The sequence below is a fragment of the Rattus norvegicus genome, chromosome 19 (assembly GCF_021556685.1).
Source record: "Rattus norvegicus strain SHRSP/BbbUtx chromosome 19, alternate assembly SHRSP_T2T, whole genome shotgun sequence".
Taxonomy (NCBI): Eukaryota; Metazoa; Chordata; class Mammalia; order Rodentia; family Muridae; genus Rattus; species Rattus norvegicus.
In genome coordinates, this window is record NC_141552.1 from 1,373,257 (window position 1) to 1,517,435 (window position 144,179).

Below are 144,179 nucleotides of genomic sequence, written 5' to 3' on the forward strand. Positions count from 1 at the left end.
ATTCATGGCAGCCAAGCTGTAAAATCAACGTGTGCCCATCATTGGATGCCTGGATAAAGAAGGTGGGTGGGTGAATGAATGGAACTAGAGAAACGAATGCAGCAGAATGAGCCAAGGACAGAAAGAAAACACCCCATGTTCTCACTCATATGTGGCATTTACAAATGTGGAACTCACAGAACCACAGAATTGACTGGAGGATCCCACAGACCAAGGGACAGGAGGCATTGGAGATCTTAGTCAAAGGTTAAAAAATCATAGAGAAAATGAACAAGTTCAAGGACTCATGTCGTGTTGATTATAGAAAAGAATAGTTTTACATCTTAAAAAATATTAAGAGTTGGAATAGTCTCTCTAGTAATATATATATATTCATGCTCATTAGTTTGCATTAGCTACTCCACAGCGTATACATCTGTCAAAGCACATTCCATATGCTCAAAAGTAGAGCTTTTACTTAGTAAAAATTTAAAAAGAAATTCTGACCTACCATTTGTGCCTATACAGCTGAAAGACATGCTCAGGAGACATTGCTCACAGAAGGACAAATAGCCTAGGACAAATGGAGCATCTACAGTAGTCAACCTAAAGAAGCAGAGACTGGTTTCTGAAAATGGGGCTTGGAATGGGAACTTTCCAATGGCTATAATATTACTGTTACTTAGATAGGTTTTACACACAGACACACACACCACACACACACACACACACACACACACACACACACACACACACACGCACCCACGCACGCACGCACGCACGCACGTTTGGGAAGTGATGACTGTGTTTACGACCCTGATCATGATGATGTTAACCTGAATGTATGCAGGCTCTTTGTTTATCAGATATAGCCTAATTGGTCAATAAATCTAGGGATGGTGGGCCCAAAATTCTTTACTGTCTTTTGCTCCTTTCATAATTATTTCTCACTAATGAAGGGCCGTCTAAATAGCTGGGGGGGGGGGGGCGGGATATTGTGGCTCTCTCATTCTTCCGGGATCCGATGTGCTGATGTGGCTGGTGAGGTATTAATCGTCGTGGCTCATTTCAATATAACCTAATGGGACCCAAGAAGGAGTCTCAATTGAAGGACTAACTCAATCAGATTGGCCTGGGGACACACCTGTGAGAGATTGCCTTGATTTCTGATTGATGTGGGAGGCTTACATTGTCTTTGGGCGGTACCATCTCTGGGCGGTACCATCTCTGGGTATGTGGGGAGGTGCCTGGGTTATATAAGAAAGGCAGCTGAACAAGCAGGAGACTAAGCCAGTAAGCTGTGCTCCTCCATGGTTTCTGTGTCAGTTCTTGCTTGAACCCCTGCTCTAACTTCAGTAGTAGACTATAAGCCAAACAAAACCAAACCCAAAAAGACACCCCCACGCAAGAAAAGCAAAACCAACCAAACAAAAAACTCTTCTGCCCTAAGTTGCTTTTGGTCATGGTGTTTGTCACAGCAACAGAGAGTTAGCTAGAATGGTAATTCTGACCTTTTCCTCAGGGGAAGGAATGCAGGATTCAACCTGAGGCAAATGAACTGACTCTAAACCAATTCCAGTCCTGTTGCAAAGTCCCACAGGAAAACACTTGGTACCTTTATATGGGCCCCAACTGAGATTACAGTCACTCTTAGGACCTTGGGTGGCAAATGCAGCAAATGAGGTTTTGGCTTCTGTCACAGGGTGGGAAGAGGTGGAAAGGGAGACCAGCAGTCCTTAAAGCAACCTACTTGCTTTGCATGTCACCTCCTGCCTCCTTGGTCAGTGCAAAGAATCTTATCTTAGTTAGGGTTTTACTGCTGTAAACAGAAACCATGACCAAAGCAACTCTTATAGGGACAAGATTTAATTGGGGCTTGCTTACAGGTTCAGAGGTTCAGTCCAGATCATCAAAGCGGGAATATGGCAGCATCCGGGCACACCTGGTGTAGGACTTGTTCTGAAGGCAAACAGGATAAGATTGGCTTCTAGGGAGAAAAGATAATGATCTTAAAGCCCACACCCACAATGACACACTTCCTCCAACAAGGCCACACCTCCTGGGCCAAGCATATTTGAACCATCCCAAACCTCTCTAGGTATACTTTTCCTTTTTAACTCCCCCCCCCCCCCAAATTTAAGGACATTGCCTTCATGCATGTGTGTGTTTGTTTCCTGCAGAGGTCAGAAGAGGGTTTTATGTCAGTGAAAATGGAGTTACAGATGATTGTGAACTGCCATGTGGGAGCTAGCATCAGAACCTGGCCCTTAGCAAGAACATTAAGTTTTTTTAACCATTGAGGGATTGCTCCAGTTAGCATCATTATTTTCTTGCTTCATTACCTCATCCAGAATTCAGTTGGCTAGGAGCATAATAAACATTTGTTGGATGAGTAGACTGAAATATACACTTGTTCTATTATTAGAAGGCACAAATACAGAAATAAATTTCAGCAAACTGAGGCACCTGAGTGATTACGTTTTGTGCAGTTGAGGTCTTTCCCATTTCAGCTTTTTCTTTCAAAGAATTTTTTTTTTTTTTAAGTATTCTGGAAAGCTGGGTTAGTAAGCACTGCGATGCTGGTGTGAAGTGCTTCCAACAAAGAGATCCCTGAAAACATACTGGGAAGACCCCAAAGAGCACTACTATCCAGGGGCCATTGCATGCAACCATCGTCAGGAACCTTGTTAATAAAGCTGAACTTGCTATCAAGGAAATTTGCAAAACATTGTAACTCTTAGGAGGGCATATTAGGGAGCTTGTAGAGATGTGTCAAAATGTTTGTATCTGTTTCAGAGAAGATTTGTTTTTTTTTTTTTAAACAAAACTGCTGAGTCCAGTGTCATATAAGTTATGCAGTGGTACCCATCTTTGGTGCCCAGGAACCCTGCAGAGATCTCTGGTGGGCAGCTGTGGAGAGTAAAACCTGGTCACAAGAAGCCCATTTACAAAGTAGTGTGTCTCCAGGTGAGAGCAAGCTTCCTTGGTCTAAGAGTTCTCAAGGAACACCAAGAGAGTGCCAGCCCGATTTTCCTACTCAGGCCCCAGCATCTCCATGGAGCCAGCACTCAGTTTACAGTACTCTTTTGTTTTAGTTAGAAATGCATAATGACCTGTGATTGCGAGTCCAAAGCATTTCTATAGTTTCCTTTTCCAATCTCCCTGTGGTGAGAGACTTACCAAACAGGTCCTCTCATCCCTCCTCTGGGCAATTGATCAAATTTGTTGATGGTGGACGCTGAGAAAGTGATTTCTCCTTGCACCGTACAAGTATGCCGTGCGCATGCGTGGGTGGTTGAGTGCGTATGCGTATGGGTGCGCACGGGCGTGTGAGCACGCAAGAGTGTGTGTGTGTGTGTGTGTGTGTGTGTGTGTGTGTGTGTGTGTGTGTGTGTGTGTGTGTGTGTAAACCATAGGCCAACATCAGAGGTTCTGGAACTGTCTATCTTGTTTTTTTTTTTTTTTTTTTTTTTTTTTTTTTTTTTTTTTTTGACAGCGTTTCTTCACTGGGGTTTGTTGCTTAGGCTAGGCTGGTTTGCCTGTCTTTACCTTTCTACTGTTGGGATTACATGTCTGTATTACCATGCCTAGCATTTTCACATGAGTGCTGCAGAACAAACCATGCCTTCACACTTGCCAGTGTCTGATACCTTATTTACTAACCCTTCTCCAGAGCTCTCCTACTGTGGATGAAGCCTCTTGTTCCAGAGCCCTTCTTCTGTGAGCTGCTGCAATATCGTGTTCTTGTCTTGGGCTATCCTTAGACTTTCTGTAATGATACATCACAGCAATATGCATACTTACTGAAGGCATCGAATAAGCATTTTAAAGGTTGTTAACAGAGTCTCAACTGTGGGGAGGGACATTCATTTTTGTCTCCTTAATGGATTCGAGTAACTTGTCTTACTACAGCCTTCCCGGTTTTGAATATTACTCTTTTTTATTAGCCTATGCCAAGTTAAAAGACTATGATGGGATTTCATTACTAGCTCCATTTTATTAATTTTCCTTTAATTATCCAAAAGATGGAGCAATTTTCATATGTTAATCAATCATTTGCATTTCTTCTTCTGCAATTTATCTTTAACCTCGAAGGATTAATTTAAAAAAATCCCTCCATCCCAGAAATGCCAATCTAGTTTTTGGCTTTCTTTGGATAAATTCATAAAAATCAAATAACCAGTGGTCAGAACCATTCTAGTATATTTTTGTGTATAATGCTATGACTTTTTTTTCTTTTTCACCATATGTATGTGAACTTCCTCATAGACAGAGACATGCATTCACACACACACACACACACACACACACACACACATACACAAAGACACAAAATGCTTGTATATAGTCAGTTGTGTGGGGGCTATGCTTACTCATATACATTCAGTATATATGTGTACTAAACTTAAAGTATGGGTTGGAGTTTAATGGGAAAGTAAGTCTTGGGAGCTGAAGCAAGGGTATTTTCCAGTGAAGGCGAAGGAGGATCTGTGAGTGAAAATAATATTTTGCTTTACAATAAAAACCAGCAACAGTTGCATTGTATACTCTGTAAAATTAGCTTCTGGGTTTAGCATCACCTACTGTGAGCTGGTCTTTACCTGATGTCCTTCCAGTCACTGGTCACTTCCCTGCTGTGATGGAGAGGCAGAGTCAGTATTCTAGTGTTTAAGCTATGTTACTCTGTGCTCCGTTGAAAGCTGGACTGCTTTAATGATGCCATTTCCTAAAGTAGAACGTTTCTTAGCAAAAAATATCTGCACATGTGACAAGTGGGTTTTTTCTTTTTCTTTTTCTTTTTCGTTTTTTTTTTTTTTCAGGCACTGACAATAGCATCCTTCTGGGGTTTGCACGGAATGCCTATTCTGTGTGGGAAGAGACTCTCTGAGATTAGGTAGGGCATCCGCAAGGACTTACTGGAAATGTTGTCTGGGATCCTTCAGAAGCTGCTGATCCTGGTGCCCATGGATTTATGAGGTATATATTATGGCAGCAACAGCGCTACATTTATCAGGCCACAACACCAGGGCAACTGGGACGGCAGGGATGCAAATCTAGTTTATGGTAAAGATGACTTACTCAATAAAACTAGGTTATTAAAGTGCTCACAAAGTTGATGTTCAGCGTTTGAATGTGCTGTACATCTCCCTGTGGCCCAGCTTGCCTGCCATCCTTTTTGGCTACCCAGTCAGAAGCACAGACGTGTGGTTGGCCCATATCTGAAACGTGTGTGCTTCTGGCTTTTGTATCTACAGTTGACCACAGTGAGATCCACCCGTTCTATTTGTTTGTTTAATGTTACATGTCCCTCAACGTGTATATACCCTGAGCAGATCCCTCTGTCCCAGTTGTCTGACTCTCCTCAGCTTTCCCTCCAAATACCCCACCCTTTACTTCTCTAAGTGTTCTTTAATGCCTTGCTGCTAACGACAGCTGTCTCAAGCTGTTCCTTCAGGACCAGAGAGTTCTCCTCTGTGACTAGCAGCCCTTGTACTTGTACACTTGCCTACTGGCTTTCCATGTTTCCACAATTTCAGCTTATTCACTAGTCTAGACAAGAAAATGCTTTCAACATTTGGCTTCTGGCCCATGGGATCCATTCCAAGCTGGCTGCTTCCTTGGTATTCCCTGTAAGTTGAGGACACTCATAACCATAAAAATCTTTAGAAGGAAGAAAACAAATATCTATTTAGTAAACATTCATTTCTAGACATCCAGGGCAACATGGTGCAAGGATAAGGAGCCAAGGCTGCCTTCTGAGTGAGACTATGACCTGGCATTGGGGATCAATTTGGGGATCTGAAATTGCAGAGCAAAAATCAAAGTGCAACATAAGAGACTCCCTGAGATGGAGTCCCAGGGGCTTAGAGATGGACAAGCCATCAAAGACGCTTGGAAGCAGGGCCCTTAGCACCCTTTGCAGAAGGCTGCACATTTTCATTTGCTTGGCTTCCAGCAGCTGGAGCAGGCCTGCTGGAGATGAGCACGTCACTAGTTCATTCTGACTTGTCAAGTAAGTGAACTGAGTTACAAGAATGAGGGCTTGGAGGCCTGCTTTCTATTTTGTAGAAAGTGGAAGACTAGAAGCTAGAAAGAGGACTTGGTGGTTCAAAGCATTGCTGCTCTTCCAGAGGACCAGGGTTCAATTCCCAGCACCCACCTGGCTAGCCATCATCTGTTCTGTCACTCTGGTTCCAGGACATCTGATGTCCTCTTGTGGCTTACATGGGTACTGCATGTGCATAACACATAGGCCTGCTTAGAGGCAAAATACCCATACAACAAACAAACAAACCTAAAAGGATGACTGCAGACTCCATTGGTCCACACAAAATACTTCCTATCAAAATATTTTCCGGGCTTCTAAAGATTTGACCTGACATTAAAGAAAGCTGTGGAGATGTTCATTTCAACTTCACTTTATTATGCCAGTTTAATGAGAAAATGGCCTGAGTCCTGGGATAGTAAACAATTTCTTAACAGATATACTCACCGACAAAGAAGGCACACAAGCTGCTGCTGGTTATACTATGGGGAAAAATTCTTAGTAGGCTCAAACGTTGTGTTATTATTTGGGGGCTGGACTGTAGCTCAGTAGGTGAAGCGCTTTCTTAGCATGCATGAAGCCCTGAGTCTGATCTCAACGCCCAATACAACCAGGTATAATGTTACAGACCACGTACTCTAAAGGTAGGGCCATGAAGGTCAGAAATTAAAGGTTGTCCTGACTACACGGTGATTTCAAGGCTAGCCTGGACTATATGAGACCCTTTCTAAGAAGTGAAATCAAAGAAAAGTTGATGAGTATTTCTTGTGAAGAGACTGCTTAAAAGTGACCCACTGGGGGCACGCTAAGTTGTTGGAGTCTTTTATGCCCGTTGAATTGTACTATGTCTTAAAAGAAAAGAAGCAAGATGATAGGGTCATGAAGGATGCTTAAGTCAGGTAGAACAGAGAGTATGGGGTCTGAATGTTTTGGGGGATGGAGAGAAGGACAGGGAAATTGAACCTCCCTTTAGGATGAAAAGCCAAAGCAATGAGAAGACTTTTGTTTCCTAGGAAACTTATGGGCATGGCTGCAGTTTTCACTCTAATTAATATATGTTTCCTAGGAAAACTATTTACAGGTCAAAAGCTCAGAACGATAGATCTGATTGCTTCAGACAGGAGTGGCACCAGATGATGAAGAAGGGAAGGATGAAGGAAAGGGGAAGAAATAACTGGAAGGCCACCACTCTGGCAGGAGACAGTTGTGTGCTTTATGGCAGAGCACTTCCACCATCACCCCTTGTCTGCTCTCTAAGATGGCCTCCGTTTTAATGACTGCATTTCTCTTTGAAAATACATTTCTATTCAGAGGGTTTAAACACTATATGTTGAACATCATTTAACTCATTCCACAGAAGTTACTGGGAATTGCAGTGAAGAAGGTAAGAACAGACTTAGGCCTGGGATCCAGAGCTCTCTTACAGGAACGTGAGGCTCATGGAGGAATAGTAATAAGGGATAGGCTAATGCCTGACAACACTGTCCAACCCAAGAAGAAGAGTGAGTTGAAAGCTGGATGCATTTTGTTTATGGTAGTTTTATGGCACACATTCTAAAGCGCCCACCCGGTGGTTCTGGGAACCATGTTTGGAGTTGACAAGAAGGCAAAATTAGGGCTGAATCAGACTGCTATGATGGGAAACAAAGAGGGCACAATAGGAGCCTGAGAGAAGTTCCTCAGAGCTGGTTCTCTGGCACAGAGTGTGTGATCATAACCCCAATTCAGACTTCATCAGGAGTTGGTTTGGTCATCACTACAGTTAGGCCTCTCAGATTTCTTAAAGGTCTCATTCTCCTTAGGCAATTCTTTCATTCTGGTAGAAGAATCATCATCCTCATGACAGGAAAGCAAGCCCCTAAAAAGAAATGTGAATAAGACTGTTTGGAGGGGCTCAAAACACAGACAGGATGAACTGGGAGCCATGCTTGGAGGTCATGAAGTCTTCATCATAGGTGGAAAAGGAATCTCTGGATGTAAGGAAGGAAAGGGCAGAGTCTGTTCCTTGCTGGTAGAATGTTGAACAGTTGGCTGTGGCACAGAGTGTCAGTTGGAAGGAGGCTCCTTCTGTTTCAGGTTGGTAGAGATGATCTGCTGGGAAAACATCTAGTGGGAGCACTGGAATCCTGGGGATACCCAGCCCTGCTCTTTAACCACTGCTGTTCCTGATTCAGGCAAGACAGTGTGAGAGCATCAAATAGAAGTTGCTTATACTGTTTTAATACTAGGTATGCAGCTAAGACCAATGGAATGCTAGAACGTTTATAAGAGCCAACAAACTTGAAGGAGCCCAGCCTTCCAAAAGAGACCGATTGAGCTTCTCGCACAATATGGCATATCCTACTCAGCAGTATAAAGAATCAGCTGCCAAGAGCTGAGAGACAGTTCAGTCAGTGGAGTGCTTGTCTTGTAAACATGAGGACCTGAGTTTGACTGACAGAACTCACATTCAGTCCTGGAGATTGAGAGACACGAGGATTACTGATGTTTGCTTCTAAGCCAACCAAGTCTACTTGGCAAATCTGAGACTGACTAAGAGATTTTTACCCCCAAAGGTAGATGACTTTGCCAAGGAATGCCAATGGAGGTTGTCCTGTGACTTCTACCTACATTCACATGCACGCATACCACCTGCACACACTTAGAAATGTGCACATACACATATACCCAAAATAAATTGCTAATTGAGTAACACAAATAACAACCACAGATTGAGAAAAGGAAACCAAACGGCAAAGAATGTTACACTATAGGATTCCCTTTTAAAGATGTATAAAGAATGAACAAAAAACAAGTGAAAGAAATGGAGACAGTCATCTCTGAGGAGTGGAGGACAGGGGTGGATTGCCAAGGGACAGGAGAGCAGGTTGGAGTGAATTGGAAATGCCTCAACTCTTCCTTTGGGCTACTTAACAAAGGAATACACATTTGGTAAAATATTCAACTGTATCTTTAAGACCTCATGGTTTTCAATGGATATAATATATATATACATTATATATATATGAAATGTCCTGTCTTAAAATCAAAGGGTCATCTCATGGCAGTGACTATGAACTAGCCACCAAACTGAGAGAGAAACCAATCAGAAAGCCTGATGGGGCTGGGCTGAGGCTGAGCATGGTTTGAGACAGTGTCTGTCATAATAAGGGGACCAACCCATGGACAAGGATGAATGCTGTCACCTGTTCAGAGCTAAATTCTGTAAGTACCCACCTAGAGCAAGGAGGTGTCTGAGTGCAAATGTCTCACCCATAGAGTCAGTCAGAATGCATAGTCTGTGACACTGAGTGGCCAAATAAGGGTTCTGAAACATTCTAATCAGTAGGCTTTCAATTAAAAATAAAAAAGTGTCCGTAACCAAAGATACAAAATTAGGGCTGGGTTATAGAGATGCTACAAGGGTACAAAGTAGAATACGTGTTTAATATAGGTTGGACAGTTTGAAATCAAGGTGGCCTATGGTGGTAATAAACCTTTCAGCACTACAACTGTGTGACCTAAAGGTGATCTTCAGTGTTACCAAGTGAATAAAAAGAAGCCAGCAGAAGCTGCATGCCAGAGGGATGTGCAGCACCCAATCAGCTGAGGTTCCAATGACCTCCCGTGGACACTGGAAACTGCAGGGCAGGCAGTGTCACTAAGTTTATCAATGTGGCCTCTGAGAAGGTGGTTACATAGGGGCATCGTAGAGACCCCAGGAGATCTGGCAAGCTCCAACTCCCTTGCCCATCTGGCTTTTCAGCCCTTATTTGTTTGAGGTCCCAGAGCTCTAGCAAGACAGAACACAGTCCCCACAACCCCCAAACGGTGTGGTGTCTGGTGTGCAACATGTGGGAAAGCAGTAGGAAATACAGGAGCTTGGAAGTCAACCTGGTTTCATCATTAGAGATACTGAACCTCTCTTGATGCTTGCTAACTTCTGCAACCTCCCTAGCTGAACCCACCCAACCCACGCGCTGTATCCGTCACACATTCTGGTCTGACGTCACAAAGGCCTGAGCTTGCCTGGTTACGGAGTACCGGCTCACTTTTCATGTTGTTGGGATCGCTAGCTCTAGCTCGCAGAGTTAACTCCTTAAATGAGAAGGTTTTCAGTGCGGTTTGGTTGGCCGCGAGGCTGCGAACCTGATATGAGCTGTTGCCCTCTATGTTCTGTAGCCACGAAGAAGCCCCAACATCGCCAGGTTTTTCAGGACAGAGTGAATTCATGGGTGCACTATTCAGTCTCATCCGCTGGGCTCTATGGCAACTCTAGGAGATCGTATAGTTACAGGATAGTGAAACTTTCTAGAACCACGAGGTTCCCTCCTTCGAAAGCAAATCGCACTCATTTTACTGTCTCATCTGCGAGAGTGTTTGAGGCTAAAAGCCGATCGACTTTGGGCCACCTGCTTTGTACGAAGACAACAGATGTGAGTGCTAAAGAATTTGAAGAAGGGTGGAAACAAGAGAAGAAAATGAATGAAAAACTGGCCGAGAAGGAGAAAGAAGAAAAGGAGGGAAAAGAGAAGGAAGAGAAGGAAGAGGAGAAAGAGGAGAATAAGGAAGGGGGAAAGGAAAAGGAGACAGAAAAGGAGGAGGAAAAGGTGGAAAAGAAAGAGGTGGCAGAAGAAAAAGAGGACAAAGAGCAGGAAGGGCAGGAGGAAGGTGATAAAGACAAGGGGGAGAAGGAGAGATGGTGGCTTCTCCAAAAGACTGACAGCCACGACTATAAGAAAAAACAGATATCTGGAAGCCATGTGCAAGGAAAAACACCTAGAACTGTGACTGCCACAGCAGAAATGACTTCTATAAGGCAGACTTACAGGCCCCAAGAGGGAAACCAGCCTTGTCAGGACTTATCGAACTACAAGGATGCAAACGCCCTGGTGTGTCCCAGGAAGCACTCTCGTGACCTTAGTTGTTTCAGCTCTCACAGCCATGCCAGAGACAACAGGCAAGATGGGGAGGACGTCCCAAGGTGCCCTCAGCCAGACTCAGCTCTCTGTGCCACACTTCAGGAGACTTCTCTGAAGAAAGGAGTAGAGCTAACTGGTCTTCTGGGCTTCACACCTTCCCAAGAACCACAGGAGAAACTAGGAAGGAAGCCCCAGGCTACTGTACTTAGGAGCCCTGCTACTCCTATGCCTGCACTAAAAAAACCCTGCAAGAGGAAAGGAGCCATTTTGAAGCTGTATTTGCCACCCTCGAGGCTACCACCAACCCCAGCGCTACTACAACAATTATGTGATGTGTTCAACCTGCCTCCACCTCCAAAGATCCCACGAACTGACGAACAGCGAGAGTCAAACAGTATAAAGAATAAGAAGCATCAACCTGTCCAGATCCCAGATAAAGTGGATGAAGTGTTACAGCCTAACACACAGGTAGTAGCTACTGGGACTGCCCCTCAGCCTATTCTGCCAAGGCCCCCATCTGATTCAGTGCCTGCAGTCTGTGGGGTTCCTAATCCAGGTCATCCTGCCTCCATGTCCTTGTTATGCCAGGCTGCTAGGCCTCCGACCCCATCTGTGTCACCTCCTTTCTCACCAAGTATACCCACAATCCCTATTTCTCCTTCAGCTCTCCCTTCTGACTCCCTTCCTTCCTGTCAGGCTAAGCCCTCTGTGGAGATTCTACCAGATGTGAAGAAGAAAGGCCCTACCGATTTGGCCACAGCTTTGGCTCCTGCCATTTCTCACCCCCCCAGGCCTGGTGCAGAAGCTTTGTCTTACAATCCCCCCTCCTGCAGGAGGGAGTCTGCCTCATTAGCATGCATAGCTAGTGACCCTTCCCTCCCCTACTCTGCAGCTCCTCCATCCTCTCTCCCCGGGAAACCTCCCGCAGTCTCTTCTACCATGGCATTCGAATCCTATGAAGACATGTGTTGGGAGCCATCTCCATGGCCTGCAGAGATGGACATGGATACCACACCCCCTTCTGAGGCAACTATTCTGAGCTCACCCACTGTCAGCATTATGGCAGCCCCCATCCCTTCTCAGGCAGCCATGGATATTGAGGAGATGGACACCACCCCACCTTCTAAAGCTGCCATCTTGCATTCTTCTTCTGGAGCTAAGGGTGCCTCCAACAGTATGCCTCACCCGTCTATGTGGACGCCTACTACAGCTTGCTACCGTACTGGAGTTCAGTCCACACACACATTGTTCAACGAGCTACAGTCTAATGACTATGCTTTTACAAAGAAACCATCCTCTGCAACAGCAGCAGTTGGCCTTCCTTCACAGTCTGCTAGTGGTAGCAAAACTGAACCCAGATTAGCAGGGTCAGCATCATCTGCTGACTATGGTAGGCCTTCTGGCCCCAGGAAGGCCACTGGAAAGCGACGGTATGCTTCCATTAGTGACACTACGGAGCACAGTCTCAAAACAGAAGCGGGCCCAAGTCACTGCAGTCCATCATCTGCTAATGTTACTCCCAGCACGTCGTCCGCCAATGTTACTCCCAGCACGTCATCCGCTAATGTTACTCCCAGAACATCATCCAATAATGTTACTCCCAGCACGTCATCCGCTAATGTTACTCCCAGAGCATTATTTGATAATGCTACTCCCAGCACATCATTCGATAATGCTACTCCCAGCACATCAGCATCGCTGAGACCTGTGGCGTCAGTAAGTGGAGAGAATCGCTCCTTTGGCATGATCATGCAAAGAAGTGTGGCGGGATCTAGCAACCCTAGTGTTGGTAGCACAAGCAATGGTGGTAGAGGACCTGATGAACCTGTTTATTTTGCGCTGTCCTGCCCGTCTAAACACAGTAGTTCTTCTGTGAGAAGGAGGACTAGAAGACACTAGAGGAGGGCACATGGTCCTCCCCACACTGCCTCCTGCTCAAGAGTACTTACTGCCACCTCCAACTAGGGAGAACAACTTTTTTATTTACATAACCACATATGCATGTACAAAATTTGACATATTCACCTCTGCATGGAGCAAAACGGCTTACCTGTTGATTAAGTGTACTTACTATGAATTTAGTTTGAATTTTTGGTGTGCACTGATTATTTTCCTAAGTAGTGTCTATTCTGAGTATTTTATTATTTTAAGTCAATTTGTTCTCATGTTGGTGTTTTTGTTAATTTCTGTTATTTATTAAAATGTAGTTGGTGTTGATATTCTTGTAAATGACTTTGTATTGTCGGCCTGGCTGAGTTTTACTCTCACATGTATTTCGTCTTTCAGTAATACCAACATGACTCTTTACTGAAATTATTAACATTGAGAGGGGAGTTTGGGGGGGGGCACCAGAATTTAAGTCCCATCCAACCAGTGATGAATTTTCTGGGGGTTTCTGCCATCGCAGGTTTTGTTGTCAATGTTGTCTATTTGGTTACTGTTCTCCCCCGACCTCCAGTATCTCCTGGACTGGTTTCCTAAGCCATCCAAACCCAGCAAGAACGTAAATGATGTGTACAGTAATATGAGAAGACTTCTGTGAGAAGACTTCTATTTCTATTTTTTTATATGATGTTTTGTGTTTCTCCCCCTACAAAGTAATTATATGGTGAGACCCCTGTGTTAAAGTGTGCAAGTGTAACTTTGCAAATTTCCAATTAACAGTTTAAAGAAGCAAAGGCCCATTTAGGTCCCTGTACCTATAGGTTTCTGTGCACTGTTGGTCCACATTTGTGTGCTTTCAGCCCGAGTCAAGGTTACACAAAAAGGTAGCAGAAGGAAGTGGTATAGGAAACTTCTACCTTCATAGGAGCCAGGAACTGGAAGGATCAAGAAGAGCCTGGGTCAAGACAGTTCCCTCCAAAATACAACCTCTGACAGCTACACATCAGGCTACACATCATCTCCTAACATTCTCACCACCTCCCAAAAGAGTGCCACCAACTGGAGGCCAAACCTCTAAACACAGGAGCCTGTAAGGACATTTCTTAAGCAAACTTACAAAGGCCCAAACCCCAACTGTGGCTGCATTTTGGAAATGCTGCCTGTTTAGAATTAAGCTTAAATGGGGTCATAAGAGGGGGTGCTCTAATACAATAGTGCCCTTATGAGAAGTTAGCAGAAAGCATTGATTTCCTCATTCCCAAACCCATGACAGAGAAGAAAAGTCATGAGGCAATACACCAGAATAGACACCCAGTAGAAGAGAAGACTCATCAGAAAGCAAAACCAAGGATACGTTCATTGAAGATGTGTAGCCTCCATGGCTATGAGAAAATGTCTATTATTTAGGACACTCAGTCTGTGGCATTTGGATAGGAGGGTCCCTGATGACTAGTCCAAGGAACAAGAAACAGAGTTTTTATCTGAGAGAACAGAAGAGATTATTTCATTATTCTCTTCCCTCCGAGTTCACAAGCAACACCATGGTATTCATGGCAGTGGTGTATGGTGGGCAGCGACATAAACCCTAAGGCTGGGGAGCCTGCTTTCTGACTGGCTATGGTCTCAAGGTTGTTTGTTTTTCTCCTGTCCCCTACTTCTCTCCATGCTCTGTCTCCATTCCACCCCTTCTCTCAGCGGTTTTCTGTCAAGGCAAAGGCAGTATCAAGTATGAAACAGGATAGAGAATTACGGCCCTAGGTCTCTGAATAGAACCCACCTAGGACCCCGAGAGATCCCAAGTAGGGATCCAATAAAGTTATCTTAACTCCTAGGGGGCACCTCTAATTATGCACATGTAGATCTGACCCCATACACCAAAGTAAAGCCCAGGATAATAAGATACATAGTATACCATTACTGGGATCTCAGTGGCCTGGCCACTAGCATGTAAGGAACAGATCCAAATAGCTCTATAAACAATATTTGGCTACCTTTAGCTTAGTCTTGTTATAGAGAACTTAGTTCTACAAGGCATCTATACTTAACATATGCAAAACTGCATTGGTGGGTACCCCTTTTCAAGTATACAAGGGACATGTCTATGGCAGTCACATTTTAGGGAACCAATTACATTTTAAAAATGTCAACATTTGTTGTATATTCATGCTCTTGGACTGAACCAGTAGAACAGATATATATTACAAAGGTGGTTCACTAGGTTGGCTTACATAGTATGGCCTCTGAAGTCCAACACTATCTGTACAGGAAATCCAGCAGAAGTGAGAGAGTCCAGGTTTCACCCATCATAAAACCCACTCATGTTCACCTTTACCTTGGGACTTCAGTCAACCCATTTCTCTTGGGTGTTCTGCCTAGGTTGGTCAAGGAAGGTTTCCAATGAGAAGAGCAGCAGGTATTTCTGAGACTTGTTAAGACCAGCTTTGTATACAGCAAATGCTGTTTGATTTCTGCCTCCTGCAGCCTTCAGGGGTAGGTCCTGTTGTTCCTATTCTAAGGGTCTAGAAACCAAGGAAAGAGCTTGTTGGAAGCGTCACCTTTAGTTGGACAGAGGTACCTGGCTGTGATTGAGGGATTTCCATTGCCCCAATCCTCCCCTTCCAATATAGGGACTGCTCCTCAAATTAAAATGTAAATCAAAACACGATCGACTTTGTGTACCCAGTTTGGATAAGATTTACCTTTGAAGAATGGCTTCTTTTTCTATCCCAGCAGGCTCAGCTCCACCAGCCCCACTTGCTCTTAATGATGGCTAGGGAGCAGGATCATAAATATTGCAAACGATGTGGCTTGAATGAGACACCCTATGAACCATAATAAAACCCCTGTGATTAATTCCAGGACTCTCTCTGCTCATATGAGACCTGTGGTGGCTTCCCTGATGAGATCAATACAGCGTGGCCGAGTGATCCTAATAGAAGTGTTATTATCTTTTAATCTTCAGGAAAACGCCAACTTCTCGAATCCGTCACTGGGCCGCCTGCTTTATTTTCTCAGTACAACCTTGAAGGCAGTTGTTTTCCCTGAAATGAAGACACATTAGAGTCTTTTCAAGGATTTATCAATAATAAGACTTGGGCCGTCTTTGCAGGGCCCTCTGCTAAAAGGCACATTTGTATGCTGCAAGTCAGACCTGGTCGTAGTGACCTTTGCTGTCAGCTGTTATTTTCCCAGTAGACAAATGCCTCTGGAGAAGTGAGTGGTAAAGACAGATATTCACGGGAAGGAGACAAGGAAGCCAGAATGAGGAGAGAAATAACATCACCAACAAATAATCAGGAGAGTTTTAGGAAGCCAGGCATGTCCCTTGTTTAGAACTCTGGCAGCAGAAATGGTCTCCATGGCCCTTGCAGGCAGCTGTATTTTTTTCTTTCTATCTATTGCTTCCGCAGGTCTCCAGGGACTGGGACATAGCAAAACCAGATGTGAGCATCAGTAAAAAATGTCACTGTCCAGTAGAAGTGTCCAGGGCCAGAGGAAGAAAGACAAATATCTCCGAGTATCATGCCTCCAGGGTGCTAGGCCATATGGGGACTGCAGGAGACAGGGGACTTCAGATAAGGGGAGGGTCCCTGTCAGTTGAGTGAGTACCTGAGAGAGAGAGGAAGTTGTCTGTGCTTGCTCTTATTAAATGAGTAAAGGCACTCACCAGTGGTAAAGCTAGGGAGCCTGGCAAGGGTGCCAGCTGCTGTTTCTGCCTATGTCCGGAACCTTTCTACTCATTTCTGGTCAGAGGCATCACTCAATCCCAGAAAGTGCCCGCAAGCACTGAAGAGGAGAAATGGGGTCCTTGATCTCTTTCTGCTACTTCTCTGTGGTGTAGCCCTGTCTCGTGTTCCCTTCCCTTCTTCAAGGGACACAACATCTAGATGGCAGGCACGTGGTCATCTTGGGCATCAATCAGATGTGCTGCACCTCTTACCTTGCACAGAAAGGGGAACTGAGGTCCATCACAGGAAAGAATAGGAGAAGTGTCCCTTCCAGAAGATTATGTGGAGCATTATATCTCCTGGGTGGTTGCCAAGAGCCCTACCCTCCAAGTGTGTTCCATGACCTCTTTCAGGGATCTAGGGTTCTCTCCAGAGCGCTAAGCTTCTGAGACCAGCATCTTATCTTCTGGATTTAGCCACTGACAAGGGGAGTGAAGCATAAAGCACACCTGGGTGGGAAGAAATAAGCAGGAAGGATATCTTTCATCAAGTTGCTTTGGACAGAACTCTGTCATGTGGCTTTGCCCACTGGACAGATGATGAAAATATGCTGTAGAAGGCAAGAACAAGAACTTGTAAACAACTGTGCCCCACTTTCATCTATAAAATAATGAATGCATGCTGTACACTGGATCTGAAGTATCTTCTACAGTGTCCCATAATGTGATGAGAGAGGCTTGCTCTCCAGGGAGAGCTAATGGCATGTTTTGGATACTTTAAGAGGTAGAGCTTAATGGGAGAACTTCAGGCCATTGGAAAGGCCTTGAAGGAAATGGTGAGTTTCTAGTCTCTCTCTCTCTCTCTCTCTCTCTCTCTCTCTCTCTCTCTCTCTATCTCTATCTCTATCTCTATCTCTTCTCCTCTCCTCTCCTCTCCTCTCCTCTCCTCTCCTCTCCTCTCCTCTCCTCTCCTCTTTTCTCCTCTCCTCTCCTCTCCTCTCCTCTCTTTTCTTTTGTCTCCAGGCTCCATAGTGAGCAGTTTTGCTTGCCTATGCAAGCTCACTTCACTATGGGCCCCAAACCAATGGCATCAATGAATAGCGGACAGAGACCTCCAAAATTCTGAACCACAACTAACTTTTCTCTTGTATATCATGATTGTCTTGGGAATTTGTTACGGTGACAAAGCTACCATGATAGAGACATAAATTAACTTTTAGATGAACTACAGTCGGGACTACAAGAAAATAGAATATTAGAGAATGCCTGACAAACAGCAGGAGCAAAATAAATGTCAATATCAACTAAAACAGGTGTGAGAGGCTGCTAGGAAAAGCCTACAGCTGCCTCCTGCCCCTTCCAAACTGGTCTAACCTTGTTCTCTTTGTTTTTCCATTGTTCTGAGATGGGCCTGCGTTCTGACCTGAAAAAGAATCCCAAACTCCTGAGATTCATCTTTGCCACATTTGGTGTGTTCACCACTCACATTGAAATGCTGGTGGTCTATGCCTGTCAACTGAAAGTGTTGATAGCAGCTGGGTACCTTTGCTGCTTTCCATTTTGGCCTTATGAACTTTGGAAAGTAAGCCTTGTTTGGATTATATGGAGCCTGGTTTGTTTGCTTGTTTGTTTGTTCTTTTAAGTCCCAGATTGTCAAAGGGAAAAACAGAAGTCATAGCTGTGAATTCTCTGACTCAATAGTCATTCTCTACCTAAGCAGGGTGGAGAGAGTCTGGACCAGGTGGTGGCAGTATACGCTGTTTCCCCTCAGTTCCTACAACCTGGAGGTCAGGATGCTCAGAATGGGCTCATCAAAATGACAGAACTGATGAGAGAAGAAATATTGGGCACGCTTGTTGGCTTCTCTCTAGAGTAGACTTATGAGGTTCTAGCACATTCTCTCTTCCCCCTTCCCCTGTCTCAGCTGAGTCATGTGCTCCTTTGCCGCTGGCTGAGACTCAAGAGACACCATCACAGTTGTGTGTGGAGGAAATCCATATTCTTAGGAGATCACGAAACTGAAGGGGAACTTTAGTTTTCTGGGATGTTTCTTTCCAAAAATCAGCCCTCTGCACCCCATGGAGCTTTTATCACTCAGCAGATGATCTCTGAATAAGCTCATCAGAGAAAAGGGCAAGCAGGACAGCAGTGGTGACAAGCAGTGGTGAAGGGAGGGTGGGCCCTTGTGTGGTGTGGTAGCAGTATCTTGGCCATCTGTTCTTGCTTTATTGACTTGCTTCCAGTTTTATGGAAGTTTAGGAGAGTACTCTCGAGGAGGGTCAGGCCATGCTGAAGGGGGCCATCAAGCACATATTCCATTCCCTGGCTGTTAAGCACTTGCTTGTGCAGGTGCCTTCGTTCTGATATTATTTAGCCCAGTCATGTCCCTGCCTATATGGATTCTTTTTATATTACTCAGTGGTTTTTAGAATTGTCATAGTCCTCAGGATGTTTCAGTTCCTCCAGGACCCAGGGACACACTTTCATTTTTTTCTCCAAAGTATTTTTGTCTTTTTCTTCTCCACCTTAAGGGAGTTCTTGAGCTTTCTAGATGTGATAATGCACATCTCTCTTTACCTAGTCATCGTAACACTGAACATTATTGTTGCACTAGCTGCAGTCACCTTTATATTAGTACATTTGCAAAAGTCAAAAGGTTGATTGACATCTTCAGCTATTAGCCTTCCTAATGACTTTTGGGGGCAAAACCATCAGCATCACAGGTGAGGAAACTAAGCCATGCCGAGGGAAAGAAATTATTGTAGGTCTTCCAGTCAGTAAGTACTGGATCCAGAGTTATGCCAAATTCTAACAGCCTCCCAATTAGTGTTCCTATATATTTAGACAAGTTCTGTATAGCTCAAGATGGCCTTGTACTTGTGAACTTTCTGCTTTGGCCTTTTAAGTACTGGGGATTATAGGTGTGCACAGCCATGCCTGTTCTAAGACTATGTCCCTGACCACTACAGTTTGTCTTCTTTTAGGCTTTACAGTTAATATTGCACGAGTGAGTCCTTTGTCATATTGTCTAACATAATATGCAGAAAAGATAATGGGACTTAGAATCAGACAGAGTCTTTTGGAATCATCATCTGGACTTAGGACCACACCATCTTGGGTAAGCTACTTGGACTTTTGTTCCTCCATTTTTTTTTCAATGAAGTATAGAGGAGCATGTGTGCCTCAGGGTTGGATGTGGTGAAGCTTAGCTGATATCAGGCATGACTAGACATTCTGATAGTAGATCACTGTTTACAGTGTTAGCTAATATTTATTAAATGTCCACTCTGTGGCATGTGCCTTCTTATGTGATTCATAGGGATTAACTCATTTAACTCCTCATAAGAATGCAAAACATGACGTTACTATACTATAGTCAAATAAATTAGACTTTAGTCCTCAAAAATGTTATGGAAGTTCAAGAGGGATGTCTGATAATGGTAGGAAGGTCAATCCATCAGGAAGTCACATATATAAGCTCTCACACATATGAGCACACATGCATACATGCATGAATGCACAAGTATTCAGGTACGCACACAGAGAAAGAAAGGAGGAGTGCACCTAACAACTCATCTTCAAAACATGTCAAATAAAGGCTAGCAGAAAAGTGTAGATGTAAAAACCCCATCAAGAAAAGAAATAGAGAACCCAAATTACTAAAGTAAGAAATGAAAACAGAGACATTGTTACCTCTCTTAACAAAATAACACTAGGTATACACCAAACCACTGTATTTCAGAAACTGGGAAATAGTTAAATATTATTTGTAAATTAGGCCCATACACAGCTGAAGAACTCTCAATACAGAAACATAAGAACATTTCAGATTTAGATGAATCTCTAGCAAGGACTGTATTCTGGGTTACAGACAAATTTTGATAAATGTAGGGAGAATTAAAATTGTGCAAAATATTCTTTGCTAACCTTTGGTAATCATGGAATGAAAATAGCAATTAAGAAAGTCACCTGTGAAGCTCATAAACCTAAAGAATTTTGGGAATGGGGTGGGGAAAATGGCTCAGAGAACCTGCTGCTCTCACAGAGGACCTGCATTTGGTTCCCAGCATCCATATTGGAAGGCTCACAATTTTCTTTAACTCCAGGCTTCCAAGGGATCTGATACTGTCTACTGGCCTCCACAGGCACTTAAACCCATATGCATGCACACACACCACAAATAAAAATATTACATAATGTGAAGGTATATTAGATATAGAGTTTGATACACTCTTAAATAACTGGAGGTTCTAAAACAAATCATAAATAGAATTATAATACACTTTGTAGTTAATGGAAGAGAAGAGGCAACATATCAAGACATACAAGTGATAATCAATGTTTAGATGGAATTTATAGTTGCAAGTATGTATAGACATAAAAGAGAGAGCTTGCAAGTAAAACCTCTAACATTCTACCTGAAGACAGTTAAGACAGAAAAGTAAACTAAGCTGCAAATGAACTAAGTCAATGATGAAGATTGAATACTTTTTCTTTTCTCAAAGTAATTCATCACACTTTATTCTTCAGGCTGTGTAGGTAAGTCCTGGGCCAGGTCCTTAGTTTACATATTTTTGAGATTGTTGAATAATTAGATCATTTCCTCCTTCTCTTTTCTTCCTACGAATTCTCCTATAATACACTCCTTGCCTCTTTGCTCTTTTTTAAGTTCATGGCCTCTGCTTTTATCAATTGCAGTTACTTGTTTTTATCAATTGCAGTTACACACACACACACACACACACACACACACACACACACACACACCTCACACAAATACACATACACTAAGGAGTGTCCACTTGCTTCACTTCCATGCAGCACTGGACTTAAGTAACACATTCCACTTAAAATAGTATCAAAATACACAAAACACCAAAGAATGAATTTAACAGAGCAAGTGAAAATTTTGTAATTGGAATACTATAGAAGCAGGTAGAAGGAAGGGAGTCAATTAAAAAGTAGAAGATAGAAAAAGAGTATGAAAATAAATCAACTGAACAAGATGCCATTTCATCCAAAAGGACCTATGATTTTGACAACTATTAGATAGGCTCAAATTATTAAAACTAAAAATGAAATAAGTACTGTATAAAATTTTACTATTAATAACTGCAGGTCAACAGTGCAGAAAGCTTAGGAAAAAATATAAAAACTACTGAAATTGAATCAAGAACACAAAGCAGGTCATAAAAAACAATACATGAGAAAGTTGAATTAGGAATAAAACATTTTGTATAAAGAACTGCCCAAGATTAGATGGTTTTCATGAATGAATGCTACTAGGTATTTAAAGAATTAATAGCAATTATTTGCAACTTTTCCAAAAATTAAAAGTAATGTAATTTCCAATTCACTCTGAGATTCAGCGTTACTCTTATTTATATACAATTCAGGCAGAGATATTGCCAGAAAATAACAGACTAATATCTCATAATATGGTGCAGAAACCCTTAACAAAATTATAACAAACCAAATCCAATAATGTATAAAAATATGCACAGTAACAGTATGGGAATTATTCTAGGCATGCACAGTTGGGTTAACATTTAAAGATCAATTAATTTGATATACTACATTAATAAAACAAAGGTCAGAAAGCACATTATCAAAATTTTGACAAAATCCAGCACCTCTTCATGAAAAAAGAAGAAACCCTCAAACAAAAGGAAGGTCATTTCTTCAATCTAATACAGGGGATCTGTCTTAATAAACAATATGAGTAATATCATAATTATAAAGGCTGAATGCTTTCCCTTTTCAAGCAGAGATGTCCACTTTCATCTCTTCTATAAGACACTGAATTTAAGCAACACATTCTTTTTAAAATAGTATCAAAATGAATAAAATAATGAAAAATAAATAGCAAATTAAGTGAACGGTTTATACTCTGAAAAGTATAAAATACTATTTAAGGGTATTAGAATGATCTAATGAAGAGAAAGGCGGCCCGAGATGGTAGAAAGAATGTTCACGATAGAAACTTTCAATTATTATCCTATGGGCTTCTGGAAATGATGTTAAGAAAGTCAAATGATGTCAGAAAGTGAAGAAAACAGCCACATGTAAAAGAAATTGGACACCCTATTTCACACCATTTAAAAAACTAACCAAAATAGCTCAGATATCTAATATGGCAGCTAAAACTATAAATCGCATAGGAAAAGAGGTATAATTCTCAAAGCATTGTATTGAGATATTCTAGACACTTTAGAAAAATATCCTGCAGTCCCTCTACTGAGTGGGTGATGGAGTTACCCCATAACTCAGCCACTGTGTTTCTAGGAACTTATCAAGGATAAATGCATGCATGTTCATATAAAACATGTACATAAATTACTATAGAAGCATTACTCATCATAGTACAGAAATATAAACAAATTTAAATGTCTAATGACCCATGAATGGGCAGAGGGTGGTCTATATATTCAACAGAATATTACTCAGAAAGATAAAGCAGTAGGGTGCTGAAGACCTGGCTCACTATGTAAAAGTTCTTGATACACAATGCCAAAGACCTGAGTCTTTATATAAAATCTGGACATGTAATATGAATGTCTGCAATGCCAGCATCCACTGAAGCCTATAGACCAGCTAATCTGACATATGCCCAAATGTTATATGCTAGGTTTACACAAAATATTCAGATTAAGCAAATATAGAGAGACGGAATATGAATTAATTTTTAACTAGGCTGGGAGGAGTGGGTAAGTGGAAATGATTGCTAACATTGTATAAGTTTGGGGTTGTGATTGCTAGCTTTAATTGTCAAGTTGACACAACCTAGAATCACCTTGGAAGACAGTTTCAGTGATTATATTGGACTGGTCTGTGGTTCTCTCTCTCTCTCTCTCTCTCTCTCTCTCTCTCTCTCTCTCTCTCTCTCTCTCTGTGTGTGTGTGTGTGTGTCCAAGCGCGAACACATATGTGTTGTCTTAAGTTAATTGATGTAGGAAAACCATATCCACTGTGGGAGGCATCATTCCCTAAGAGGAGTCACAGAACCACATAGGGTGGAGAAACTGAGCAAGCAAGCAAGAAAGCACAAGCAAGCAAACATGTATTCATTCTCTTCTTTCTGCTCTTGACTGTGAATGTGATATGACTTGTTTAAAATTTTTGCCTTGACTTGGGCATTGTGATGGACTGTAAACTGGAATTAGAATAGAATGCTATTTTTGCATAAGTTTCCTTTCAACAGAATATTTTATCATAGCAGCAGAAGTGACACTAGGACAAAGAGGTAATGAAAATATTCTAAAATTGATCATAGCGATGGGTGCATACTGTAGAATATGCTGCGAATGAACTAAAAGTCTTTGAACTATATGGATTAAATGTATGAATTATATAACATATGGGTTATATCTCAAGATATTTGTGTTATAAAAGTGAGTAGATATTATTATTCAATGCATTTCACTGAGAGGTAGACCAGCATATGGAAAGATTATGAAACATGTCCATAGCTTAAATGTATGAATTATATAATGTATGGGTTATATTATTTGATATTTGTTCTAAAACAGCAAGTAAATATTATTTTATATTATTATTCAGTGCATTTTACTGATAAATAGACTCATATGTGGAGAGATTATGAAGTAAGTTCCTGGATCAGACTGACATCCTAAAGTATCACCTTGAGTATTCAACAAAGACAAACTAATCACTGGTTTGAAGGCCAAGGACTTCGTCTCTGAGATGTCAAGTAGGTAAAGCAGTGGGGACACAAAGGTGTCTCCTTGATTGTACTCATAGATTCTGTATGTAGCTCAGCCTGGATAGAGGGCCACAGTTGCCATAAACATTTAAGGGGTGTAGTCAAATTAAATAGCAAACGTGCACACATGACCTGTCTTGATCTTGGCTTGTCCTATTCAGCAAAGCTTGAGACTTCATTGGAGACTGAACTCATATGTGACACTCAAAAATATTTGTTCGTGAGCTATGAGTACGGAGACATGATTTACTTTGTCTTGTGTTTTCATGTGTGGCAGCCAGTGCTCATGACTAAACTCTATCATCAAGCCCTCTTTTCACATTAAAAAACAATTTTTTCTTTCATGTTTTAACTTTTTGAGACAAAACCTCACTGAGCTCCCAAGGCTGCAGCACAGATAGGGTTTGCATTTAGGAGTTTTCAGACTTAGCCTCCCAAGTAGATGAGACTACAGGCCTACACAAGGAGCTGTAGCTTAGGTCCAGCACTTTTGATCAATGACTGTTTGCCTTTGGAAGGCCACACCTAGGCAGAAAGGCCAACATCAGCTGCTGCTCAGAGTGAGAGACAATGAAGAAAGTGATCCAGTGGTCACTGAATTATTAACCAGAGACAACACTAGCTGAAGACCAGTATTAATCAAGACTGGTCATGCTTTAGTGTGACACATACAAACTACTTCTTCACATGCCTTATGCTTTGTGATTCTTTTTTTTTTTTTTTTTCAGTTCTGTTTTTCGGAGCTGGGGACCGAACCCAGGGCCTTAAGCTTCCTAGGTAAGCGCTCTACCACTGAGCTAAATCCCCAGCCCCATGCTTTGTGATTCTTATTAGAAAGAATTCCAAATGTAAACTAGGATTTGTAATGCCTATAATCTATTAAAATTACTATTAAATATTACTGTAGAATGTAGTTCCAAAGCTATTTGGGAGTACTCAGATGTATTTAGTGGCATTTAGTGGTCCAGAGTAGTGAAGATGATGTGTTACTGGGGTAGGAATGGTAACTCCGGGTGGGTACCAGGTCCACATTTTTGTTTGGGCATTGTATAAGGGCTATAACCATTAGCAAATTGTTTAATTCTGAGTTTTACTTACCCTGTCTATCTATCCAGTGACAATAGGAATACTCTGTCAATTATTTCAAGGATGAAATGAAATAACGCATGGTAAGACCCTGTGTTTGGTAGAACTAATGTTTGAAAAATGTGATCTGCTCTTGTTATAAAGATAAAGTATCATCCACATCACTCGAACTGACAATGGTCAGTATTCATCATCAAGGATGTTGGAGGTGGAAGGCTGCCTGTGGCTATTCTAGACATGTCCCGTAAATATTTTTGGACAAAGAGGCAAATGGAATTCAGAGGGGTAAGATCAATTCTCCAGTGACCTCACAGCAGAACAGTTGTCAGAACATGTTCATCTTGACCCCTCCGCCTTCTTCCTCCCTTCCCCTCCTCATACCACAGAAAAGGAATATAATGTTAGGTTAGTCCATCTTGGTGAGGGGCTTAATTAACCATTCAGCTTTGCATCCTAATTAACCATTTCTTTTCCAAGTGCTCTGTTCTCTGGGTGAAAGTCTTTTGGGAATCTGGGATTGAGCCAGGAGGAATCCTGGCCAAGATCCTGGATAATGGAACTCACAATTGTCCACAGCTTACAATGTGGGTAGATAATTCTTCATTAGTCAACACCATCCTTTCTAAAAGGAAGGTGATCTGGAAAGTCTACTAGACAGCTCTGTTGGATTGCCAATGCTTTTGTGTAGCATGGTGATCCTTGTTTCCTTTTGGCTTTTTGTCTGTCTTATGTAAGCTTAAGGGCTTTACTTTTCTGTTCTCATCATTGTCAAGTTCCTGCTCCCCGTCACAGTTTGTGTCCTGCTCTCTACAAAAAAGCACAGTGTTTACTCTTGGCCTTGCGATTCAGATTTAAACAGCAGGGATTTATCATAGAAATATCAAGTTATAATTATTCATTTCTTCCCTTGCAAATGAATAAACTGAAGCTCCAAGCAGTAACTTGTTTGAGGTCAAATGAATAATGAGAGGTAGGACTTGGATGCTAGAAAACCTCGTAGATGAGGGAAGAAGAGACTGGACTAAAATTTTATGTTACCTCTGTCCTCTTTATTTATTCTTGGCCCTTCCCTTTTGATTTGGGGTGTAATGGCAACACAGAAAGAGCAAGCATGTATGGGACTCAATCTTACATACATAGGAAGTGTAGCCCAGAGGTGGGGAGGATGTGTGAACTCTAAGACAAGGAGAAAATAGCTCTTCTGGCAGAATGAATGGTTTCCAGGGAAAACTGGAGGTAGCATTTCTTATTCTTCCAGTGTGCTCTACAAGCAGTCCCTAGGTGCTTATCCCACAGGAGGATCCTGGGAATGAAACCTCTGAAGTAGACTGTTAAAAGAGCTCAGAGACTTCTGGAATTAGCTGAGCTTGGGTTGTGCTGTTCCCACAGTCCCCACTTTTGATATTGCTTTGTATTTTAGCTTTGGGAGCCTTACCTCCTCAAATAAGGAACAAGAGGCCAGTTGGCAGGTTGGATGGGGATAGTCCTATTGAAGATAGTGTGTTGGAGGATCCTGTGAGCTGTAGGCAGATATAGTTAAGTCTTACAGAGAGCTGCTCATAAGACTGTGATATGACAGGCTGTAGTTTCTAGAAGGTGTTTAAACAGAGAGGAGATAAATAAATATTAATGGGAATGAATAAATTAGCGAAGCAAAAAAGATGGTAAAAGACAGAGGGTCAGACAGAGCATGAATGAAAGCCCCAATCATGATGGTAACAGTTACTGTTAAGGAGGGTGCTTAAGACACTGCTTCTCTTATATTTGTGAACCTTCTCACCAATCAGGCAGGTAAATGTTTTTATAGGTGGTTCACAGGTAGAGAAAAGTAAAGCTGGGGGAGCTCTAGAAGCTTTCCCAAGGTCACCTAGTCAGGACACCAGAGAAGACCAGGACCTGGTGCCTCTAAAGCCTGAAGCCTGTGTTCTCTTCAGTAGCAGCTGTTCCTTCCCCTCCATCATGACTCAGGAGAAAAGTCAATTTTCCATGGTTGCGGTTGTTTGCTGAAAGGAGCAATTCCCTTTCCTCTATCTCTAATTTTCCCCCAACTAATTGCAAATTAGTGGTAATTTTCAAATGAAAAGAGGGATCCAGCATGCTATCCATTTGTGCTTACCCAGCAAGACCCTGGACTTGTGACAGCTCTGTCACCATGGCAACCCTGCCTACAGGCCTTTCTGGGATCCTTGGCAGAGCTGCCTGGGCTCTGAAGGTGGGGCTGCTGGCCCTCCAGGTTAGCCTTGTCTGTTGCTTGAATGCCCTTGCAAGGGCAGAGAGTGTCTGTAGTTAAAAAAGCTCTATGCTTCATATTTACTGTTCCTTTCCATGTCTCTTGTTTGGGAGGAAGTTAAAAATTAAAACAAAAAAGAAGAGGAAGACAAAAGTAGAAAAATCACAACAAAAGAAACTTAGTAGGGTGAAAAACTCCTTAAAACATGGGGACATTATCTAGTTCCTCAATTCATTGCTGAGTTGTTGGGTTAAATTCCTTGCTCCGAGTCCCAATGGTGCAGAGGACTTAGATTCAATATCACTGTTAGATCTTGTTCACAAAGGAATGATGGGAAGATGTCAGCTCTTTCCAGCCCAGATCAGAAGGTCCTCTTCAGTAGGGAATTCCAGACCTAACAGGGAAGATCTGTGCGAAGCACTGTTCTATTAACTTGAGCTTGGGTGCATGTAAGTACCCTATCCATAAGCAAACATTTGTTGAGTACCTACTGTGTACTCTGAGGCTGAAAGAATGAAGGGTCTCTGCCTTTGCAAGGACATTCAAGCAGCAGACAAGGCTAACCTGGGGGCCAGCAGCCTCACTTCAGAGCCCAGACAGCTCTGCCAAGGATCCCAGACAGGCCTTGATGTTAAACCGCTTTGACCAGTGACAGGGATGGCTGTATGGGTGCCTAGTGTTGTTTGTTTTGTGAGGTAGGAATAGGATCAGCATGATCAATTACACTTATAAATGTAGGGACAGCCTAGTCTTGGGAAGATGAAAAAGTTAAGCCCAGTTCTTCTTTCCAGCCCCATGATCCCAGAAATAAGACTCAGACTCAAAATATATTTATAAATACCTTGGCCATATAACTGGCCACTACTCTGACTAGATCATAACTAAAATATCCCAATTATTTTTCCCTACATTTTGCCACATGGCTGGATATCTGTGCTCAGGTACCATGTATCTGTCTCCTCACATCTTCTTGGGAGGATCTCCCAGTGCCTGGCTCTATCCCAGAATCCTTCCTGCCTCCTGAGTGTTCCCCCCTCTCATTTCCTGCGTAAGCCATAGGCCATTGGCTTTTTAATTGACAGGTGATCCATTCATACAACACACAAGATACTTGCTCTACTGGAAGAATTAACAAACTACTCAGAAAAGAAGAAATAAATTCCAGGGAAAGAATTATAATATGTATAAAAGTATGAAGGTAAAATGGGCTGTAATATATTTTAGTAATTCCAAGAATGGCTACTCTTACCATTCAGAGTTAACAAAATATGTTAAACTCCAATGAAAATGAATCGCGTACTTGGGATATGGCTTGGGGAAGATGGCTTAGTGTGGGGATCAGAGGACGTTAGGGTTAAGTGACGCTCTGAGTGGATGTGTATATTTTGACATGGGAACAGTTATGCCAAGGAATACAGAGCCTTAGGCTCAGAGACGTGGCAAAGCCTTGCTCAGGAGACAGGGTTTGAGTGTTGAAAATGTGTGCAGAAAATGTCCACCTCCTGGGTACTTATGGCCTGAAGACTGCACCTTGAAGGAGCTCCTCCTAGAATTAGCTAAACCTGTCCCCTTAATCCAGATGTGTATGACAAATGCTGTCTCCTTGGTTATGTGTATATAACAATCCTACCTCATGTTCGATGGAATAAATACACTGAGCTTCTGGGTGCTGTGCTTTTTCTGGCAGACAGTGCAGTTTGTGGAAGTGTGGTTTGGAAAGGGTTTGCAACACAAGCATAAGAAGCTGAGTTTGATGCCCCCAGAATGAATGGAACAAAGCAGGGCATGCATGCCTGTCATCCTGACACTGAGGTGGCAGAGACCAGTATGGAACCCTGGAAAGCTCTGGCCAGTCAGTCTAAAGAAATCAGTAAGTGAACTCCAGGTCCCATTAGAGATCCTGTCTCCAAAACAAAGGTGAGAACTGTGCAGGTTAGTTTTGGTCAATTTGGCATGTGCTAGGGTTATGTGGGAAGAGGGAAACTCAATTGAGAAAAATGCTTCCATCAGTTAATGGGGGTATTTTCTTGATGATTCATGTAGGATGACCAGGCCACTGTGGATGATGCTATCACTAGGTAGTTGGTCCTAGATTGTATTAAAAAGCAAACTGGTTGATATATGAAAAGCCATCCAATAAGCAATACCCCTTCGTGGTCTCTACTTAAGTTCCTCCAGGTTCCTGCTTGGAGTTCCTGCCTGGGCTTCTCTTGATGATGAGCCGTGACTTGTAAGCCAAGTAAACCCAGTCTTCCCTGTAGTGGTTTCAATGAAAATGGCCCGCATAGACAAATAGAGAGTAGTACCAACAGATGGTGTGGCCTTGTTAAGAGTAGGTGTGGCCTTGTTGGATGAAGTATGTTGCTGGTGGTAGGTCTGGAATCTTAGAAGCTCAAGTCAAGTCCAGTATCCCTTTATCTCCCTCCTGCCTGCCAATCCAGAGGTTGTATTCTCTGCTACCTTTCCAGCACCATGTCTCCCTGCACACTTCTATGTTCTCTGCCAGGACAATAGACTACACCTCTGATCATACATATAAGTCACCCTCAATTAAATGTTTTCCTTTATAAGAGTTGCCATGGTCATTGTGCTTCTTCATGGTAATGGAAACCATGAGACTCCCCAAATGGCTTTTAGTCATGATATTTATCACAGCAAGAGAAAGCAAACTAGGACAAGAACATTTAAAGAAGACACCTAATGTCAGCCTCTCACTTCTGACTGTATAGTTAGAAAAATATACATGGACCTGTAAACATAGACAGAGAGAGAGAGAGAGAGAGAGAGAGAGAGAGAGAGAGAGAGAGAGAGAGAGAGAACATGTACATATGCACATTCCAAAAAGTCATGTCTGGCACTGATATGGACTTGGGCCTCTGTAGGATCATTTGTTTACTCAAAACAACACAGAGGACTAGGGATGGCATCAAGGTCATGTTATAACAGTATGAACAGAAAATTCATCAAACTCAAGAAAGGCCCTGGCTTCCTTGTTGTGGGGGAGTATAGGAGCCTCTGGCAGCTTCACTTGCCTCATCCCCTGTTTCAGTTTCAGGGGAATCTCTCTCATTGACATGAGCTCTCAATGACTAGATAAGGAATTAGATACTTGGCAGGTCATCTGAGCTGGATCCTTTCTTTTGAGGCTAAAACTTTATACTTGCTGGAAGATGAGGTGACAAGGGTGATGTGAATAATTAGAACATGGAGGGAAAGGTGGGGTACTGATGGAGTGGCACAAACTGCTAGAGATCCCAAAGCCTAGACCACACCCGTGCAAGGGACAGGTGATGAGAGCACTCAAGACCTCATGGGTGGTAGCCTTGATGGGGCCCTGTCCCACCTCATCCTGACTATGTAATGGCACCTGCTATGAGCTCCACTCCTCCCTTCTCAACTCTGCATTTTTCTGAGTTTAAAACTTGTCTAGTGGAATACAGTTGAATAGCTACTGATGACTCTATCATGTATCCAAAACCTCAACAAGTTATGGCACATTCCCATCTTCTAGAAGTTTCTCCCACCCTTTCCCACAGTTCTTGTTTTCCATTGGCAGCCACAGTAGCATGACGTTTACCCTAGCATTGATCTTCATATAAAGGAATGTGCCTTTTTGTGTCCTTTTTTGCCCAGGTACTTTTGGTGTGGTTGCTGTCTACTGCCTTTGGTTCTTTATTCATCCTGGAAAACAATCAGGGGACTCATCCAAACTCATTAGCTCCCCCACCCCCACCTCCACCCTTCACACATACCTTATCAAATGTCTTTGGGATTCATTGTGCCCAAGCAGGAGTCACGTCACTTCCATGATGCCCTGCCTGATGTCAGCACCCTATCTCACTCAGCGTCATGTAGTTGGGGTTATGGTTTGTATACGCTTGACCCAGGAAGTGGCACTATTAAAAGGTGTGGTCTTGTTAGAGTGAGTGTATCACGGTGGATGTGGGCTTAAGACCCTCCTCCTACCTGTCTAGAAATCAGTATTCTGCTAGATGAAGATGTAGAACTCTCAGTTCCTCCTTTATCGTGCCTGCCAGATGCTGGCATGCTCCTGCCTTGATGATAATGGACTGCACCTCTGAAGCTGTAAGCCAGCCCCAATTAAATATTGTCCTTATAAGAGTTGCCTTGGTCATGGTGTCTGTTCACAGCAGTAAAACCCTAACTAATATAGGTGGGTTGCAGAGGATAATGAGCAAGAGGGATGGAAGATTAAAGAGGTTCAGAAAGCAACACCTCAGAGGATCTGCAGTATCCAGGTTGAACGGCTCAGGCTCTGGACTGACACCACCTTCTCAACCTTAATATCATATTGTTGTGCCTTCATATGAGAATCAGAATGAGGGGAAGCTGAAAAATTCTAATCGGGTTCCTGACATTAAAAAGTACTCCACCTTTTGTGTGGGATACACCAGGTTAAAGGAGCACAGAAACAGGGGTCAGCTGTAGAGCAGAACTTAGCACGTTGCCTTGTCCCATTACTAAAAGAAAATGGTAATTTTAGCTAATGTTTGCAGGGAGCTTAGTAAGCCACAGGTGGGTACTGTTTTAAGTGCTTTGCATAAAGGTTTCATTGTAGTTCACACAATTCTGACAAAATATGAGTGATGGTGGATGGAGAAGTGTAGAACCTGTAGCCAGGGGCCATGTTGCAACTCCAGTCAGGATCTTGACCTTGTGCTACTGGCCTTTCCAGGTAAGAGCTGTTTTGAAGCATGGCCCAAATCTGGGTGGGTTTAAGTGGGCATGGATTACCCAGGAAATGTATCCACTGATCAGAACTAAGATTTTCTACCTTAGAATATGCTTAACAATCAGAGATTCTTTTAAGTAACGAGGGAGGAGGAAAAAAAATCAGCAATGAGATTTGTAGCCAAGCAAGCAATCAACTGGAACAAATCTTTCTTCACAAATGGGGTTTATACTTAAGGAGAAGAGTACATGCACTAAAGAGCCACATTAAGGATTAATCAGAGAGAGAGTGTCCCTCCAGTGTGGCATGCAGGATACTTGCCTTGTATCTGCACTTAAAAAAAAATAGGATCAGGTTTTGCTAAAATGCAGATGACAATTGTGGCCTGTGATGTGACAGAGGGAATGACATTTTCTAGAACATTCCCTCTAATGATTTCAGTTGCTGGATAGGGGAGCAGGAAGTTGGTACCCTGGAATTTAAAGTCTATTCCATACACTGGACCCTTCAAGGAGCCTGATTGGTGCTGGGTGTGTCCTACTGTCTTCTCCTCCTCTCTGCTCTTCTTTATCTGTTGAAAAGATCTCCTGAATATGGTCTCAAACTTATCATGTATCTGAAGATAACCTATCTTGAACTTCTGATCCTTCTACTTCATCCGGCTGATGCTGGGATTACAAACAGGTACCATCAGACTCAGGTCACTGGATGCTAGAGGAGACTGAGCTTAGGACTTTGTGTATGCTAGACAAGCATTATCTTAGCTGAGTGACCTGTCTTGTTTTGTTAAAGGGATGTTCTTACCTGCCTCAGGCTCCAAGTCTTCATATACACAAGAAGTTCTTATTGTGAGTGACAGGCCATTTAGATTTTGCCATTAGACTTTGGGAGTCTTGCATGCTTGCAAATTCCCTCCAGTGCATTACTGTATATTTAGAAGTCTTTCCCACTTCTTTATACTCTTTGGATCTAGCCTTCTGAATTCACAATTTCCTTGCTTATTCAATGAGGATAACAAATTCAATAGAACTCCTCAGGGAGTAGATGATGTGATGTAAATATTCTTCAGCAAAGGGCTGGCATGTGTGAAACCCTCAGCTTACCTTCAGGTCTTTCCATTTAGTACTTCTGTTCATGTAAACTTAGAGAATGGGATCCTTAATTTATCTTCTCTTTGCTGAAGCCCACAAACCTGTCTCCTGGGAATCTGGGAGAGGTACTGATAGCTTCCTGCCTCTTCCAGCATCCTACTTCTCTGTAGTTCTCTGCAATAAACCTGCTCCCTATATAATTATAAACAATAGATTTCTCGTAATCACAGGCCTGCTATTTATTTATGGGTAATGATAAATCAAATATAAGAAAGTATTCACCATTTCGCTTCAGAGGCTGGGTATTATTTTAAACATTAGATTTCTGGAATATAGATGATAATTAATAATTACTTATCCAATAAATGAATGAGGGTACTTTTAACACTCATATCTGCCAGGCCAAGAAATCCCAATATCACCATCCACCTACCTGACAGATGAGGAAACGGTTCCTGGAAGGTTAAGTGAATTCCAAGTGAAGGATATCAAAGACCTAGCATCTAAGACCTGACCTGTGTGTGTCCGGATCCTTTCGTGGCTTTAGAACACTGCACCCCCACCCCCTGCTCCACCCCTGCTCCACCTTGTGAGTCCATAGAAAAATCTGTTCTTGGGAGTTTGCCTTGGTGTCATTTATTTTCAGATCCCAGTCTGCAGGTTGAATATGAATTCATGATGTATGCTCTGGTCTTCCATGACTTGTGTTCCTGGCATTTCATTAGGCTGACCTGTAATTGTTGTGGTAAATGTTTACACATCTATAAATTATTATTAGGCAAGTAAGGCAAGGTCAACCTTTATCTTTCAAGGCACTGGAAACAAACTCTGGAGATTTCCCAGCAGACAGAGGGGCTGGGATCTGATTAATTATGGACTGCGTTGGTGTCATATTGACAACACTATTTCTTGCTGTTAATTTTGAAGTCCCAGTTGGGTCATCCTTCCTGAGCATGAAAAATTATTGCCCTTCTACTGATTGTTTGCAAGTGATTCAATTTTAAATCACTAATGACTATTGATAGCTGATCTTTTTACTCGGGCAGCAGAAGCTGGACTTTATTTTACCATACTTCTTGTTACAAGGTTGTATAAGGCCTTTATTGTCAACTCAAGGACCTTCTAATACTAATTGTTTTTAAAAATGCCATAACTATATATTTTTAAAACTTTTTAGTAGAAAGTAAGTAGTATAACTTATTACATACCCACTATGTGTTTGACATTTTTACTTATTGTATTATCTAATGTAATAATCTTGTGAACGATTATGTTCTGTCCCTCCTTTTTCTTTAGTGAGGATTAAATATATCTCATGTCCTATCATTGAGGTGGACCTCCAGATCATTTTTATCTACTTATTATGTCTGCCAGTCTGTCTATCTATTATTATTATCATCTCTTTATCTATCATCTCTCTATTATCTATCTATCTATCTATCTATCTATCTATCTATCTATCTATCTATCTTCCTATCTATCATCTATCCATCCATCTCATCCATCCACCCATCCCATCCATCCATCCCATCCCATCCATCCATCCATCCATCCATCCATCCATCCATCCATCCATCCGTCTGTCCATCCATTTAAATGTGTTGTTTAAAGTTTGAGTCAGAATTTCACTAGGTTATGCAAACAGTACTCAAACTCTTCTGTAGCTCTGGTTGACTTTGGACTTGTGACCTTCTGCCTCCAACTCTGGAGTTAATGCCAATCTGCCACCATCAGTGGCTGGTGAGGTAGTCTTACTATTCTTAGTAGCTTAGGTTGTGATATACAGTAGGATATTAGGCTTCTCCAGAGAAATAGAACCAATTGGATGGGGGGAATGGATAGATAGAAGATAAATAAGTAAGGGATAGAAACAGATCTCTGTTTCTTATGGAATACTTATAGACACTAATTTATTGTGGGGAATTCATACATGTAAATGAGATCAAGGAATCCCATAGTTTTTGCAAACTAGAGGCACAGGAGTCCTCATGGTAGAATTCCCCCGAAACCTACAAATTCTAGGATGAGGGGAGCCAATATTATAATTCCCCAAACTGAGTCTGAAGGCCTGGATTATCTGGATCATCATCTGGATACAGGAGAGGACAGATTTTCCAACTTAAAAAAAAAAGTCAAGTTTGCCCTTCCTCCATGTTTAGATTCCCAATAGACTCTGTGGTTTAAGTAGAGACTCCAGAATTCTCAGTGGCTTAAGTAGGGCTCCCCAGAATTTTCAGTGGCTTAAGTATGGCTCCTTAGAATTCTCAGTGGCTTAGGTAGGTTCCCTGAAACTTGTGGTCTGAGCTTCTTTACTTAGTCTACTCATTCAAATGCTTTGTTATTTAGAAGTACTTTCACAGTTGTACTCGGGAATAATGTTTTGCCAGCATACCGTGTATCTCTTAGACCAGGTACATACCAAACCATTGCAGGAAGCTCTTAAGGAAAACTAATGAAGCCAGACACAAATGCAAGTGCACTGATGTCCATCCTAAAAAAGTTATTAATAGGAAGGAAAATAAGAAAAAAGAATCTGCCATTTGGAAAACTAAATTGGAATTATTTTCTGAAACTCTAAAATACTTAAATAGAACCCCTGACAACTATCACCCCAAAGTCTGTGACTCCAATCAGAAGTTCTCCTCTGTATTTTGGGGGATATCTGGGTCTACTGCCCAGTTTTGTTAGTTAGACTAAGGTTGTGTAACTTTAAGAAGTTAAGAAGAATTAAGAAGTTAATTATCATCAACTTACCACAAAACCTCCAGTCCCAAAGCACCTATCTCACCAGCAGTCTGCCTTGGTAGTGAAAGGGTTGTGAGTTTGAGCTTCTTATTCTGGTTTCCTTTCTCCTGACCATCCCTTCTTTGTCCAGTGCACCCCTTTAAGTATACCTGACTTTTGTGATTCAAAATGTAAAGAGCCCATCAATAAATGAATACTCAAATGCAACCTTACGGATGTATAGTGCAGGGCTTTTATAGTTCATCTCCTAGCAAAGACACTTTGCCCAATTTGTCTCCTACTATGTGTCTATCCTTTGGACAAATACTGTCTAACATTGAGTAGATGACCTGAAATTAAGCCTCAAGTCCCTTGGGTTGTCTAGCAAGTAAGATCTTTTAGGAATGGTGAAAGAGCTCTCACAAGCCTGTAGAAATTTATTGTAAGATAATTGAATACCATGTTAAAGATACTGACATGTCAGTGTATTGCAGAGGTGACACCCATGTTCCTAGGCCCCATTCTGTTTGCATGTGTGCAAACAACCTTCATGAAAATACCCTTGGTTTAATACCCATCCTGGTGAAGCTTACTTGGCTTATAAACAAACCCTTGTCAACCACTATCCAAGTCTGACCTCCTTACCAAGGATTGTTCACTAGTTAGCATTGTATGAAACCAATGCAAACATCATTTGAAAAGAGTCAATCCACTCCATGAAATAATAATACCAAACTTTCACTTAAACCTGTCTAGTTCCTTAGTCAGTATATACCCAAACTAAATGCCTGGCTTAGTAAGGACTTTCCTCTTCCCAGGCTCTGGGATCAGTGTTGCCAAAAAGTGTCAATGAACAATTCCTAGCCCACACTGATTTGTGCTGGTTTTTCATTAGGTGATTCTTTAATGTCAGCTGGTCCTGGACTTCATCCTACATCCTCACTGCTGCTACCTTATCTGTGGTTTTCCTTTCCTTTAGTTACCTGAGGTCCACTATCCTTGGAGCCAGAGGTGTTAGGTGTCTTCCTCAGTAGCTCTCCATCTTACTTTTTTTATACTTGGTCTGACACAGAACCCGTAGGTCATCTATTCAGCTAGGCTGGCTGGCTAGGAAGCTCCAAGAATTGACCTCTGTCTGCATGGCCCACCTCTCAGTACAAGTGTTACAGAAGCATGCTGTCCTTTTTATGTAGGTCCCAGGAATCCAAACTCAGCAGCCACTTTACCAAACTGAGCCATTTCTCCAAGAAGTTGCAAAGTCTTTTGCAGACAGACAATGTGAGATCGTTCAAAAATCCTTTGACACAAGAAACACAGAGAATCATAGGCAGGGAAACTGAGATATAGATGATGTGTGTTACTTTAGACCTCATCTCCAAACCACTGGAAGCAGACTTCTGGGAGATTGTTCACTTCCAGAAGGTTCCTTTGCTCCTCCTTCTTTAGGTACTCTTCTGTTTTGAGATACATGATTTTCACAGTTATGAGAGAAGTTTAATGCAATTTTGATTCTGAGTTAAGTATGCCTCCTTTTCCCTCTCTCTCATAAAAGCCTGAAGCATTCAGGCGTGTGAATCTTCATCCCAGAGTAACCTCTACTTCTCGCGTCAATGACAGTGCCTCACATCTCAGAGGTCGGGACAATCAGAGCAAGGAGCTCAGGAAGTATTGAACTGCAGCTTGTTGGTAATTATTTTCTCCTCCTTTCCAGCCTATTAGTTGGTTCAAGGTTTGCATTTGCAGAGGGCTCTATGCTCTGCATATAATTCTGCTCACCTCCTTTGCCCTGGATCTAAACCTGAGAGCTGCAATCAAGCCCATCACCACTGCCAGTCTCTTCTACCCTCCTACACTTCCACCCTACCAATCAATCACCAGTGTCTTTCTACCCTTCACGAGACCTTCCTAATGCTTTCTGACTCTATTGCCTTTATTTTACCTTTGCTGCATTTCTGTATTTGCTTCCTCCATTTGGTCACCTGCCATATTCTCTCAGCATCCTGCCTGACAGACAGCCACCTTCAGTGCTCCATCTAATTCATTGTCCTCAGCAGTTCGCAAACTTTTTGAAAATGCAAATGGCCCACTCTCTGCATAGAAAGTCGGAGTGGTTTGAGGCCGTGTGGAGAAGTGATCAGAGCCCATTACTCTGTGATTGGGATTTGTGTCTACATCACTCCAGGATCAAATTGAATAGAAGCTCATGGAGAGCAATATTGTATGCAACTTACACTCCTGGTCTTAGCAATGTACGTGGTTCCTACAAGCATGATGCAAATTTTTAATTATGAATGAAGGGGATCAGCTGAGGAAGGGCCCTGAGGTCACAGAAGAAGACAAAGATGATGCCTGCTTCTAGATCTGAATTGAAGGAAAGTTGCTGGACAAATACTCATCAAGGCCCAAAATATTCAGGGCCCAGCAAGTCAGATGCCTGTGGATGATAGACTAGGAGTGGTGATATTAGTGTTGCTAGATCAATGTGATGGGCAGAAAGACAGCCATGAATTTCACTGAGGTCTAACTTGAAGACCTAGATATATGTAAGCCCCTAACCAAGACCATTCCAGGTCACTATTCCTTACAGTCCTGTGCTCCTAAGAACTTGATTAATCTCTCCCTGAGTCTCGGTTTCTCAGCCTGGTGAAAGAAAGTTAAAAATGAGAGATAGCCTTTTGGGAATCCATCCCATATGCAACCACCAAACCCAGACAACTTGCTGATGCCAAGAAGTGCTTGCTGACCGGAGCCTGGTATGGATGTCTCCTGAGAGGCTCTGTCAAAGGCTTACCAATACAGATGTGGATGCTTGCAGCCAACTATCAGATTGAGCCTGGGGACCCTAACAGAGGAATTAGGAGGAGGACTGAAGGAACTGAAGAGGTTTGCAATCCCATGGGAAGAACAACAATATCAACCAACCAGACCACCCAGAGCTCCTAGGGAACTAAACCACCAGCCAAAGTATACACATGGAGGGATTCTTGGCTCCAGCTGCATATGTAGCAGAGGTCGGCATTGTATGGCATCAATGGGAAGGGAAGTCCTTGTTCTGTGTGAAGACTATGCCCCAGTGCAGTGGGGTTGAAGTGGGGTAGTGGGGAGCACCCTTGTGGAGGCAGGGGGAGGAGGGTGGAATGGAGGGATTTTGGATGGGAAACCAGGAAGGGGGATAGCATTTGAAATGTACATCAAATAACCAATAGAATATTTTAAAAATGAGAGAGATAGCCAGCAACAGAAAACACTGTCCCTGGATTCAATCTTCATAACTGGAAAGAAACCTAAATATTAAATCAAGTTGAAGAACACTTCTGTGATATAGAAAAATGGTCCTGGGTGGGGGGGGGGGTAGTACAGTTTCTAGAATCAGATGTGCCTGAGATTGAATCTCAGTTCTGTCTTATATTATCTGCATGAAGCTGAGCAAATTGTTTATCTGTATCAGTTCCATAGGCTACAGAATCGGCAATACTATCTCCAAGTGAAGGAAAATAAACAGTAGGCAGAAAGACAGTAGCACATAATAGGTGGGCCACGCAAAGAACTTGCTAACATCCTCTTACTGAGCTTTTCCCCTGGAAGCCTCTTTCCCCAACTAGGGCTCATGGTCCATCGGACCCAGAAACCATAGCCCACCCTGCTTGATGTCCGGTCTTTACTACCTGACTTTTTCTAGCACTGTTCATTTAGTCTCCCTTGTTCTCCTTTCTCCTAAAGAAGGAAGAGGAGTTTTACATCATTGGCTGTGTGTGAGCTCTTGACATATGTTAATGTTTGCAAAATCAGCTTGGAATAGACAGGGAGCTCTTCCCAACATGGGCCTGGAGGCAACAAATAAATTACTTTACAGGGATGGTTCTGTCTGCTTCAAGTTAAAACTTAACAAAGAAAACAATCTGCTTCTGTCTTTGATGGGCTGTAAGCTGTAGGCACCATTGCCTCTGGGTCAGAACTCTCCCTCTTCTGCCAGGGAAGAAGCCACTATCAAAGGCACCCTTGAACCATGTGCCTGGCATTGTGCAAAACCTCTCTAACTCATGTATTGCAGACAAGGAACAGAAGTTTAGGGAGTTTAATTAACTTCCCCAAACTTACCTACAAAACAAATGGTCAAAGTCAAATTTGAAGGCAAATCTGCTAGATTCCCTTGCCTGTGTTAACGACTCATCTTCACAACCATCCTTAGCCCTATAAAAAGAGAGAGACAGTATGATGAATTTTGTTGAGAGAAAGTATTTGGGACACTTGCTTTTGGTGTACCATGGATCATTAATAGCAAAACAGAGGTAGGGTACTAGATGTAAGTTCTTTTTGAGCCCCTGAGAGACCATATGGAACCAAGATGAACAGTTCCAGCCAGGACCCTCTTAGACTCACCAAATATCCAACCTCTAGGAATTCAAGTCTCCAAGAATGCCCAACTACGTCCAAGAGAATGCAGCTCAACTAAGATACTGGCTGACCACAGGAATTATTTGAGTCCGTCTCATCCAAACTCCTGTCTATATGACCCACATTTTGTTGCTTGGAGCCATTAAAATTCTGGATAATTTTTTTCCTTAAGAAAATTAACTAGAATACTGGAGTGAAATGGAAGAAGGAGACTGGGGTGTTTTTGCTTCTGAATCCTCATTGTCTTTGGTACTTGGATGTCAGAATATATCATTTTCTCTATATGGAAGTACAGTCAAAAAATAACCTTGGAGTATCTGGGTCAGAGAAGGAGGTGCGACTGATCGCCTGTACCAGGGAGAAGTTCTTCTAGATTATTCTTTAAGAAAAGCACTTAAACAATTTTGTAGCGATGTGATCTGAATTTGAATATCTGGACCTCAAATTCCCATGATGTACAGTACCGTTACTCTGACTATATTTTGTCTTACACAATAATATGACTTTAATTCTTAATGAGTGTTTCAGTGAAAGACATTGCCTTGTGAAACAAATTCATATTTACCATTAAAAATAAAATAGGTTGAAACAGACCCTCATATAATTCACAGCGTGTGTCTAGGTTTCAGTAGAAAATCACCTAACAAACCAGTAATGGAAGGACCTTAAGCTGGAAGGGAAGAAAATGTAACTGATAGGAACATAGAGAAGGCAGACAGGACAGAGTACAATGACCCTGTAAAGATTCTAAAGCAGAGATAATGGAATGTGTTCAACAAACAATTTCAAAAGTCCCTAGAGCAAGTGAACAAAGAGAAAGCCATTGGAAAGGTATGGAAGATGTAATGGAGAACGAAGTAGAAATTTTAGAAGAGCAAAAGAACTGAAATAGAAGCTTACGATGAGCTCACTAGCAGAATGAGATAGTGGGAGAAAGAATAAAGTTAAGTACAGAAGGTGATGGTTATGCAAGAAGAACCACAGAGAGCAATGAGACCAAAAGCAAAAGGAGAAGCAGAGAGTCCTCTAGCATTACAATCAAAATCAAATATTAGTGTGGTTGAAGTCCAAGAAGGAGAAGAAAAAGGTGAGTCTGAAAAACCACTCAGATAGTAATAAAAACAAAATATAGAAAATCAAGATGCCATGAGACCTCAAAGAAGGATTAATTCAAAGAGATCTCTGAACATGATAATTATACTTACAACCCTAGCACTGGGATGTTGAAGCAGGAGGATTATTGCCTATGGTACATAGTGAATCTTTTATTTAATAAATAGAAAGAAAGAAGTACTTATTCCCAAAGCACATCATTCTTAGACTTCTGAAAACTGAAGAAAATGATAAAATCTTAAAAGCAGGTAGATATTAAAACAAATTGAATGCCAGAGGGCTCTTCACTTGTAATGAAAGTTCAGAGAAAGTAACACAAATTTTCAAATTTTCTCCTCTTCCTTCCTATCTGCATATATATGTACATATATGTATATTTATATATGTACTGTATATAATTATATATATAAACTCAACCCCTATATAAATGCCTATATACACACACATACACATGTGTACATGAACATACACACACATGACTTTTGTGTTTATATTAGACAAATATTTTAAACATTTTCTATTTTACTAGTCCTAGCCCTTTACTGCAAATTAGAATCACCAGGTAGCTTTTACAAAGCTTGCAAGCTGAAGCCTCTCTCAGGCTAATGGTTTCAGATGTTTTGGTGATAAGACCAACTTTTACCATGGTTTGAAACCTTCCAGGGTGAACTTTACTGGCTGCTCCTTGTTCTATTGCCTATTTGCTGAGCCCTCTTCTTACACAGTAACTGGTTAATGATTTAGAACTGGTATAGGTTAGTATCTCTTTTTTTCTCTCTCTGTCTCTCTCTCTCTCTGTCTCTCTCTCTCTCTCTGGAGGAAGAGGCATGCATAAGAAAACTGTGACTCAGAATAAGTTAAGACAGCAGGGAGAGGAGTTAACACCATCTTACTCCTGTGCAAAAACAAAACAAAGCAAACACTGTTCCCAAATGGATATAGAGTCCTTAAAATGTTCTTAGAGAGGCTGAAAGAGGGCATGGTGACAGGGTTCAGGCCTTGCAATAGAACTCAGACATTTTCCTCAAGGGGATAGGGAGCCATGGATGGGTCTCATATACAGCAATGGTCCAGTGACTGCTACAATGAAGGAAGTACTGTCAGGGGTCCTTGTAGCCCAGTCTGACCCAAATCACTATATAGTGGAGGATAACTTGAACTTCTGATCGTCATGGCTCCACCTCTTTAGCACTTAGAGTATAGACACGTGCCATATATACATGTATATATGGTTTATATATATATGCTATATATATGCACGGTTTTATGGTAATAGAGATTAAACCCAGGCTTCCTGAGTGCTAGGCAAGTTTTCTACCAACTGAGCCACGTTTCCAGCCCCACCCTTATATACTTCTGCTTCTGCCTATCAATCCAGTATAAACTTAAGTCAAGATCCTTGTGGGCTTAAATTAATCAGTATCTGAATCTCCAAAGCAGAATTTTTTGAGGAATTCAAATGAATGATATACATTCACAGATGATCACATAATTCTGACTCTGGCTCTGCTACTCTCTCTGGTCTCACAAGAACTGAACCCAGTGACAGTAAAAACAGTCTCTGGCCCCTCCTGTCACTCTGTCTGCTTAGCACAGGATCTGGCACAGAGTAGGAGACCCACTGAGGCTCCTGAATTGAAATGCATGCAACCTCCTAGAGCTTCTTCCCAGCTGCTGCCCAGCAGATGGTAAAATTCCTCTCCAGGTGTTTCTTGACCTAACAGGTGTACACTTGGAAGGCCTTCCCCTTTGCAGAGTGTCTGCGTGTCTGATTTATTATTAACAAGACGTTGTGGGTTCAGACCAGAACTGGGAAACAGGCAGAGACAAGACTAAAGGGGTAGCAACCCCTTGAGGATGTGTTAAAGTAAATGCAGTCCTCTAGTCTGGGAGGATGAAGGTGTCAGTCCTGTGAGGGGACTTAGGCAAAAAGGAACTCCTTTTTCTTCTCCTCCTCCCTTCCTTCCTTCGTCTCTCTTTTCCTCTGTCTTCTTCACTCCTTTCTTTCTCTCTTTCCCTTTCCTCCTTTTATTCTTTCTTTCCTTTCTTTGTTTCCTTCCTCTCTTTTTTCCTTCTTCTCTCCTCTTTCCCTCCTCTTTTAGTCTCAAGCTATGGATTCTGAATTGCTAGAGGTTTTGTATTTCTTTCAGACACAGGAATTCTCTCCCATTTTATTTTACTCCCTCCCCCCTCCGCTGGTCTGATGCAAATGTTGTTCGAGCTCCTATCTCTTCCTAGGCCCCCTGTTAATGGATGGGTAGGATGAATAGGTTTATAATGCTTACTCCATGCCTTCAAGGCATTTGCAATATGGCAGGAGACAGGAAATGAATAGCTGTAATAAAACATCAAGATTAATCGGTATGGGAGGTCACAGAGAGGAAGCAGAGATCACTTCTAACTATGGGAAAGAAGAGGTGAGCTGGAACTTGAACTGGGGTTGAAGGAGAGAGAAGTAAACTACTAGGGGCCATTAAGAACACTGTCTTTATTTGGCAGATCTGATGTGATTCCTGAATCAGCTGTGTTTACTTAACAAAGTGGCTTTACCTCTCTGTACTTTGGTGTTCTTCTCTGTAAAAATGAGCAAAATATTCAGCTATTATCCTCTTGCCAACATGATGAGTCTGTCCAACCCTAGTTTGTCTCTCTCTTTTTTAAAGTTTTTCTTTTATTTGATATTTTTATGTACATTTCAAATGTTATCCCCTTTCCCAATTTCCCCTCCAGAAACCCGATATCCCATCTTCCCTACCCCTGTTTCTATAAGGATACTCCCCTACCAACCCACTCCCTCCCACCTCCCCACCCTGACATTCCCCTACACTGGGGCATCCAGCCTTCCCAGGACCTACGGCCTCTCTTCCCATTGATACCTGACAAGGCCATCCTCTACTACATATGCAGCTGGAGCCATAGGTCTATCCCTATGTACTCTTGGGATGGTGGTTTAGTCCCTGGGAGCTCTGGGAGGGGGGTGTCTGGTTGGTTGATATTGCTGTTCTTTTTATGAGGTTGCAAACCCCTTCAGCTCCTTCAGTCCTTTCTCTAACTCCTCCATCGGGGACCCCATTCTCAGTTCAATGATTGGCTGCGAGTATCTGCCTCTGTATTTGTCAGGTTCTAGCAGAGCCTCTCAGGAGACAGCTATATCAGGCTCCTTTGAACATGCACTTCTTGGCATCTGCAATATTGTCTGGGTTTGTTCTAGTAATGGGCTGGATCCCCTGGAGGTGGTGGGGTGTGGCTCTGGATGGCCTTCCCTTTAGTCTCTGGCCCACACTTTGTCTCTGTATTTCTTCCTGTGAGTATTTTTGTTCCCCTTTCTAAGAAGGACTGAAGCATCCACACTTTGCTCTTCCTTCTTCTTGAGCTTCATATGCTCTCTGAATTGTATTTTGGGTATTCCCAGGTTTTGGGCTAATAGTCACTTATCAGTGAATGCATTCTATGTGCGTTCTTTTGTGATTGGGTTACCTCACTCAGGATGGTATTTTCTAGTTCCACCCATTTGCCTAAGAATTTCATTAAGTCATTGTTTTTAATAGCTGAGTAGTATTCCATTGTATAAATGTACCTCATTTTCTGTATCCATTCCTCTGTTGAAGGACATATGGTTTGTTTCCTGTTTCTGGCTGTTATAAATAAGGCTGCTATAAACATAGTGGAGCATGTGTCCTTGTTATATGTTGGAGCATCTTTTGGGTATATGCCCAGGAGAGGTATAGCTGGATCCTCAGGTAGTGGAATGTCTAATTTTCTGAGGAACTTCCAGACTGATTTCCAGAATGGTTGTACCAGTTTGCAATCCCACTAACAATGGAGGAATGTTCCTCTTTCTTCACATCCTCACCAGTATCTGTTGTCACCTGAGTTTTTTATCTTAGTCCTTCTGACTGGTGTGAGGTGGAATCTCAGGGTTGTTTTGATTTGCATTTCCTTGATGACTAAGAATATTGAACATTTCTTTAGGTGCTTCTTGGCCATTCAATAGTTCTCAATTGAGAATTCTTTGTTTAGCTCTGTACCCTATTTTTAAAGAGAGTTATTTGATTCTCTGGAGTCTAATTTCTTTAGTTCTTTGTATATATTGGATATTAGACCTCTATCAGATGTAGGATTGGTAAAGATCTTTTCCCAATCTGCTGGTTGCAGTTTTGTCCTAATGACAGTGTCCTTTGTCTTACAGAAGCTTTGCAATTTTATGAGGCCCCATTTGTCGATTCTTGATCTTAAAGCATAAGCCATTGGTGCTTTTTTTTCTGGGGGGGGTCAGGTGGTATGGCCTGCACCTTTATTCTTCCCATAATTTGGTACACATGCACATCTGTTCATATCTCATAGTCCCTCCAACACCCTGCCTTCCATGGCTGTTCAGACCTCTCCCTATAGCTTGTCTGCTTTCAATATATATATTGTAGAGTTATACCATGTTTTCATTTCATTATGTAATCTTTAAAATAAGCTTGCATGCACTCATTTGTGTGTGAATGTGGTTGCACAGGCTAGGCAGCATGCCTTTGGAAGTCGGGACAACCTTGGGTGTTGGTTCTTCCACCTTGTTTGAGACACTGTCTTTCACTGTTTGTTACAACGTATCCAGGGTAGCTGTCCTGTGAACCTCCCAGAATTCTCTGGTTTCTGCTTCTCAGTAAGAGCAGAGATTACAGACATGCTGCTTTTGTGTGGGTTACAGGGATGCAGAGTCAGGTCCTCAGATTTGAGTGGCAGGTGTTTTACCTAATAAACTGTCTTCCCAGCCCACACCATATTTTCTTTCTTTCTTTCTTTCTTTCTTTCTTTCTTTCTTTCTTTCTTTCTTTCTTTCTCTCTCTCTCTTTCTTTCTCTTTCTTTCTTTCTTTCTTTCTTTCTTTCTTTCTTTCTTTCTTTCTTTCTTCCTTCCTTCCTTCCTTCCTTCCTTTCTCTTTCTTTCTTTTCTTTCTTTCTTTCTTTCTTTTTTTTAATATCTTGAAGTAGATTTATTGGATATTTTTATTTACATTTCAAATGTTATTCCCTTTCCCTGTTTCCCGAACATAATCCTCCTAACCCATCCCTCTCCCCTTCTTCTATAAGGGTGTTCCTCTCCCCATCCACCCCACCTCCAGACATTCCCCTACACTGGTGGGGGGGGGGTCCAACCTGGCAGGACCAATGGCTTCTCCTTCCATTGGTGCCCAAAAGGGCCACCCTCTGTTATATATGCAGTTGGAGCCATGGATCAGTCTATGTATAGACTTTGGGTAGTGGTTTAGTCTCCGGGAGCTCTGGTTGGTTGACATTGTTGTTCTTATGGGGTTGCAAGACCCTTCGGTTCTTTCAATCCTTTCTCTAATTCTTCCCACGGGGATCCTGTTCTCAGTTCAATAATTTGCTGCTAGCATTCTCCTCTGTATTTGGCATGCCCTGGCTGTACCTCCCAGGAAACATCTATATCCAGCTCCTGTCAGCATGCACTTCTTAGCTTCATCAATCTTACCTAGTTTTGGTGATTCTGTGTATGTGTGTGTGTGTGTGTGTGTGTGTGTGTGTGTGTGTGTGTGTGTGTGTGTGTATCATGTGTGGGGCAGACTCATTCAGTCACTGCTCCAAACTTTGCCTCCATATCCCCTCCTATGAATATTTTTGTTCCCCCTTTTAAGAAGGACTGAAGCATCCACACTTTGGTCATCCTTCTTCTTGAGCTTCATGTGGTCTGTGGATTGTATCTTGGATAAATCGAGCTTTTGGGCTAATATCCACTTATCAGTGAGTGCATATCATGTGTATTTTTCTGTGATTGGGTTACCTCATTTAGGATTATATTTTCTAGTTCAATTCATTTGTCTAGGAATTTCATGAAGTCATTGTTTTTGATAGCTGAACAGTATTCCAGTGTGTAGATGTACCACATTTTCTGTATCCATTCCTCTGTTGAAGGACATTTGGGTTCTTTCCAGCTTCTGGCTATTATAAATAAGGCTGCTATGAACATAGTGGAGCATGTGTACTTGTTCTATGTTAGAGCATCTTTTGGGTATATGCCCAGGAGAGATATAGCTGGGTCCTCGGGTAGTGCAATGTCCAATTTTTTTGTGGAACCTCTAAGCCATTGGTGTTCGGTTCAGGAAAACTTCCCCTGTGCCTATGTGTTTGAGGCACTTTCCCACTTTCTCTTCTATTAATTTCAGTGTATCTGGTTTTATGTTGAGGTCCTTGATCAACTTGGACTTGAGCTTGTCTCTACTATGTTGTCACAGTTCCCATCAAAAGCACCTGTATATTGAAACCACTACCACTGATTTTACCATCTTCCTGCAAAAACACCTTTTTGAGCAAGTTGTCCATATTTGCCTCTCTGTCCTCTCCTTATTCTACCTCTGTTGTATCCAACCATGCTGTTTACTTCATTATCCTGCTGCAGCTACTAATAACCCAGGATCCAGAATCCAAGGGCCAGTTACTCATTCAAATCTTAAGTCATGTAGAAGCCCATCAACCCTTTCTCTTCTTCCTGTTCCTTCTGGGCTCTCACCTAACACTGCTTCTCTTCCCAGCTGCCAGGTCACATCTTCTTAGCCAATGGTGTTGTTTCTTCATTTCTCTAATTGTATTCAGGTCTGTTCCTAAGTTAGTATCCAGAATGATCCTTTCATACTGCCCTGTGTTTTGGTATGCCATGCCATTGCATGCCATGCTATATCATCCTTCTGCCCCCGGGATGAAAGCTGACATCTCACCATGACTGTCATTTCCTGCCCTCTCTTTCCTCCTCCTCTGCCAAGACTTGATCTGATGTCAATCCTTTGATCCAGCCATGTTGGCTCTTCTAAGATGATCCTCAAATTTATCAAATATGCCCTCACTTCAAAGTCTTGGAATCTTAAAAAATAACATCTAAAAGGCATATTAATTTTATTTTATAGGTGCGTGTTTACCTGCACGCATGTCTGTGTATTGCACAGTGAGCATGTTGCCCAAAGGAGGGCACTGAATCCCTTTGAATGGGAGTTACAGACAGTTGTAGCAACCATATTGGAACTGGAATTGGACTCTTCTCTTCTGCAAGAACAAATGCATTTAACTCTTGGGCTATCTCAGTAGCCCCAAGTTTCAGCATTTTCCACAGCCTAGAACACTCATCCAGAAATGTTCAAGATCTGGTCTGCAGTTCTTTTGTGCTGCCATAGCAAAATGCCATTTAAAAATATAGAAATTCATTTATCACAATATGTAGGCGTGTGTGGGAAAGTGGGGGCTCAATGTCAAGAATTGGCAAGGTTTGGTCACTGGTTATGGCTTCCTTCCTACTTTATAAATGGCTGCTGACTCACCATCATTTTATAACCTCCCTCCATGCATGTACACAGAAAGATTTTTTTCCTCTTCCTATCTCTGTAAACTCTCTAACCCTATTTAAGTATGGCTCCCCTTTTTACTCTTATTAAATCCTAAGTACATCCTATTCTGGCTTTCCCCCTAACTTGCATAAACTAGAGTTATCTAGGAAGAGGGACCTCAACTAAGAAAATGAATCCATCCTGTAGCTTATCGACAAGTCTATAGGGTATTTCCTTGATTGATGATTAATAGTGATGATTGATGTGGAATGCTCCATCTTACTTTGGGCACTACCTACATGGTGATCCACTCACTTATGTACCTCCACACTTATTGACACTGCTTACCATTGCGTGGACAATGCCTGGAACAGGAAACTGTTCAACAGCGTGATAACTATTATAAGAGAATGACAAACGAAAGGCTCTGTGAGGGAGGGGTCTCTGTAAACGAGAGGCCAATTTCATAAAAATGGGGAATACATCTTACCTTTGGGGAAAAGAAAAGGGAAGAAGGTTCCACGGATTTTGGATAGCTTTGCTAAGTTGTCCCAGGAGGCAGCTGATTGGCATCTTTGAGGTGACAGTTACTGAATGGCAGTTACAGAATATTCTCAGGCAGGAGAATGTCATAGTTTGGATTGGATTCAGGCCAATTAACCTGTGCTGAGGGACTTGCGCAAGGTAAATCTTGAAGCAGATAGCATTGAGAAGAAATTTTCAAGTGGGTCAATTTACCCAATTGAGATTTCAGAATAAGACAATTTGTGACAACTCTAACTTTTATATGGCAGTAAATTTCAGTAATTTATTTTCACTTAGAAACAATGATTTTTGATCCTTTTGTATATAATTATCCTAATTACTAAAGAACTTTTGAGAAATCTAAATTAGAAGATTTCCTCATTTCTCTCAAACCCTTGCTCTCTCTCTCTCTCTCTTGTTTGTATCATTGCCATGAGATCTCTTGATGGTCCCTCTCTTGGGAACTTTTGCATATTCTCAAAAGTCCAGTGGTTTTTCTTTCTCTCAGAGAGTTCAACTTGTCAAATGCAGGAAGAGTAGAGAGTTTAAATGAATCTTTATTAAAATCATTGAGATGAGAGAGAGAGAGAGAGAGAGAGAGAGAGAGAGAGAGAGAGACTCATAGATTCATAGAGAGATCCCGATTTGCATAGGGACACTTCTGTGCAGAGGGTGAGGTGCATAATATCTCCCAGTGGAAGCTGTAGTGTGGCTTTCTCAGGTCTGTAGAGTTGATCTGGCATAGGCTTCTCCTTGGTCCCTGACTCAGTTGATGGTCAGGCCCCTGCCCTGTCTAGGAAACATCTTCACTTCATTGAAAACCCCTTTATATCAATAATGTGTGAGGGTAAACTGGTGCCAGCTGCCCTGGTGACCAATACTACCTGTGCAACATACTTGACTGATCTACTTGCAAATTCTATGCACTTGTATTATGTGGCTATTGCTTTTATTAAGTGGGCATTGAATGCAAGTTTGTTCTTGCTTGACCACAGTTTTATTGGAGCATAACTGAGAAATTCCTGGAAAGCTTGGTCAGCATGCAGATTCCTGGTCTTGACTGGGGACCCCCCACATGAAAACCTTAATTCTCTTTCTTAATCCTTCCTGATGACTTCTTTTGTTAAAATGTGTGTGTGTGTGTGTGTGTGTGTGTGTGTGTGTGTGTGTGTGTGCCTGCCTGAGTGAATTTTGTACAGCATGTGCATGCAGATATCCTCAGAGGCCAAAAGAGGGCATTGAATCCTGGGAACTAGACTTAAGAAAATTGTGAGCCATCCATTGGGAGTACTAGAAACTAACTGAACAGAGGTCCTCTGGGGTGGGGGGAAGCAGTGAGCTTTCAACCACTAAGCTATCTCTCCAGCTTATTAGGACTCTTACAGATATGGTGCTTAATTTTGTCTTTCCCAGGGAACTGTTGCCTGTATTATTTATTTCATTGAGGTATATGCAGTCATATACATATATATAACGTATATAATTTACATTTATTGGTCATTTACAATGTAAAATTTGAAGGGTGGAGTATTAAGTCTGCTGAAATGTTAAGACACTTACCATCCTATTCCATCAACTCAATAGATGAAATAGTTTTTATATTCATTATAAGTTTTTATTAGGACAATAAAACCATATTGCAGAAAGCTGGGAAGATGTGTAGAAAGATATAATTTCCCCAATTTGATGCAACAACTGTTTCCATGCTGCTATGTTCCCTCTGGGTCCCTGTGCAGAAGCATCTGTAAATGTGTGCTTTGTCACTGTAAGTGTTCACAACATTTACTGTGATGTATAGTCAGAGAGCATAGGCCAAGATCACAGGCTGCTCTGTGCTCCATCCTTCTCAGGAGACCTAGCCCGCTAGACTCATAGGAAGAGATTTACTAACAGTGGCTAATCCCCAAAGCCCAAAGGCACCCCAAGCCCTCCTGCTGCATGAGATGCACAATAAGTTAAGCCCAAACCCCCCAGTTTACCTAAGTCATGGGCATCCCTTGGGCTGGTGTGCACAGCATTCTTCAATTTTGCCCATGTGTAATGTCACCTCCTGCATGGCACAATATGAACAAGATTTTGTCACTGCCCCAGAGCTCCCAGACTGGTGGGGGAGACAGACACATAAACAGCAATTACCACATGGTGAAAAATGTATAACACTAGAGTTTGGCACAAGGTAGAACCTGGGAGGTGAAGCCCAGCCACTGACTGATCCACCTTAGAGCCTTGCACTTCTGTTCGTCCCTCAGATGTATTCCCTAAGGAGCCACGAGGCTTAAAAGGATTAAAGTCCCAGAAACTTTTGTGTACAAGATAATCTATTACATTGTGGCAACACTTGTGAGGCATGTCATAGTCCCCCTTTTACATTTTATTATATTTTTATAGGAATTCAGAAATATCTAAAATATGCAGAAAAGGACAGAAACATGATTACCTAAATATATGCCCGTATACCAGAAAGACTTAAACAGAGGAATTCTTTTAATGCATTTGTTTTCTTTATTTCATAAAACAGCTAAGTACCCATGCTGTTGAAGTACATCTGTCTTTGAAGCCCCCTGGACCACTTTTCCCTCCTTTCTTTCCTCTTTTCTAAACTAGACAAAACACCGCTTTGAAGTTTATATGCACACTGGCTATATTATTATGCTGTCAGTTTTTAGGTGTCTCTAATGTTTTAAAAAACACATGTGGGGGTTGGGGATTTAGCTCAGTGGTAGAGTGCTTGCCTAGGAAGCGCAAGGCCCTGGGTTTGGTCCCCAGCTCCGAAAAAAAACAAAACAAAACAAAAAAAAAACACATGTGCATGCACACACATGTACATAAACGTATGTCCATATGTAGTAATACATATGTGTTTCTCAACTTATTCTTCCCCTGCCTATTCACACTAAATTCTAAAGACTTACTCTTATGGACCAAGCTTTCAGCTAAAGATTATGTGCTATTGCTTAAAGATACCATGGTATATTTATCCATTCACTTTTGGGTAGCCATTTCAATTGTTACAAAAAATAAGTTCTTCCTCCAAGTTCTTAACACATACATTTAACCATTCTCTCACTCCTAAAGGTAGACTACCTGAATGTTCAGAAGTGTGCATTTTCAGTTTCAGTAAATGGTCCCCAAATTGCTTTCTAAAGTGTTTGCATACCTTTGTACCCCCACTAATAAAATGATGGGGCCTGCTATCCCACACTTGGATTATCACACAATGCAATTTTATGTATAAGAGACACCGTGTAACTTCGTAACGGAATTTTCTATTTCTCTGATCAATAGAGAAGATTGATAGGTGCTTGTATCTTTATATGTTGAGATTATATATTTTGTGTATGTATCCCTTTTTGCTTAGATCCATTGAAAATGTTTTTTTTTCTCTTTCAATCTTTGGCTATCATTTACTGTTATTTTCAGAATCTTCTCTCTTGTGGATATTTATAAATCTTATAGTGTGGTTGTGCACTGAACATTTTGTTTAAGGAATTCTTCTGTCACAGGACCAGAGATACAGTCCTCCAGTATTTTCTGACAAGAGATTTAGGCTTAATTTTTACCATTAGTTCAACAATACACATGGGTTAAAATACCTTTAAACTAAAAATTATAAAGTTAAAGCATATACTTTGATACTATGGTGCAACTTGGAAGCTATACTATGAAAACTATGGTACAACTGCTTCTGTGCCAAAAATTAAAACCTTGGGGTGAGAGAATCCCACATTTGTGTGCTATCTATTATAAATGCCTTGCTATGCCCAAATTCATAATTATTCACTATTCTAGTTATGATGACAACCATACTGTTGCTTCTAATCATAGTTTTACTAAGTATCCAAACAGTCTGATAGTGAGTAAAAATAATATTTGCTATTTAAATATCTTTTAATGCTATTTTAAATTTTGTTTGTATTTTTCAAGCTATGTATAACTGTAATTCTACAGTAATACTCTGCATTTGATTCACCTTCCTATTATATCAAAATATCTGAGACTTTGGGACTTATAAATTAAATCTGTTGTCAGTTCATTATTTTGGAGGCTAAAAAGTCTAAGTTGGGTAGTCTTGTGTGTTTGGTCTCTAATGAAGGTCCCTAGGATCTTGCATCATAACATGGCAGTTGACATCATAACAAAATGACATGTCAGGAGAGAAATTACTAGGTGATATAGGAAATGAGAGAATGAGCAAAAGCTGGCCTTGATCTGTTTGTAGTCACAATGCTCTAATATGAATTAGACGTGGTCCTGGGACAGTGCTTGTCATGACCTAGTCACCTCCCTAAATGTTGCCTTGTAAGGAATCTACTATCTCTACATGGGAATCCAGCATTCAACACATGGAACTTCCAGGGAGGTACTCAAACCACACACTAGTCTTCTATGTCAGCATTATTTTCTCAGGCGTTCAGCCTGTTGAGACGAGTTTAAGTGATATGTGTAGACTGTTTTCATGACAATGTATTATACTGCTATGTGGACATGCCACCGTGCACTTCTGTATACTGCTGCTGTAAGACTTCCCAGCTGCTGTGGTTTGAGGACACAGAGAGGTTGGTTGCATCTCTACAAATATCCAGACATTACTAGCAGTTAACCAAAAGGTTCTCCTTCACCCCACTCCACACCCCAGCATTCTGTGGTAGGTAGCATCTTGGTCATGAATTAAGCCTCTGTGTATGTGTGGGCTCTTTTCTGTATTTTGTTTTGTGGCATTAATCTATTTGTTTCTTCTTGTATCAGTGCTACTCTAACTTAATTAACTAAGCTTATAATCACTCTCAGGCTAGGCAAGGCAAATTCTTCCCCTTTCTTCTACTTCTTCAAATTTCCTGGGTCTTTATATTTCTAGCTTTTAATTAGCTTTTCAAGAAACACACATGCACACACATATATGCACACCCACTTTTTTCTTTTAATTGGAAACCATCTGGGTTTAATTTCAAGTACATTATTGAAGTTGAGATATAATTTTATCCTGTTCTAGTTTTCTTCTTATAGTGACAGTCAATTGTCCCAGTTTCATTTATTGGCTGTTCATTGATTTATTAATATAGAAGCTGCACTTTTCTTTCACATGTATAGTTGATCTTTATTATTCATGGATTCTGACTATGTCTACTCACTATAATTTATTTGTAGCTCCAGAATCAATACTCACAGTGTCATTGTGGTCAGTTTTTGATATGTGCAGAGCAAGAAAATTTTTGAGTTAAATGATAAGTATTTTCCAAGCTGATGTCAAACAACACAACCAGTGCCACTCTGTTTCAGTTCTCATAGAATAAACAAGTGTCCTTTCTGGAATTTTTAAATTTCTTAGAATTTTATTTATCAAAATTATGTATTTATGTATATGATGTGTGTGTGTGTGTGTGTGTGTGTGTGTGTGTGTGTGTGTGTGTGTACATGCTGAGAGCACATGTGGAGGCCAGAGGACAACTGTGTGGTCAGTCTTTTCCTTCCACTATATTGTAGGTTTCAAAGGTCACCAACTTGTACAGTGATTTTACTTACCTTCTGAGCTATCTCACCAACCCCTCTAGAATCTTTATATTTTAATTTTTTAATTTATGCTTTTTGTTGGTGATTTTATAATTAAAATTACCCCCAAGCATAGTGCTAAAGTGCCGTGTAACATTTTATACATCAAGGAACCTGTACTGTGCCTTATGGAGAAAATCCACATTAAATAAGTCTGTATCATGAACTATAATGCTCCTCGCTATGAGTTCAAGGCTAACAAATCAACAATACACATTTTAAAAAGTTCTTTAATACACACACACACACACACACACACACACACACACACACAACAATGCCATGCATTGAGAACCAATGAAGTTATTGTGAAAACAGTCTTACAGGAACCTTCCTGTATATTTTCCCCATAACCAATGGCTCAATTTAGTGTTGTGGTGAGTTGATAAAACATAACTACATTCATTATAGAGAATTGGTTGCATTTGATTACAATGACTTTCTTTTTATCTCTTTACTTTCAATATTTCTGTGTAATTTTAACAAACTTCATATAACTTATGCCCCTTCTCCAATCTACTATGAGAACATCTGTTTTTTAAATGATAGTTAATTTGGTCATCAATAGTCACCCGTATTGACTCATCTCTTCCATTTCACCTTACATTCTGCATTTCCCTGATTATTTTGTTTCTCTCTCATTTTATTTTCCTGTTACATTCTCAAATTCTGCTTATTGACTTTTATATTTTATGTTTATACTTTATACATTTGATTTACTCCTCTGGTAGAGGTATTGCTCTTAAATTTTAACATGTAGCTTTATACAAGACTAAGAAACTATATTTCTTTCCTTCCCCTTCGAAATATGAGGATGATACAATACTTTTGATTTAAATCTGACTGCAGATACAGTCCAATATTAGAATACTTGCCTAGCATGTGCAAAGGCCTGGGTTCAATGCTCAGTGTACATAAAACACACACACACACACACACACACACACACACAATAGATAGATAGATACATAGATAGAAAATTTATACATAACCAGGCACATACCTTTAATCCCAACACTTGGGAGGCAGAGGGAGGCAGATCTCTGTGAGTTCAAGGCCATTCCCATCTACAGAGTGAGCTCCAAGATATCTAATGCATGCAGAGAGACAATGTCTTAAAACAAACCTAAACAACACCTAAAATCATTCATGTAAGTACCATCTCAGTATCTGTTATTGAATCATCCTTATAAAAATTTGAATCTGAGCTAGAGTCTCACCATAGACACTCTGGTGGCTCCTCCCCCTGCCGCCTTCCACTCAGCTCCCTCCTCCTATCCACCTTCAAAATCTATTTTATTTCCCCTTCTGAGAAGAATTCAACCATCTTCTCTTGGCCTCTCCTTGTGCCTTCTTTGGGTCTGTGGTTTGTAGCATGTTTTCCTGTAATTTATGGCTAATAACTACTTATAAATGAGTATGTATCATGCATGTCCTTTAGTACCCAGGTACCTCACTCACTCCAAGCAGTAGGAAATATGGATCCTGAAGCAGTCATTTTGTGTCGCCAGGCAGGGCAGGACTCCCAATGGAGGGATAAGGACATCAGCCCACTCACAAACCTTCCACACAAAACGTGTCCTGCCTTCATGATATACAGTGACAAAGAGCAGAGACAGTGAACGGGCAACCAATAGCTGGCCCAAATTGAGACCCATCCCATGGACAAAAACCAATCCCTGACACTATTAATAATAGTTCGTTATGTTTGCCTATGGAGCCTAGCATAACTGTCCTCTGAGAGGCACCACCCAGCAGCCAATGGAAAGAGATGCAGAGAGTCACAGTCAAACATTAGATGGAGCTGGGAGAGTCTTGTGGAGGAGTTAGGTGAGGGATTGGGGAAGAGGACAGGGACTCCACAGAAATATCAACAGAGTCAACTAACCTGAACCCTTAGGGTCTACTAGAGGTTGAACCACCACCTGAAGAGCAAGCACGAGCTGGACCTAGGCCCCCTGCACATATGTAGCAGATGTGCAGCTTGGTCTTCATGCTGGCCTCCTAACAACTGAAGCGGGGGCTGTCCCTGAAGGTGTTGCCTGCCTGTGGATTCAATAACTGACCACCTTGCCTGGCCTCAGTGTGATAGGGTGTGTCTAGTCCTTTAGGGGCTTGGTGTGCTTCGAGGAGTGAGAGGGCCATACCCAGGGAATACCCAGAGGAGAGCACCCTCTTCTCAGAAGAAAAAGGGAGTGGGGGAGGATCTCTGTGAGGGAGTACTGGGAGGAGAGAGGGAGCTGATATTGGGATGTAATGAATATAAATAAATAAATTTTTAAAAATTGAGTCTGAAATGCCTCCCACAGACTAACCTTCTGCCAATCTACCTAATCATGGTATTTAGGACAGGATGTCAAATGTTTAGAATATAGGGCCTAGCTGGAAGAAGGACTCACTGAAGGTTACAGATTGGTCCTCGGTCTGTCACCCTGCCTCCTAGTCTGTCATGACAAGCCCATGCACCATGAACTGAACTGTCTCATCCTGCCTCCCCACCCTCTGTGACCAGACTGAGGTCCTCTGAAGCCATTAAGCCAAGTAGATATTTCCCCCACTTAAGTGGGTTTGTGCAAGGTATTTCATCACAGTGCAAAAGTCATTGGAGCAGCCTTTCCAGGCTGTGAAGAATGAGCTGTCCCAGCCAGGAGCTAAGTCTCGGGTGGCGGCTTGAGAGAGGAGATGGAGGCTAGTGCTCGAGCAGAGTTTTATTTTCATCACCTGCTTCTTCACCTAGGATGTATCAGCTGATACAAAATGCAAACCCCTCCCAGTGTCACACCAGGGACATAGGAGGAGGCCAGCCTTCCTGGTCGCTGTTCTGTCTCCAGCACAGTCCTAAAGGATAGCTGTTCTCCCAACTCTTTGTCCATCAGCCTTGCTGACTAGGGACTTCAAATTTTGAACATTTTAAGCAATTTAAAAATTGTGAAGCAGGGAAAGAAAATGATTCCCATGCTGCCCGGGAGTCCTGTGGGTCCTCACACTCACTAATGCCACTATTTAGAAATGATTGGTCACCACTACCCAATGAGGGGACCTCTCAGGGCCTTTTCTTTCAGTTGTGTCTCTGTGGATTATGGATGAAATTGGCTCTTGAAACCCTGCTGGCTCCTGCCTGGGGGTTTAGGTTGGAGTTACATTCCCCTTCAAGGGCAGTGCCCATCTATGAATGTGTGCTTTATGCCAGCCCTTGGGAAAAATGCTCACACATTTGCCACCTCACTTAAGTCCATGCACACAAGGCAGAGCCCTTTAAAAGCAATTCATTGTCTGCATTTTTTTTTGGCTTAGGAGACAGAGGGATTATAAAGCCAGAGACTAGGCAGATCCTTGCTTTACTTTACATGGTCAATTCCAATTCTGCACTTTTCTCCAGAGCAGGGGCTATGCTGACTAGGGAAACTCAGAATTGCCATGGAATTGCTAATACTGACTGCACCCCATTGTGTAATGTCTCTTTCCTATATTCTGCTCTTCCATGAGAGTACCCAGGAATCTATAAATTCACCCTGTTCCCCAGAAGCTGCATAGTCACCCTAGCAAAGCCTCCAGAGATGTTTAGCCACAGAGGTCAAGGGTCAGCCCAGACAGAAAGTAACCAGCTAAATAGCTCTCCTCAGGTCACACTTCTTTCTTTGCTCTAGTCTGCCAATCTCAACATTGTGTCTCTGACCTGTTTTCTTTTCTTTTTTTTTTTTTTCAGCCTCTCCCTTCCATGCATCAGATACTGTAAAACCCAAAGTTAACCCATAAGCTAGACTGGCCCAAGGACCAGGGAACTTCCTTGAATGCTGGGAATTGTAGTCCTTGGAAAAATAATATAGCCACATGGTAAAATATGGTGGCCTTACGGTTTTGTCCTTAAAAGCTCCTACAACACGTGCTTGGAATTTCAGGGAGTGTTCCTGACCAAAGCCTGTCCTGGTCAGTATTTACTTAAAACTTGCTTCAGATTGTGGAACTGGTTTTTCTGTTACAAATCTCGGGATTAACAATATGTCTTTTGGTTTTAGATTTTTCCAGGCTTAGGAGCTAACCTCGATCAGATCTTTCCAGGACACTTAAGGAGAACTTGAAGGTCAAGAGTCTCTGGAAGAGAAGTGTTCAGACTGAGAAGGTGTGCCAGAGGATCAGTCAGTCCTCAGGTTTGGGACCACATCCTTCATCCTAGGAAGCTAGAGCCTTTGTGGAAGGGTCAACAAAATGAAGCTGAAGAGAAGTGCCCATCTCCCCTACCCTCCTGCCAGAACCCTCTTCCTGTTTTTTTAACAATGCCAGAACTTTCTCCCCAGGATGCTTTAGCAAGGAAGAGATATGTATAATGCAAGAGACAGGCACAGCAAACATCCTGCTTCTCAGCCCTTAGTCTTTCTGCCTTCTCTTCACCTGGGATCAGAGCTCCAGGTGTAGTAGTTACACTGTATCAGATGGGCTGGGTGCCACATGGTCAATTGTTCTCTGTGTTTTGATCTGTTCTGGTTTTCTGTAATGATTTTTGTCTGCTGCAAGAATGTTTCTTTGATTGATGTGAAACTTATACTTATCTGACAGACAGAGCAGGCTATATATTTAGGAATATGTACATACATATACATACATACACACATAATATACATATATATATATATATATATGTTATAACAATTTAAAAAGAATAGAAGCCATGAATTTGAAATACAGCAAGGGAGGAGGTTCCTAGGAAAGATGGGAGGGAGGAAGGGGGGAAACAATGTAATTATTTTTTTAATTGCAAACAAACTTGAAAATGTAAAAAAGAGAGGCTGGCACAGAATAGAGAGACAGGAGGGTTTGTGAGATATAACCAAAATAATCCTCAAAACCAAAACAAACCAGACAAAAAAAAAACAGACCACCTCCCCCCAAAAACAAACAAAACAAAAAAAACCAAACCAAAACCAACCAACCAACCAACCAAAAAAAAAAAACAAAAAAAAACAAAAAAAAAAAAAAACAGCAAGGTGAGGTGATTCCAGAGCCATTCGAATGAAATGCTGCATGAATGTGATTCCAGCATTAGGGAGGCAAGACAGACAGACAGATCCCTGGATCTTCTTGGCCATCTAGTCCAGCCAACTTGTTCCGTGAAAGGTCTGCAAGGTGGCGAGTACGTGTGTGTGCGTGTATGTGTCTGCAAGTATGCATGCACAGGGGCAAAAAAATGAAACATCTGGTGCTGTCCCTTGCCCCACCAACCGCCTTCAGTGGTTGGTTCAGCTCTTCCTTTGCCCTTTCTCATCTTCACAGGTTATGATTGGGAGGCCCATTCTCCAGAAGAGTCATGGTACATTTTTATATTCTTCTTGCTCTGAAAGGCATTGAGGAGCTGTATCTAAGACTTGCTCTTAGACAATGGAATCTGGGCCCTGAGGCACAAACCCTGGGCTTGCTGTGGGTTTCTGGTTTTCTGGTTTAAGTTCACATATCTATGATATAATGAGGCCCAAGTGTATATTGCTAACCTGGAACAGGGGTGGAAAATGTGATGAAGATGTCAGGGCTTTGGGGGAGGAAGTAATTCATTCTTCAATCCCAGAGAAGTTTCATGAGAAACTGCAGGGCCGGCTGGCTCTCTCCCAAGAGCTCAGAACCCGAATATGGACTGGCTTTCTAAAGCAAGAGGGAATTTCACCAATGTCTCCTTTGCCTTAGAAGTCTCTGTATTTTAGAGATTTACAAGCCATTAGGGAATGGCTTAAGAAGTTAATAACCTGTTACCATTCTGGAGAATTGCCTTTGATGTTGTTTATAGCTGTTTGGCTTATGAAAATAAATACATTAAGATCGAGAGGTAGTCCTTACTCATGCCACTTACTGAAGGCAGATCATCCAATAATAAGCAAATATCATTAATCTTAAACTCACACGGGGGAGAACTTAGTTCTTAAATATTAATTGTATGTGTGGGCTTGCAGATTTTAGAAACCAAAGTGCAAATGACACAATAAACTTTGTGTCACTGGTTATTTGTGTGGAAAAAAAACAAATTAATTGGGAAAGGCAGCCAGAGAAAGGGTTGCAGAATACACAGAGCTCATAATTAGGGTGGCTCAGATAGGGCACTGAATTCTTCTTTTTCCCCCACAAGGCCTGAGCACCAGGGAATGGGTACATTTGATTTGGTTTTAATTAGCATGGCAGTGTTAATCTTAATTTTATAGATGACTTTCAAGCCTATAGGACTTGATACTAAAGTTGGAAGTGTTTTTCTCCTCCTCTTCCTCTTCTTCCTCCTTCTTTCTAAATATTTGAGCAATTGTCCTACAAATAAACAAGGTCAACTCTCCTGGGGGAGAAGGTCAAGGTTCCTATATGTGTGGGTGAGTGTGAGTGTGAGTGTTGTGTGTGTGTGTGTGTGTGTGTGTGTGTGTATGTGTGTGTGTGCCTGCACGAATGCACATATTTCTATGTTTGTAAGTACACTTCTATTTAAAAAAGATGCCAGAAGTCAACTTCTGGTGTTATTCCTCAGGAGCCATCGTCAATTTTGTTTTTGACACAGGACCTCTCATTGGGGCTTGGATATCACTACTTTGCCTAGATTGATTGACCAGGGTATCCATCTGTCCATCGCAGTCCTCAAAATCTGGGACTATAAGCGTGTACTTCTGTACCTGGCTCTAGCTGCTGGAGACTGAACTCAGGTCCTCGTGCTCATGTGACTGGCACTTTATCCTCATAACTCTCTCCCCACGACTCCTCCTCTTGACCCCCACTGTGTTGGACTTGAGTCAGAGAAAATTAGAAAATTAGAAAAGAAAGTGAGAAATACCCTCGAGCACATTGGCGCAGGGGCAATTTTTCTGAACAGAACACCAATGGCTTAGGTTTTAAGATCAACAATTGACAAATGAAACCTCAAGAAACTGAATAGCTTCTGTAAGGCAAAGGACACAGTCAATAGGACAAAATGGCAACCTACAGATTGGGAAAAGACCTTCACTAACCCTACATCCGATAGAGGGGTAATATCCGAAATATATAAATCACTCAAGAAGTTAGACGCCACAAAAACCAAATAACCCAGTTTAAAAAATGGGATACAGAGTTAAAAAGAGAATTCACAACAGAGGAATCTCAATATGAAGTTTAGCAAGAAGGAAGGCCCAAGTGAAGATGCTCCAAACCCACTTGGAAGGCAGAACAAAATAATTGTGAGAGGCAGAGGGAAGGATGGATCTGGGTGGTAGGGGAAAGGAAAGGGGGCAGGATCCGTACGGAGGGAGACAGGAGAGAAACCCAGAAGGCCAGGAGAATGAATAAAAACATGCACCTGAGGTGGGCGGAAAGGGCAGGGAGAACTTCTAGAAAGTCCCAGGAAACGGGGATGTGAGAGGCTACCAGAATTCAATAGGGTGATCTTAGCCAAAATGCCCAACACTGGGGAGGTGGAACCTGCAGAGACCACCTCAAGTATATAGACAGAGACTTCCGTAGAGAGATGGGACCATCCATCCATTTTCAAAAAATTTTGACACAGAATTGTTCCTGTCTAGAGGAAAGGCAGGGACAAAAATGGAGCAGAGACTGAAGGAAAGGCCATCCAGTGGCATCAAACTGAGACTAATACTGATGCCATGCTGTGCTTGCAGACAGAAGCCTACCACGGTTGTCCTCTGAGAGGCTCTATAAGCAGCTGACTGAGACAGATGCAGATACTTACAACCAAGCTTTGGACTGAGGTCAGGGAAGAGTCCTATGAGGTCAGGACTGAGGTCCTATGGAAGAGTTAGGGGAAGGACTGAAGAAATTGAAGGGATAGCAACCTTATTGGAGAAAAAGTGTCAATTAACTTGAACCCCTTAGAGCTCCAGAGAACAAGCCACCAACCAAAGAGGTTAGGCAGGCTGATCTGTGGTCCCCTCCCTTGGTTTGTAGCAAGACTGACTTGTCTGCCCTCAGTGGAAGAGGATGTGCCTACTCCTGTAGAAACTTGATGCTCCAGGGAAGGGGGATGCTTGGGGGTGGGGGACTGAGGTGGGTGAGGTATGGGAGATGGGGAGGTAGAGGAGTGAGGCTACCTTCTCAGAGGCAAAGGGGAGTGGGGAGGGGCGAAGAACTCTGGAAGGGAGGACGTGGAAGGAGGGATATTTGGAAAGGGAATAAATAAAATAATTTAATAAATATTTTTTTTAAAAAGAAAATTATGAAGTATTCAGGGAATGGGGGACTGTGGGAATCGTTAGGAAGCAAAGGGTGCTGGGGATGCAAACAGTTTCTCAGTTCATTCACATACTCTAATTTCTGATTCCACTCCCAATACGAGTCCAGCTTCAGCGAAAGAAGCCTGACATTGTTCAACTTTTAACTTCTCCAGTCCCCCTTCCACAGTGCAACCTGACCCTGTGTCATTCATGGTCCACAAAGGAACTGCCTGGGCTATCCATCCAGACCCCGTGTCCTACCAGTTGCTTTCCACTTCAGTCTGCTGCCAAGCCATTCTTTCCAGTTTTGTTCTCCAATCTGCCAGCCCCATCTCTCCTCTGAGCCTTCAAGAATGCTGTCCCTGCTGCCTGGCAACCTCTGTTTTAGGAAAAGGATGATCTTTCCCTTCTCCATCCCATCCCATCCCACTTGTTCTCTGAGTCCTTTGTTTTGTTATTCTGTAGTTCACTGTAATTTTATTCACTGTTATCTGAGTCATTACTTGGGGATGGGGGTGGGGTGTTGTCTCCTTCATTCAAATCTTGTGAAAGGAGGAACGGTGTCCCTCTTGCTCACAGTTGTATCGCCGGTGGCAATGCTGTGACAGCCACATTTCAGATTAAAAAAAAAAAGAAAGGTTCTAGAAAAATCGATGAAGGGGCAGATTCCAGAGGCCCTTGTGTGTCAGGCTATAAGCTTTTAACCCGAGTCTGTGAACAATAGGAAGCCAAGAGAGAGATTTAACCAGGCCTGTGATGAGAGCATGGTATGGGTCTGCCTGACACAGAAAATTAAGTTTAAAATATTTTCAGTAATTTTACTCATTCTATGACCTCCCTGGCATGCCTCTGTGGTGATGTGATGATGGGCGCAGAAAACGATTTTCCTTTCTCCAGTAAAACATAAAACCTATTCCTGCAGGGCCTTACACGCACAGAATGAAAACGGAACCGACTGGCCCTGTCCAGACAGGCCAGAACTGGTTAGCAGGGGGGGCAGTGGGTCACTGACAGCAGAGGGGACTCTGGTTTGCAATTTTAAAGGGACATAAAATGCTGGCTGGCTTTCACAGAACACCGGGCTGAGCTGCAGAAAACTGTAAAATCTCCCTGTTGCAATATAAATATGGGATGAAAGTTGATTAACCAATTTTATGTTGTTATCTGAGCCTTCAATCCATTTGCACTTGAATTAAAAAGACAGAAATTGAGTTTTGGCTGGACAGGCATTTTCCTGCAGGCAACATACTCAGGAAAAAAAAAGATAGGTTTCAATTCTCTCTTTACCTGAAATCTTTACCTGGCAGAGGATTTTCTTTACTTGGCTTTTGTTAAATAACTACCGGGGCAGGGATTCATATGTGGAATGAGTACCAGGGGTTCATACAGGGCATGCAGACCTCTGTAGAAAGAGGATCTACATTGGTTTTCAGGCTACGGTTGCTTTATTTCTTAACTGGATTGTAGCGTCTGCTCCCTCACCCTGCCCCTAAGATAACCTACATAGCCTTGGGCCATCATGCTCCCTGGCCTCAGGGGTGTCCTTCCAGTATGCCAACAAAGAACTTATGACCCTGCCAAAGTTTTCCATGTGTTCATTGACAAGGCTCACCACAGAGTTCTTTGGTGTTGATCATCAAAGCCGTCAACAATCCAACTACACATGAGTTTGTTTCTGATCTTGTCCCCCTTCCCCACCTCTGACGTTCTTCTGTACCGACATACCAAGTCCTGCTAGATTTCCCAGGCTTGCCTGTCTAGGCATCCAAGAAACCACACATACATTCACTCCTGTTGGTACCAGCCTATCCACGCCCCCATCCACCATCGTTCCCAGCTGTAAATGTGTTCATTCTTCAAAGCCTGATCAAGGCAGCAACAGAGACTGAAGCATCTTTCCATTTTCCTAGTTTGTATCGGAATGGGCCAGTTTGGTCAGATGAAATAAAAGAGAAGAGGAGAGGAGAGGAGAGGAGAGGAGAGGAGAGGAGAGGAGAGGAGAGAGAGAGAGAAGAAGGGAGGGAGGAAGGGTAGGGAGAAGAGAGAGAGAGAGAGAGAGAGAGAGAGAGAGAGAGAGAGAGAGACTGACTTGTTCTGATCTTAGTTCTGTCTCTGCCCACTGGCTTCTCTTCAGTTTAGTCTCCCGTATATTGTTTGATGTCTAGCCTCTAGACATAAAACTCGAGTGTGATTTGAGTCACCGGTTCTGACCTATGGTATTGGCTTTGAATTCCAAGATCTTGGAATTGATGGGAAATTTTTTCCTTGTTTGCCTTGGGCACTTTCTTCTTACTTTTCATGGGTTTAGTATTTATATTGGCCTCACCTTGAGAAGAGATTAATTTCATATAATCATATATAACTCTCTATTATTCCCCACCAATAACACAAAACCATTCAGTTTGGCCCTTAAGGCTTGTGCCTTTGACCCACAAGGTCATTACATTAAAGACCTGGACCAGTTTCTTTTCTTGAGTACACCATGAACTTGACATCTCTGCTTTATAGTGACCTTTGTTGTTCTTTAATGGGCCACCCTTGGTCAGTGAGAATCCTTCACGCACACCTTCCAAAATCAGGAATCAAAGCCCAGCTCTCCTAAACAGACATGGACTTGGGAATAGCACTGAACCTCAAGAAGCTTGCTAGAAATGAAATCAGTGACCTTGATTTTTATGAGAACTCAACGCAGCACATCACTGGGATAACTTGACTGAAGCTCTCTCGCTCCCTTGCGATTTCGGTGGTAGTTAAGAGAATGTTTCTGGTCTCCCGTCTGAGGTGCCATACATCAGAAGCAAGGTTTAGAGTGTGGCGGTCCCTTCTTGACTGAGTACTCCTGTAGAGACAACACAGTACCACTTCACAGCAGCTGCTGCTACGACAAATTCAGATGGTCCTGGGATCTTACTCCACCAAGTCTTATTACAACTTGTGGTTTAAACTTTAGAATTTCCAACATTGTTGAGGAAATTTTCATTTAGAAAATTCTCGACCTGAGTTAAGTCTTAGTTCTGGGGAGGGGCCTGGGAATCTTTCATAGAATTCCCAGCAGCTTCTTCTCATGCTGCCAAGCAAAAGGGCTCTGGGCCATTGCAATGAGTGGAATGGACAGCACCCTCTACTGGCCATCAAGACACCAGCTTCCATTGCTGAAGCTGATTTCCCAAGTGACCTTTCGACGCATCACTTCCTCTGCTCACATCCCAGTTTCTTTAATTGAACAATAAGGGACTGAGTCAAAAGATCTCGACTATCATCTGAAATGCCTCTGTGGCATGATTACCATAAGCGAGTGTCCCGGGAGCGTTCCTCTACCTGTGTGCGCTAACAACCATGCGTGATATCCCACCTGAAACACACAGCAAGCACTTGGTACCCGCCATGCCCCATAAATGCTTAAAACCTGAAACCCTGAAGCACGTGTGAGCGTACACTGTCACGACGTCTAACTCCAGGTGCTTTGCCTCACTAGAGTGCCACACTGACTTAGTTTGGATATTCCCCAGGGTAGACTCTGAGACAAGAGGAATTTACTTGGAGACAGACCCATGGAAGACACGATGAACAAGGGAGAGGCGAAATAGAGAAGGGAGGAGCGGCTGTGCAGGGTGCATTAAAGAGGAGGTCACTGTTACCAGCAACTAGATGCACTATCCAGGGTTGTCTGCAAGCCTAGGGAACCTGGGCCAAAAGCATCCCACTGTGTGTGTGTGGGAATGTGTGTGCCCACTCATTTATTGCCTCCCGACCCTGGATTGCTGAGAATCTTTCCAGGCATTAACTCTCTGATTCTTTAGTATGCTATCACTGTGGTCTATTCACGCTGCTGTTGCCAGGAAGGCTTCCCGGGCAGGCACACAGAAGCCACGCAGATCTAAGGCCCTGAGGATCAGTGACCTCTGGGGTATGTGGATGTCTATGATATACTGGAGTTGGCTCATTTGAGTTCTTAAAAGCTGACTGTCAACCTTTCAGGATTTCTTCTTTTGCTGGCTGATTATTAAACATACACATTACTAAAAATTACATTTAAAATGTGTAATTAAGCAAGTGATATGAAAGGCAAAGGTAATAAAACCTCAAATCTCATCTAATTATTTTGCTGTTATGCTCTATGCTCCCGAGGCAGTTGTCACCTAGCAATGCCTTTTTAAGAGTTTTCCTGGGGAGACATAAACAAATGTCTACCCACGTCAGGTGGGGAACCAATGACAGACCAGACAAACGATTCCACAACAGTCCAATTTAATGAAACTGTTTATTGGGTGCCTAATAGCAGAATGAGGGAGGTGTTGCATAGAGGAGCATGGATGCCTCTCAAAGGCAGCTGTATCACTGAAATGCCTACCCAGCCTTGAACCAGAGTGAGAATTGCATCTCCATACCTCTCCACAGAACATGTAGGCAACTCTTAGGGTCAGCAGACTTTACTGCCGGTATAATCTTAGGAAGGAAGAGCCTTGTGAATCTGGTCAATTTCAAAGATTTCCTGACACTTGTGAGTTGTTTACATCCTGGGTGTCTGAGGTGGAATATTTCAACTCAGAGGAAACTCTTATACACATACTCATATATGCAGCATGTTCATATACTGCGAATGCAATGTGCGGGTGTGTATGAACATCAGCCATTTAGTGAATACTCAGACATGGAAAGCAGTAACTGATATTGTGGATTTTATTTCCTGTTAAACCGTCAGTGATTAAATGTTTGTCAATATCATTGGCTGAGCTGTTTCCAATAAATACAGCCAGAGCACCTCCTATTCTCTAGAACCAAGGCACTTAGAATGCTGCTGCCCTGGTCACACTTGGGAAAAGGTAGATTTTCAAAGTAACCTATAGACTTGGGGAGGAAGCCTTCACACCCTCTTTTGTACTGATCCATACCACCAAAGAGAATGCTTCTTTGCTGCTTGTCTCTTCTCTGGCTTGACTCAGGTCTAATTCTACACATACACAAAGTAGGAACAGAGAACATCTTGTAAGGACCTTCAGTTGTAATGGCGTCTGAGAAAGATAGCATGTTAGGTGTTTGTTTCATTTGCTGCAACAAAACACCCAATCAAAGCAACTTGAGAAAGAAGGCCTTGTTTTGGTTTAGATTCAGTAGTTATGCTCCACCAGAGAAATGAAGTTATGGTGTCAGGAGACAGGGATGACTGGTCACATTATGTCCACCATTAGGAACCAGAGGACTGGACAAATATACTTGCATTCAGCCCCTTTTCTCCTTTTTATGCAGTATGGGACTCCAGCCTGTGTAATGGCCATGCCCATGTTTAGGGTTGTTATTCTCACCTCAATTAACCTAATCTGGATAATCCCCCACAGTCATGCCCAGAAATTTGTTCCCACAGTGATTCTAAATCCTGTCAAGTTGGCAGTCAACAGTAACCATCGCAGATGGGTGTTAGATTTTTTGACTTCTGTGTTAGCAGAAAGAGTTACCATATTTGTTGGGAGAGATTTGTAAGTCAGCAACAATGGGCACCATCCTGAGGAGCTGGAGAATGGTGACTACATTATAGGCCTCTTGCATTGTAACCTTAAGCATCCTGAAGCCCAGTGCAAAGCCAGATGTACAGTGGGAGTTGCACATCAAATGAATGGCTTTAGTCTGGAAAAAAGACATTATAGTTTCTTTAGATCTTCATCAAGATTGAATTCTCCATGAGATTTGGGCTCAAGAAGAAGCATGCATCCTGAACTGAATGCTCCTCTTTGCCTTTACTTGGATCCTGTCCTTCTTCTCCCATCCTGTCTCTTCCCCCTCTATGTCTCTCTGTGTCTACCCTGTCCTCCTCCTCATTGTCTCAGCTTCCCAGTTTTTTTCCCAAGGCCTCATCCTCAGTCTACAGTGCAAGCCCGTGCAAGGCATGCTTTGCCTCTTCCAATTACTTAGCTCCTTCGAGGCAATCCCTCAGTGCTGTGGAATTCTCAGTTCTGCAGGAGCGTATCATCAAATCTCAGGTCTGGTGTTAATGGAAAATATGCTCCAGGAAATGGCTTTCCCCTTTAGGGACAGCCTAGCTTCTGTCCTTGGGAGCCACCTCATGCTCCTTACTGGGAGAACCTGTATATTTCCCACTCAGTGCACTCTAGGGCACTGCAGGCTGGGGAAGTTCATATGACCTTTTCAAAATATGAAATACATGGCTAATTTGCAGCATCGTTGGGTCCCAGTTTCCCTCACACCTCAGTAGGGTTTTTATTAATGTGTCCTAGAGGAAGAGACCTTGGAATTGTGCTGCTAGTCCTGGGTTGTCATGGTGAGGGTCTGGCTCTTGGTTTCTTTTTCCTTAGTTGTTCAGGTTTAAAGAAAGTTCTAAGTGATTTCAACTCTACCCAGGTATTCATTGGTGAGTATGCACACCCACCCTGCTAGGTCTTGACACAGAGATAGAGCCTCTTTGTGGAACTGAATTACGCTGAAGCAAAGCCCTTAAGGGCCTCCAAATCAGCTGGCTCCATCACTGGCTAGGACTGATGCTCCCCTTTCTGTGCCAAGCCTGCCTATTCTGTCCCCACCCTGACTGTTAGGAAGGGGTTTATGTACTGATGAGTTACTGTGCATGAAGGAGGAGAGGGCACATAGCCCACACTCTGTATGGTTTAGGAAATCAAGGCAGGATTTCCTAGGACATTCTTTTCCAAGCTGTAGAAAGAATAATAAAGAGTGGGCAATCATCACTCTAGAGACCCAGGGAAGTTGTATTTTTTTCTAAAGCCTCCTAAAACCCTAAATTTTTGAGGTTAAGTTCCACATTCACCTCAAGTTCCTTTGCCTTTTCAATCAATTGGGGAAAAAAACATTCAAACACATTCTTTCCTCTATCTATCTATCATCTATCTATCTATCTATCTATCTATCTATCTATCTATCTATCACCTATTTTCTCTCTGTGTCTCTGTCTCTGTCTCCATCTCCTCTTCCTCCTCCTCTTCCTCCTCCTCCTCCTCCCTCCTCCCCGGGGAGAAATACCTTCTCCCATGGAGCTTAGAGTCTAGTGAATGCAAGTTAAGAGATCAGATGCTGAAGTTGGCTTTGGACCACTCAACACTAAGGGTTTAATGTCCTGCAAGATTTTAATAATTCTTTCTGTGTTTTATAGGTATACCTTCAAAGCAACTACTTCCTATTTCTACCTCCTTGAGAAAGGCACAAAATATCCCCATCTACATCCTGTTTTGGTACCAGACTGATGAAGAAGAAACTAAAAAGAAAGGACAGTTGGCCAACAGAAAAGTGCCATGGAAGCGACAGAGCCATGCTCTAATAGATCAAGTACAAGGCAGATGAAGGTAAGCTGTTACGGGACATAAGACATCCAGCCTTCACTGTAGAACTTGACCATCATTTGAACCCAAAGAATAGAGCACATGCAAGAATAGTGAACAACCATGGCTTGTGAACTGAAATGATGAATGGAAAGGACTTGGGTCTGGAGAGGTGATTTGCTGTTAAGAACGAACAATGATTTTGTATGGGGGGATATATAAACAGAATCTACTGGCTTTTCTGTCAAAGTCTAAAATAAGGCAAAATTTTATTTAGAAGAAAACAACTCTAAAGAAGCCACTTGGAAGTTCAAATTTCTCCAGGATCAGCACTTCTTGAAATCAAAATTTGTACTTAAGGTTGTATCCTGTTATCAAAGGTTGTACTTTGCTAAGTCGTTATGAGTTAATCAACTACCTAAGCGTGTGGGCTCAAGCTCTGGCCTTTTGGAGTGAGGGATAGGATGACTTTGAGTCACTTGCCTACTTGATTTGGCACGGTTACACAATCTTCTGCAATAGTAACACTCTCTGCGTTGATAAATACTTTAGATTATGTGGCCATTTTCTTGGGATGCCAGGTCCATTTCTAATGCAGAGGAGCATTGAGTTTGGCTCCCAGCATCCATGTCAGTAGCTTATGACTGCCTGTAACTGTAGCTCTGACATCCTCTTCTAGACTTCACATGCATCTTCCCTCACTTGTGCACGCTCCCCCCCCCATACACACAATTCAAAATAACACAAGTCTTTTCTTAAAGGTTGCCTTGTACAGCACAAGGCAGATGGGTTTCTTTTGAGCTTGGCAGCCTGCAGAGCAGGTGCTACATGTACAGAGGAAACACTCCTACCTGCAGCATCCACAGCAGGGCTCCATGGGGCTTGCCAAGACACTGCAGGCTGCTTTCTAGTGTCCTGGTTTGCTCCTTAGAGTGTTTTGTACTTTTCAAGGATTGATAGCATCATCATGATTACCACCATGACCATTATGTATCCTCCTCATCATTGCTTGTTGTCACGGTCATCATCACCATCACCACCATCTCTATCATATTCTCCCCCTCCTTCCCCTGCCCCTCTGCCCACTCCTCCTCTTCCAGCTCTTCCTCTTTCTCATCGTCCTTTTCTTCATTCTCATCATTTGTTAATCTGGATCCATCAAGATCCTCTTTTAGTTTTTTCTACTTCAGACAGCTCCCCCTTCATATGTGTGTGTGTGTGTGTGTGTGTGTGTGTTTGTGTGTGTGTGCCTCAAACGTCATTTGTTCAGTTCTAGTCCCAGATCTTGGCTTCAGTTCACCTTCTAAAATGGCCCCAGAATGCCCTGTCTACTCATTTTTATTGAATTCTAACTCAAGTCCATCATAAGCTCATGCTTTCCAGGAATCTTCTTACTTTCTCCAGAGCTGCCTGAGCACCTGGCGCACATTACAGCCCAAGCATCTATCCATTTCACTCAGCATTTCTGCCAGTCTATGGGGTTTTGTATACTGGGGAAATGCGACATTGCCTCTGGGAGGAGCTAGAGCTCTTACAATTGTGCCTGCTCTGGTCCACCTGGATGCACGGATGCATGTGGCACTCCCCAGAAGCTCACTTGACATTCAGAGCGGTGCTCCACAAACTCAGGTAGAGGAGCATTAGCAGGGGACTGCTTGATAGTACCATGGCAGAGTTGGGGAAGAAAACATTTCTGTGTGGGGAACAAACATTTACATGGTTTGTCAAGATCCCGGGTGATTATGGTGAATCTGATGGTAGTTTGTGAACCCCTAACTTAGTAGATGCACATGGTAGTGTTAAGTGAGGTTGGGAATTACCTGGTGGTTCTTGGGAGTCTGACCTCCCACCAAACCAACTGGATGAAGGTTTCCAAGGATGAGTGGGCTGTGAAAATTCTAGCTAAACAAGTGCTCCAAGGGTGTTTTCTCATCTGGTTCATTTGAGAAAGCTGACTGAGCTTCAGGCCCACCCAATTAGCACTTAATTGTATCCCAGTCTATCCTCTTCTCCAGTTAGTTCTGCATCAATTAAGTTCCTTAGAGATGCATACTATAGTGTTTAATGTTGAATGGCCCTTAAAGCTGGGCTAAGGGTGACTGCTGACTGTAGCATAGAACACCGGATGCATTTTTGTGTAGTGAAAAAAGGCATTTCTGGGATGGAAATGCTGAAACCTTTTTACAAAGCTAATGCTCAGGATTCTTCCTCATTCCTCAGCTCTCTGATGCCGAATGTCCCTGTTGTTTGAGGGACACCCAAGTCTCTCTTACTCCATGAGTTCAGCACACTGTCATCACCAGGATGTGAGCTCATGGCCCTTTGTTCCTCCTTATGTGGAGTTACCTAGAAATACTGCAGCCCTGGAGGGTGAGTTCTAGGAAGTTTCTGGTGTGGCATGTTTGCCTTTTCTTCGTACCCTCTTGGATAAGGGATTTATTTTATCCACCCGAAGTGGAAAACGGTGATTTATGTATAATACCAGTTCAGTTCTCAGCAACACTAATAAGAATTAAAACCAGTGGGGCTGGGAGATCTCTCAGTGGTTAAGAACAGTTGTTTCTCTTGCAGGGAATCAGATTGGTTCCCAGCACCCATGTGATGGCTCACAATCATTCCGTTTCAGAGATCTGGCACTTTTTTCTGACTTTCATGAGCCCCAAGTATACACATGCTGTAAATATACACATGTTGTCAAAACAGCTAGACACATACAATAAAATTAATAAGCTAAAGTATAATTAAAATGGCACTGCAAAGAGTATGAATAGATGTTTGGTATGTTTGTGTGTGTGTGTGTGTGTGTGTGTGTGTGTGTGTGTGTGTGTGTGTGTCTGTGTGTGTGTGTTTTATCTCTCTCTGCCCAAAGGGGTATACCTTATTCTTTTTTTTACTGACAAGATCACTGAATGTTTGACTTTTATAATTTTTTCCTGAATGAATAAAAGTATTAACTTCTTAGCGTAAGTAACCATTTTTTAATCTATATTCCAGACTTGCTCCAGATCCTTCACTGTTCAAAGGCTGTGAGTATCTGTTTCGTTGTCATTAAAAATAGAAATGGGGAAAAAAAGCATTGTTTTGTAACTCTAAACACCTTTGGAAAATATTTAATATAATACACATATGCAGAGAGTTCGCTGTAAACTGCTAGCTGCACAATACAACGCAGACAATTTAAGTCATAGAAGACAGAGCATATATTTCATTCCTATCAAAGGAAAATCAAAACAAAACAAAACAAAACAAAGGAAATTATCAAAACCCAGTGTGGGTGGCATTGTGATGGAATTGGTGAACATATTTTGGGTGACTGTTTATCAGTACATCCAAGAGTCATAAATATTTTTACATACCTTTACCACCAAATAGCAGTTGGAGGAATTGCTGCAAAAAGAAAGGCTTTTAGAGGGGAGCGGGGATGTAGACGTCAGAGTAATTTACAGAGCTGAAACTAAAAAAATAACTTCAATGAAAATGGCAGTGGGTTTATGTAAATGACTGCACACATGTAGTGGAATTCCTCTGCAATTAAAAGGGCTAAAGAGAAAGCCTAGGCACAAAGCCTCAGTGATGGGTATGGCAAGTATAAGGCTAAAAACACTTTTGGACTAAAATGATACAGACTGATATCTTTACTTAGCAAGTAAGAGAGGCCAGGACCAGAAAGACGTGAGTATATTTGCTAGGTTGGCAGTTTTGAATTTATCTTATCCATGCAGAATCTCCCCATGTTTTAAATCCTTCTAATAGATCTGTGAGGCAGCTTCTATTACCTGCTTCTTGAATGAGGAAACAGTGTTTTATCAAATCATATGCTGAGGAGATGGGAGCTGGGGTCTGGTTGGGGTGACATCAGGTCACTGGGCTATGCCGTGGTTGTCCAGTGTTCTTGCTTAGCTTCCTTAACCTGATGGGAGGTTTTTGATTCATTATGTGTTCTCTCCATAATGCACTGCCTCATTACAGGCCTAGACTGGCAAAGCCATCCCATCATAGACTGCTATCTCCAAAGTGTGACATTTATTCACTGAGGAATTTTGTTATAGTGATAGAAAAATGACTGACACATACCACCAGGAGAACAGAACACGAGCTCAGTCACCTACCGGACTGTGGGGAGTAATGTTTCAAAACCATAGTTGTGGGATGACTTGTTTGATATCAGTTGATGACTGAGGGACTAGAAGATGGACATTTAAGTACCAAACAACTTAGCACGCAGTGAGTACTCACTTAAAGCGTGTGGTTCAGAAGAGGCAGCCTGCATTTTTGGCATTCGCATGCCCTTCTGATTGCCCTCTGAGGTGTTGTGCTTCAACAGAACAACATCTCTGTGGAAGTGGATTGATCTGCAAACTTGGCCAGTGATCCTGACTTGGGAGGCCTTCTCAGAGAGCAGGCTTGCTATTGCAGAGTAGAATGGGCATTTTCCTCACTGACAGACAGAGCCTTTAGAAGCCAGTCAGTTCCAGCCACGGATTGGTAATTGCCCCGCCCCCTGCTAGTGCTTCCATTCTTGGCTCACACAATACAATTCAGTCTCATGCTCGTTTTTTATCTCCCTCAATGGAGCCTGACACTGGACAGCCATCTGTATTAGGATCTTAGGCAACCAGGACTTTCCCAGAGTTGCCATCCACACTGCCATGGCCTCAGTTCAGCCCCTCACTAGCTCTTCTTCAGATATTATGATGGTCCCCCAACTAGTCTCCCAGCATCTTGGCTTATATGCCTCTCTTCTGTTCACTGCAGCAGGCAGTAGGCCATTTCTAGAGTACAAACTGAGTCGTTTCACTTCACTTTTTGAAGCACTCACAGGCTTCCAATTGCCACACAGCAGAATTTCTCAAACTGAATTTGATGAGCTTTCTCTAGGTAGCCTGGGATGAGATTCATAACCTAATACAAAGGGGGAAACCCCTGGTTAAGCCAGGGTCTTTATACATCGGTTACAGGACTTCTCAGAACCTTTAATAAACTGAAGCAAGCTGTGGGTTTCCAAAGGGATACTGTAAAATCAACCATTGCTACTACATTTGCCTTCTTGGCAGGCTGTCTTTGGTTCCATTGAGCTAGAGTTTAGAACAGCTGAAAAGCCTCTGAGTCCTTCAGTTCAGTACAGATATGTTGTTGGTGTTGTTTTCTGACCTCCTGCTCATCTTTTCAGCTCAAATTCCTGTATTGCCCTCAAATTCTTGCTTTCTGATAACTCAGTGCCTATATACCTGTATTTCTTCTATCTGAAATTTTTACTTGCTCTTTTCCTTTATAGCCTGCTTAATTCTTATTTATCCTTGGAACCTCAATACAGTCTTGGCTTTCCTGGGAAATATTCTCCCATTCTGACCTATCCAACTCTATGAGGGCTGGCTCTTCAACATCTCATGGTTTCCCATTATAGTAACTTTCACATAGTCTTTTTATAATTTTTTTAACACAGATTTCTCTATGTAGCCTTGAACCCTATTTCTCCTTTCTCACGTCCAAATGCTGGTATTACAGCTATGATTCACCACATCTGGCTGCCTCACAAACTCTTATAACTGCCTGTTCATCCACTCATTGTGCTTTTTCCTTTAGTTAGGGCTGGTCCTGCTACTTAGCTACTAATAACCCATTCACTGCTTATTGACCAAATGAACATAGGTTGGGTGAGCGTTCCTGATCTGAAATTCTAGGCCAGAAGGCCAGAAGCACTTTAGACTAGAGAGGAATTTTTTTCCTAACAGTATTTGGAAATATTGTGCAAGTATTATGATATTTGCATATGCATTTTGTGGAGGAGACCCAAGTCTAGTCATGAAATTCATTCATATTTTATTTAGACATCAGACACATAGCTTGAAGGTAAGTACATGTAATATTTTCAATAATTTGGCACATAATTAAAAGTTCAGCAGTGTGTAATTCTCCACTTGTGGCATCGTGTAAGTGTTTAAGAACTTTCAGTTCATTTATATCTATCATCTTTCTATCTATCTGTCATCTATTATCTGTTTGGGTTTCAAACTGAGATCAAAATAACGAACATAAACAATGTAAGGAAAGAAGCATTTATTTTTGCTCACGGTTTCAGATGCTTCAACCCTTAGTTGCTTGGTTCCATGAGCAAGGAATAGCACTAGAATGGGAGTGAGAGTCAGAGATGCTTCTCATCCCATGAGAATAGGAGGCAGGAGAGAGGCAGAAGAGGCCAGGAGTAAGGCACTCTTAAAGACCAGTTCCCATGCCTTTCCTTTAGTGAAGACTCACATCTCAGGTTCTAAAAATCCCAGAAGCATTGTCAGTGGCTGAGAAAAAGCACCCAATACCTGAGCCACCATGGAGACACTTCAGTTCCAAGTCCTGACAGTAGATACAACCTGAACTGAGAAAGAATGAATTTTCTAAGAATCATTGCTATGAGGGTAAAGGATTGCCCAAGGGCAAGCACACCAATGGGTGATACCCTCTTAGGTGTACATCCATTCATCTAGGATCCATAAGTGGCTCCCTTTATAACCTTCCCCCACATCTGCTCCCAGCAAAGCTGGCTCCTGAGACCATGACAGTTCCCATGAGCAAAACCTACACCAATTTACTTATTCTTGAGAATCTGGACTTCAGATGGTTGTTTTAAAGAAGGTTGTTTTAAAGAAAGTCAGTAAACTCCAGAGCTCTGGTGGTCTTTCTGCATGTGAGCAAATGGAGCAACAGAAGCTGTAGGGAGGGAGAGGGAGGAAGGCAAAGCCTAGGCATTATTTGTGAGGCAGCAAAGATGAGGGGATGTGGTGGCCTGTATTCTTAATCTCTTTTAGGTTTCTCTCTTCAGCGTGTGTTAAGGCCTGGTTACCTTCTCTGCCTTTGAATTATGTGTCTATTGTTACAGTAAACGTTCTAATCCCAGCTCAGCTTATTTGAAGGGGTTTCAGCTTTGTGTTATCCATGCAGCCTCCACTGAACAACATCTAGTTCTTTCTCCTTGGAAAACCTGAAATGCCGATAGGCCTCTCAATATGCATCTCTGTCACAGCCACATTGTGAATATTAATGGCAATACTTAAGCAGGTCGATTGCACATTGAGAATATGAAATATGTGTGTCGCTTGAAAACAAATGATTGTCAACATAGCGCCCTGGCTGAATTAGTCTCTCCCAGATTGTCACACCTGATGGGAGGGGAAGCCGAGGCAATGCATTTATGCCAGACTTTATGGATCCCAAGGTCAAGACCAAGATGTACAGTTTCAGGAAGGTGCTTTCCCATTAATGATTTGTTATCATTAACTTGACTCATGGGTGGATTTATAGAGAGGAAAATGTTAATAAAAGGCCCTCGGAGCTCTGTGGCTGCTTTGCTGAGTTGTCATTTCATTAAGCAAATTTGAGACAACGTAATTGCTACAAGATTCTACATATCTGCAAATGAACTTGTGAATTTATTTGGGAAATGAATGGGTTTTAACTTGGCTTGTTGAATTAATTCTGTCTTCTTTTTTCTCCAGAAGATGTTCTGATGACGAGTTTCTAATAGCTACAGCAGGCATCCCAAACAGTTTATTCTCCAGCAGATTGCAGACGGATAAATTCTGACTCTGTCATGCCACAATGGTATGACCATATCCGAGTCTTAGTCTCCTCATTTGCCCAATGGGATAGTAATATTTAATTCATGTGGCTACTCATGGGTCTGACAATGATCATTTGCAAAGCTAGCACGCAGGGTTGGGGAGATAAGTCAGTCAGTAAAATGCTTGCTGTGAAAACATGAGGACCTTATTCCCACCTACATTTAACAAAACAAAATGGGTATAGTGATTTGCAACCCCAGTGCTGTGGAGGTGGAAACAGGAGGATTCCTGAGGGTCGATGGCCAGCCAGTCTAGGCAACTTGGTGAGCCCCATATTCAGTGAGAGGGCTTTGTAAGAGAGCATTAAGGTGAAGAAATGACTGAGGAAGACCCAAGGTCAACCTCTGGCCTGTACCTGCCCTTACCAGTATATACATATGTACCCGTACATACATATGTAAGAACATAGACACATTCACATTGTTAGCACCTATTATTTCATAGTTTCTAGATTTATCTATGTGTGTATGTGTGCCATAGCACAGTATGTATGTGTGCCACAGGTTGTGTGTGGACTTCAGAGGATGATCTGTAGAATATCAGTTTGCTTTTTCTCTCATGTTAGTGACAGGGGTAGAATTCAGGCAGACAGTCTTTACCACCTGAGCCACTTTGCTGGCCTTATTTATTTCATTTTAAAATGTCACGATTGCTACTGTAAGAACAAAACATTCACACACATACTAACAAGTGTGAACGTGTGACCACCATTTGTAGTTTGGGGGCTCTGGTAGACATGGCTGGGGAATAGAGACCAGCTATCATCAAAGCAAAGTTGTCCCGGGCTTCAACCTGACACACTGTATTTGACGGCCACAAAATCCACATGTGAATCTGGACACACAGTGGGAGTGCCTCACAATCATTAGTTGCCTGGATAATTTCGTGTTTGGAATATTTATATTTTTGACTGTTTTATAGTACTCTAATTCCTTCTTTTTTAAGTCTACTCGGAGCAGCCTTTCTTTGAGTGCAGCATGTGTGATAAAAGTGCAGTGGTTGGTGACAACCCTTTGGTACTCTAGTTCCTTTGATTACTTCTACTTGTCTTTCTTCTGGATCATCTTCTTAGCACCCAGAGGTAATGGTATCTCCACATGATATCAATGCCCCCCTCCGATTAACTCATTTATTCAATAGGACTCTCCCTCCAATGGTGTACAACAAACGAATATCTGTTCCTATAGGGTTTACATTTTATGGGATGAATAAATGGGACAGTGCACATCTCAGAAAGTAAAAGACAGAGTTTATTACAATGATAACTGATGTTGATGAGCTGGGCAGATCAGAGAAGGAGACTTAATGCGCCAGGACCTGGTGGAGACCATCCATTCAAAGTAGACTGACTGGGAGCTGCAGAGATGGTTCAGCAGTTAAGAGTAGTTACTCTAGAGGACCTGCAGTGGGGTTCACACTGGATAGTTCACAGCCATCTGTAATGTTTGCTCTAGAGGATCCAATGGCCCTGGCTTCATTGGACACCTGTACTCATGTGTACACATGCAAATACCCTCTCCCCTCACATATACACATATTCACAATTAAAATTAATAAAAAGAAAATCTTTAATGTAGTGTTTCTGGGAGGGTATGTGTGGAAGAGGTAGTATTTGAAAGGATACTAGAAGAGAACGAGGTGACTGCCACTCAGAGATATAAGGGTTGGGTGAGAATGAATGTCATAAGGTGGAAGAGAGTGAAGAACGTGAGTAACAATTAGGAGGCTGAAGTGGCTGAAGTGGCTGCAGTGACACATTAGTGAGAGGTAGAGAGGCAGGCGATGAAGGCAGAGCAGGCAGCAGATGTGAATGGACCTAGACCTTGGACCATTCAATATTGAAACTTTGGCTTTGATCCTGCTATGCTTTGGCTAGGAGGTACCCTGCATAGATGGGTTCCTGGGTGCTGAGTGCTAAATCCTCAGCTGGTGGCATTACTTTGGAAGGGCATGGAAACCTTAGGAGATAGGATCTAGTTGGACTGGGGGTTGGTTTTAGAGGCCTCTTACTCACTGCCCTTCCTCTTATCTGTGCTTCTTGGCTACCATGATGTGAATTGTTCTGTCCCCCTACTATAGTAGATTTATGCTTCTGATGGAGTCATCTTTTCTGTCAAGTATTTTGGTCACAGTGATGCAAAAGTATCTAATTCCAGCCCCTAGTATGGAGGTGAATTAGTAAAATTCATCCACAGTGCTTGAGGGCTTTGATTCAGATTGGCAGGGCCACCTTCACTGACAGTACCACACCCTTGAGCTATAGACACCCGGGAATGTGACTAGGGAGACTAGAGTTGAGATACTGAATCTTTTATTTTATTTCACTTGAATTAACCTAAATTTAAAAATCATTCCTTGATTCAGATATTGGAAAACGTTTATAACTGCATTTAGAACAACTCGAATACATGAGTTCTTTAGCTGTCAGTTTATGGGGCCTAAATATAGACCGGGTATTTCCGATAAAAATTTACTATCTAAACGGAAATATGACATAATTACAGAAGACACTGGATTGCAAAAGCAGAAGATGACAAAATTAAGGTTAAAAAAAAACTCCATTGTAGTTTTAGACTAATGTTGAACTAATTATATTTTGAACACTTTGGGTTCGATAAAGTAAAATAACATGGATTTCACCTGTTTCTTTTTTGCTTTCTTAAAAAAATGAATCTTCTAGAAGGTTTAAAATGAAAGACATGGTTCACATTCTATATCTATCAGAGAGGGTTGACTTAGGAAAAGTTTCCCACCTACCTAGCAAGCACATATTAATAGGCTACTTAATTCATTCATCGTGAATATGTGGGGTACTTGCAGGGACAGAGCACAGTGCACAGAAAGGAAAATAGAAGGGTTCTGTGACCTCATGAGACTTAGAATGGAAGAGATAGAAAAATATACTTCTACTTTTAGGGTTTGGATAGCAAGTACTATGTACATTCTCCTGGATGCTGATTTCTTGGTCCCCAGCTGATAGCATTAATTTGGAAGGGAACAGATACCTTAGGAGGTGGGGTCTAGGTCAGGACATCATATGTACATGCTTGTATAAGTACGTGGTAGCAAGAAATAATGAATGAGGAGGCCATGCATTTGAAAACTATGAGGAAGCAAAAACTAAAATGATGAGAAACCATGGTGGGAGAAAACAGCACATTGGACAGGGCCTTCGGAACTTGGTGGGCAGTAGAGGAAGGTTCTCTGAGAAGGAGAGAGATAAATATTGCCAGAACGGTAATTATCTAAATTGATACTGAAGTGTTCCCTACACAACCCTCACCATGCTGTAAAGATAAGTTACCAATATCTCTGTTCTTATGAGCAAGGCATTTAGCTACCCAGAAAACAATTTCCTTGAAGGAAAAGAGGGTAAACCTTAGTTGCAGGTTTATGTGGGGTTTCTGCTCTGGGTCAGGTGCATATGAGCTCCTGGGAAGGACTTGAAATGTAGGTCTTTGAGAGATGGAAGAGCTGAACAGGTGCTGGTTTCATCCAGTTTAGGTGAAAAAACCATAGGAGGCAAACAGGACCTGAATATTCAGAGGACTGGATGAATAACACACACATGGGGGAATGGTAATTAACACCCATGGACAGAGACCCAGTGAATGACGGAGGATACAGCAGTGCTTAGAGGTGATGGGATGTTTGAGTTCTGAATGGAATGAACAGTGGGGTGCTCAGGGCAGGAAGGGAGGTGGGGTCTGGTGACCAGTGGATTTGGTTTCTTAGGTTCTAATTCACCAAATCAAGGGTCTGAGTGATAAATGAGATCTAAAAATAAACCAGATATTCACAATAGAAGTATCTCTTGCTAGAATTGAGATCTTCTAATTATAAAGTCCCTCTGTGCTAGCATCCATAACTTATGAGAGAATAGATGAGGGACAGGACATCTCGATTATGTTTTTGATGTTTATCATATGTTGAAGTCTTAATGCTTTGTTTGGATGGTTGGGTTAATAGAGTATGTTCATATTAATTTTATTTGGTTATTTTTTAATTAGGGAGAAGATGTAAGTAGATAGAAAAATTTAAATGACAGATATGAATCTCATTGTGTTTTCCTGGAGAGCACAGCTGCTTGTGGTTCTGATGTGTCTTAAGGTTTTACTGCTGTGAACAGACACCATGAACAAGGCAAGTCTTATAAGAACAACATTTAATTGGGGCAGGCTAATAGGTTCAGATGTTCAATCCATTATTATTAAGGCAGGAATATGGCAACATCCAAGGAGGTATGGTGCAGGAGGAGCTGAGTGTTCCCCATCTTTATCTGGAAGTTGCTAGCAGAATACTGACTTCCAGGCATCTAGGACTAGGGTATTAAAACTCATACCCACAATAACACAGCTACTTCAACAAGGTCACTCTTTTAAATAGTGCCACTCCCTGGGCCAAGCATAAACAAACCATCACAGGATATAAGGTCTGCACAGCCCAGCCCAGGTTTCTTCCCCAAGGAAGTCTTTAGAAGACTTTTGAGTAAGCCTTCTAGAAACCCATGTAGCAGTGCAGTAAGCTGCAAGTACATTTTAAGGTCTTGGAGTCACATTGGCTGCCCACTAGAGGTTATGACATTAAATCCCATCTTCTCCTCAAAGGGAAACATGGTTCCAAGATCACATGTGCGTGATTTCTTTCCACTTACATCATTTGTTTGCTGTCCCTTGTTACTCTAGTGTGAGAGTTTCTAATTTTGAAAATTGCATATGTGGGATGCCTCGTTGGTAGTCAAATAGAATAGATGAGGGTCAACCTTGAATCATAAGAAACTAGTGATTGTGTTGAATCCTTGACAAAAGTGCAGAAAGGAACCTAGTTCTTTCGTGTAATACTGATGGAAATTGAGATGTAGAGTAGAGATTTATACAAGGTCATGTGATCAACTGCCTTTTTCATCATTAGTTATCTTCTAAATGGAATCGCATGGGGCAAAGTTAGTCCTCATCCATCTGAGGCCAGACAGAAGTGAACTACCAATCTTCTAGTTCATTACTGAGACAATAAAACCAAGATTTATTGAACACTGACCTTGGGTCAGGAAAAACACTGGTGATGTGGTCCTAGCCAAGTTAGGAATCATTGTTTTCTTCCTAAATCTATAAACATGCACACATTCCTAATCCCCCTGGTCTTCAGAGACATCTTGGAGACCACAACAGCTCAGTTGGCTTTCTTCCCAGAAGAAGGCCAGTGGCTGCAGACTTTTGCTACTATACCTGAGCACAGGCTGAGCTGGGTTGGGCCGGGTTTGGAGGACTCAGTCACTGATGATCTTCTCAAAGGTTCAGAGCTGAATGCTTGGTAGTAGAATATGAGGGATCTGCCGCAGTTACAGGATATCCCACATTGTGTTTATAAGTATGTCTCTTGCCATCTGGGTCCTGTCCTCACACTAGCCTACATTCTGGGGAGTCAAGTCATGTTACACATACGCGCGCGCGCGCACACACACACACACACACACACACACACACACACACACACACACACACTTCTTTTTAATGTATTAATGTTTTCCAGATCAATATTTTAAAAATGTACAATGGAGTAAAGCTCTCAGCGGCTGTGGACCAGGACATGGAAGAACGTGGGTAGTGGTAACACATAGGAGGCAGGAAGGACTGTTGGTACTCGCCTGCTGTTCCCTGTGGTCACAGGTTTGCTGACAGTGTTTTGCACCCCTAAAACTTACATTCTTTATACAAAAGAAACCTTCTTGAAGGGTAGCAATAGTTGATGTCTGTGGGTCTGCAATTATGAATGATTTTTATTGCTAATTTCCATTTCTTTATACTATGCATGTTCTTCACAGCATTATATTAATTTATAGGAATGATAGTTGAACAAAGAGATTTTATTCTTTTTCTCCTAAAAGATCCAAGGATTTCCATGGAGCAGATTGCCAAGTCGGAGCTAAGAAGGCCTTGTCTAACTCAGCTGAAGACCATACTACCTAACTCTCCATCTTTTATTCTCTGACTCCATATCTTCATCAGAAAATAAACAAACATTAACAACCTGAAGGTTTTATGTAACTTATTTGAGTATCTGTGCTGGCTACTCTTATGTCAACTCGATTCACAAACTAGAGTTATCTGAAAGAAAAGAAACCTAATTGAAAAAATGCTTCTGTAAGATTTAGTTCTAAATAATTTTCTTAATTATTGACCTATCAGGGAAGGCCTGGCACATTGAGTGTTCAATCCTAGGGCTAGTGGTCCTGGGTTCTACAAGAAAGCAAGCTTAGCATACCATGCGAAGCAAGCCAGTAAGTAGCACCCCTCCATGGCCTCTACCTCAGCTTCTCCTCCAAGTTCTTGCCTTGTTTGAGCTCTTCTCTCGATTACCTTTGTTGGTGAACAATGATATGGAAATGTGAGCAGAATAAATCCTTTCCTCCACAACTTGGTTTTTGACCATTCTGTTTTTGACAAAGTAATAGAAAGCCTAACTAAGACTGTATCAGAAAATACATCAATAAACTAAAAGGTAATAAAGGGGAGAATGGGAGCTCTCTGGTTCTGTTTTTTTGGTCCTCATTAACACCCCACAGATCCATGACCATTTTTTTTCCTTATCCCATAATTCTCACCATGTTACTTGTCTGCATGCCGATCCTCCACCTGTGATTTTTTTTTTTTTTTTACTTTTATTGGATCTCGAATATATGACAGTGAGGATTCTCAATGCTTAGGTGGGAATTCAAATCTCTAAACTCATCATTTCTTCACCTGCTTTGTCCAGAGATTTTAGGAGCAACCAAGTCAATTTCATTGTGTCCATCAGTTTGCTGGGGTGTTAGAAAGTACTATGCACACAGCCAACCAGCTCCTTGTATTTGTAAGTGGCTGATTAGGACTATCTGCTGTAATATTTTGCTTATCTCTATTGCTTATCATACCATGGACTTCCAATGCTCTCTTTACTACAAGAAATGGGTCATTAATGTCTTGGAATAGAATCATATTAGAGATTCAGTTCTCGAACAATAAGGATCAATTCAGAAATGTCTTTAAATTCTCTGATTCTCTATAAAATCATGTAGTCCAAGGAATGAATGAGCCCTTGAAGATTTCTTTTCTACCTATACAACACATTAATCAAGACTAGTCCTACAACTTTTGACTTGCTGTGCAGGAATTGGGGGTGAGGGTCACAGGTGAGTAGTGCAAACCTGACCTGGGTGCAAGTGAGTACAGGGAATCTCTATCCCGGTGTTCATGAAAGAGGATTCACAAACAGCAACTGCAGGGAATATTCCCAACAGATAACATCTCACAATTATTGATATCAGTGACAAACATTGGCAAGGATGAGGGCTCTCTGTGTGAAGCCTTCTGCACTGTTCTAATATAAGTCGATGCAGTCACAGTTGAGAGCAGTTTACAAACACTTAGATGTTATATGTTAAGCTTGTAGTTCTACTTCTAGATATATGGACCTAGACTAAGGAGACATGTGCAAGAATGGAGACCACAGCATCATTTATGGTAGCAAAGTTGGTACCTATCTAAATACCAAGAGGAAGGTATATGGCAGAAAATTGATATGCACAGTGCAATAAATCTCTCCAAATACCACTTAACAGCAGGGAAGCAAGTTGCTGAGGCTATATGTGGTATGATATAATTTATATGATAATTAAAATGTAGGAAATAGACCCATAAATTGTCTTTATGTTCATACTGTATTCTTATTACCTTCAGGTGTGTTCATTTAACTGCTATATACAATTCCTTGAGTTTTAAATTTCAATAATTGTAAATTTTAAATCCTAGAATTTCTACTTAGTTCAATTAAACACCTGCCTGTTTGTTTTCTTTATCTTGTGTCATTTTCCAAAGTGTTTTCAACTTCCTATTTCCCATTTCTTTCAATATTGTCTGTTTTATATTTGCCTATATTTATTCTATTTTGACCATTTTAATTTCGAGGGGCTGTAATGTAGAGGGGCTTGGCTATTTCTGCAATTTTCCCCTGGCTTTCTTCCCCAGTGTTTCTTCTTCCTTAATCACTAACACGTTAGATTTTTGCTGTTTTCCTCTCAGTTTTCACTCCTTAATTTTATAACTAAGGAGCCTCAGTGGAAATGCCTTTTCTTTCCATTGAAAACTCTGCACTCTCTTCTTCAGGGTACCCAGAGGCAGATGGTAAATTCAGACACCATCTCTTGGCTTTAGAGTGTAAGCACCTCTGAGGTGGGGCACCTTCAGACTCCTTCTCGTTCACATCCTATACGGAAAGTAGTATTTCCCCAGGGAGACACTTTCACAAGAGAGAGGAGGGACTTTTAGTGATTCTCTTCCTACCCCACCCCTTCCCCTTCCCTGCAGCCTAAAGCAAATTCTTTTCAAGGTCTTTGCCAGAGTGCTTGTTTCCTGGCTCAGTCCCCATTTCCCTCCTCTTTCCCCATTCCTCCTCACCATCCTTTCTCTACCCCTCCTCCTCACGCTCCTTTCCCACACTCCTGACTCATCTCTTTCACCTCTTCTTCTCTTCACCCTCCTTTTTTCCATCTCCTCCTTCTCCCCTTCTCCCCTCCTCCTCTTCCCCACTCCTCTTCACCCTCCATTCTCTCTACTTCTCTTTCTTCCCCACTGTTTATTACACCTCCTGTTATCCTATTCTTCCTTCCCTCTTTTTCTCTAATCCCCCTCCTCACCCTCTTATTTCCTCTCCTTTCTTCCTTAGCCACCTTTGCTCCATCTCCTCTCCCTCCTCCCCCTCCTCTTTCCCCACTCCTACTCCCACCCTTTTCTTTCCCTCCTCCTTTTGCTCTCCTTTTGCTTTCTCAGGGTCTTTTTCTCCCCTCCCCTTTTTTTGTAGTTTTCAAGCACACCATATACCTGTATATCAGTACAGTCCCCACTCTTGTTTGCTGACTTTATTTCCTTTTCAGCCCCAATGACTTCCCTTCTTTTAAAAAGGAGATTGTTGATGGTGGAGGTGGGAGATTTTTGTTTTTATTTTCTGGTAAATGCTTTGAGTGTACTGAACTTCCTAGAAAAAGCTACACCTATGCTGAAGATTCTGCAAGACTGACTGACTGGTGAGAACTCTGTGGGGAGGTTGGAATGTTGCAGATCCAGAGTCAAAATTAACCTCAATCTATATTTAATTTCCTTAAAAGGCATCTAGCACCTACTGTCTTTATCTGGCCCAACATTCTTCAAGGTGTTAGGTAAGCCCTTTGGAGCTCATTAACTTAGCTAAGAATATTGACAGATAGCATGGGTTTCTACAGCAGAGATTTCCTGGCTGTGCTATGCCCTACCAACATGATGTTTCTACCTTTCATGTATGACCACCTTCATACATGACTCTCCTTTGTCTATGACTGTAACAGTGTGTGTAATTGCTTCCATGCTGGATGATATTACTCAGGGAAACACAAATCCAGGGTTCCAGGCGAGAGTCATTCAGATTTAGCTCAGAATAAATTCTTTCTCTTTTCCTTTGAAGCCAGAGCTGAGGTTTGCGCTGATATTTGTAATGGGACCTTTCAACTTTTCATTATGTCTGTTTTCCAGATTATCTAAAGCAGAAATCACCCATCTATTCTGTATAGTGTTTATTTTTATAGACACATTCATGCATAAAGTTATTAAATTTCAGATATTTAAAACATCCTGGCATAAAAGAATATTTAAGACAGCAAGTTGTTCTGTAAAGGATAAAAGTAAATGAGTTAAGGAAAGAGAAATATAGAGGCTTCAAAATTATCAGTAATACATTTAAAAAGTCGTAAGTAGAGATAAGATACTGAGATGTCTTATGAAGCTGTACAGTTGTGTGCCTTGGGCTTATTATATTGTCAACATGGTCCATTGAAAATAATTCACAGGTGGATAAAGGGAAGGAAAGACAGAAGGAAGGAAACATATACCAAGGTAGAGGCAGGAATGGCGAAGTGGTGGGTGTGAAGACTCCAATGCTGCTTCAGCCACTGGGAGCTCAGTGTGCTGCAAGCACTGTCACCACTACCCACTGCCAGTGCAGTCTGCAGTGTCACTATCCCCTGCTCAGTTGTGTGCAGGGACACTCACTGGCAGAGCAGTGACACACTTCACCTATGACACATGAGAAAGGAGGGTATATTGTATGACTTTGTATACTGAGACTACATCCCTGCATCATGAAGGGAGAAGAACTTTTCAAGGACACAGAGGGGATAGAGGTTAAAATAACAATCAAAAATTAAATGCTAAGAGCTACCTTGCCTATGTCCATTGAACCTTTGTTACAAGATCTTGACCATTGTCCAGATCCTGGGAAGAGTCCTTCACATACAAGACTCACTTTCTTCTTTACATTCTGCCTATCCTGCTTTGTACCAGAGGGGGAATTATTCTCACCCCTACAGTGTGGGTGGCAAAAACTCATTTTTCCACAAGGAAATCTAGAGACAATTCAAAGATTCAAATTCTGACTGAGTTCAGACTGACTTGTGTCTGGATTCTTTCTTCTGAGACTTATTCTCCCCAGACAAAATGAAAGAGAAACACTCTCCATGCATATGCCTGCCCCTTTCTTATCTTTTTACCCTCGCCAGCAGTTCTGTTTTGTACTCACGTGTGCTTTTCTAGGAGGGCAAGGTTAAAGAAAGGACTATCTTTTTCTTTGTTGTACTACAGAAAACTCACTTGATAGGCTATCTGGTTTTAATAATGGGGATGTACTAAGAGATCTCCCTGGATACCATAGCAAATAAAGACTTATGTAGGAGAGGTATTTTCCCAAAGCCAGCTATAAATTTTTTCTCCTGATATGGTGTGAATGAGGGAAAGTATCTTATCTGAGACTTTTGGAGCTTTTCAGATTGCTCTGTTTAAATATATAACTCAAAGGTTCTTAAATAAGGTAGACTAATGATCTGCTGTTTGTGATTATAAATGTGGAAAGGGGTGTGGCCAGCATGTGGCTGTTCCTGGGCAGCCAGCATGTGTTTTAATATCATAGAAATAGGCTGTGTCAAGCACTAAGCCTTCTTCATACTGCTTTGGCTCGCTGCATCTGCAAGGCCCAGAAATTGGTTCCACATTCTCAAAATTAAAATTCAATAAGAAGCATCTTTTATTTCTCCCGCTTTTATGTTGCAGACACAATACTCTGGTGACAAATGCAGGTGAACTGAATTCTGTCTCTCCCCATAATGGTTGCATCCAGCAGCAAAATAACGTCTTGGCGATCAGAGATGAAAATAAGCAGAATGTCTGATTCTGAACTTGAAACTGCATAACTGCTGCCAAGTGCCTTGCCATTCAATCACATACCTATTTTCCTTCCTTCTTTTCCTTCTTATTTCTGCTAAATCTTCATTTACCTGTTAGAATCATAGCTCATTAGGGGGCTGCTTTGGAACATACTGAAATGAAAGGGGCCGTATTTTATTCGTCAATATTCTACCCCCAGCCTCTTAAACACTCATTTGAAGCCTCTGATATCTGTCTCCTAAAATCCCAAACTGTAGGATACATATTGGCTTATCTCATTTTGAATGCAGAAATCCAAGGCCCATGGATCCATCCAGGAGAATGGAGATCTTGCCTAGTCTGAAAGTCACAGTAATCACAATAGATTTGTGCATTTTTCCTGTCCCTCAAAATTTAGTATCTGGATATGTTATTCCAATTAAACTCATTAGAAGATAGATGATAGATTTTGATATAAAATTACATTCATGTATTATGTGTGCACATGAACCAAGGCACATATGTGGAGATAAGACAACAACTTGTGGAAGTCAGTTCTCTCCTTCTTCATAGTCAGTTTCTTTATCTGCTGAGTCTTCTCATTTTCCTCCGAAATGAAGGAAGTCTTAATGAGGATGATAGAGTGGATTAAAGCCTGAGGGTTTAGTGTGGTGAGAAGGTGGCTTAGTGTGGGGGTGATTTAAGAGAGCTGGTTAGTTTAGGAATTCTGGAGGCTTCTTTCAAAAGCCAAGTTGAAAACTCAGTTGTAGAATTGGTGAAACTAAGGGTGGAATTAAAGGGGACAAGAGGGGAGGTCAGTGGAACTTAGGTCAACCTGAAAAATACAGATGACCCCTTTAAGAAGGGTTGCTCCTAGGTGAAGTAAAAAAGAAGGGTATTCATCACCACCACCACTAACCCCCCTATCCACCAGAAGATTGCAGGAGAGAAAGAGCCTATCAAAGAGAAAATATTCAAGGCAGAATCAAATAGTCAGGAGAGGGGAGTCCAGAGGCAGTGGAGCCTCTAAGAAATAGGACCCAGAACCCCCAGATGGACACCCGCCTCTGTAGCGCTCTCACCTCCTTGACAGGGTCTTGTTATAAAAAATATGGTTCCTTTGTTCTTTTTTCTCTCTGTGTGGCTGGAACTTCTCAGGCCCCTGCCAATCTGTGATTTATTTTCACTCTGTCAGCTGCCCTCAAGATCTGTAACTGCTGGAGACTTGCACTCTCTGGTGGCTGTCTTTCAAATCCTTACCTCAGATCTCTGTCACTTTCTGTCAGGGACCCTCACCATGATTACTAGCTCTCTCTGGATCTGGCAGCAACATTTGGTGAGATCTCCAGCTGTCACTAGTCGGTGGTCCTTCTGTCTTTAATTGTCATGTCACCCTTTTGTCAGAGTAGCTCTGACTATTTGCCCAACTTACAGAATGTATGAGGTGGCATGTAGCTGAGCTGACAGTTACCTATCCTCTGTCTTGGCCTCCATCACCTATAGGTTGAGACTTGCTCACCTACATGCTTAGAAGGGTATTTTTCATTGTCTCAGCCTGGGTTTATCTTAAGCATCACTGTTATCCTGCATCCCCAAGGGCTTTGATTCTGTTCAGGTTTCCATGTGTCTTCTCTCCCTTCTGCCCATAGAGGAGAACATACAGCATTCATAGACAGTCATTTATTAAAAATCTCTTATACATTCAGAAACCAAGGTAGGCAGACATCCATGAGATCAAGGCCAGCTTGATCTGCATAGTGAGTTCCAGGGCAACCAGGACTACATAGTAAGACCCTGTCTCATAAGCAAAATAAAGCAAATGCCTTATGCAGTAGGTCCTGTAAGTGAAGCAAGGGACCATGAGGTTGACTTATTGTCCTCTAGCTGGTACCATTAACAGTGGACTGGTAACTGCTCACCGATACTTTTAGTATAAATTAGCCATTTTAGTACAGAGGGATGGGGTGGGCAGCTGGTACACATAGTCTTGCTACTGACTAGGAGAATAAGCAATTCTGCTCAACAGGGATGCCACATGACATGAGCCTGTGGTGGCAGAATTTGTATGAGAGAAAATGAGCAACAGAAATGACTGGGAGATGTCAAGCCAGGACCAGGATATAGGTGGGTGGGGAACTTTGACCTACAGGACAGAGACTTAAAGGTATTAAGGAATAGCCAAGGAGGTTGATGGGTGTATGGCAGCGATAGAAGCTGGACTACATTCTTAAGGAAAGAGCGAGGGAGAGGGAGAGAAAGAGGGAGGGAGGGAGAAAGGGGAGAGAGAGAGAGAGAGAGAGAGAGAGAGAGAGAGAGAGAGAGAGAGAGAGAGAGATCCTTTGAGTAGAAAGAATTAATGTGAGACTGTTATGGGCTGGCCCACTATTCCACTGCTAAGCAGTTTCCATTGCTCATCACTGTTCTTTCTTGCCTTGAGCACCTTGTGTCAAGAAGCCTGCCTCTCATCTTCAAAGTGCCAGGGACTATGAAACTGAAGAAATGATGCTTTTATACCTAACCCAGAAGTGTCATCTCTCTTAGAAGGTGTCTTTAAGAGTCATCCTTTATCCAATGTCATTCCTGGGGACCCTACAATTCTGGCTTCTGTCAGAACTCCTGACCAATTGGGAAGGAACTACAGATAAATGTGGAGCTTCCTAGATAAACTGTGGAGAATCTATTGAAAACTTCCTTTTAAGAAGGAAAATGACCATCCTTGGCCAACTACAGTTGAATAATTGAGAAGACAGTCATTGGCCTATCTTTGCTTAAGCTTACCCGACCTGGGAACTTGGCTTCTGTGACTGTATCATCGGAGGGAGACAGCCAAAAGAGACTGGATGCATCCAATGAAATCCCAATTAGGCTTTGGTCTCAGTTCCAGAACCTCCCCTTAAAAGGTTTGGTAAATGGAGACTCAACAGCCCAGCCACCTGTCTCCATAAAAATACAGCCTTATGCCAACCATCCATTTATTTCCATTTTCATACCATTTGTGCCATGTACCTGTTCTTTGCCAGATTTCCTGGAGGTGGTTGTGCCTTTATCTCCCTGAGTCCAAGGCATACACCAATGAGTCTGTGAGTCTCTTTGGGCACCACACCTCCTGCTGGAAGACTTGAAATCTGACTTCATGTCTGCTCTTTGTAGATAAAAGGGAATACGTGTCATTGAGATTACACAACACAAGAATACAGAGAGTATTCTCAACAACAGAAAGGCTGTTGCACCTCCTGCAAATTGAAACACTCTCGCTTGGTGGAAAGACAGGACCTTGGGAGATTTCTGAAGTTTGCAAATCTTAGAAGGTTCACAAAGGCCTTCCCCAGAGTTGTAATAAGTGATTGCTGAGACCATTCATGAAGGTGCCTACAAGCTCTAGGGACTCAAGCAATGCAGCCTTTGTGAGTTGTCACCCATCCTGTGGTGGGCATATTGATGATTCAGCTGCCTTATGTGACCTCCTGTAAACAAACATAATAAACTTAGTAGCTCAATAGGTTTTACTTGGTTGGCATTGTCTCTCCGATCTGTCATCAGACCTTACATGGGGGATTACCAGATGCTTGCTCATGTCTCCTAAAGAAAAATCAACATAGGCAAGAATTCAGAGTCAGATGAATATGCCTATAAATACCAAGCCTTAGCGCTTATGAGAGTTCTTTTATCAGTCAAGCTAGACCTATAGTCTGGATCCTTTATATAAATATCTCCTTCTTCCTACTCCAGGATCACTACCACCTTGCATCCTAGCAACCACTCTGAAATGCTGATGTACTTCGTGCATTTGTAGAGCAAGAAGGATACAAAACCACAGAAAAATCCCCCAACTCATATGGTTAGCAAATGCTGCAGCTGACATTCAATTAGATGCCCAAGTCTGGCCTGTAAAATAAGAGGGGGCTCTTGCACATTTAGAAGACCTGAATTCCCTTCCTTTTATATTTCTCTCCAATTTTGTGACCTTACACGAGCTCCTTCATTCATGTAAAGCTTAAGTCTAACATTCTGTAAACAGATGTCCGAAAGTGCCCTGTTCACTGCCTAACACTGTAACAGTCAGAGTGTATCACAGTCAAGTGTGTTGGTGACATTGGGATGGGGAAAATATGGAATGTGCCCTCAGGTGTTCAAAGGAAAACAGGTAGAGAGAACGGTGGAAAGAGAAGTGTATGGTTCCGTGGAGCACAAAACAGGGCTGCCTGATATCCTTGAAGATTTAGTGAAATCATCCAAGAGGATGTGCTGAAAGGTGGAGGTATTCAGGGTGGTGCGCTTCCCACAGACAGATCACTATGTAGACATGCTTCCTTTTTCTGCAGTACTGATTTCTTATTCTTCCAGGCTTTGCTGTGACTCTGTTGGGGAGGCAAGAGGGACCACTCCCTTTCCTAAGAATCTGGCAGCAATAGGGATTTGTTTTCACCACTCATCATGACTGTGCATGTGAGCAAGACTGGTAACTTGTTGCCCACCGTGCACGACTGCACAGCCAGATGCTGCTGAATCCCAGGCCTCCCAGCTGACTCAGAGTAGACTGCAATCACAGAGGCAGGAGTGGAGCCTCCTGGGCTTGTGCTTCTGGAAAGTCACCTCACTTGCCCACCAAAGATGTCCCTTGGGGCATTCATCTAACTTGCCATTGGCCTGTGAGTTGGAGGAAAGTTCTACAGATTGGAAGCCTGCCTCCAAAGGGCATTCTCTATGGGCATTTTCTGCCTCTGGTTGCTAATGTACGGTGCTCTGAGTGAATGGTTTCCCTGCTTCATCAACGTTTAATATTTAGGAAATGGAATACTTATTTGTCTTGCTAAATCTGAATTGGGAAAACTCATCCTTGGTGTGATCGAAATGGAAGGTTCCTGGCAGAAAGGGACATATTGAGGGCAATATGCAGATATTGCCCCAAAGCCTTCTCTGGGAATTAGGCAGAGTGTTGACATAATTGATGCTGATGTCAACAACATGGAGCCTTTTAAATTTGGAACCAGAAGATCAGGGTTCAGTCCAGAGATTAATTGATGATTATCTTTTGGTGTCTCAGTTTCCACATTTGTCAATAAAGCTAATTAGGCCTACAGCACAGGGCACCACTCGTATGTGCATAGCATTGCATCAACAAAGGCCACATTATATTTATCATCTCAGAAGAGTATCCCATTGCTTTATAAATTAGAATATGATATACAGACATAAAAATGAACAGTTTAACCACCTAAAGAGAGATTTTAATGCTCAGTAGTCTTAAGTACAGCCATCCTGTTATGCAACCATCACCATTGTCCTATTCCAGCCCTTTTCTTCTCAGCTGAAAATCTGTACCCACTGAATGGTAACTGTCCACAGTTCTAGTAACTGTTGTTGTTCTGTTTCCTGCCTCCATGAATTCTGTTCTTACACATAGTCAGAGATCTCATACATCATGTAGCTTTTATTTCTCCAAAGTTAATTCACATTGTAACATGGAGAAGAAATTACTCTTTAAAGGCTGATTCATACCTTCTTGGATGCATGGACCTCATTTTGTTCATCTAGTCTTCTGTCAATTCCATTTGGGTTGCTGTTGTGAACATGGATCCACAAATACCTATTTGAACACCTGCTTTCAGTTCTTGAGATATATGTCCGGAAGTAGTAATGAATAAGTGGTAGTCCAAACTTTAACCCTTAAGTTGACTTTTCTTTTCTTGTAAGAGGCATCATCTGAGTTATGAAGTATCTCATCACAATCTGATTTGCATTTTCTTAATGACTGGTGAGGTTGAGAAAACTGCCCTGTGCTTATTGACCTTTGCAGGTCTCCTTTGGAGAAATACCTACTTGACTTACCTCATTTAGCTCCATAAAGGAGAAAGTATACAACGTTTAGAACAAGACTTCTACATGGTTTCCCTTGTTTCAGCCATTGATCCTCTGACTTATTAGTCAAACTTTTCTTAAGTGTCTGCTGTGCATCAGACTCTGACAAGATGCTGGGGGCATAGGGACAGGGGAAAGTGTGGTATGTGTACCCAGGTGATTAGGGGAGGGAAGCAGATAGAGATTATCTAGGAAAAAGAAGTGGGTCATTCCAAAGGGCACAAAGAGGGGGCCATATATCTCTAAAAGTTAGGTGAAACCATACAAAATAAAGATGCTAAGAGTAAGGAACAGGCAATGAGAAGAAGAGGCAGCCATTCTAGGCAGGAGGACAGCATGTGAAAAGGTCTGCTTGTAGGAAACTTGGAAAACTCCATTTATGTGGAAATCCAAGTTCATGTAAACAGCCTCCTCCAGGTGGATACCCGTGAAACTACAACTATGTACCAGATCAAAGCTTCACTGGACACAGTCTGGATCTATATGCTCATCAGTGCTGATTAAGAGAGTTGTGTTCCATATCCATATCTGCCTCCTCTAACAGAGCTGCTGCTGTTCAAAGTCACCTTAGAGTAGACTCTCATTCCCAGAAGGGCTGGAGCTCATCCCAGAAATGCTAGAGAGAGAATGAGGAGCTATGTGCATAGGTAAGTCCTGGTATCGAAAGCTATATGATGGGCTCATAGAGGTTGCCATGGCAGCTGCTCTTCCATGCAGCCATGCTCGGAAGAGCAGCATGAGCTGTGAAATGGACTCAGTACAGAGACAGGGCTATTCATTTCTGACCTTGGAAACTTCACTGTCTGGACTGCTGCTTCTGTCTACCTCACACTTACAACTCCTGGGATTCTAATACCCTGAGAAGTTAAATAGTTGACCTGAGTTTCTGAGAACACCCATGTACTAAACGGAAGATGACAGTTCAGGTTCCATTGCTGAAATGATCAGGCTTCTGCTCTGGACAAGAAGAGCTATATTACACTTTTATCTTCTAGGACTGTAAGCTAATAGAGTCATGTTGTTTTATGGCACTAAAGTTTTGGTAAGTTGTCATAGCAGTCATAAAAAAAAGCATAGAGTTGGAGTTTGAGATCTTTAAATGTCTCTTTAGTTAGAAAAATCTCAGGGATCCACCATTTTTGGAATGACATCTTTGCTATGACAGCACCAAATAGTAGCCATGTTTCCTGTGTACAATGTCACAATGACAAGTTGAATAGTCTGAAGGCACTGCACTTTAAAAAAATAAACATTTACTGAACAGTTAGTTACCTAGTGTCCAGAATTTTGCTAGACAATTTCAAAAGAGCCAATATACCATTTCACTGACATTCTAAGAAACACTACTCTTATTCTTAAATATGCTACTCAGCTTTCTGCCTTGGGGACACAATACTTGAGATGGCCAATTTAAAGGGGGGGGAGGTTTATTTTGTGTCAGTTTCACAAATTTTGATTTCTAGTTGTTTGATTCCATTGAGTTGGGTATATGATGAGACAGAACCTTGTAAAAACAAATTTTCCAGCCATTCTATTTAACCAATGAAGACTCAGGAGCCAGATGCTGGGGTGAAAACTTGTTAGCTCAGAAAGGCAGAGCAGTACCCAGCTGACTTTCCTACTCCACCAACATCCCAGAAGGAAAAAGTTTCTTCTTCACACTGTCTTAAATACCCTTCACCTCAAAGGCCATCCAACTTTTCTCTGGTTTTTTTTTTTTTTTAATGTTCACTCTCTGTCAACTGGTTGCTTGCTCAGGCTCTTAACCTATCATTGACTTTATTTAGTTCTGTTTACAGAAAGCTCTTGAGTAAAAGGTGTGTGGTAGAGCTGAGTCACAGAATGTGTTCTGTCACACAGCTGTTTATTTCACAGTAGTCAGAGAGTGAAAAGAAGAAGGGTTCAAAGTCCTAATATCATTTTCAAAGGCATATGCCTACTATCCAACTTCCTTCTGCTACATCCTAGTTCCTAAAAGTTCTACCACCCCCCAAGAGTTCATAAGATGCTGACAGAGTCTTTTACATATGAAACTTTGGAGGCTATTTATTTTGGAAACCATCAATTTACATACAAAGAATAAAATAGAGACTTGTCCAAAGCATGGTTTGTATTTGAAGTGTTTATCCATCTGTCAATCTCTAGTTTGCCCTTCTGCCTTGTAAAAATGCAATTTAAAAAGAAAGACATGAATTATAAACCAGAAAACAGGTCTTTGCTGGACTATGCAGTAGGCAGGACCTTGGTTTTATGCTCCCTAGTCTAGGAACTGAAAAAGTAATTTCTATTGTTCCTATAGGCCACCTACTTTTAACATCTTGTTATGGTAGCCAAAACACTAAAACAATGACTCTCTCTTCCTCACAGACAAACCAACCCTGAAACCAACCCTGCTGACACTTCATTTGACACTCTAGGTACCAAGAGTGGGGGGGGGGGCGCATACATATCTGTTTAATTACTCCATCTGTTGTGCTCTGTATGGAAACTCAAACAAATACAATATCCAAAGTAGCAAGGGACTAAAAAGAGGAATTTGGTTAAGCACATTGGCATCAGAAGGAGGGGGCAGAAGGTATCTCTTTTAAATATTTCTTAGGACCAGGTGGAGTTCATTTCTACCCAGGCAGAGGCAGAGGCTGAGCATAAGGACAGATGAAGGAAGACCCTTTTCTTTGTGAGATAAGAAAGCTTTTTCCAGTGCCCCTGTTTTTCTTTGCCTCTCTTCTCCCAACTTGCTTAATGTTTATAAGCATCTGGGAGAGTTGTTTTCATGGATCACTTATTGTGACAAAAGTCATAGGTCACCCAGTTTCCTGTGACTTCAGACCTTGACCAACAGATAAACTGACTACCAGTGTTGTGACTCTAAGACACTGCTAATGTGTTCAAAGTTCCATGACCCAAGTGTTTCAACCTCCATTGCTGCTGTAATAAATGACTACAAGCCAACAATTCCCTCACCTCCTATTTCTCATTGCAGAGAAAGCATGAGATGCTGAGGGATACCTCAGTAATTTTTGGTCACAAGGCTGCATTGCCAGCCCTTTATAGGCAGATCTAGTTTCAATCACAACTGAAGGATGCTGGGCAGTATTCTCACCTCCTTTATCTGCCTTGATTTCCCTGTCATTGATTATGATTTCCTTGTCATTAACAGGGGGAAGGAATGCCACAAGGCTTAAGGAGAAGAAGGAAGCCGTCTGATAGGAACACAGGAGGGTGTTGTAAATATTGGTTCTCCAGAAGTATCTAAGTAGCTAATAAGAAACAGGTCTGAGAAGACACACTGGAGACTCATTTCTGTTACCACCATGTCTGCATGAACATCTACCCAGGATGCATGAGGAGTCTATCCTCCTTTATAATGAGAGAATTGCTTTGGCGGTAGTGAGCAGCAGTGACTGCAAGTGGCTTCTGGAGAAAACTGTGTCTGGGAGGAAGAACATGGTAGGCATGGCAACATGAACTCACTCAGGTGGGGCTTCGTATTCTTATCTGATGATTCTTAGTGTGTTGTTCTCTTGGACTCCCTGAAATCCCAGTACCATGAAAGGTGGGCTCAACCATTTCCAAAGATTTTGATCTTCATGACTTGTAGCTGAACCATGAAATGGAGCTCTGGTGTTCTGATGATCTTCTGGGCTCAGTTTGGGACCCCTGAATCCCACTGGTTCAGGCTCCTCAGTGAGTGAAGAGTGCCATCTCATGCAAAGGGACAGGAAGACTTCCAGTGCACAGGTTGAACTGAGTCATCTCAGGAAATGTTGAACAACCCTAAACTAAAGAAATGAATACATTCTTGAAATGGGAATAGCTCACACAGCCTAAAAGTAGAATGCCTCCTGCCTCCTATCAGTTGTCTAGCTCTGCTTGTTTCTCCTTGCTGAGTGTCCTATGTCCTGGTGTTGATAAAGCTCCCACTGTTTGGGCTGTAATCTTGGCTAAGTCCTGCCCTTGGGTCTTGCACAGCTTCCTCGCTCTCCCAGGCTCATCCTTCCAGCTGACGTTTTAGAGAAGTAAGTCTGCAGCCACTGTAGGTTTTCTAGCCACAGAGAAGATACTCACTGCTAATCTGATAATTTCTACTCAACCTTGGATGAAAAAAAAATCACCAGCAGCATCACCCAAACCCAGTGCTAGAATGCGGTTGCTTACCCTTGAGGGGAAAAATGTACCCACATTGCTTACCCTGCCAGTTTTTCCTACTTATTGCTGGAAAGGCAGGCTGGTACAGTTGGTTGATCTGTCATGTATCTGACCCTACACACATTTATTATTCTTTTACCAAGCTTACCTTGTCTCTCCAGTCTTGAAAATAGATTATTGAATAGGTTGCAGAGATCGTTCAGCTGTTAAGAGCACTGTTTCTGTAGAAGACCCTCATGGGATCCAGGTAGCAGCTCACATCCCTCTGTGACTTCAGTTTTAGGGTATCTGATATTCTCTTCTGGCCTCCTTTGGCACCAGGGACACCAGTGGTGCACATACATATACAGAAAATAAAAATAACCCTAAAATTTCTAAATATTAAAACATATTAATAACACAATGTGGCTTTCATGGAACTCTTTCAACTCATGCATAGCACATTCATCACACTTACTATTGCCAATTTTTAAATACTGCAGTCTGCCCATATTCATCCTCCATCACCAAGACACCATACTTCTCAAAAGCTAATCACTTTCTTTTTCCTGTTCTCTCTCACCCTCCCTTTGCCCTTCTTCCCTTCTTCTCTCCTTCCCTCCTTTCTACCCCCTTGTCTCTCTCCCTCTATATGCTTTCTGCGGACATTCCCAAATGTCCTCAAGTTTTTGCTTTGTTTTGTTTTTGCCTGCCTCTTTGGTTACAATTTGTGTGCGACAATTTCCTCTCATATAAAGTTGATAACAAAAGTTATCATATGATAGCAAAAGTTATTAACTTATTCCAAGTAAATATTTATTTATAACAAGCCATGTTCCAGGCACAAAATTTATCCTTTGGCCACTCTAGGATCTGGGTGTGCCAAGTATCATATTACTTTTCTTTAACCTGATCTTGGCACTGAGGACATTGAAGTTTTTTTTTTCCAAAATAGAGATATTTAGGAGCTGTCAAACTTGAATTTTAAACCTTTATTTAACTCTCAGCTTCATGCTGCAGCTTCAAGCTTTACCTAATCAGTTCTTAAAAAGAAAAAAAAAAGAGTTTGTTGAAATTCTGTCACCAGGTTTCCAATTCCACTCCATTTAATTCTAAGTTTTCATTTTGCTAATTAATACCCATGTGATCACTTGTTCACTTGTGATTATTTTCTGCAGGACAGTTCTCATTTGAAGCTTGCTTGGTTCTGGAAACTTTATATTCCTTTGACTGGAGGATACCACAGATACCAAGTTGGCCTCTGGGTAAATCAGGGTTTGCAGACACCCTTAGCCTTCCAGAAATCTGGTTTGTAACAGAAACCAAACCAAGCACAAATTCTCATGCTATGCTGGTCCTAGAGGACCCAGATCTGTGCCTCTGACATGGTAACTTAGACCACCTAGGGGTACCTGAGACTGCTGTGTGGTGACAAAGCTCTTGCAGCTTTGAGTGCAGCTGGAAAAGATCTAGGTACAAGTATCTTATCCTATGAGGAATTGTACATGTCCATGGGGATGCCCATAGCAAAGTATGTTGGGGATGCTCTTGAGAGAACGAGTTTCCCAAAGAAAGGTCAGCTTCTCAGCTGCTAATATAGTATTGCAATGTAAGTCTAGGATATATTTGTCCCTTTCATTTTCTAGCCTATATGAGGCAGAGACTTCAAAACGGTGGTGGGAGTGTGGGCTAGGGCTACAATTGTTTGGAAGAGTGCTCGACTAGCATGCATATAACACTGGGTTCAATCCTGAGCTAAATATAAATGACTTGTGGTGACCCACTCCTCGAATCCTGAACAAGGGACATAGAAGTAGGAGAAATAGGGTCTTCTTTGGCTACGTAGCAAGGGCAGCCTGACAAACACTGACTCATTAAAAGTATAATTTAAAAAATATTATAAGGCTATTGAGTAAAAGAGGAAAAGTTTTATTTGTTTCCATAATATCAGGTAACAAATTGATCTGCATGATGCTATCTTTACTAGTAGTCCTTTGTGAAGAACTGTGAAGATCCTCTGCCTGGGTGTGAAGATGTCCACCAAAGTAGCAGAAGCCCAGGAGACCCTGAAAGTCATCCAACACCATTTTTCAACCATTACAGGGCTTTGTAGAGAGTGCTAATGTTCAGTGGAACTAAGAAAATACAAGAGATGCCTGTAGAATAATACAAACCAGGATATCCCAATTCTCTCCCTCTCCTTCTCCCTCTCCCTCTCCCTCTCCCTCTCCCTCTCCCTCTCCCTCTCCCTCTCCCTCTCCCTCTCCCTCTCCCTCTCCCTCTCCCTCTCCCTCTCTCTCTATGGGCACGCACATATGTGTGCATATCTTTGTGTGTGCTGGGAAGGTGGTTGCATTGATATTCATGCCCTGGAATATCTCTGCCAAGATGTAATGAACTCGCCATCATTCCTCACTTAAATTCTTCATCTGTAGCTGGCAGGGAAAACCCATCACCATTAGAGAGGTCCTAGTTGGAAGCATTACCCTGTAGTAATTACCATTTCTTTGGTCTAAACATGATTAGGATTCTCCTTTTGACTCCTCAAAGTCATTTAGTTAGAGGATCCATGGAAGGGATTTGTGAAATAGTTATCACCATCTAGCTCCTTCTCTACCAAGTTATAGATTGTTTCTCTGAAACCTTTTCCTTGGCTTTCAGGAGCACTGTTTGCATATTTCTGCTAAACTATACTGCTTTGGGTTCCCTATGTAGCCCTCAGGAAAAATCTTATCAGTTCCCACAGGATGGCATGATGGGGAGGGAATTAAGATGCTACTATCCACCTAAGTGTTTAGGACACCCACCTGGGGTGATGACTTAAGATCTAGAAGAAGGGGGGTTGGGGATTTGGCTCAGTGGTAGAGCGCTTGCCTAGCATGCACAAGGCTCTGGGTTCGGTCCCCAGCTCTGAAAAAAAGAAAAGAAAAAAAAAAGATCTAGAAGAAGGTCCTAAAAGAAGATAGAGACAAGAATTCTGTGTTGGCTGCAGATGCTTATCCAAATAGAAAGCTTCAAAGGAACCTTATTATTCAACAAGCCTCTAGAACTGGGCAGAAATTGATTTCTGAATGAGTGGCAACTTTCGCAAAGGATGAGGACTGAGCTTCTCAGTGAACCCAGAGCTCTTAGATTATTTTTCAATGGGGTTTTCCATATCTTCACTTTGAAGCAGAAGAATTAGAGGGTCAGGGTAGAGGTCCCTGACTTTGAGACCTGCAAATAGCAAGGGACATTTCAGGTCTGGAGCCAGAGCTCCCATCTAGTCTTGTGCTGCATATGGCTTCTCTTGCATATACATCGTGCTCCAGTTGTATCAGTCACTGTGGCATCTGTCTGCATGGCTTACAGCAGCATCCCCAATCCTCAGACAGTCCTGGCACACAGAGGGTTTCTGTGTGTACTTTTCAAATGGATCATTCGTCTCAAAGGCAATTTTCCCTAACCAATGGGTTAGATCAGTCTAGAGTCGTGGGAGAAGAGTAGTTTGTTGTTTACTATGACCTGTGACAAAACAGTAGCTAAAAGGGGAAAGGACAGAACATCCCACTACAACTTGTAGACATTGTCTAAGGGCTGTTCTTTAGGCTGGATGCTCTTGTGAGCTGATTCTGAATGCAAGAGGCTGCTTTGGGATGTGATCAAAGATGCCACGCTGAGAAATAGGGAAATGAGCTAACAAAGAGAGGAAGACACAGCACACCTATACATGAACAATGATCTGTGCATAGTGGTTCTTTCTGTACCAATGGAGCTTCTGAGAGACTTAGATGTTACTCCACCCAAAAGTGATGTCTTAGTTTGTTTCACATTGTTATTACAGAACCCCAAACTATTAATTACTGTACTATTTATCATTCATTATAAATTACCTGGGTTCAAGTTTAGTTTCTGAGAAGGACATGGTCAAGCAACAGCATCTACTGAGGCGTTTTGTGGTTTTTAAGTCTTGGTGGAAAGCAGAAAGGCAAGTGGGCCATGTACAAAGGGAATGGGTTGGCCTAGCCCCCTCGCTTTATAACAACCTATTCTCAGGTTAATTATTCAGCTGTGCAAGAGCTAGAACTCATAATAAAAGAAGGCCATGGACCTGTTCACACCAACATGCTCCCACAACCATACAATTTCTACCAGGCTCCACCACCCCTTCAATGTCATCAAAGACCAATCTTGAGCCCAAGTGTTGGTGGGAAAAAAACAAATCCAAACTACAGTGGTTGAAGACCAAGAATATTGAACCCATCCCTATGAAAAGTCTGGTTCCAGGGATAATACCTTCTGAGACAATGACCTACAGGGATTAGGGGACTAGAGCTGCCTGCCATGATGCAATCTGAGCCGATACTGGCTGAGTCCCCATTAGTGTGCCTGAAAAAACCATCTATGGACACCGACAAAATTAATACTGTCATCGTTGTTGTTGTCATAGTCATCATAGTTCTCCTCCTCCTCTTTATTATTATAGACTCAAGGTAGTTGAAGACTTTCTGGTAAATAGAAGAGATGGGTTGGATGTTTTTCGATAAACAGAAAATAAGTTTTGGGTACAGTTTTACCTAGCTACAGAGCCAGGCTCCTTCGGCTGGGATGTGCTGAGTTCCTATTACTTCTGTGCAGAGGTGTAGTGACAGAGAATCTCCTCCTCTGTGGTCGTAGCTTCTTGGCATATTGCTAGAATATTACTGCCCTAGTATATTCCATTACAATATTCTGCCTTCTGTTCAGAGCAGTTAACTTTGCCTCATTATTATTTCATTGGACTGAGCTTTAGTGAAACATGGCCTTTAATTTGTTTATTTAACATTCCTAGTCTGCACTTGCTGATAGAGTATAACTGATTAATTAATTAATTGTGGCTGGCTGTGGCTCATGCTGGATCATGACAATATTTCAGACACTAATGGGATCTTAGGCAAAAGGGGGTGGAGATGGAGGGGTGTCAGAAGCATGGGTTGGAAGCTAAGACAGAGCTGGGGTTAGGTTCCCCAGCTCTATGCAGCCACAGTGTTAAAGTCTAGGTTGGCCGAGGCAGGTGGTAGGCCAGTGACTGCAGCCATCAGGAATCCAAAATGAATCTATTGGTCAAGTCAGGTGCCTACTGGACCTTGGGGCTGTGAGTGCCACAGAAGGTGTCAGTAGAGAAGCCAGTTTGTCCTGAATATTTTTGGCTGTTTTGCTCTGAAGATTGATTAAATTATTGGCCATTAATGATCAGCTCAGACTTCTTTTCCTATGCCTAGGGATTGACACAAGTTTCCTTATGGGGAGACTATTTAGGAGCCCTCGGCCAGCAGTCATCTCATTAATGCATAAAAATGATATTTGTGATTTTGGAGATTAGGAGCTATGTACAATAAAAACAGGACTGAATGCCAATATTTCTTAATTCATTGCAATTAGCCATGCAGATCAAACACGTATTTGGAGCTGTCAGTGTAACGACCCTCCAGACCTTAGCATAACTGATTCCATGTTAGAACTGCCATTATGACCTTAAAATTCAGCATGTAGGCCCCAACACCTGTCAAACTGTGACAAAATCCTAATCCAGCAAAGACCCAGTCCATAGTCCCAGGACTATGCATTTTGGCATCTATAGTTCTGTTTTGTGTTAACTGAAATGTGACAACCAGGATATGGTATTAATGCATAAAGGACAAAGGACTCTAAAGCTTGGGGCTGCATGATTTGGGTAAGTCCCCTGGGTAGCTGTTGACCTGCAATAAAGGCTGTCCTTTTGGCTCTAATAATACCCATGTGGTGGTTTCTCCTAGGCTTGTCTTGCAACATCAGGACCTTATTTTGCATCCCAGTTATATACCTGCTCTGGGGCAAGATAAAATGACCACCACTTAACTTTGGTTTCTATGTATAGAAAAAAAAAGAAAGAAAGATCATACGTAGTTTCCAGAAGTCATTTTGCCAAACAAGAAGCCCAAGTAGATGCCTTTTATAGAGTAGGTTACATGGCATGTGCAAGCAACATGACCATGGTAATCATTGTTATCACCAAAGCCATGCTTATCTCAGTGCTGAGATGCTCTTTCCCTATTGGTGCCAGCTGAGAGATACTTCCTTGGCCATGCTGAAACAATAGATCATTGGAGTCCATTGAAGAAGCACATATCATGACCTATGACATTCTACTTTGCTGTGTGGTTCAAGAAGCAGTAGTCAAAACATATCCCTCTCTCAAGTAGGATTATGTAAAGATAAACCAAGTTTTGATTAAAACAAACAAAATGCAAAGAAGGATATTTGATCTACTCCAGACTAGAAGAAGAGGAGGAGGAGGAGGAGGAAGAGGAGGAGGCAGCAACAGCAAGAATGGAACATAGAAAACTGAGCCCCACCATGGTCATGCCAGCTTTTCCATGCAGAATATATTTTTGTTTTACATGAGTATTCAACTATTGAGTTTATGTTCCCAGTACTGGCCTGAGCCCCACATACTACCCTACATGTTGCCAGTTTTGTGAGGGTCCATTTACAGACAGGAGACAGCAGCTTCTGGTGCATAGAGGAGGGAGACACACACTATGACCTGGGGACAGAAGAGGCCCCACTGAGAGGTATATTGAAGGAAAAACCGAAAATGTCTTAGAAAGCACAAAGAGGAAAGCCATTTCTGAATGAGGGAATAATGAAGAAAACATCTGAAGTAGATGGGCAGGGAGAAAGCCTGTGGTGCTGGGGCATCCTTCCCAGACATGGGGGAAAGAGAAGGTCTTGTAAAACCATGTTTAGCGATCCCATAATTACCTTCACCTCAGGAAAGAGGGAAATGCCAAAATGAAAGCAATTCTTCCAGGGCACAGACTCCTCCTTGGACTCAGCCCCAGAGACTCAGCATGTCCTGTCTGGCTAGGACATTCCATTAAAGCCCAGCTCTGCAGGGATGCTGCCTTTTCCCAGTGGCCCAGCTTCTTAATGGGCACAGTGCCTGGCACAAGGTCATTCTGAAATAGATATTTACTTAAGAGCACATCGAAATGAGTGAGTCCATTGCTTTCCAATTTGGGTTTTGCCTCTGCCTTTATGAAGGAGCCTCGAGCAAGAAATTCCAGTCCCTTAACTATGAAATTTGCTGTCTGAAAAAAAAATGGAATTTGTTACGTATGAGACTTGGGGGAAGAGCAAGTGAAATGTGGATTCATCCAGGAAAGTTCCTGATACACAGAAGCTGCTAAGGCAAGTGCTCCAAGGTCAGTTTCATGCAAGGATAGATAAAGGCCTTCAGAAAAGTGTTGTGTTCTGTACGACACAACCAACTTTCCCTCTTTATTTATCTCCCTTGAGACTGCCAGGATGTAGTTTCTGATGCCACTCCCACCTACAGCTCTGGAACATTTGTCCTGTCTGTACTCAGTGTTTTCAATCCAAAAATGGGGATGTAGACCTGTTTTCCAGAAAGTTCCATTGGACATGGAGACTCTTGTCCACCCCGAGAACCTGAGAAAGGAGTAATGCTTATTTCCAGTGTGCTAGGCAAGAGAGGGGTGGAAGTCAGCAGGGACTAACATAATTATCTGTTTATCTCTGAGATGTGACATGTGGATGCTTCTGTTCAAACACTAGTGTTTAGCAATGCTCAGGTGGGCATAAAACTCCCATCTGCTCTTTGGGTTGGTAGTGGACAAAACCTGGAGGGCACAGAGCCTCTCAGTCTCAAAAATGTGAATCGTTTGGTATTACCTGGAGGAATTCAACTGGTGGATATATCCAGGATAGCTCAAGAACCAGTTAACCCGTCTGCTTTTTAGTTGACACAGAAAGAGGCATTTCTTTCCATATCAGAAAATTAAGCAGAGACATAGTAGGACCTAAAATATGAATTTAGAAATTCGTGAACATATCAAGAGATAGCAAGTAACTGATTTGCTTTGGGGGTTCTTGCACAATGAGGAAATGGTTAAAGGACACTTCTTGTGGAGTAGGGTCAAAGTGTTAGAGCTCATTCATAGTGGGAAAGACATTATGGCATCAACAGGTGGAGAGATGAGTGAATAAGTAAAGGGCAACTGTGATCAGAAGGTTTTTGTTTATTTGGGTTTTTTGGTTTTTTGTTTTGTTTTGTTTTCTTTTGTTTTGTTTATCTAAGGCAAGTGAGAGAGGCTCATTGTGAACATAATAGAGACACCAATCATTGTGAAAGAGGTGGGACAGACAATGGAGAAGACAGGGAATCTATATGGGCTTTTCACATGGGGTAGTAGGAGGTTGCTACATAGAGGTGGCAGGGGTTTGAACAGAGAGAAGAAACTCAAGGTGCAGGGAAGGGCATAATGTGGTTCTAACATAAGAAACACTGAACTGAAGATGGCCCTCCCATGGGGGGATGGGGCTGATCAGTAAATCATCAGGCTGGCTCAACATCAGCTGGTTAGATAAACCCAGATTCCGCTTCCTTCTTTGTCACATAGTGGGTGGGCCACCTGGTGCTAATCACCCTCCATCTCAGCACATCAGTAGTTTAATTTGCAATTTGTTCCTCCTGTCTGATTAAAGACATGGAATATGAAACTATTCTTCTAAACTTTTAGAAAAAGACTCCCCACGGCCAAGTGGCATTAAGTATATGCTTAGGAAACCCGGAATCCTAAGAACCTATCACTAGATGTGACCAGTCAGCATCATTTCTGTTCTTCCTTCAAATTGTTGACTGCAAGTGTTCGTCAGAAGGATGGCAGCATGACACAGCACGACCACAGCTGTACCCACTATGTCATGCCAGGAAGATGGGCCAAGTGGGCTCATGTCCCTATGATCCTGAATCACAGTTCTGACATGCTGCCATGGAGTCAGGGGCATGCTACAGCTGCTCCTCCTGCAAAAATGTCCCTATGAATGACAGGAAATCTCTTACAGAAACATGCTTTGGTAAGCAGGTTGGCCCCTAGGGATATCTACACATTTGAGTCCCTGGAATCCCATGATTATAAGACTCCATGTGGCAATGGGGGATTACAGTTGTGGGTGGCACTAAGGCCTTTGAGGAAGATCATTCTGTGTTACCAGGGTGGCTCAGGGCTGAGGACATGGCTCAGTGGGTAAAGCACTTGTTATCCAAGCCTGACAACCGGAGGTCAAATCTCAGTACCCTCATGGCTCTGTAATCCTGGTGTGTTTTTGTGGGGAATTGGGAGGTAGAGACAGGAGGAAGTTGGGGGCTGGCTAGTCTGGTGGATGCACAAGTGAATAATAATAATAGAATTTATCTCAGACAAGGAAGAAAGGGAGGCCTGACCCTTGAGGTTACTCTCTCCACCCCCTCATACAAACACACACACACACACACACACACACACACACACACACACTACACTTCAAAATGATGATTATGATGATGGTGGTGGTGGTGGTGGTAGTGGTGGTCGTTGTGGTGTTCAAATGGGCTAAAATAATAATAAGAGGGTCCAAAAAGAGCAGAAAACAGAGATAAAAGGACAATACATTAGAACAACTTGATTTAGTGTTACTGGCTTTGAAGGTAGAGGAAGGAGCTTAAACCAAGGAAATTGAGTAGACTCTCAGCAAAAAAGGGAAAGAAACAGGTTCTCCTTTTGAGCTACCATAAAGGAATGCAGCCTCGATTCACCTTCATTTTAGGCTGGTGAGATCCATATTGAGTTTCTAACCTATAGAATTGTATGATGACAAATGCATGCTGCTTAAAGCCATCATGGCGATGGTCACTACAGCAGTAATAGAAAAGTAATATACTTACCTACCACCCGATACACCCAATTCTCCTTGAATTCCTTGAACGCCTTTAACTTATGCATTTGCTCATCTGCTCATGCATTAATGTCTACATGTATTTATTCATGCATCCTGGGCTTTAGGTTGCTAACTTGTAAATGGCAAGGGAAAGTACTGTTGGATTATTTTGAGGTCTAAATAGATAACTAAAGGCTTAGTATGTTGACAGCCATCGTGCAAATGTTTGTGGGTGTTAATTGCCTCTATTTTTATTGTTCCTGTTGTTCAGTCAGCAAGAGTCACTGGCACTAGGCTTGTGCCAGCTGTGTCTGAGCTCAAGTCCTTGTTCCTGGGTGGAGAAAGTAAGCTTTGAAGAATGCTGTCCCCAAAGTCTCACTCAATAATGATTTGGTCTCATTGGCCACTATTCCCTTTAAGTGCATCACTAGGATGTTGTTCACAATTTGACAAGGCATTTGATCCAAAGGAGAAAGTTGGGGGGGGGAGAAGAAAAGATAAATTATATTGTCTCCTTTAATCCCTACAAGTTCAGTAGTTTCACTCCTACATCAGTGTGATGAAAGAGAGATGTGAGATCCCTCTATTGATATGGGAAGAGGCAAAACAGAACTTAGAACATTGAGTTGCAAATCTGCAAGTGTCTAGCCATTGCCTCATGCCCGGTGTTGGGGCCTGACTGTACACAAACCCAGCGGGACTGAGATCCTTTGGAAGACCTTTATGCTTCATTCCCAACTTTCCTGCCAACATATGCCTCACACCCAGCATCATAAAGTCTGGTTTCCTCTGCTTTTCCACCTTCACCCTTCTCAATAAAATGGAAACAATATCGCCTTACCCATCACCATTCTAAATGACCAACTCCATAGTACAGGAAGCACTGGTTCTTTTCAGAACCTCTTTCAAGGGGAAAACATTCTTCAACTCCTCCGTTGAAAAGTTCTCTGCTTGGCTGACCTTTACTTTGAAGCTTCAGGGGGGTTCAGGGGTTGCTTTCTGCCCTGCCTCCTGTCTTGTACCTACATTTTCTCACCAGGATTCTGAAGATTGAAGAAACTCCTTGGACTTTCCTTTCTACACTTCAGGACAATGTTTTGATTACCAAATGTTCCCTGGATAGATATCCCATAGAAAACAAAAAACCTGAGACCAAAACAAAATACTGAGGCAAATTGAGATTATCCCTGGAGATTCCTTCCACCTAAGCCAAGATCTGTCACCTCTCACTTGAATGATATTGAGAGACACTAAGAGTGATATAAAGAATGGGTCAGAAATAAAGTAAAGTCTTTACTCTCACTTGAAAATAATTAGCTGATTTAACAGTAGACTCAGTAGTTGAGGTGACATCTCTAGCAAAGAGTTTTGCTTTTCAATGCTAGTGGTAACTGAGGACAGCAAAAAGCCTCAGTGTCTGCCTGGAACTACACCACAAAGCACAGGCAAGAGCTTCACAGGCTTTCTCAGAACTTACTGCAGTAAGGCTATTTGGAGCAAAAGTGTAGGTTCTCGAACCCAGTGCTAAAGGTTCAACAGTAGTTTGGTGAGTAGATAAAACTCTAAAGAGCCATTGCCTAAGCATGGCCTTGCAACATTTTGCTGCTAGGTAAGGTCAGCTTCCTAGATTGGTCTCTCTGATCAGCCTGTGTCCCTGACCACAGGAAGGCCATGATATGGTTTTGCAGAGTGTGCATTGCAGAGCTGCAGTTCACCTCCTGCATAACTTCTCTGCCTTCCTTTCTTTATGCATAACCATCCAACACCTGCTCCATAAAGGTCTTCTCCATGAGAGCAGATGGGGCTTCTGTAATTTTCCCTGGCTTGTCCTCTGCATATTTGTTTTTCATGGAGCTGAAGTAAAATTGAAAGGAAAGACTGGAGAAAATAGAGTTGACTTGATTAAGTATGTACTCTGAGGCAGGCAGGCTTGTGCTAAGGGCTTTGCAATGATTATCTGATTACTACCTTAAAGCAAAGCTATTATATCAAATTTACAGATTAAAAAATATCTAAAGATTAGATTATTTTGCCTGAGTATAACTGGCTCCTAAGTCTTCAGTCAGGGTTTAGCTCAGATCTGTTGAACTATGAGCATAGCCTGTGTCATTTTCACTATCTAAATGAGAAACCTCCAGTAATTCCAGTAATCCACATATTTGTCCTTGTAAGTCTTGGAAAATGGTTGTTTCTTAACATGCCTTCAAGGTAATACAAAAACCCACTATTCCTTTACAGCTATCAGATAAATATGAAATTATGTTTGATTAAAATTTGGTTTGAAAAACCTTTGCCATATTCTGACACTGAAAACTAGAATTCCATGCATGCAATGTCTGGTGTCTTCCTGTTAAATAAAGCATTCAATTAACCAGCACATTAACGTCCTAAACATTTCAGAGAATGCAGTTTAGTTTTCCCTATAAAAATGTAAGGAAGACCATATGGAGAAGAATTCACAGTGTGTTCATTCATTACTTGGAGGCTGAGGCTCTATTCAGAGATGGTGGCTGACTTCTAGACTCCATTTTGTCGTCTGCTCTCTCTCTCTCTCTCTCTCTCTCTCTCTCTCTCTCTCTCTCTCTCTCTGTCTCTCTCTTTCTCTCTCTCCCCCTTCTCCCTCCCTCCCTCTGATTTTTATTGTCTGCTTGGAGAATGGGAGAGGAGATGAGCACAAAGGAGTCATGTCTTTCCTTTAGCTCTTCCCCAGGAAGGCTATTTGAGGACCAGTTGCAAGAACTACAAACAATAGACTGGAGATACATTGGGGATGTTATAATGAGAAGAAGGCTATTCAAAACTTGTGGTACAGATCAGCAAGTCATGGTGATGGGAGGATTTGCTTCAGTTCACTGGAAACTTTCTTTTTACTCTAGTTTCCCTAAGGAACAAATATAAGACATGAGTTAAACTTTTGGTTGGGTCTCTGACACCTACTACAGCTCTTGCCTTTCATGGGAAGGGGCCAGTGAGGGAAGAAGTAACTCAACATACCTCCTACAAGGTAATCACAATTTTATCAAACGTAGAGATAAAGTAGCTAAAGTTCTAGAAATTTATGACTACTTAATAGCCATATAGTTTAAGTGGTCAGTGGTAAAGCTAGTCTTTATGTCTGGGCAGATGCTTCTCTGGCAGAAGGTAGGGACTTATAGAGGCCATAATGGGTTACAGTTCTTATAGGAAGCACAGCTCTTGATCATTCTTTAAATAACTCTACCCTAATGTACATGGAACATGATGGATATCCTGATTCTACTAAAGACCCCTGACCACTGCATCTTCAAGAGAGAGAAGCTGTTATTTGTATCATTCAGAGAAGAATTTCCTGTTAAAAAATAAGTGTTCTTCACCCTTCAAACTTCAAGAGAAAGAGGATTGAGTGACTGAATGTAACAAAGTAAATCCCTCAGAAATAAATGAACATTTCATATTGCGCTTCATTTCAGTTTCATGAGCTCCAAATAGCACTTCAAGTGATTAATGTTTTCTTCATTAACCGTAACTAAGCCTGAGCAAAGCCGCTCTCTTTCCTCTACCATGTTTTTGTAAGAAATTGAGGGTAGTTCATTTCTAAAAGTAACCCTTTGGCACCTATTCAGACAGTAGAGTAAGTATGAGATTGCTGACAGACTGGCATGGGATTGGTTGTTGGTCTTGTGACTTTCTATATGATCTTAAAATAAAGTCCCCCTTCTACATTATAATAGTAGGGTGTTCATGTGACCCTCAGAGAAACCTGTCTCCTATATTGTTTGTTTCTCAGGAACTATGTCACTTGGTATGTATATGCATTAAAATTGGGCAATGTTTAGGGGTTGCCTTAATCAACAGAATGCACTAAAAGGTCTTGAGAAGGCTACAGTGTAAGTTTTCCAAAGCAGTAATTTCTCAATAGGGGGTGGTTCTCAAAAGGGACATGGTCAGAGTCAAGGGATGCTTTTCTCCATGATCCCAACTGGAGGATTGGCTAGTGAATGAGGCACAGGGTTGTCACTAAATGGTCTATGATACAGAAGATGAGTAGTTACCACCCTTCTGTAATTGCCCATTTTCCAATATTTATAATGATGAGATGAGAAAGCTGTTTTAAATCCTTGAGCTCTGATCTGGTTCTCCAAGCTCAAGTGAGCGTAGTCTTTAGAGATGACATACTAAGAAGAGACCCTGAGATTTTCGGCAAGAACTTGAGAAAGGAGTCTGTGTTTGTTTGTTTGTTTTCCATTTCTGTGGCTACCTGGCAAGAAGAAATCAAGGAAAGGAGAGCTTTATTTAGGCCCACAGTTTCAGAGAGCAATAGTTCACTATGGGGAATGCTTAGAGTGGGTTGTAGTGAGCATTTTGGTTTCTTTAAAAACAGAAATGTTATGACAATATGTTTTTTTTTTTTTAATTCCTGGTGTGGTGTGGAGATATGGGACTGCTTGACAGCAGGTGATTATGATTTACCTAATGCTCTACCAGGAGTGTATTTTTGCCAGCTACAGATAGTTTCTGCAAATGGGTGACATTTGACATTTTGGGGACTTTGCAAAGGACCTGTAAATTTTAGATCCCCAATAGAAGGGGCTGATTGGCTGGTTGATTGTTGGATGCTGTTTGCTGTGTTTCTTGTAGTTCGTCAAGTAGTCTTGCTCAATGAAACAACAAGAAGAAATTAGATATCCTGACAGGAAGGATCAAGCTTGCCCCAAGGAACTCAATGTCCCAAATCAGCAGAATGTAGTGTAATGAGATGATTATTACATTTCCTCTCTATCATTATTTTCTCTCCTATCTAGTGTTTGGGGGCTGAAAGGGGTAATTTTTTATTTATGTTTTCTTTGACGGTTTCATACATGTGACCAATATATCTTGATCATATATCCACTCCTCACAAGAACCAAGACATATTATTACCTTACTTATGTTCCGCCCCCCTCTTCTTGTCCCCTTTTTTGTAACCCACTGAGACATATGTTGACTTTTGGGATGGTGACTAATCTTGTTGACTTGATCTCGTGTTAAGTCCTATACAGCACAACCATATCTGTGGTGAACTCATGAGTGCAATGCCCATGTCATGTCTAGAAGACAACATTCCATAGCACTCCTCCAATCCTTCAGCTTATTACTGCTCTTTTAAACCACTAATGATTGAAATAGTTTGTAATAATTAAGTCAAGAGCATCCTTTAAAGAAGATAGAGTCAAAAAATAAGGTTCTTCTGCAGAATCTCCACTGGCTTATTGTTGTGGTTTGCCCTGAAGTTATTTTGATGCTAATTCCACTGCCCCAAGGACAGCTGACTCACTACTCAGGAATCAGGTGACTTCACCAGAACCTTTTCCCCATTGAATTTGTAAACTACAGGTGAGGGGCAAGTACAGGATAGAAGGAGGCCTGTCATTGGAGGAGAAGGAAGGATGGGCGGGAGAGAAGGTTGAAGGAAGAGGAGGAGACTAGAACAGAAAGGGAGAGACAGGAGGAGAGGGTGAGAAGCCATGGCAGGTGATGTTAAGATTCTGCTCTGTGTATTTACAGGTTGTTATTAATGTTCCTAAAGGATGGATGGTACCGGGCTTTGTATGTTTAAGTGGGCAATTATATCTTATCAATTGGATCTAAGATTATTGTGTTGTGTGTTCTTTTATGTGATGGTTTGAGTGTAGGAAAGTGTGTGGTGGCAAGAGACACTGGGCCGCCGTGGAGTTGGGATGTGTTTTTGCCAAGATATCTAGCAGATATCTTGGGGCACCGTGGTGCAGGACCTAGCAGGTAAAAGACAACAATACTCTTTTATTTTTATATTTTTACAGCAACAACTTATCACTAAGGTCCCCACTTTGGGTCTGGGGTTTCAACCCCGTCCTCCATGGGTGAAAAGTAGTTGAAAATTGATGGTAGTGTCTGAAATTCTCAGTGGAGTTCCTTGTCCACTTTCAGTTGACAAGAGTAATCCAAACTCAAATCCCTTCCCTTAAATAGGTGTGTAATGGCAAGTCTATGTGGTTGGAAAGAGAGATTTCACCTCAGAATGAGACTTCAGAGGGTCCTGGCACTTCCATTGCTCTCCAGGTCCATTGTTGAGATAGCAGCTGTGAAACACAGCATCCTGTGGCCTTTCCAGATCTTGATCTGAAGAAGATGCACCAACAACTCCCTAGATATAAATCTCAGTCTCAGATTCTGTTAGCTAGATAACCGGACTTGGAATATCCTTCTTCTTCTATCTTTTTTCAACTTACCTTAAGGTTTAAATGTAAGGTTTTGGTATTATAACCAAGGTAGTTTTGCCCAGAGTGGCATCATTGGTGCATACATTAAGCTGTGGTCTTTGTTTTATTGGTGCCTTTTGGTCTGATCTTTGTTATTAGTTGCTTTGACAATCAAGATGAAAACAATAAGTCTTGCCCTAAACACAATGATAGGCATAAACATTTACCTGTAACTCAAGGAAATGTATACATAGCAAATCAATATGAGGAAACATTAATGTTCATCAGATGAAAAAAAGTGCAAATTAAATCCACCTTGAGATACCATTTTACACTGACTAAATTAGCAAAACAAAGTAAAAATAAATTTGAATCCACAGTACTGGTGGTATTGTAGTAAACATTGGTTCTTTTAATCTGATGATTTAAATATAAATTTCTTAACACTAGAAGAAAGCAATATGTCAACACAAGGTAGAAGCTATAAATATGTTCCTGCCCTTTGGCCTACTAATGGTATTATAAGAATCTATCTGAATAAATTCATTTAAGATAAGTCTTGAAATGTAAATGCAGATCTCATGAATTTCACCAGGCTACAAGTCATAGATGTAGCATATTTAAGTATATTGTAGATAACAGGAGCTCAGAGAAGAGTTGGAAGTTAGAGCTATGAACTATGTACCAAAAAAAAAAAAAAAAAAAGAGTGAAATTGGCAACTCTTAAAGCTTTGCATTCTGAGGCATCATCCTAGGAACCAGGGGTGTCATTAAAAGGTCCAACCCTGCACCTGAATCCCAAATCATCCTGTCCAGATTGTGTGAATTGAACTTGCATACCTGCCTTTTACGAAAATTCTCCAAGTAACTCTGTGCCTCTCAAACATGATCGCCCTTGTCAAAACTCTTCCTGTTTATCCTTTTAAAGAGAGGTGGAATTAATTAGAAGACAGTATCTTTTCAAGTTTTCCAGTGTCATTCTGTTATATTTTTATAATTGTTAGGAGAAAAAAAGTCATCTTCCTGGAGCACTCCAGATAAAAGTCATTTTAATTATGGGTATTGTAATAGACGCAGATTAAGGTGCTTAGCTTTAACCTCCTCTCTGTGAGTAGGTTAAGTATGAAGGCAGAAACCTTGGTTTTAGAAAAGGACATTCTTATCACAATGAATCTTTCTAGTAGTAGATATTTATGGCATATTTAAGAATCTAAATATTCCAACAGCCCATTGATTCCATATGTACAGCGCTTCTGGTTCCTGGCTTGAGTCTGAGATGCCTAGAGTGTAGTTGTAACTTTGTCTTTGGTTTTGCAAGGAGCCTTTCTAACAGCTGACAAAGAAATACTAAATCTCAAAGCTTAAAGATCTTGCCCTTTACTTTGAAGAGAGGAATATACAAAAGGCTACTGAGTAGACCTGGAAGACAGGTAGAAACATGAAATTAACAGCTGGTGCCACCACAACCCATAGAGCTATGGGCACAAATGAACTTGGCTGTAATAAAAGTTATGCATATCTTAGTTTCAGAAATGTGTTCCAATGACTAAGTGTCTATGTGATAGCAAAGGGCATTTCCTATTCTTTAAGGAAGAAAAGGTCCTGCCATTAGCGGAAACATGTTTAACTACAAATTCTGCAATGGAATGATATTAGACAAGAAGACATTTTAAAGGTTAGCCCTTGATGCTAATTAGTGTTCACCTGATACTTATTCCAATTACTGGTGGCAAGGGCTAACCACTGAATTAGAGAACAGGTACATGTGCACATTTGTGCATGTACATGCACACAATCAAAGATCTCAAAAATGGCTAATAATTAGTCAAAAAGAAACATTGCAGAGCTGTAGGAGGCACATGTTGATGTGGATGAAACCCAATGGCAGAGACAGGCTTCTTTTCTTGTCTTTGTCATGTCTGGAGAAGATGAAACAATATTTTATCCGTGGCTTCCTGAGCGTTGGGACTAGGTCAGGAGAGGCAGGATGCCTGTGGTGGCTTTGACTTCAAATAAAGTTGTGCCAACTGTGGTGTTCAGAGCATTCTCAAAGGTCTTAGTTTTCCTGACAAAAGGAGCAGGGGTTTCAAAAGGATATTCTAATTAAGAGTGACTCTGAAGACTGAGGCTTCAGTAAGTGGATTAAGAGGAGAAAGAGATGAAAAGGAACTGGACAATGAAGGCAATTCTCTTTAAATGTCACCCTGTTTATAGCAGCAGGTAAGCAGGGTATCAACTGCTTCTAGTTAAATGTGGCTAAACTTCAAAAACAAAACACCAAGTTTAATTTTTATATTAGACTGTGCATTTGATTTTATACACTCACCATTATTTTCTGAATCTCTAGTAAAAGGTGAGTCTTGTTATTAGATTGAAGTTCCCCTAAGTAGGACCCTGTTACTCATGTGGAAGAGACAGACAATTATATGACAGCTGTACCAACCTCTTCGAGTGAATTACATGGATGGGCATGTATGTATGTCCGTTTATCTTCTCCTCCTTATTCTTAGAGAAACTCAGGTTTCCTTAAAGTGATAGAGGTACTTATAATGCACTATTTTGTATCATAGAATCAAACTGAATATTAATATTGGGTGAAACTAGAGAAATGAAAATACCACTTACTGAATTTGTGTTAGTTGATTAGTTATGTTTTGGTGTCTTTCAAAGCTTTGAGATTTGATTGGCATCTTCCTAGTAACTGGGGTTGCCATTAAGCAGTGCAACCCTATGCCTGAATCCCAATTCATGAAATGAAAACACACAAGTAGAAACTTCATTTTGACCAGGACTATATAAACACACTGTGGGTGACTATGCATACACACCCATGTGTTTCCCAGATACTAAGCAGAGAGAATGTTCTTTTACAGAGATCAGCAAACATGCCTGCAAAGGACCAAATAGGAAGTAGTTTTATGGCAACGGATTATATGGTTGTCCTGTTGTATCTGCTCTACTTTGCCACTCAAACATGGAGGCAGCTGTAGATGTAAGCATTATTGTCTGGACAAGGCTGTATTTCAATAAAACTTTATTTATATAAGCAAATGATAGACAAAATCTGGCCTTTACACACTGCCTAGATCTGATTTAGAGCATAGACCAACCAATGTTATCAACAAACATTTCTTCTCGTAGGTCTGTAGGGAAGGGTCAGTGGATCAGACCACTTGCTAGGCAAGCATGATAACTTGATTTTCACATAAAACCTTTGGATGTTGCTACCTACCTACAACCCCAGTGCTGTGAGCAATAGACTCAGAGGATCTTTGGATCTGCTAGTTGCCCACCCTAACTGTACATTTAATGAAAAGCCCTATCCCAAACGGATGAAGCAGAGTATGACAGAGCAGAACACTTAACGGCAGACCTGAGTACATGCACAGAGGCATGACCACCAACACATGCATGTGGTGTGTATAACCACACCACAGAAGGTGACTGGGTGCTTGCTCTGCAGGCTGAGTGAATGGTTTTAGGTGGGGAGATGGAGAAGTCTCCATCACTAATAGAAGCTTATCTGTGCTGCCCATGGTTTCTTGTGTTTTTTTTTTTTTTTTTTTTTTTTTTTTAGTTTTCATAGGTGGAAGAACTAAGAACCTGGGGGTTTGGGGCTGCTTGCCACACCCGTTAGCTTATTGGACTCATTGTTGATTACTGTGACAGAGTTGTTCACCTGCTCACAAGGCCTTTCTATGTTTGGTAACTGAGTGGTCTTGTTTATAGATATTTTTCCTTTCCCTGGATTCTCTACCTCTTATCAAACTTCTTCTTAGAACACTTTTTTTTAAAACAAGCCATGCCTAGGTTTGGGCATGTGCAAAGAGAGGAAGATATCTTCCCTGGATATATTCTTGGATGTCGCTGCCACACATTGAGAATTTTCCCCCAGGACTCCTACTACATTTTGGTTTAGTTTTCTCTGTAGAAGACATGTTATAGAAAGAGTATGAATCTGAATTTCTGGACCTGGCTTCAAATACCAATGGATGGCCTTGCAACCCTGATACATGTATTGCATGTACAAGTCTGAACAAATATTATAACACTTTGCTAGATTCTAACAAACAGAGAAGATGATATCTGTGTCATTTTCCACACCCCACTTTAGCTGTTCTAAACTCAAGAATCTGCATGGGAAGAACCTAGGAAGCAAAGCAGTCTATATATCTGAGGCCCTCCCTGGATCCACTGAAGCCGATCTTTGGAGTGATGTTTAAGTATCAAGTTAATACATGTTCCAGATGATTTAATTTTAGTTCATTAAGTATATATGTATGTGTATATGTACCTATGTGAATGTACATGTGTATCTGTATGTATAAGTTTGTATGTATGTGGTATTCATATATGTTCTCATGTGTATGGAAGGTATGCAAGTGCTCATGTGCCTAGAAACCCAAATATTTCATATGTTAAGCCATCTCCCCAGCTGATCTTTAATAAACCACAAGACCAGAGTCATAATTATTAATAACTTAATAATATCAATGTGTGTAATGAAACTATGTTAATGTATCGTTATTGTATTATTAACTATGTTAATGTATTATTATTTTGTTATTTGTATCTAAAAGAAACATATCAAAACTCTATAGAAATTCCAAGTGCAACAAAACAATAAAATGACTAGAATGAAGCATGCTGAATTTCAACATATTCAGTGCTTTAATTCTCCCATTATGTTTATAATCATTCTAGAGTGAAAAATATTACAGCTACCCAACCAGCCCGAGGTACTGACTTCATCCTAGAGAGATTTTGAGCATTAGTCAGTGTTCTATGGTTGTGAAGAGACACCGTGGTCACAGCAACAGGAAAATATTTAATTTGGGCTAGTTTACAGTTTCAGAGGTTTAATCTGATATCAATTGGTTAGCATGATAGCAGGTAGGCAGACATGGTGCTGAAAAAGTAGCTGAGAATTCTACAACTGGGTCCACAGGCAGCAGGAAGACAAAAATACTGGACCTGCCTTAGGCTTCTGAGACTCCAAAGTCTTCCCCCAGTAACTTCCTACAACAAAGCCACACCTACTCCTTCTTAAGTAACGCCACTCCTTGATGACTAAGCATTCAAATATATGAGCCTATGGGGGCCATGCTTATTCAACCAATACACAGTGGAGATGAGTTTGGTGATGACTTTTTTTTTTTTTTTAATGAAGCAACTAATCCTTGGGGGAGACAAATCACATAATAGAGGTTCCAATGCCTTGGAAATGTGAGGTGACAAATGTCAATGGAAAGGCTGTTATCACTACCTCTTAGTTCCTTCCTGATGTTACCAGACACAACTCAAAAACCCATAATTTTAAGTCTCAGATGGCTGGAATAGAATTTCATGTTGTCAGCTCTGTCCGGTGATTTTAAAGCATTATTGCATTGAACTGTACACTAAAGACTGTGCTCTATTTAATGGTGAACAGAGCTGCAGAAGTTTTTATTGAAAGTTTCCCAGGGAGTGTTTGATATAAACACATAGTAGGTAACTTTCAGTCATTCCCATTGAAAAAGAGTCTATGTCAATGACTAGATAAGACATCTTTTAAAGGAACAAAAATTTCCCAAAGATATAGCAATTTTGTTCCTAGGTTTTGATCCAAGAGATTTTAAAAGCCAGGTCTATACAAAAACATGCATATAAAAGGCCAAACATGCATCTTTCAACAGATGATGGGAAAAACATAATCTGATATATTTAATCAATGAAATATTACTGGGCCATGGAAAGAAATAAAATATCGATATATGTTATAGTAAGGTTAAATTTTTAAAAAGAAAATGCTAAGTACAATAAAGACTATATGGTGCATTATTCTATTTACATAAAATCCCCAGAAGAAGCAAATCCATACAGATAGGGAAATGGATTGGTGGTTGCTTGGGCCTGTGAGTAACAGTGATTAATTATTAGCAAGTACAATATCTTGACCTAACAGAAATGTTCTAAAATGCAATAGAATGCATTGTGTGTTCTCTCTACTTTTCAGTGTGAGTCAACAAAGCCCATGAGACTATCACTCAATCAACGACCCCTCTTTTCATACCAAGACTTATTTGGAGAACTCAGAAAAAAATAAAAATAGAAATTATGGGGAATTACATGAAACCAGACCCAAAAACTGAAATTCGGACTAAATCTTGCCCCATGGTTTTTCATGAATTAGCCTAACTCCTCTTTCGTGTTACCCACTCTTGCCTCCTCTTCTTGTAGTGAATGCCTATAGATGGGTTGTCATTAGGAAACCTTTTCTACAAATGGAATAAAGGATCGTAGATGAGGGATGTCTTATACTCACCACTTAAACCAGCCAATTGCCACAGACACCCACTGTGGACCACTTTGATGACAACATTCTCTATTTGATGACTCTTGTCCTAGATGTCACAGACAAGCCTTTATCCCTTTACCATGTTGCATACAGATAGATCTCTTTGTTCAGCCTTTCTCAAGCCAAGAGGTCTGTGCATATACATTATAGATTTGTAATGTTGAAATTGTGATTTTGATTTTACTGACCCTCTTTCTTGCAAGTCAGTGAAGACTTTAGGCAGTTGATATGCCTATTACTTTTCAAAGGTCCTACTCTTGTATCCTGATGCCTAGCACCCCTGTTAGCTTAAACCTCAAATGTTTCCTTCCTATTTTCTTCCCTGCACATTAATAAGCAAGTATCCTTTCATGGAATTGGTACAATAACAAATGCATCTTGCATTCTCTATTTGTACAAATCTCAAATCTTCCCATGTTACCCTTTTGGAAATGAGTCAAGTACTAGATAGATTCCTTGACCTGTATGCTCCAGACACCTGATTACATGCATCTGGGCAGTGATTAGCTATGAATGAGGCTATCCTCTGATAGAGATGTTAGGACAACTCTTTCCTGCTTTGAAGTCCAGGAATTTATACAGGTTGCTCAATACTGATGAATTTCTGTACACAAACCACAAATATTTAGTGGGCTGTTTCGGTACCAGTACACTTGACCCAACACTCTACCTTGATACTGACTGGCCCAATTCATAGCTACACGACTATTTCTACTCTTGAAGTTGGATGAGCTCCAATATGAATGATGTAAACATTCAGAACACTGGGCCTGATGGTTAGTTAGGACACTGTCATTGATGAAGAGAAAATCATCTCATCTTCAGCAACATTCTTGATTTCATCTCAGATCTAATGCTGTGAATCATATTGGCAAATTCCTTACAAAGAGTCATTTTTGTTTGTTGAATGCTTAGTCTTCCCCATGTTAGAGTAGATATTATTTATCTCTCAGTTATCTAAGCTATCCGTAAATCATCAAATGCTAAATTAACAGTGTTTGGTCATCTATCTCCTATAACCAATACAGGATCTTTCACTGTCAGTGCTATTAACATTTGGGGCTAAATAATCAGGTAGCTGTTCTGTGCATTTTAATGTCTATAGTGATATCCTAGGCTTCTAATTTGATAACACATTCCCAAACTGTGATGATTAGAAAAGTAATGCCAGCTTCTTCCATGGGATGGAATTCATGCCTGATACTGTAAATGTACTCAATGCCTATGGCTAGGGAATTCAAAGGCCCCAGGAAAACTTAGTTCTATTGTTTGGCTTAATTATTGTGTGGTCAAACTACTTTCTAAATATTTGTGGAATTTATCTGTAGATTGTAGTTCCCCCACCTTTGTCAGAGAAGCTTCTTATTTTGTTGATTGACAGTTGATATGGAGTCTTACAACTGTTCAAAGTGCCAAGAATAAGCCACAGTGAGTGCTGAGTCATGATGGAACATTTGGTCAACCTGCTTTCCCAAAGCTCAGAGGCTATCTGGGAAGAGGGGGAGAAATCAATGTTAAGACAGAAGAGAATGAGAAGTGCTGTGCAATGCTGTCCCCTGAATAGCACTAATGCACTAATGAATTTGTAGCACAAGACTTGCAGAAGATCAAACCACTTACAAATTCCACCATGGAATCAGGAGGGCCTTCAGAATATCCAGGCCCAACTGAGGAGCTATTGACAGCTGGCAGCTTCTGAGAGAGGAAGAATCAGTTGGGTTTAAACCCTTTCTTTGGAGTTTAGCCATTGATAGGCTGTCCATGCTTTGATGGATGGCTTCACATGGGACCTCTATTTGGACTCAATGTGTTAAGTTGGTTAAATTTGTAGTTCCAAGCACACTTTCCCTCCTATTAAGTACCAACCCCAATTCTTTTTTTTTTTTTGTGTGTGTTACAGATGGGTTTTTTTTATTTTTTTTATTTTTTTTTTATTAACTTGAGTATTTCTTATATACATTTCGAGTGTTATTCCCTTTCCCGGTTTCCGGGCAAACATCCCCTCTCCCCTCCCCTTCCTTATGGGTGTTCCCCTCCCAACCCTCCCCCCATTGCCGCCCTCCCCCCATAGACTAGTTCACTGGGGGTTCAGTCTTAGCAGGACCCAGGGCTTCCCCTTCCACTGGTGCTCTTACTAGGATATTCATTGCTACCTATGGGGTCAGAGTCCAGGGTCAGTCCATGTATAGTCTTTAGGTAGTGGCTTAGTCCCTGGAAGCTCTGGTTGCTTGGCATTGTTGTACTTTTGGGGTCTCGAGCCCCTTCAAGCTCTTCCAGTTCTTTCTCTGATTTCTTCAGTAGGGGACCTATTCTCAGTTCAGTGGTTTGCTGCTGGCATTCGCCTCTGTATTTGCTGTATTCTGGCTGTGTCTCTCAGGAGAGATCTACATCCGGCTCCTGTCGGTCTGCACTTCTTTGCTTCATCCATCTTGTCTAATTGGGTGGCTGTATATGTATGGGCCACATGTGGGGCAGGCTCTAAATGGGTGTTCCTTAAGTCTCTGTTTTAATCTTTGCCTCTCCCTTCCCTGCCAAGGGTATTCTTTTTCCTCATTTAAAGAAGGAGTGAAGCATTCACATTTTGATCATCCGTCTTGAGTTTCGTTTGTTCTAGGGATCTAGGATAATTCAAGCATTTGGGCTAATAGCCACTTATCAATGAGTACATACCATGTATGTCTTTCTGTGATTGGGTTAGCTCACTCAGGATGATATTTTCCAGTTCCAACCATTTGCCTACGAATTTCATAAGGTCGTTGTTTTTGATAGCTGAGTAATATTCCATTGTGTAGATGTACCACATTTTCTGTATCCATTCCTCTGTTGAAGGGCATCTGGGTTCTTTCCATTTTCTGGCTATTATAAATAAGGCTGCGATGAACATAGTGGAGCACGTGTCTCTTTTATATGTTGAGGCATCTTTTGGGTATATGCCCAAGAGAGGTATAGCTGGATCCTCAGGCAGTTCAATGTCCAATTTTCTGAGGAACCTCCAGACTGATTTCCAGAATGGTTTTACCAGTCTGCAATCCCACCAACAATGGAGGAGTGTTCCTCTTTCTCCACGTCCTCGCCAGCATCTGCTGTCACCTGAGTTTTTGATCTTAACCAATCGCACTGGTGTGAGGTGAAATCTCAGGGTTGTTTTGATTTGCATTTCCCTTATGACTAAAGATGTTGAACATTTCTTTAGGTGTTTCTCAGCCATTCGGCATTCCTCAGCTGTGAATTCTTTGTTTAGCTCTGAACCCCATTTTTTAATAGGGTTATTTGTTTCCCTGCGGTCTAACTTCTTGAGTTCTTTGTATATTTTGGATATAAGACCTCTATCTGTTGTAGGATTGGTAAAGATCTTTTCCCAATCTGTTGGTTGCCGTTTTGTCCTAACCACAGTGTCCTTTGCCTTACAGAAGCTTTGCAGTTTTATGAGATCCCATTTGTCGATTCTTGATCTTAGAGCATAAGCCATTGGTGTTTTGTTCAGGAAATTTTTTCCAGTGCCCATGTGTTCCAGATGTTTCCCTAGTTTTTCTTCTATTAGTTTGAGTGTGTCTGGTTTGATGTGGAGGTCCTTGATCCACTTGGACTTAAGCTTTGTACAGGGTGATAAGCATGGATCGATCTGCATTCTTCTACATGTTGCCCTCCAGTTGAACCAGCACCATTTGCTGAAAATGCTATCTTTTTTCCATTGGATGGTTTTGGCTCCTTTGTCAAAAATCAAGTGACCATAGGTGTGTGGGTTCATTTCTGGGTCTTCAATTCTATTCCATTGGTCTATCTCTCTGTCCCTGTACCAATACCATGCAGTTTTTATCACTATTGCTCTGTAATACTGCTTGAGTTCAGGGATAGTGATTCCCCCTGAAGTCCTTTTATTGTTGAGGATAGCTTTAGCTATCCTGGGTTTTTTGTTATTCCAGATGAATTTGCAAATTGTTCTGTCTAACTCTTTGAAGAATTGGATTGGTATTTTGATGGGGATTGCATTGAATCTGTAGATTGCTTTTGGTAAAATGGCCATTTTTACTATATTAATCCTGCCAATCCATGAGCATGGGAGATCTTTCCATCTTCTGAGGTCTTCTTCAATTTCTTTCCTCAGTGTCTTGAAGTTCTTATTGTACAGATCTTTTACTTGCTTGGTTAAAGTCACACCGAGGTACTTTATATTATTTGGGTCTATTATGAAGGGTGTCGTTTCCCTAATTTCTTTCTCGGCTTGTTTCTCTTTTGTATAGAGGAAGGCAACTGATTTATTTGAGTTAATTTTATACCCAGCCACTTTGCTGAAGTTGTTTATCAGCTTTAGTAGTTCTCTGGTGGAACTTTTGGGATCACTTAAATATACTATCATGTCATCTGCAAATTGTGATATTTTGACCTCTTCTTTTCCGATCTGTATCCCTTTGATCTCCTTTTGTTGTCTGATTGCTCTGGCTAGAACTTCAAGAACTATATTGAATAAGTAGGGAGAGAGTGGGCAGCCTTGTCTAGTCCCTGATTTTAGTGGGATTGCTTCAAGTTTCTCTCCATTTAGTTTAATGTTAGCAACTGGTTTGCTGTATATGGCTTTTACTATGTTTAGGTATGGGCCTTGAATTCCTATTCTTTCCAGGACTTTTATCATGAAGGGCCAACCCCAATTCTTAATCACCCAAGTGTGTCCTAAGTTTCATTTTCTATAGCTCAGACAGTAAGAGTAAGAAAAATAAGTAAAACAGTAAGTTATCTGGAAGAGTCCCCAGTGCTAGTGAACTAAACCTGTACAGTAGGTAAGCTCCTTAGAGTTAGGGCGAGGCTTCCTTATATTGCACCTTAAAGAATACCAGTGGTCCCTTATTCTGTGTGAATCCACTATCTGATACAGCCCCTGAAGTTTGGCATTTGGCTCTAATTTGCTCATTTCAACTATGGTCTCGAATATAGGGATGGAAGTTCTTAAATGTTCAGTGCTATATCAGAATGCATTCTCTAAATTCATATATTGAAACTGAATTGCCTATATTCTAGTGCTAGTAGATGAGGAGCTTTAGAAGATGGTTAAGTAATGAGGAAATTAGGTTCATCTTTTGCCTTTGTGCTGGATGAGACAATAGCATCCAAGTTCCAGTGAATAAAAATCTGGCCCTTACCAGGTATCCAACTTGCCAGGGTCTTGACCTTGGACTTGGTAATCTTCAGAACTCTAAGAAGAAAATACATATTATTTGTAAATTATAGAACTTTGGGTATTTACAGCATTAAACTAGATTACAACACTAAGCAAATGGAAAAAGAGTGAGTTTTCAAAAGTTGGTTGGCTTTAAGAGTTTGACATTTTGGCTTAGCTTTTACATGGTAATTTTGATTTCTGCCCCCACACCCTGATGCCCATTAGATAGCTGACAGCTCCAAGTTTCTATGTCCAGAATTCAAACAGAGAGAGATGTCCTTATATAGCAATTAACAGTGATGCTTGGGAGGGGTAGCAACAAGCTGAAAAAAATTTAATTGAAAATTCAACCTTCAAATAAAAAAAGTACTTAGACCTTAGGTTTCCATTTGTATGCAGCTAGAGTTATTTAAATGTTTCTCTTGTGTTATTTAAATGTTTCCTACATTATTTCTGATGAATACAGCAGTGTTATTTTCCAGTCCAGTCTCCTTAATAAATATATGTGTCAAATATCTATTCCTTCCCTTGAATGCAAAGACTTTTAATTCCCCTTGTTTGCATGTGCTAACTGGTTGTGTAGCCAGATTAACAGCTCTGTCTTTTTTCTTTTTCCGATTTTATAAGAAAAGCCAATGGGATTCTAGACAGAGTGAAAAAGGTACCTTCTTTAATTTTGCATATTGTTAGCTGCAATCCAGTCGCTAATGTTTGTTTTATTTCCATCTGTCAAAAGTAATGCCAAAATACGTTGTGTTTGCCTTGAGTTGGCTCAATTAATCCTCTGCTGGAGACAGTTCTGTCATTTCATGTTTGGTTAAGGCCCTGATTCAATAGCTCCCAAACAGAGAGCTTGTCTCTGCCAAAGACAGCCAAGATTCATTTCATTACAATGTTCTGGAAAAAGAAATCCACTTGACAAAGACAAAGGGAAAGATGGTAGTGCCCTTTAGTGGAATGTCCACCTGGGGCCAGCCTTACCTCAGCTTTGAGTGCGAATAACAGTGCTGGGTTTTGTCCATCCAACTTGCTCTAGGGACACTGAAAGAGTTGCTACAGGGTCAATCTAAGCAACTGAGTTTGTCAGGATTCAGCATGGGACAGATGCCCAAGCATGCTGTTGTTATGCAAGTCTAATCATGGTGTATTAGTTTACTTAGATGGTCTTAACAAAAGACCACAGACTGGGTGGCTTACACTAGGAAAACTTGTTTTCTTATAACCCTGGAAGCAGGAAATTAGGGTGAAAGTGTTAATGTAGTTTGGTCCTTTAGTGTGTGAGTGTGTGTGTGTGTGTGTGTGTGTGTGTGTGTGTGTATGTGGTGTGTGTATTGGGACACTTCCATCCTTGGATTGTATGTGACTATCTTCTCTCCTTCTATAATGTGTCAGATTTTTCTCTTTTGTAAGAGCACTATTCAGACTGAGCTAGGTCCACCCATATAGCCATATTGTGTTTTAATTACCTCTTTAAAGGACCTATCTCTGAATATAATTATATTCTGAGACATTCTGGATTAGGGCTTCAACACATGAATGGTTGTCATAATAGATGGTAAACAACATGAAGTAAAATAAAGTTAATTAATTAAACTAAAATACAATAAGGTGGGAGGAAAAAGGTATTAGGCCAAGAAATTCTAAAAGGATCTGTTGCTTTCTTTCTTTGTGATACTGGAGATTAAACCCATGGCTTCTTGCCTACTAGGCAAGCATGCTACCTACCTCACAGTTACATTTCCAGTCCACACTCTGTAGCTTTCAGTGTATCTTCTAATTCCTCTTCCATCTCTAACTGAAGACTGAGAATGCTGCCTGCTCTGGAATCATCAACTTTTGCAGACTGTAGACTTTTGAGTGGACATTCAGATCCCAACTTGACATTCTTTTGACAGTGTGGCCTGTTTTAACATCATGTGCATTTCAGGTACCTCAAACTGGAAGAGGGGATCAGAACAGCAATTACTGCATCTGCATCCTAGGTTGTATTGTAAGGGGTGTTGTAGTGTAAGAGGTAGGTGAGTGGCATAGCAATGGTGTGTTAATACGGTGTGCTTGCCCTGAATATATACAGGCTGGGATGCTATCTTTAGAAAAAATAAAAATAATAGCAAAACTGATGGTTAATATACTGTCTGTGGTAAAGTTGCCCTTGTTCCACTGCCAACTGCTCCTTCCATCTATGAAGTAAAGATCACATGCCACTCTGCCTCTTCTCTTCCTGTCAACCAGGCCATTCTGAAAGGAGTTTTGTCAAAAGATATATCATGTGACCATACATCTTAATTTTTGTTTATTTTGCTCACAATTGCCAAACCTAATATAAATTGTATATGTAGAGGAGATTCATCTATTAATGTTGTTTTAAAAACAGAAAGCCTACTGGTCTGTAGTTGGAGAGTTTCTTTTTCCAAAATGCATTCAAGTTACTCCCAGTCAGGAGGTTTGACTACCTCAAGTCAGTTCCTAAGTCTGGACCATCCTGGGAGACATCCTTGAAATGAGTCAGGAACCAGGGGCCACAAAGGGAAGGTACTTGGCTGGATTCATACTATTTGTTATTCCACATGCTTTCCAAACCAATCCCCTGGTCTTTTTATGAAAAGGAGCATCTTATAGAAGCAAGTCTAGATTCTGTACAAATGGGGACTTACTAGAATCAGAACAACTGAGAGTTGGACTGTTGTAATCAAAAGCACAACTGAAAGCAGTACTAGCTACAGAAAAGCAGAACTCTGAATGCTGTGTGCTTTTTCTGAATGGAAGATTTCTATCTTTACTCAGTGTCAGAGTCTGAATATTTTAAGCAGAATATTCCACTTGGAGATTTTCCAGATGACTTACTCAATCTAGATTCCTCACAACAGAAGAAATAGATGCTGATGGGTTGTAACTGCCAGGGTGCCATGCAATGTCCTACATGACCACTTAATATAATGGGCATATTTGTGAGTTTGAATATATAGTAAGAGAAGAATATGAATTGTAAGTTATGAAATTATATTAATATGTACAAGAACTAAACTTGAAATGTTTAAATTTTGAAATGTTTAAAATTTAGCACGGTCACCCAGGAATACATTGGGGAAGAACCCTTTTCTGTATGGTGGGTGGTAGGTGCTTCATCTACTCTGCCTACATTACTGAAATCTTCTACCTGTATCTCATTGGATTAGGCTTGAGAGTTCCATAATTAACAGAACAGATTTTATGGGAGCTGAGGGTGAAGGGTGGGATCTAATTTAGGATTTAATGGAGGTAATCACAGGATGGTTTAGCACAGTTGAACCTAATCTGAAATGAAAACTTTATGGAGATTTTGAGACAGTTGGCATCCCATAATTCATATAACCTTTGAATATTACAAAGCAGAACCTTAATAAAAACCTACCATTTTTTTCTTTCTAACAAAGACATGGTAAAAATATTCAGTTTCTACTTGCCAAGACAATTGTTTTCACTTTGCTGGATGTTTTTTTCCCCATCCAATATCCCTCTTCTCATGCTGCTCTGAACATACAGAGAGTCACCCCATGATAACATTCCGTGTGTCAGGCTCATGATTATGAGTTGCATAGCTTTGTAGGCTTTTGCTAGTAGGGATCATTAAATTTGTAAAGTGTGAATAATAACATTCTTATAAAGCCACTGTTAAAGGGCACTCTGTTGGTCCCAGCCTGCTCTTGGATATGTCTTCTCCTCTGATTTGTTCAGAGGAGCTGTCTGACCCCTGCTCCCACTAGTGGTTCAAATTTCCCCTCCACAGCTTGAGCTGTGGAAGTGTGGAGGGGTTTTCCTAGCAGCCATTATTTTTCTAAGTGGGAGGACACAAATAATAACATCTTAGCTGCCTTCCTGTAGAATCCATACCTCTTGCTAAGTTTGACAATACAGCCCTCACCCTGGGCTTTGACTAGAAAATGGCTTCATACTCAAAGCCACATAGAATCTATACTGAAAAGACTCTTTCGAAGGAGCTTGCTGGGGTAGATGATAGGAATTGTGTGCAGCTTTGAGATCATGGGAATACCCCTCCTTATTCTACAAATGTCCATTAATGGTTTGCAAGAGAAAAAGACTACATTTTCAAAGCCTCAGTAATCATGTCACCTTCATGTATGTAAACCCGACCCGCAAACATGACAGGTGCTAAATCTGTTCGTTCTAAAAGTTTTGACACCACATGTGAGAAATTAAAATATCAGAAATTACAATGAGGAGTAAAAAAAGTAGATTCTCATTAAAAACATCACCATATGCTGGGTGCTAGGAAGAATTATTTTCTAATTCCAAACTTAAGAAGCATCAACTTGCAAGCCAATATGAACAGCATAAATAGATGCTAAGGAGGAGACTGCTCTTGATGTTTTAAAATGTGTCTGGTGTGAGCAACCTTAAACTTTATTTAATCACTAATTTCCCTCAAAATTGTACATGTTCTGAGCCACTGGGAAGTTTGGCGTGCCAAGCACACAGTCTTTGTCCTCAGAGAGTTTGAATCTTTAATTCATTTTGTATGAGAACAAGTACATTTTTAGGCTCAGGTTCAATAGATACTAATTTAAAAGCAAACTAATAGACCAAAGAAAACTAATAGATAGTGAAACTTTTACATTCAGGAAAGAATGAAATCTTTTCAAGAGTAGTTCTTTCCTTGAGTCAACACACACACACACCGAGACAGAGACAGAGACACAGAGAGACAGAGACAGAGAGACAGAGAAAGACAGACAGAGACAAAGACGGAGGTAGAGATAGAGACAGCAAGAAGGACAGAGAGAAATTCTCAACCAACAAAGATCTGTATCAACCACAAAGTATTTGTTTATTTATTTAATGGTCTCTTGTTCTATTCCCAACACCACCCCATTCCCTTTGATTTTAAGTTCTTGGAAAGGGCAGCTGGCCATTATGCTACTTAGGTGTCAACTGGACACAAGCTAGTGTTATTTGAGAAGGCAGTCTCAAACTGAGAGACTGGAGAGATTGGCCTGATCAGACTGTTTTGTGGGAATGTGTGTGTGTGTGTGTGTGTGTGTGTGTGTGTGTGTGTGTGTGTGTGTGTGTTGGGGGCAGGGTTGATTGTTAACTGATGCAGAGCTGGGCAGCCTATTCTTTAGGGAAGGGAGTATAGAAGGCACTAGTCTAGGGGAAATGTAAAAATACTAGATAAGCAAGAGCCAAGTGAGCCATCAAGCAGCATTTCTCCATGATTCCTTGCCTTTAGAATGTTCTATTAATGATGTACTGTAACCTATAAGTTGAAACAAACCTTTTCATCCATTAACTTGCTTTGGCTCAGGGTATTTTATTACAGCAAAAGAAATGAACCTGTAAAAGCCACTGTGTTCTTGCTGTGTGTTCTCTGATATTCATCAGAGACAAACTCAAGCAATGACAGGAACTCTATGTCCAGGTGCTAGTTCCCAGAGGGAAAGGACCATCTCTGGAAGGTGCAATGATGTTGCTGGCATCAATGCTTATAGTAAAAGGTACTCCTGTGTCTCATTATGTTATTAATCTGAATGCCAAAGAACAAAACAGAGCCAGGTTTAGTGGTGGATGTCTTTAATTCCAGAATTTGGTAATTAGAGGCAGGCACACTCTAAGTTTGCAGCCAGCCTGGTCTACAAAATAAGTTCTAGTATAGCCATTGATACACAGTGAAAATTCTCATTGGGCATCAGTAGGAGGGGAGGTGCTTGGTCCTGTGGAGGCTTCATGCCCAGAGATGGGAGATCCTAGAGGGGTGAGGCAGGAGTGGGTGGTATGTGGGTGGGCGAGCACCCTCTTAGAGGCAAAGGGGAGGGGAATGAGGTAAAGAGTTTGTGGAGGGGGAGACCAGGAAAGGGGATGATATTTGAAATGTAAACAAATAAAATGATTAAGAAATAAAAATAAAATACAAAGACAAAGCAAAGCAAAACCCCAATCCCCCAAACAAACCAACCAACAAACAACAACCCAGAAACAAACCCTCAAAAAAGGGGGAAAAAAAGGAAAGAAAAGGAAACAACAAAACAGATGGACCACTTTGTTCTCAGTGTGTTAATGGAAAGCCACCTGCCACAGGGTAGCAATTGTAAGTGGTATAACTGGACAATGTCTCTTTGGGAGTAGAAATAAGTGTGTGGGCATGGAACACACAGGATATTTGATAAGATGCAGGAAGTTAGAATCAAAACACTATGGAAAACATTTTGCAAACAACAATCACCAAATGAACTGATATGAAAAATAATGCTGGATGATAAATGGAAAACTGCAAGGAACTCACATTATGTCATAAGGTAAGGAGATCAGCTACCGGAAGTAAAGCCAAAGATGATCAGAAGGTCGACAAGATGACTGCGGTGAACCTGACAGCTTGTTCTGAATGGATTTCCCTTCTCTTCTTTCCCCTTTACTCTCTTATCTTTTTCTCCCTTCTTTCTTCACTATATTTCTTCCAAGAGATATGCATTAAGTATATTCGTCATAAGGCTGCAAAAGGGAAGGATAAAAGAAAGGAAAGAGAAACAGAGAAGAGGTGTGATTTACTTAAAATCTCACTGTAGGTCTCACTGTATCCTAAACTGGCATGAACCTCACTGTATGGTTTGGGATGGTGTCACTGTGTGAGGTTTCAGCTTCAGCTTACCAGGGGCTACCTTTGCAGGCAATACTACCATGCCCTGTTTTAATTTTAGGTACTCTTGAAGATGAAGAAGGAGCAGTTAGAAAAAAACACCGTAACACTATCAAGGGTGTCATTAGTCTTATATAAAGCTGAAAGGTATTAATAAGATTAGAACCATCATTCTGTTAAAATGGAAGGTAATAAAAGTTCACAAGCAGAATAATGTGGGAAATATGCAACAGCATTTATGGTATCCTCATAGGAAAGCATGAAACCAAAACCACTTGCAGTCAGTCACCTACTAAGTTTTGAATATGTTTGCCCTTTCCCCCCATGCAGTTTCATGTATTAGAAAGTTGGTTTCAACATTAAGATATTAAAGGTATTTGGAGGTGAGAGTTTTTGGAAATCGCTGAATCATGAGAATCCATGCTCATGAGTGGATTTAGGCACTCAAGTATTAGTGGGTTGTCACTGGACTGGTTCTGTTGTAAAAGCAAAATTGTATGGTCTCTTATTGTCTTGACTTGAGATCTACATGTCTGTGCTCTGGTGCCATATGCCAGGGGGTGGGAAGATGTTAGCTAACGTCATGTGAATTGTTTTCCCAGGCTTTAGAAATATAAGCTAATACATGTTTGCTATTGAATTATCCAATCTCTGCTAGCTGTGACAACTAATGTGAACTACACTGCAGTTGTAGTTTCACTATAATATGTCCCTCAGAAGTTCAAGTACATGATGAAGGAGTTCCCTGCCAGTGACACTAATTTAGAAGGTTGTGGAAACTTTAGGCTAAAGAGTTCTGCTGGAGGATATGCACCACCAGGAAGGACCTTGAGTTTTATCACTCAGCTGCACTTTATGTCCATCTTTGCTTCCAGACGGGAGACACCATCTCAGGCTCCTGCTTCCATGCCTACCCTTCTAAGACAGACAGTATCCTCTCAACCTGTAAGACAGTTTGAATCTCTCCTTCCTTACACATTCCCTTTGCCAGAGGTTTTGTCACAGTGGTAAGAGAAGTAAATACCAAACAGTCCTCATAGGTAAAACACACACGCACACACACACACACACACACACACACACACACATGCACGCACATGCACGCACACATTCACATATGCACACATATTGCACACACTTCACACATGCATACAAATACACATACATGTTACGCATACACATGCACACACACATATACATACAAGACATACATATGCACACATACATACACACATTTTATACACACTATACACACATGCACACATATACACACATTGCACACATATTACACACACATTACACATACACATGCACCACACACACACACACATACATGTACACACATGCTCATACCCATTACACATACAGACACTACACTTTGAAAGCAGCATCTTGAAAATTTTGCTAAGTAGGCTATCCATTGGCACTTATTTGAAGGAGACAGAACCTCCTATGAGCTATCTATGATAAGGAACTAATTCAAATGAGTGATTTGAGAATGGAGACTATGGTATAAGAAGTTTTTCCAAGAAAATCAAACAGTGCCCAAAATGGTAAATATTCATCCAATTGAAATGCTAGTGCCTATATCATATTCAAGAGATGATTCTCAATCATACAGTGACAGAAAATGAGATGAGAGATAGGGCACCAAACCAGCAGCCTGCTAAATACTCATCTTAAGACGGTGGGGAGTTAATAGGAATTCTTTCAAAAACAGAGAAAAATAATTTCAATATAAAATCCAGTGTCAAACTTTTAAAGAAGTACATTTTTCACAGATTACTGAAAAAACTTAGATCAGAATATAAACATATAAAATATGTAATTATGAGGGAAAATGCTCAAATACTAGATGGATCAAGGCAGTCAGTAGCAATACTAACTCTTGTGTTGGGAGATATCTGTCAAGAAATTGTCCCTATTTTTTGCATGTCCTCTGTAAACTCAGCCTTTAATTTATAAAAGAGGGAGCAGGGCACATGTGGTTAACATACATAGATAGCATGCCCTTGGTGCATATCTATTCACATGTGACAAGGACATTGGGCACAAAGTACCTCATTGCACAAGAGGATGCGTCTAAAATATATAATACGGATTTCTCAGTTTTTCACAACAACATATCTTTTTGTCATCCATTGTTATACAAAGAATCTTGAAGCTACAGTCAGAATAAAAACCACATAGAAACACATGTGACAGATAATATTACTTACTATTCCACATGCCAAGATTGTCCAGGGTTATGGGCTCTTAAAGGTCTTTCTAGTATTCTCAGAGTACTTTTGTCTGCACAATCTGGAGGCCAAGTTCACTGAGGCCTTCCACACTGTGCCAGTGTGAAGGACACTGCGTGACATAACCCAAGAGCTGCAGCTGAAGCTCTGCACCCAGAGGAAGCCATGCTGACATGGTGCTCAGGCAGCCAATGGAAGCTTTCTAGGCTGTGTTCTAAAATCTGACAGTATTTCCTAATAGCTAGCGATCTCAAGATTTCTATATCGTGCACAGTATTAAATACTAGCACTGAATAAAACTGAAGGGCAGAGGGAGCTGAATTTAGAATGTTATCAAGGAAATGCAAGAACACAGGAAACAGGGCTCAGAACATTAGTTTAGACCTTATCCCAAGCCAAATAATATTAAAGGAGACAAAGGATGTCATTTTACAGTTCTCAGTGAGGATCAAACAGTCATGAAAATTTATGTGCTGAATAGTACTACATCAAAATACATAACTCTAGAAATGTTAGAAATAAAGGGGGGAATTTACAGAGACGTGTTTACTTTAGGAATAAAACAATCCTCTAACTGCAGCAGGTGAGAGAGATTGGAAGTAGTATGTGAGTCAATCTATTGTTTATTTACTCTTTTTTATATAAAGTTTAAGTATGTAGTCCAGGTTAGCTTCTATTTCACAATCCTCTTTGCCATGGCCTTCCAAGTACTGGGATTGTAAGTAGTTGTTTTACTAAAATAATAAGCTAGGTTTATATAGGCAAAATGTTCTTTAAACTCCCATCAACAATTTAGAAAAGTCTACCTTATTCTAAGCTACCAGATAAGCATAATACAGTTTTACTATTGCTGTTTGTTTGTTTTGGGGAAAGTTTCTCTGTGTAGCCCGGGGTGTCCTGGAACTCACTATGTAGGCAAGGCTGGCCTCAACCTTAGAAGTCTGCTTGCCTTTGCCTTCAGAGTGCTGGCGATAACACCATGCCTGGCTGCACAACAAATTCTTTAAAGTAAACCGTTTAAAAGATGAACCAGGTAAATAACTAAAGGTAAAAGCAAATAAAAATGAACATAAAAATACACTCAAAACAAAACTTGAGTTAAAGAATAGTGGTGTCTATACTACCAATTGCTTAGATGAAGCTAAGAATACTTTCCAGTGATACATGCGATGCCATCTGAGCTGCTCTTCAAGGAGAAAGGCAAGTCAGTTCCTTATTAAGTAGGAAGCAACAAAAGTAAACTGTTCAGTCAACTTGAGACTGAGAACACAAAACCAACTCTGGGGAACAGATAAATGCAAATGGGTGAGATAAGAACAGAAATAAATTGAAATAGAAAATAATTAGAGAAGAGACTAAAGAGATAATATTCCAAGAACTGGTATGTAATCTCCCTCTGACTCTTTCTCCCCCCTCCCTTTCCCTTCTCTCTCTCTCTCTCTCTCTCTCTCTCTCTCTCTCTCTCTCTCTCTCTCTCAAGGGAGTTAACCAGTAATGGGGGAGGGAGGCCAACTGAGGAAGAGGGAGGGAGAAAGATATTAATAATGTTAAGAATATCTGAAAAAGTCATACAGATATATTATTACTTTAAAATATGTATAAGAACAGAAGACATATTAAAAATCATAGTAGATTTTCAAATTGGAACCAATAAAGAACAGAAAAATATTGCAGGAGATGGATCAAACATGTACTGTACGGGTAAAACAAGACGTTGGGATCTTTCACACCTTTCTTATTAGAATATTTGGAACGTTTATTTTTGATGATTCAGAATCTCTTTGCTCCCCCATTTTCTCTCACTCTCTTTCAATGTAACGATTCCTTTAGAAGCCACTGAGCATGTACAGTTTACTTCTGTGTACAAATAGCCCAGCCTGCTGCATAGTTCTTACATCAACCTTAAAGCATAACATTCTCCCTCCCTAACCTCCGTGGTTTCTTTTTAAGCTAGCTCTGCCACTCTTGTTCCCTTCCAAACATTACCCTTTAAACAGGGCTCTTCTGATCAGATACTGAATGAAAGGCACTAAATGACAGAGCTTAAACATGTGATGTCCTCCGCTGAGCAAGTTCAGCCCCTCCTGCTGTCCTACAGATCAGAACTTTTTTAATTTAAAATTTATACCCCTTATGAACCTTAACTAAAACTACAAAAGGAAAGTCTATAACAAGACCACCTATTCTTTGGGTAGTATGAAAGAAAATAATTGTCTCATATTGTCTCACACTCAGGTCCTCAGCCTGGGATATACAGTTTTAGAAAGCAGGTGATTAGAATACAAAATTGCAGAGTCTTCCATATAAGCATCACCGAGCAGCTTGGCTTCTGATGACCCATATTATAATACTTACTAAAAAGCAGCCAACAAATTTCATTGGAAGCATATAAAAATGATTGAGAGCAGATATTAAGTTTTAAAAATGGTGCTGTCAGAAGCTGTGAAGAATTCTTTTTTCTTTTTTGAACATCAGTTAAGACTTGACAAACCTTACCCTAATCCTTCAAGTACTTTTTCTTTGTTTCTTTATCATTATTCACTCTCTTTTTGCATGGTAGATTGATTTAGTTATTTAAGTATCCCTGTATGTAAAATCACCTTAATGAGTATCGACCAAGGGACACATTCATACAGCTAACTTTGAGGAGTTTGGTAGAATATCAATGTGGTGAATCCACTGGGTTTCTTCTGGAACAGATCAGGAAAGAGGGGTGATTATTATTTTCAACCCCTAGCACCAATTGTCTATTTAGAGAGATAGTTAGAGCAACTATGTATGAGAAAAGTAGACAGTTATTTATAATTTTTGGGAGCTAATATGACTCGTATGTCCCCATAGTTTTCCAAGTCAAGGAAAGCCTGTGTTTGGACCTTCTACCAAACTTCTTTTCAACAGCCAAAAGCAGTTCCATGGATGATGGAGGTCTGACATCTTCATTTCCACCACAGAAATGTAGTTTATATAGAATTGTCATGGCAGTCAGGAGGAAGAATAGGATGACTTTGGCATAGAAGATATTAGTTGCTCAGAAGAAACTTTTATCTGAAGCCAGACTGCTAGACTTTTTTTTTTGAGAGGGACTCCTCAACTTTACATTTCAACTGCTTGCTTTCTAAAACAATAGACCAGGTCAAATATCTGAGTATGGGAGAACTAGGAACCTGATGTTTTACAACCTAAGAAATGCTTCAGTTCCTGTCTCCAGGTGACTACCTTGAATATCTTGAGTTTCTGTCCAGACTCCCCTGCATGATGAACTGTAAGCTGTGAGGTGAAATAATCCCTTCCCTCCCCAAGTTGTTTTTGTTCATGGTCTTTACCACAGCAATTGAAAGCAAACGAAGACAAAGATGCATGTTGCTTTGTGGGGAATTTTGATGCGAGGACCCATAATGATCTGACACACAACCAGATTCTTGTTTCATGGCCTAGGCAAAAATTGAAAAACCAAAATCAAACCCAAACTTGAAGCAACAATGACATATAACCAGAGTTAGCAAGTTTCCTTGTCTTTGGGTTAGGAAGGATGGAACCCAGATTTCTGTGGCATGAGTCCTGGCTTGAGGAATGTGACACACAGCACCAACATTGTAAATTAGGATAGGTTTCAAAAAACTTTTAAGTTAAATTACAAGTCTATGATAAAGAAAATCCAAACTTTGCCAATTATTTCCATCTGAAAGAGTAGAGTCAATGCTCTCTCTCTCTCTCTCTCTCTCTCTCTCTCTCTCTCTCTCTCTCTTCATATATATATATGTATAAATATACATATATGTATATATGTATGTATATGTATATATATTTGTGTATATATATGTATATATGTATATGTATATATGTATATATGAATATACATATACATACATATATGAATATACATATGTATATATGTATATTCATATATATGTATATGAATACATATATATATATATATATATATATATATATATATGAAGATTTGGAGTTTGGGATGGGTTTGATTTTTCATAAATCAACATTAAAGTTTCATGGATGCTTCTTAGTGTTTGCTAAGACTTTGAGTTTCCCACGTCATGAACTGTAGAGAAGTTTTAATCCACCAACATGTTTGCTCAACATGTTGTCATCATATCCAAAAATATGATCTGGCTAGCATGCAGAGATGCTCTGAATTTCAGTATGATATGGATGCAATACAAACAAGCCCTTAGCACTCATCTTCCATCCTGAACAGTGGAGGTAAAGTTAGTTTGTAGAAGGAAGCAGCCATGTTTTCAAGTGATGAATCGGCGAAACAGCAAAGTGACGAATCACTGAAAGAAATTAACAAAATGAGTCAGAGAAAGCATATGCCCAACTCTCAAGCAAATAGAACGGGAAAGAGAAGCAAATTAAGGGACCAGTGCAAAGAGCAAGAGAAGGAGGAAGTTTTACTGGGACAGTTTTACAGACAGGTTGCAGTTGGATACAGAGAGAGTCAGAGAAAAGGAAGGAGCCAGTAGCTTAGAACAAGCAGCCAGAATTGGTTTGAGGCGAAGCAGAGCAATTTGGTGAGAATCTAAGAGAAGCCAGTTTGACTCAGTCAGCTTGGAGAGGAGTTTTGAGCCAGAACTGTCAAGTTGACCCAGCCAGCCAGAGTTCAGAAAGAACTAGAAAGGGTGAGCTTATTCAGCAGTAACCCCCTGAGATAACAATTACATCTGGTGATTAAAAGTTACATTTACAATGAACTTTCCAATCACAGGGATAGTGAGAGAAGCCAGAGGAGGGAGCTAGAGTGCTGACTTCTGACTTGTGCACAAGACCAATGAAAAAGGAACAGTTGGTTCCAACAACATGCTTTCTAGAACCCCTTGAAAGAGTTCTCTCCAGATATAATCTACCCACTGGGCAAGAGATATCCCTGTTTCAGGAAAACCTGGAAGTATATTTCCCAGAACCACTGGTGACATGTTGCCTTTACAGAGCTTAAATAATAACTCATGAAACCCCATCTGGCCATGCTACATATCACCCAAATCATGGCACTCTCCTTCATTTAGTTATGGTTTCAAATACTAGAAATCTGTCTTTGTGTGTCAAAAATGAGTGGCTATTAACTGTGTGGAACCTGTCTCCAACAATAGGTCAATTAATGGCTGCATTTTAAACAGCTTCTTTTAAAACAGCAATTAATTTCACTGCATTTTGGATATTTCTCCTGTGTACCTTATCTATTTGAAATCACTGTTATTCTGGGAAGATATGGAGACTATTATTTCTGAAAGCTTTACAGATCATATTCTGTTTTTTTTTTTCCGTAATGAATGCAGAGATAGAATTAGGCTTTAATTATTGCTGGCACCTTTTCACTAGTGGAAATAGACTTTAAAAGGCTGAAAATGAGAAGAATCCGTCCTGAAAGGAGAGTTGATAAATGCTCAGAGAGACTATTTATCCAAACATATCTTCAAATCCAAATGCTATCTGATCAGAAAAAGAACAGACTCCAAATACAACATGGGCTATTTCTGTTTACTTATTAATATTCCTTACACTTTCCTACTCTAATGGGTTCAGACTATCATAAGCCTTTTCCCTGGTAAAAGAAAAAAATCAAGGAGACTATTTTCACCCGTTCTTTAAGCATTACCTCAGCTGTAGCAGCATTATCTTTGACAGGCGTCAGCTCTTCTGCCCTCCTATTTATTTTCCCAACAAGCTGCAGAGAGAACGTGAGCTACTTTGGTCCAAAGGGCAGTGAGCAATAATTTTTCACAGCTTATATTATCTGAGTATAGGAACTGGGCAAATCTTAAGTTCAGAGACCAAGCGTAAGTTGGGTACTTTATGATGACCTTGCCAGGACCTTCCTGAAGATATCTGATTTCATGTAATTTCTATAGGTATGGTCTAAGGAATCTGACTCTCAGTGCTTTTACCATTTGGACTGAGCAAATCTTGTGCTCTGAAGGGCTGTGCTGTGCACTGCAGAGTTTTGACAGCATTGGCCTCTACCCAACAGATGCCAGAAGTATCCCTCTTCCTTCAGTTTAGATGACCTAAAATGGTTCCAGACATTGTTAAACATACCCAAGGGAACAAACTCACTTCCAGTTAAGAGTCAGTCATATACGTACAACTAGTTGAGGCAGTAGATAGTACCATGAAAGATAGGAAGGCACATGAGCAGGAAGCCTTAAATTTAACTGTCTATTTATTTAGAACTGATTGTAAGAAATAAAATGGTAAGGAAAGAGACTATGCATGTTTTATATTTTAATTATAAATGTCAGTTTGCTCTCCAAACTGGATAAAGCCATTTACAGCACTCCCAGCATTCTGTATCACCAGGCTAAATTTATTTTTGGCTAATCTAATAAAAAGAAAAGCAATGATTTTCTTGCTTAAATTTGCATTCCACTGATAGCTGTTAAGATAAATGTGTTTTCTTATGCTTCTTGACTGGTTTTTTTTTAAAAGGTTTGCCACCTCTTTTCTCCTGACTCTATCCATAGTGTCTGTTCCTCCTTTTCTTTATTGACTTGTCTATTTGATAATTTCTGCATACAAACATATTATTACAGGAGAATATTTCTGGAATATATATATATATATATATATATATATATATATATATATATATATATATATATATATTCCAGTAGCTTTTGGACCTTGGTGTATGTTCCTAAGCACATCCGGACTTTAGACTATAGGTTGTTTGTTTCCCAAGCAAACTGCATCTGCAGACCGGATTGATTCTGAACTTGCAAAGTCTCCTGCACTGAGTAAGGTATACAGCATATACTTTAGCGAGAATGGCTCCCCCCCACCACATGTGCTGACTTGGCTAGAAAGCTTCAGACCCTTTCCAGCTATTCACAGATGCTCTACTCTATTTCCTGTCAACTGAAAGACAAGTCTGACTCTGCTACACCATATACTGATTTTCTGTGTCACTTAAACTTGCCTTGTTTTATAAATCATCTTAGCACATAGAAAGAAGCTCTCGTTAGAGACCTTTAAGTATCAAAGATAAACTGTGGGTCTTCCTTGATTCTCTAACTCCAAAGCTGCTACATCCTGAGGCAGTTTCTGACATTAAAGGCTTTCCCTCCTGTCTTTTTCTTGTGATTTGACACAACCATTATTTTGTGTAAACACATTTGGGTCTCTTACATGATTGAGTCCCTCTGCAGTGCTAGGATATGCACACCTGAAAGCCAAGCATTTAGATAGTTATTTGGCATTTTATGGTATGCAAACTTTGGGCCAGTTTTGACTTAGGGCAATCACAAATGATGCTGAGAGGCACCTCTTTTCTTGATTGGCTCTTGAATGTTTCTCTAAATGCCATGTTCTAAAGACCTGGCCCTCAGTGTGTAGTGCTATAGGAAGCAGTGAAAGTGGTACCTGTTAGAAGTCAGACCATCTGAGGTAGACATCTGAAGCAGGTATTTGCACTCAGACACTACTCATCACCCTTTGCTTTACAGCTATTATGATGAGTGACTCACCTCACATTGAGTTCCCTGAAATGATCATCCCCTTCATGGGCCAAAGAACAGCAGAACCAAGGACTGTCAGTCGAAACCTGTAAAAAAATAAGCCAAAATAAATTTTTCTTTGTTATATTTGATTTATCTCATATATTTTTGTTGCAGTAATCAAAAGTAGGACAACAAACAGCCTCGTATATCACTGTTCACTTACCTACAATATGACCGAATAAGTGAGAGTTTTAAGACAGAAGTAGTTCCTACATTTTACATTTTAATGAGCACATTGTTCTTTGAAATGGCTACATAGACCATTTTATAACACTACCAGTATTCAATAGAATGCTAGTCTTATACTATTCTAGCTATACTTACAGCTGTGACAAAACATCTGGGAAAAATAATCTGAGGATTTTCAGAGATCCTGGTTCATCCTGGTGTGTAAAGTATGGTAAATCCAGTCAGTTCCCACCAGAGTGAGAAGCATGGTAGACAGAGCAGTTTTCATCATGGGCAGCTGGGAAGCAGAGAGAGAAGGCAAGCACTGTCTGGCTTTGTCTTTTCTCTGGGTTATTTTCTCCCACCTCCCAGGCTGTGGAATGGAGCTGCTTTTCACTCACATTTGCTGTTCTCGCTTTAGTACATCTCTGGGCATGCTCACATGAATGCATGCAGAGGTATACTTGACTCATCTCCTGTGTTTCTTGATGCAGTCAGGTTAACTATGGAGACTCACCTTCCCCAATTTAGAGTTCTAGACAATTCAATGGAAATATTAAAAAAAATTAATTTACACTCTAGTGATTATTGTTAGGATGGGTATATTGTCTATATTTCTTGTGTTTGACTTTTGTCTTCACTTTGAGATTTGCTCCCTTCTTTCTTGTTCCCACTGCTGCATCAGTTGTTTTTCTTATTGATTTGTATGAGTTTTTAATATGCCCTGCATATTAATTCTTCATCAGCTATACACGTTGGCTGAGACTTGAAGATGCCATGCAGCAATCTTTTCAAAGGGCATCAGGTTAAAAAGCTGCTGTCTGAGATAATTAGTGAGCCTTTCCCAGCTGCACTGTTTCTGTCTCCTTGTCTCTGTTCTCTCCATTAGGATCTGGACATCCAATTACATGGTGACATCGTCCCTCCTTAGTGATGGTGCATCCCTCTGAACTTCAGGATTTCCAGCATCCCAGAGTGTGCCCCACCTCCCTGCCTCTGAGCTCAGAGATCATGGCCTCTGTCTGCTCAAAAGAAGGACAACAATGG

The 144,179-nt window shown here is 41.3% G+C and overlaps 1 protein-coding gene and 2 long non-coding RNA genes across 5 annotated transcripts; 2 read left to right on the forward strand and 1 right to left on the reverse strand.

Moving 5' to 3' along the window:
• Positions 1 to 3,629: 3,629 nt before the first annotated feature.
• Positions 3,630 to 49,444, reverse strand: LOC147998772 (uncharacterized). 2 transcript variants are annotated; one of them, XR_015643513.1, is made up of 3 exons: positions 49,343 to 49,444; positions 49,201 to 49,249; positions 3,630 to 3,748 (listed from the first exon to the last, which is right to left on the reverse strand). It is a non-coding gene; the product is annotated as an uncharacterized LOC147998772 (long non-coding RNA). The 2 variants fall into 2 exon arrangements; XR_015643514.1 differs by lacking the exon at positions 3,630 to 3,748 and adding an exon at positions 48,451 to 48,574.
• Positions 10,064 to 13,143, forward strand: LOC147998773 (uncharacterized). The gene is made up of 2 exons (XM_087595341.1): positions 10,064 to 11,394; positions 11,819 to 13,143. The coding sequence occupies exons 1-2, from the start codon at positions 10,108 to 10,110 to the stop codon at positions 11,963 to 11,965; spliced, it is 1,434 nt and encodes a 477-aa protein (XP_087451467.1). The 5' UTR covers positions 10,064 to 10,107; the 3' UTR covers positions 11,966 to 13,143.
• An 18-nt stretch (positions 49,445 to 49,462) lies between the features above and the next one.
• On the forward strand, positions 49,463 to 84,012 carry LOC102556295 (uncharacterized). Of its 2 annotated transcripts, XR_015643512.1 has the most exons (8): positions 49,468 to 49,536; positions 58,941 to 59,044; positions 70,207 to 70,396; positions 73,367 to 73,398; positions 77,860 to 77,965; positions 81,490 to 81,624; positions 81,996 to 82,128; positions 83,870 to 84,012. It is a non-coding gene; the product is annotated as an uncharacterized LOC102556295 (long non-coding RNA). The 2 variants fall into 2 exon arrangements; XR_015643511.1 differs by lacking the exons at positions 70,207 to 70,396; positions 73,367 to 73,398; positions 77,860 to 77,965; ... (1 more) ...; positions 81,996 to 82,128; positions 83,870 to 84,012 and having other exon boundaries at positions 49,463 to 49,536; positions 58,941 to 59,435.
• Positions 84,013 to 144,179: the final 60,167 nt, after the last annotated feature.

What these genes read in the sequence shown, in the direction of transcription:
- LOC147998773 (XM_087595341.1), top strand. Translation starts at nt 10,108, where the DNA reads ATGAGAAGGTTTTCAGTGCGGTTTGGTTGGCCGCGAGGCTGCGAACCT. An exon ending in TGTTACAGCCTAACACACAG is followed by an intron (nt 11,395 to 11,818) that starts GTAGTAGCTACT and finishes CCTACTCTGCAG; the next exon opens with CTCCTCCATCCTCTCTCCCC.